Genomic DNA, 140166 nt, shown 5'->3' with positions numbered 1-140166 from the left:
TCTCTAGCTGCGGCGAGCGGGGGCTACTCTTTGTTGCAGTGCGCGGGCTTCTCGTGGTGGCTTCTCTTGTTGCGGAGTACGGGTTCTAGGCGCGCAGGCTTCAGTAGTTGCGGTGCACAGGCTCTAGGGTGGGCGGGCTTCGGTAGTTGCAGCATGCGGGCTCAGTAGTTGTGGCTCGCAGGCTCTAGAGCGCAGGCTCAGTAGTTGTGGCGCACGGGCTTAGTTGCTCCGCAGCATGTGGGATCTTCGTGGACCAGGGCTCGAACCCACGTCCCCTGCATTGGCAGGCAGATTCTTAACCACTGCGTCCCCAGGAAGTCCCCAACCTGTTTTTACCATCACTGTCGAGATTTTCATGAGGATGAGATTAGGTGCTCAAATTATCTTCCATGTATTCTGTACAGCGTGGGCATACTGTTTATATCCATAGCTTGCCCTTCTCATCTTTTCTGAAATCTTTTCACAAATGATGGACTCTTAGAGTTGGAAAGGATCTTGGAAGTCATTTCATCCAGCTTGCTGCCTGATATAAAAGTCCTCTGTTTGAATATTTCCAGCGAGTTCATTCATGAGCAGCTCTCCTCACTGGGAAGTTCTTCCTTATCAGGGAGCCAAAATCTTCCTTTCTACAGCGAATTGATCCTCATTCCACCCCCTAAAGCTACCCAGAGTGAGCTCAGTCCCTCCTCTCATGTTAGCCTTTCCAGTATTTGATGGCACATCACGTGGCTCTCCCGCAGCCTCTCCTCTTTAGGCAGCCGTTCACAGTTCCTTCAGCCATTCCTCACGTGACGTGGGTTTCACTTGACCATCCCGTGTGCCCAAGTGTTGCAAGGCCCTGGTTCAAAGTGAGTTTCCAGGGCTGAGAACGTCTCCACATTGCCAGGGGTCTTCCCTCTGCCCCCCGCTCCGCCCCCAGCACAGTGAGCTCTGCCACCTCCCTGAGCAGGCCCCAGGGAAAGTAACCTTAGATGGCATTAGCTTTTTTCCACACAGCCACTTTGCACTGTTCAGTCATTTTAAGTTTGTCATCAGCTAAAACCCGTTTTTTGTTTGTTTGTTTTGGTTTTTTTAACGGAAGCCAGTGTTCATCTAGGTATTCCCTGCTGTACACTTTTACGGTTGTTTTCTTGAACCTGAATGCAAGGTATTAGCCATATACCTAGTAGATATCATCACCTTAGAGAAGCCAGCAATAGAGCCAGAAGCTGGGCGGGTGACGTCAGACTGCACTGCTTCTCTGGGCTCAGGGCTTATGGGGACATGATGCTGGGGCATGGACCACACAGGGTGCAGACTAGGTGATTTCAGCACCCTTGGAGGCCTGAAGCCATGAGCTTTTAGCTAGGGTTTCATCCCAAGCCTCCTAAGCTACTCACTTCTCCCTCCTCCTATGCTTCTACTGTGCTGAAGGGTCACTGGCCTCCTTGGACTTGTTTTCACAGCAGGGGAAGGTGCAGAGGAAGAAGAAGAGAAGATGCAGAATGGGAAAGACAGAGGTAAAGGCAGCTCCACAGGACCCCTAGTCTGAATGGGAGCCAGAGCCCTAGCCCCTGAACGAAATCCCCCTCTCCCTTTTGTTTCTGCCTTCCTTCCTGCTGCCACCTTTCCCCAAAGCTTTCAGACCCCCACGGATCCTTCTCCCTACTTTTCCCAACTGACCATCAAGTTTTTCCCTAGAGGTGGTTGTGTCAGTGGGTCAACAAAAGCTTCCTGATTTCCTGACACTATGATAGATGGATGGGATACAGGAAGTAGACACAAGTAAAACACAAAACGTGACCCCTTGCCTCAAGGAGTTTATAATATAGTTAGGAGAGCAAAATTAAGATATGCAAAATAAATAGGAGATAAAAGGAAGTGGCAGGAAAAGTTAGTCATCGAACTTTGAGTGTATGATTATAAGTACAAGAAGAGTTTCTGAAAAGGCAGAGATTATTGTGGACAGAATAGCCAAATGGTTTTGTGGCTTCTCAGAGGAATTAAAAGCAATAGAGAAAGGTATCAGCACGGGACAGTAATGCTTCCTCATTTTATTGTATATAAAACCTTCTTAATAACTTATGTTCAAAAGAGCTGTGCTAAATGATTTCCATGTATAATCTCATTCAGTCCTCAACAACCTGGTGAGATATGTAATATAATGATACCCCATTTTACCAATGAGGAAATAGGCTCAGAGAAATTTAGATCAACTAGCTATTAAGTGGTAAACATTGGATTTGAACTAGGTATTTCTCACTCCAAACTTCATGCTCTTAATCTTCATGTTTCTATGTTACCCTGAACAGATAACACAATTCTCTTTGGACATTTGAGAGTTAGCTGTTATTTCTGTGGTGTATTAATATGTCCAGTTGCTGGATTCCTTCAAAATATAAGCTCCACAAGGTAGAGACTTTGGTCTGTTTTGTTCAGGTTGTATCCCCAGTGCCTAGAACAGTGCCTGGCATGTAGTGGGATGTCAGTAGATTCATAAACGTAAGGAAATAAACAGGGTGGTGTGCAGGAGAGCACTTTGTCAGGGAGAGAGGCGGGTGGCTGCCCTGAGGAGGCTGTGGAGCGTGAGATGGAGCCGGCCCAGCTCTCTCGGGTCCCTGTTGTATGCTCTGCACGTAACGCACTCTTCCTGTTTGATTCCACGGCCCCATGAGGAAAGGATTCTAGACAGGGCTCAGGGTGGTTAAACAACGTAAGGCAGTAAGTGGCAGAGCCTGGACTCAGCCCAGGTGTCTCTAACGCCAGAGCCCATGCTTTAGTCTGAGCAGACTGCGAGACCACATGAAGGGAGAGAGGTCTTAAGGAAGGGTGGAAAGAAGTGGATACGGGAAAGGAAGTTGTGATGGGAAAGGGGGAGCATCTTGGGAGGGGGGTGTCCAGAGCTTTTACCCATAGTGGCTGGTGTGGATAAGAGGTGAGGTCTTTGGAGTTTGTCAGCAAGGACACTGGAATTGCCAAGGAAGAAACGGGGAGAAGAAAAACATACTCCAGGTGCTGAAATCATCGAGTGAGTCAGAGTGAGGCCTGGGAGAAAGTGGACGATAGCTATGATGAATTGCTGAGAATGATGTATTTGGCATGGCCGTCAAAAGGTCAGCAGTAGAGGGCAGCGGTGTTTGAAACATCCAGAAATGCGGCAAAGAAATGGAGAGAAGACTGACTTCCGCATACCGATGGGGGACTAGGAAGAAGGCAGGAGGGTTGTAGTGCAAGAGGTGAAGAGAAGAGGAGACACACAGAGATAGATTTACGCTTATGTAAACACATGCTGCAAACACATGCATGCACGCACACACAGTCCAACCAGATCCCGGCATTCATGTGGAATGTTCTTGGCTGAAGACATAACAGCTGCTTCTTTGGCCTCTCTTCCCTTATACCCCCCTCCCTTCCCAATAGCTTTTCCCATGGCCTTTCCTCAGTCTGCCCCACTCCCCCGAAGCACACAGAGGACTGTGCCTTGATCACTTGTGCCTTGCCCTGACCACAGACTCTAGCCTTAGACCTGGTTCAAGTCTGGATGTAGGCTCTGTCTCACACATGGACTGGGTATGGTTTCCCTTGTCTGGTACCTGGTACCCTCAGGGGCCCTCTGTCTTGGCACCTGTGTTGCCCTGTCAACATCTCTTCTTTCTTTGCACCTCTTGCTTTGTATGTCTATGTGAAATCTTTTCGTGAGAATGCCTGAATTTCTGTTTCTGTGGCTTTTAGGTGTCATCCCCAAGGGGAAGAGTATTAAGAGTTGGGGTGAGAGATGGGTAGGGTTTAAAAAGGATGTTTGACTCTCAACATTGTATAGGTCCTAGGATATGTCCCTATAGCTAACGTGTGGCTGTTATGTGGGTATAGTTCTAAAACCAAGTGTTTTTATGGATGGACCTTCTGATTCTCCACTGTGATCTAGGCGTGAGATTTTACTATAGACTGAGGTAGCAGTAACTACTGTCACCTAGGCATTAGAGGGCAATTAAGTATCAACCAGAAAGAACGATTTGCTTCTTTGGGGTTGAAATCATGCTGACATAATACAAACACAACTGGGTCAGCACCCTGTCAGGCATAGTCTGCTCAGCGCAAAAACTGTGAGAGCCAAATGGGCACTTTTGAAGAACTCACGACCCAGCCAGACTTCCCAACCACATTCATCTCTACCTCGGCCTCTCCCTGCCTACCCTGGCTCCCTGTCTGGCTGCACCCTGGGGAATGCTTCTGCTCCGCTGGATTCCCACTTTGCATCCCCTCACCTTGGGGGGTCAGTACTTGTAACCAAGACTATATAGATGAAACGCAGGCTAACATAACTTCCCCCATATTACTTCAGAGCCCTAAATTCGTCTCAGCTACTCCATGGCCTCATTTTCTGTCCCTGTGTCCTTCAGAATCACCTCTCCCAGAACCTGCCCCCACGGTGTTGGGAGCTATAAATCCAGTTTGCACACTTAACGCTAGTACGTGTCTGGTAGACTGACAGCGGTGGTCCTTGGTGAGAATAGATACAGGCTTTTGAGGGTACAGGCGATGGTTCAAGATTTCAGGGTGAACAAGAGTATGATTTAGTATCCCAAGCAGATACGTCTGCGGGAAGGAACTACTGCTCCTATCATAGTTTAAACCATTTTCACCTTGTTCACTTTCAGAACCACACGGACTGTGCCCCCTGATGTAACTGCTCCCTAGGTTTAAGGTAGATTCCTTTCTATTTTAGTATTATTGTCTTCCTCCTCCTGAGAGGCACTTGTTTCCATGGCTCTATTAGGTCAGTTGCAGTTGCTGGTTGTAGGTTGGGTGACTCCCCTCTGTTTTCATACCTGGTCGGGCAAAGTCGACCTACGAGGAGCAAAAGGGGAGAGGCAAGCCCAGGAGCCCATGAGTCAGGGAGGCCCCAGGAGAACATCCGGGTGGCGAAGAGACCCCGACTGTGACCTCAGTATATCGTTTGTGTCTGTGCTGCACAGGTTAGCGGAGGAGCCGGGACAGAGAGGAAGCGCGGGTGAGTACGGTGCTCTCTGCCCGCCCTACGGCCCCTTTCCCTCCGCCCTTTCCCTCCTCCCTTTCCCTCCTCCCTTTCCCTCCGCCCTTTCCCTCCGCCCTTTCCTCTCTCACACTTCCCAAGCCAGAGCCACCCCAACACGTGAGAGCCAAGTTGGGGTTTCCTTTATGAGCCCAGCTGCTCCTCTTCTCTGCTCAGCCCCGCCAGCATACCGGCTGGGCCGTCCTGCACTGCTGTGGGCCTGGGCCTCAGGCAGGCCTTGGTGTCACCTGTGTTGGGATGCAGGTGGCAGACCAGACGCCGCTGGCTGAAACCAGCTCTGGGAGCGGGCGTCAGAGGTCACTCCTGGGGCTGCCGCTGCCTCCTTGCTCCTGATTTCCCCCAGCCACTATCACTTCTCTCTGGGGGTCCACACCACAGCCAGCGCGGGATCACACTGACCCTGCAAAGCCGACCAAGTCGTTTCCCGTGATGCCTGGCCAAGCTGCACCTTCTCACTTCCTAAAACAAATTGATAGAAGTGCAGATTTCCTCACAGGCAAATGCCCATTGCCTTTAGGAATTAGTCTTTCACACTTTTCCATCTCAGGACCTTAACTTTTATCTAGTTCCAGTTCCAAGGTATTGCAGTTTCGGGACATGCGCTGCACACTGAAAGGAAGGGACGAAAATAATTGGACAACTAATCTGTTCAAGAGAAGGGTTCTTTCAAGGATAGATGCCTTTGGTGCAGCCTTGAGATTTCTCTTTATTTTTCAGTCTTTTCTTCCCTCCCCTCCCCCACCTCTTGTGTTTAAAAGTTAGGCCATCCTCCTCAGTTACAGATCTTCCAGGCAGAAAAGCCAGGGCTGCAGCCCATGATCCAGAAAAGGAACTTTCCCAGGCCCTTCTCAGCAGTCTTATCCTGGAGCAGCCTCTGGGCTTTTCCTGACACCCCCGCCTTCCCCCGTCTGCACCAACCCGTTGGTTCTGTCCTGCTCGCACTCCAGGACCTGCTGTCTCTGAGCCTCCACTGACTCAGGGATCGTGCAAGCTAAAGATGGGCAGTGCGAGCTGCGGAAATTCTCTCGGTGCCCTGGAAATCACGGACCCTCCAAGGCTGGGGCGGGCTTCTCCCTGAACTCACTGCGCATGCAGACGAGGCCCTTCCTGACAGCAGGCCTTGGCTGCCGCAGCCATGAGGCAGTCAGGAGCTGACTTGCCCTCGGGGAGCCTGTCAGAGCCCCTCTCCTCAGGGCACACAGGAACTGGGGGACGAGGACAGGCGTGTCTGCCACCTGGCCCACCCCTCTTCGTGCACATGAGGAAACTAAGGCCCACCACCCAGGAGCTTGGTGCCAGAACTGGAATCGGAGCTGGATCCTCTGCTCCTAGTGCTGTCCTCTGACCCCAGGAGGAATACTGAGAAACTCACCACTAGTGGAGAGTCAAATGAAAAGCCTGCACACTCAGGTGGACCCTTAGGTTCTGCTCTCTTCGGGCGTGAGGCTAGGGCTTTCTTCCCTTCCACTCAGTGCTTCTCAGCACATCTCTGACCTCTTTGCCCTTCTCCTCAGTCACAATTCTTCTTCCCATGAAACCACCACATTCCAAACCTTGCACTGCGAACACAGTTCTTTCTTTCCTGGAGACATTTCCTGACCCTGTGACCTAAGCAAGGACTCCAAAGACTCGAGATACCCCCAGAAAAGAGAATGCACCCTTCCCTAAAAGGGGGTGTGAGCACTGTCGCTCTTGGCACGTCCCGAGTTGAAAGGTAAGCGTCCCAACAGCGCCATCCCTGCACATTGTCTTGTCCCCAGCAGATGTTAGCAGCCTTTGCTCGGAGACCCTCGGCAGTGCCCGGGAGTCACAGCGCGTCTGTCCTGCACAGGCACGGGGGACGTGGAGTGCGCTGGCACCGACGCGAGCAAGGCGAGGTGTTTCCCCGGAGGTGCATTCGTGTCCATCTTTCCACCGCTCACCGGGACCAGGCTTGCAGGCTGCCAGATGTCACCACCCGCTGGGGCGAGGGGAGCCTAGACGGGGGGGACGTGGGAGGGACTGCTGGTGCTGCCTCGGGCACACCCCCCCACCTCGCCTAGTCCTGCATGAACTAGCATCTTCATCACTCCCCTCCGGGCATGGTCTCATCTCTGCAACAGGAATTTACTGGAGGTTGAAAAGAGAAAAGAAACAGCACGAATCTCCTGTGTGTGTGACCTGGTGGAGTTCTTGCTGGCGTCTCGCCAGCACTCGGGGTGCTCCCCAGGATGGGGGCACAAGTTTCCGCCTGACCTTTGACCTTTAAAAACCAACAGGTTTTCTTCCCTCTATCATGCAAAGACAGTTTCAGGCCCTGCTCAGTTCTACCAACATTCACACCCTGGCCACTGTGCTAAAAATAGCCTCCTTCCTTTCTCACTGCTTAGGCTTCCGCCCTGTTTGATGCCGCTGCGCTGCAGCCCAGGCGGGAAGCGGGAGCAGGGAGAGAGCTCTACACTGCAGCCCCAACAAGTCCTCCTCCTTCCCCTCCTTCTCCTCCTCCTTCCCCTCCTTCCCCTCCTCCTTTCCCTCCTTCCCCTCCCTCCCCTCCCTCTCCTTCTCTTTCTCCTCCTTCCCCTCCCTCTCCTCCTCCTTCTCCTCCTCCTTCCCTTCCTCCTCCTTCCCCTCCTTCTCCTTCTCCTTCCCCTCCTTCCCCTCCCTCTCCTCTTCCTCCTCCTCTTTCCCTCTCCTCCTCCTCCTTCCCCTCCTTCCCCTCCCTCTCCTCCTGCTTCCCTTCCTTCTCCTCCTTCCCCTCCCTCCTCTCCCTCTCCTCCTGCTTCCCTTCCTTCTCCTCCTTCCCCTCCCTCCCCTCCCTCTCCTCCTGCTTCCCTTCCTTCTCCTCCTTCCCCTCCTTCCCCTCCCTCTCCTCCTCCTCCTCCTCCTTCCCTCTCCTCCTCCTTCTCCTTCCCCTCCTTCCCCTCCCCTGCCTCTCCTTCTCCTTCCCTTCTCCTCCTTCCCCTCCTTCCCCTCCCTCTCCTCCTTGCCCTCCTTCCCCTCCCTCCCCTGCCTCTCCTTCTCTTTCCCTTCTCCTCCTTCTCCTCCTTCCCCTCCCTCTCCTCCTCCTTCCCCTCCTTCCCTCTCCTCCTCCTTCTCCTTCCCCTCCTTCCCCTCCCTCCCCTGCCTCTCCTTCTCTTTCCTTTCTCCTCCTTCCCCTCCTTCCCCTCCCTCTCCTCCTTCCCCTCCTTCTCCTCCTTCCCCTCCCTCCCCTCCCTCTCCTCCTCCTTCTCCTCCTCCTTCCCCTCCCTCTCCTCCTTCCCCTCCCTCTCCTCCTTCCCCTCCCTCTCCTCCTTCCCCTCCCTCTCCTCCTTCCCCTCCCTCTCCTCCTTCCCCTCCCTCCCCTCCCTCTCCTCCTCCTTCTCCTCCTCCTTCCCTTCCTTCTCCTCCTTCCCCTCCCTCTCCTCCTTCCCCTCCCTCTCCTCCTTCCCCTCCTTCCCCTCCTCCCCCTCCCTCTCCTCCTCCTCCTCCTCCTCCTTCTCCTCCTCCTTCCCCTCCTTCTCCTTCTCCTTCCCCTCCCTCCCCTCCCTCTCCTCCTCCTTCTCCTCCTCCTTCCCCTCCTTCCCCTCCTTCTCCTTCCCCTCCTTCCCCTCCTTCCCCTCCTTCTCCTCCTTCTCCTCCTTCCCCTCCCTCTCCTCCCTCTCCTCCCTCTCTTCCTCCCTCTCTTCCTCCCTCTTCTCCTCCAGCCAGGGCAGAAGAGTAGCCAGGCCAGGCGCGCTGACCCGTGACCACCAGAGGGAGCACCGTCCAGGTGCCGGTGCTGCGGTGGCCCAGCCTCTCCCCTCTCCGGGTTCCATTCTGCTCCCGCACACATGATAATCAATCCCAATTCCCTGTGATTTTCATTTATTCTTTCCTCCTCCCTGGGCTCCAGGATGTTATTTTTAGTAGCAGGACTGCTATAAATATTTATAAAGGGCAGTGACTGGAATGAAGTGAGAGGCTCCACAGCTGGCTCTCGCAGCACCCCCAACACACACGCCCCTGCAGACCCCTGCCCGCTGTCTGAGGAGGTCTGTGCAGAGGCCGTGGGCTCACCCCATGGCCATGCTCGGAGCGTCATGCGGAAGCCTCGCGAGGGAGCAGTCAGGGTGAAGCAGCAGGGATGGGGCGCTCTCCATCCTTCCCTCCACACACCCTCCCCCCTCGGTGACTCCCATTCCTGAAGGCGGTCAAGGCTCCTGCGGGGGGACCGTGCCCTTGTCTTAAGACGAGGCATGAGGGTCAGGCGCAGCTTGGAACACTCCAGATGTGTGAGAGCGGGAAGGAAAATGGGAGCCAGGGAGCTGGTTTCCCCCAAGGTGTAAGAAAGAACACTCCCCCTCTGAGCCTCAGGAGAAGCCCCCGCGCCTGGGGGAGAGCCTGCGCCCGCACCTGCGCCCACAGCGGCTCCCACGCTGCCCTGCCGAGCCCACACTGAGCCCACACTGACCGGCAGTGAGCTGAGGCCCTGGGAGGCCGCAGCGGCTCTGGTGAAAGAGAAACCGCACGTTTCTCTGGTGTAAAGGTGCTCCCCCGCGCTCAGGAAACGGGGATCCCAGCTTGCCTGGAGGGCCAGCAGGGGCAAGGGGGAAGTAAGCAAATGGAAGGTTCTGGGGGGACACTCAGTGCCAACCAATGGGGAGATCAGCTGGGGAAGGGCTGGGCTGGGGCCTCCCAGATGACGCTGTTGGGTGACTGCTTCCCCCACAGCCCTGACTTCTCACTTTGTAGGCTGTGCCCCTGAGGACAGGGCAGAATCCCCGCCTCCTGGTTCCTCCCATGGACTGCTTGCTTCTTAAAGAGCAGAAAGATTCAAACGAACAGTCAGATTAAAAGCACCGGTGGCTTCAAAACAGTCGGGTGCTTGGGCCAGCTGCGGTGCCTGTGCGGATGTCTCCTGGGCCCTGCCTGGCCCCGCGGGGCTGACGCTCTGCTGGCCTTTGCCAAGGAGTAGCATCAACGTCTTCAAACACAGGAGAGGCTCCAAACTCCCAGCCTCCCACTGTTTACCAGCACCTAAGGGTGGTAAGGGGACTGGAGAGAGCCACAGGGACGACTCAGGTGCCTGGTGGTCCGTTTTTTAAATAAATTCTCTACAGTTGATTTCTTTTCGAGCTAGAATATCTACCATTATCTAAGGCCCCTGAGGTGCCTCCTGACTGCTTGGCATCTGCTTTAGAATGCAAACCCATATCAAAAGCTTGAAGCTGGGTCACTTTCCTCAACCCTGACCCGGAATGGGACACAGGTGGTCATCCTATAGTGGGTACTTACTTCTTAATTGCTCTGTGACCATTCAAGAGCCAGCCTACTTTAACCTAGGTAGAGGATCTTTTGAGAGAACTGACATATACCGTCAGCATCGTGGGCCCCGTGGGCTGGTGCTGATTTGTAGCTGTGAAGACCCCTGGAGAGGTCCCAGATGCATCCTGGGTCTTGAGGAAGTCGAGGCCCCACCAAGCTCAGGTTCGTAAATCCCAGCCATGCTGAGGTTCCATTTATTGTCACAGCCCTCTTCTCTGCTGGGTGTGCTTTTTCTACCAGCGGACTCCCTCTCTTCTGCATTGCTTACGCCCTGCTCCTGTAGCCTGTGACAGCTTTGGAAAGGTACAGTTGCTATGGCAATGCCTAGAGCCATCTGAATTCCTGCTGCACCTTCTGGAAGAAAAGGGCATGTGAGGAGCCATGCAGTAGATTCCAAACCTAGCCTTCCCTAGCTGCCTCTGTCAGGGGTCAGGTGACTGCTTCAGATGGAGTGGGGGAGGTAGGTAGCCCACCTTCCTTGGGCAGATATTCCATCGCAGCAAGCCACATGCACCTGGACAGGTTCTCCGTGTGTGTGGTTCAGAAAAACAAGTGAGGTCTCCTACCAGGGCCTCTTAGGTGTAAGAGACAATGCCAGTGGTTTTCAAACTTAGAATCAGTATCCCCTGGGGGGCTTCTTAAAATATGGAGAGCTGGGTCCCACCCCCAGAGTACCTGATTCAGTAGCTCTGGGGCGGAGCTGGAGAATTTGCAGTTCGAACAAGTTCCTGGGTGGTGGTGGTGCTGCTGTAGGTCTAAAGACCACACTGTGAGGACCACTGTACTACACATTCATGAGGAGAAAAGCATCCACATCAGTACAAGAAGCCATCGCCAGTCAGGTGGAAGAAGGCCAGCGTCCGCTGTCTGCTCTAGAGGGAGGAAGGGCTTCCCGTTCCAGGAGGGCTCTGCAGTCGCATTTCTTGGCCAGGATCCCCGGGGAACGGGTGATCCTAGACTGTTTCTTTTTGGTCCCCACCAATCAATAAAGATCTTCCCCTAGACATGACGGTGGGGGCAGCATCATAGGCGAGGCCTTGAACTTGCAGAAGACCAACCTCACAGATGCATAGTGGCTGAGTGGGTCCTGCAGTCTAGAATGTTAGCGGTCAGGGAGACCAATGACCTGCCTGGCACGGGAGGGAGGGAGAAGAGGGGAGAAGGGGTGTTGCTGGCACTTAGCCCCTGCAGTTGGCGCTTTTACACCAAGATGCCTTCCCCAGAATGCAAATACCATATGCTCCACTAAACGATATTCAGGCCCCAGCTGGGCGGCTTACCTTCAGCCTACCTGAAGCTCCCACTGCCTGGGGTATTGTTCTAAGAGAGAAAGTGATGAGAGGAGGACCTGATAGGTGTTGCAGCCCCTTCCAGTTACAAACAGCAGGTGCCAAGGATTCTGACACCTCTGCACACTTAACCCCGCCTGGAAAACCAGGGCTCTAAGCGGTGGGCTTGGTGACTCTCCCACCGGGTGTGTCTGCAAACAGGTGGTGTGTGCTGATGCCATCTGCCTCCTGCCTCCTACCCCACGGGGGGACAGCTGGCATAGGGCCAGGCATGACATCAAATGGGTTTACCAATTCCAGAAAGCACTATTAGTTTCCCAGCTCTGTGAAGGTTTGGGTGGGTGTGACTGCTTTCATTTAGAACACGTAGAATCCTTAAGGGAGGCCACGAGGAGAACTGGGACTTGCTGGGGAGGGAGTCCTTTGAAGAGGCAGACACCAGATAGCCATGCTTGGTTTTCTGCGGTAAGTGGAGCCTACACTGCTAGAGGTAGAGGTTAGGAAGGGACATGTAGCCTAGCATGGGACTATTATTCAAGAAGATACTTGATATGCACTATGTACCAGCCACCAGGCCCCCTCCTCAGGTCTTCAGTCCTCACTGAATGCAGGACCTTAAAGGTTAAGGTTGAAGCCCTGTCTGAGGGCATAACTAGGGGGTGGGGAGTGGACTTGGAGGAACTGCACTGCCCTCTGAAGACCATCAGCCTCAGGACAGTGGGTGCCAGCTGAGGCCACTGCAGGGAGGAAGGGAAATGGTCACTTAGACGTGTTGATATTTGGGCCTGTGAATGGGAGCGGAGACCGGGAAAAGGGTGTCCCCATGAATTTAAGGGTCATGACTAATACATACTTTATAGCTCCTGGGGCCCAGCACACTACCAGTGAATAAGCAGTTATAGTTCATAATCAGTTATAGCCTGAATCCTCTGCAGCCCCAGCAAGTGTCCGCAGACACGCTTCACCCAACTTTGGTGAGGGGGGCAGTGAGTCCTCAGCACATGCGCACGGGAGTATACACACACGCACACACACACTCGCACCTGGGGGGCCCTCTGGCTTGCGAGGTTTAGGTGTCAGGTACTGCGGTTTTCCCTGAGGAGAGCAGAGCCTTAGACTCGGCACCTGACTTGGGGCTGGGAGAGCATCTACACAACAGGCCTCAAGATCAGCTGCACATGCTGGGCTTTTCATTCAGCTCCCTTACAGGTCACGCCTTCACCACCACGCCTGTTCCAAGGCCTCAGTCACTTAGTCTCCTTCCCTCCCCCCAGAGATGGCATCCTTGCCCACCAGGCATTCAGCCCCTCACTGAGGAAGAATTCAGTCTGGGTCCTGAATTTAAAAACCTCTAGAAATTCTCCCCACAGCTCCTCAGAATCCCAGGCCTTGTGGTCAGGGCCCCCTCCAGGCTCCCTCAGAAAGCAGGCCTTGCAGCTCCTCCTGCCTCTACAAAGCCTGATGGCCACTGGGGGGCGATAGGCCATGTGGCTTTGGTTCACCTCATCAACCACCTGAGGAACTCTGCCCTCTTTGGGGCTCCCCTGATGGCGTTGGTCTTTTAGAAGAAAGAACATGCCCCAGGGCTGCTGGAAGAGCAACTCTGGGACGGGGCAACAGCTGGGTACAGATGTTGCTTGGGAGGGAGACTTGGTGGGGGCCAGACAGCCAGCCTGAGTGCCCCTCTGGGCCAGCGTCTGGGGATGGGAGGACTCCAGGCTTGGGATCCTCTGTAGGTCCCCCTCTTCCCTTGACTGCGGGTCAGTATTTGTCCTATTTTCCTCATTGCCTCGGCGACCGTTCTGGGGGTCACCCTTTGCGGCCAGCCTATCCTGGGAGACCAGAGCCCGGCCATCAGAGGAGGGGAACAGAGGATGGGAAATACGGGAGCAGCAGGGTGATGTGAGGGCTGAAGGACCAAGGGAGGAGAGCTCAAGAAGAAGAAAAGGATGGAAGAGAGGCAGAGCCCAAAGTGAGGGGGGACATTTCACAGTGAGATACAGGGGACTGGACTGCAGGCTGAGACAGGAAAAACCAGGATGGAGGAAGTGAGGAGAGGCCGGTGAAGGAGAGGCTGGGAGGAGGCAGGGTCCCAGGTGGATTCACCTGCCCCAGAGCCCTAGGCAAAGGGCATCTTGTTCCTTTGCCCTGGCTCGCTAGCCCCACATTTTACCCTAACTATCCCCACTGGCTTTCCACCCCATCCCGATGAACTCAGGCTGGGGACAGGGCTGCCTGTGCCTCCCTGGGACCTCTACTACCCCCTAGCACCGCCCCTGCCCCGGGCGCAGGCCTTGGCCTCCCCCGCCCACCCCGCCAAGGCAGAGGCCTTATCTCCCCGCCCCTCCCTCCGCCCCACATCCCACCCTGACCCCAGCCCATTTATGGAGCCGCTGCAGCCTCCAAGGGGGCTGATGGAATTTCCCTGGGGCTTGTCTGGTTCAAGGAGTCGCTTATCTTCCCGCCTTCAGCCATCACTGGAGAGTGGAGGGGAGTTAGACTGGGGTCACTGGGAGGCCTCTGGAGCCAAACTTTGCAAACCGTGGGGTTTAATGCCAGGGTGGAGCTGGGAGAGGCCCATGTTTAACATTTCTGTTTACCGAGGCCGACCCTGACCTGCCCGTGGCCCACCTCACCTAGCTCCTAACTGGTCTTTTCCTGCCCCCATTTTATGATGGAGATTGGGTCTTTCTTCCCCTGCATATGCTTTCCTGGGAGCCAGCTCCCTGGACAAGGTCACCATCTAGATGTGTTGTAGACACAGAGCTACCCTCACAAAGGTCTTTTGGCTTGGTACACCCAGGGGCACCTGAGACAGGAACTCCAGCAGAGACCTGGAGGCGCCCCTTGTCTGGAGAGTATTGTCCAGGCCCTGTGAAGAGGAACCAAGGAAATGCAACTCTGCCTTGAGAAACCAGCCAACAGAGTGACTTAAAGACATCTAGGAGGGAGTTAGTGAAGGAAAATACTAGAACAGAGAAAACAAGATAATTACACACATAATCAGCTGTAGCCGTTATGTTAGATGCACGAACGTCTAGCTTACTGATGCTGCTGGGTGATGAGAACCAGGTGGGCTTCTTCAAGAGGGCTTTGCTCTAAAAGGAAGGGAACGAGCATATATTAAGTACCTGCTGTGTGCCAGGTGTGTTCGCATATGCGATCTTTAGTGTCATCGCCCAACCAAGCTGTGATGTAAGTTCATCAATTCAGAGGACGAAGACTCTGAGAGGTCAAGTAACTTGCCCCAGATCACACAGCTGGGAAGTGACAAGCCCATCCATCTGCTTGACTATGATGCAACTCCACTTCCCACCATGTCAGACTGCTGAAATGGCAGAATTTCAGCAAAATTTCAAGGCAGAGGAAGAATATCCCAAGTTTGGGAAAGGAGGAGCAGGGAGATGGCTCAGAGAAGGGGAGTGTTGAGTCAATTGCCTTAACTGGAGCCTGATTTGCCTACTTCGAAAACCAAAGTGGAGAAATAATTGCCCAGATTTGCTGATACTTAAGACAAAGATTCTTAACCAGGATAGTGTCTCTAATTCCTACTGCCACCTCCACCTCTGGGCATACCCTTCTCCTATGCTCCCTAGTCAATGCAAATGGAACCTCTACCTGCCCCAGACAGTTTCGTTAGTTTTCCCCTAAATACAGGCTCTATGAGACCAAATCCAGCAGGAAGAGAAGGAAGGGACAATGGCATGAGCCAATGCCTGTGTGTCACGCACCCATGCCGTTCTGGGCACATTGATGACTTTCCCTAAAAGGTACGGCTGGCACCATCACCCTCTGTCCACAGATGAGACAGCTGGAACAAGAGAAGCGTTTTGCCAGGGACACAGGGGTGGCAAGTGGCAGGGACTAGATCCAGGCAAGCTGTCTCCAGAGGCACCTCCTAAGCCCCATGTTCTGCCTCCAGGGCCAGCAGACATTGACTGAGCCAGAGTTCTGTGCCTGGCACTGTGCCTTCCACGTGTCATCTCATGCATGCAGGGAAGGAAGAGGCGGAGTCTCAGCCTTGGGTTCAGCCAGGTGGCCTTTCACTAGGCCCACCCTGCAGTTGGCGAGTAATGTCCGGGGCGCCTCCATTTTCACACTGACTTTGCAGGACAGGATTGGAAGGCCCTCTATCCACCTGTCACATTCAGCTCTGACCAGGTCTCACACTAAGGGACTTACTGGGGGCTCCAGCAAGAGCCCCGGGTGGCAGAACCGCTCGTCCCCCATCCCCTCTATGGGGAGGGACATCAACAGGAACTTCATCGTTAGCCCCACAGAGACACTGTGATGTTGTCACTGCTATTCAAAGGTTAGGGCAAGCAGGAGAGCTTTAGAGTGTGAACAAGCCATCTTGACAACCCAGGAAACTGACGCCAAGGAAATCGAATGGTCCGGGGCCACACAGGAAGGTGATGGAGGAGCTCTTGGAGGATGTGCTGGTCCTTCCAGGCTTCCTTGTGTTAATATGCACCAAGGGAACTGGCCCCGCTGTTCAGGATCATCCTGAATGTTAGGACAGGGTGTTTAAGGACGCTCCTCCTTGAGAACATAGCAATCACTCCACACCTCACTTTATAACCTGGTCTTAGGTGAATCCTTGAGCATTCACCCCACCCTCCCTGCCTAAGCCGTGTCACAAAGCATGCTCATTAACTGCCAGGGATGCTTCTGTCTGCTCACCAGGCTTTTCCAACCGTAAGACAGAGGGTCCCCTCCACACACGATATCCACCTTCGGAGAGGAAGGTCTGCCTGGAGCCCTGTCCTCCAGGGATTACAGAGGGGATCCCCTCCTCTCTGCTGCTTTTAAGAATCTTGCAAGATTAGAGGGGTAAATAGGTACTTGTTGCATTAAAATAGAGTTCCTAATTTGCCATCCACACTTAGTCATGTGTGTAAAATGTTGTCTCTGCCCTCAAGAGGCTACAGCCCAAGGTAGGAGGGTATATATGGAGAAAAGGCAATAATGCAAAGTGATGCTTGTTAATTACCAAACACAGGGTACGGAAAAGTGCTAAGGGAATCAGAGAAGGAGGAAGAGTTTCACCATAGGTAAATAAAATGATACCCAAACATGAAATAACAGAAGTAACATACCTGTCTCCTATTACATGAACTCATTCCTTCACTGGCTTACACACAGCCTGTCCAAGGCTGCTTTTAGATGGAGTTCCAGTGAGTTCTTTTACTGTTTCCTACGTTTGTAAGATCTTCAGTGTGCCTGGTCTGCCCCGTTAGCGTCTTTGTTTTTAAAAAACACATACTAAACACTATTTTTGAAGCAAAACCTTCCTCCTGGGATACAACTTTCCTTCACTGGCCCTTGCTTTTGAAGTCGCGCATACCCTTCTCCGAGCCAGTGTGCCTCCTCTGAGGTCTCTTTCAGGCTGGAGGCCTGTGGGGTATCAGTGTGCTTCGCCTGTTTTCAATTAAACCCCTCAAGCTGAAGCGGAGTAAATGGCTTTAGCAAGTTGATTTTCCAAAGGGTCAATCTTATTTTTGAACCAACGTGTCAAAACAAAACAACTCAACCTACAACACACACAAAGCAAATAAATACATCTGTTTGCCGATTTACCTTAAAAATTACTAGGGCAAAGGGAGATGCAGAGGGCACACAGGGCTTCCGGGGAGGGGAGGGGGATCTCTTTCAGTTTCCCCCGCCATGGTGGGGGAGTCAAAGAAATGGCAGCACAAACCGGTGTCCTGGCCTCAGGGTGCTCAAGACTGGACTCAGGCCTGGAGGGTTCCTGCCTCTTCCCCTGCTCGGGCCCAGGATCGGGCCGGGCTGATGAGAAAGCACCCACTTGGCCTGCGGTCGCCTGCCTCCTCATCCTTGCCCACTATAGACGCTGGGCCAGGAGGGGTTTCTGGCCCCCACGGACATGGGCATCAGAGGCTGGGAAGGGGGATGCTCCTTCCTCAGCCCCACAGCAGGCTGACACCTCTTGGGGCGGGGGTTAGCGGATGACCCACACTGACGCTGGCACTTGCGCCTGCCACTATCTCACCTGGCCGCTTGGCCCTCTGGGGAAGGAGCGCTCTGAGGAGCACAACCCCAATGACTGAGTCCTTATCAACTGGACTAAAGAGGCAGACACTCTGCTTGCTGTTTGGGGACCAAATTGGAGGGTATAACAGAGGGTGGCTTAAAGTCATTTTCTTTGGCCCAGAAGGTATTTTTAAAACAATTTAGTGGGTTGCAAATGGTGAAATATCAGAAGATTTCATAGAAAAATCCAGATTTACAGCTTCTCTGGAAAAGTTAGAATATCTGGCTGTACTGGTCCCACGATTCCCCCATGGCAACAAGCCTGCTAAAGACCCTCTGAAGACTCTCAGACACCCTCCTCTCTCATCGCCAGGCCTGTGTGTCCTGGGGCGCTGCTCTGGGGGCTGCCGAGGGCATGGAAACGTCGGGCTCTATCTTGCTCGAAGGGGTGTCCCTGCATCCTCTGAAGCCCCAGCCAGAGAACTCCCACCCCAGCCCCCCACCATTCCCAAGCAGCAGCCCACAGGGAGCCTCTCTCTGACTCTGAGGGTGTGTATGGGAAAAAGGCAACAATGCAAAGTGATGCTCGTTAACTACCAAACACAGAGTACAGGAAAGGGCTCAGGAATCAGAGAAGGAAGAAGAGTTCAACCATAGGTAAATAAAATGATACCCCCAAATTAACAGAAACAACATACTGTCTCTTCTTACATTAACTCACTCCTTCACTGGCTCTCATACAGCCTGTCCAAGGCTGCTTTGAGATGGAGTTCCAGTGAGTTCTCTTACTGTTTCCTATGCTTGTAAAGTGTTAAATATGCCTGGTCCGCTCCATTCACGTCTTTGTTTTTAGAAAACACATACTAAAAGCTATTTTTGAAGCAAAACCTAAAATCATTTGCACTTTGTTGCTCCTTTCTAGAGTGTGACCTCAGACAGGTCACGCCTTTTTCTCTGCATCTACAAAATGAGAAGATAATTCTAACTTGCATGTTGTTTATAAAGATTATATTGAAACACGTGAGACACCTGGAACGGTGCTCGGCATGTAGCAAACGGTCAATAGCCGTTACTCTCCTTCCTTCCTCTGACACCGCAGGTGCTGCACTTTCAGGCCCCTCAGCCTCGGGGAAGGGCTCCTGAACCCCCTAGGCCAGGCCCTCCTGGACTCACAGGTGAGAGGCTGCGGTGATGGGGACGTAGGAGCCTGGTGCTGCCAGGGCCTAAGCTCCACACCCAATGCCAGGTGGCTCAGAGTCACCCCAGGGAGTCTCCCCGGGGCTGGCGAGAGCTGCTCAGGCCTGGGGCACCGATTCATCTCCCCTGCACAGACACGTGAAACGCCACCTTCAGAGGTCAGAGGATGGGTCCGGAACGCCAAGCCAAACCTCTAAACCCCGCTGCAGCCTTCACATCACAGAAAAAAACATTTCTGGGGGTGGGAGCTGACTCAGGAGTGCCAGGTAAGGACCAAGACAGGCTGGGGAGGGCCACCTCACAGACCTCACCCCCACCATCGAGTACACCCCTCCCTGGGAACTAACTGCCCCTCAGCGGGCGAGGCAGTTTTTTCAAGACTCTGAAACACCAAGGTTTAGCCCAGCCTTTTCTCCCAGGGCAAAGAGGCTGGTTCGCCTTGGATGAAAGAGAGCCCTCTCTGAACAACTTACCCTTCACCGGGGATGCCGGGCTCTGCACCGCTACATTGATACTAAGGGAGGGTTCTCTACAGACCAAGAAGAATCTGCTTCATTCATTCACTTAACAAGTATTTGTTGAGCAACTACTATGGGCCAGACATATTCCAGGCCCTGGGGATATAGTAAAGAAGGAGACAGGGCGCCCGCCCTCAGGAAGTTTACATTTTACTGCAGGAGACAGACAACAGTTGTGTGAGGGCAGGTGGTAAATGCTCAGTGGGGAGAAGCATGGTGAAAGTTGAGAGAGTGAGTCATGGGGGGAGGTCATGCATGAGCTCTTCAGGGTGTAGGTCCCCGCCCCTACTTTTTAGGTGAACAAAGAGAAAACACACACTTACATTTGGCAGGAAATTCCCCCGGTAGGTCTCCAGTTGAGAACAGACTCTCTTGCCCTCGCTGTTTATGACTCTCTGGATCATGTCCCACTGTTGCCAGCCACCTGGGCCAGACTCTCCCAGCAACTAGTCCAGCCTCAGACTTACCTTCCTGCCTCGTTTTCCCTCCTTCCTCCCTCTGCAGTCCACCTCTGGGTCCTGGACTCCAGGCCTTTGTTTCACACCCCAGTGGTTTTTTGTTTGTGTATTTGTTTTGCCAGTCCTTCTTTGACCACCTTCTCCAGTGACAAAGTTTACAGTCCCCCCATCATAGCCAGTCCCAGAGGATGACTTTCTATCTGCAGCAAAAAAAAAAAAAGAATATTCTGGAAGTTACACACTTTCCAGAGCTTTCCTCCACCCTGACCATACAGGAGGCCAGGGAGCCCATCTTGGCTACCCCAAGGTATCCCCCAAACCACCTCCAAACTCCTTCTACTCCTCCCCGGCTTCCCCACCTTCACAAGGGAGTCTTCTTAAAATGAGATCAATTTAACTTCAGTCTGTGCTCTTTGGCAGAGTGGCCCTGCAGCCACTGCACTCAGTGCTATACTTCCTCAAAACTCCTGCTCCTCTCCCAAGCACCAGCCACTTCTCATTTATTGCCACAAGGGAGTTTTAAAATTTGACATGTGTGTGTAATTGCTGATTTGTGTCTGTGAGCTACTTGAGGGCAGGGCCCAGGTCTGTTTTGTTCATCAGTGACCGCAAAACCCTGCTCAACGCCTGGCAGAAAGTGGACGCTTAACAAACATTTGTCAGATGTGCGAATAAAGTACACTCACAAGTACAATTATATTGGTAATTCACATACAACGTCAAAGACTAAGGAAACATGAAAAAAGAAGTGGTTTTGGCTGAGTGGCAGACCCTAAACCTTAGCTTCCTTATAACGGTATATTTATTATAAATAGGTCCAACCAAGAATTTTTCCTGTTGTGTAAATTTATGAGGTGTCTTATAAAGGTATGAGAAATGGAAACTCAGTTAATTGTAAAGAAAAAATAACATGACACACATTCACACAGCCTCAGTTAATTGTAAAAACAAACCACACACACACACACACACACGCACACGCACGCACACACTTCCTCCCGCGTAGCTCAGGAGCTTTGACTGGGTGCTCTGGGTGCTGTCCCTAAGACCTGCCTCTGGACACGGAAAGAAAGCAAGACCAAGTCCAACCAATCAGAAGTCAGCACCTCCAAGGCCCCGCCCCCTCCACATGGGTGACAGACAGCAGACTCCGCCCCAGCCCAGCGCCACCTGGAGGTCTAGGCGGACAAACGCGGCGCCTACCGAGAGGCTTCTCTGGCAGCCCGAGCGCGCTGAGCTGGCCCGGGTATTCGTGGTCCGCAGACTTGCGGCCTCCGCCCGGCACCACTCAGGCCGTTTAGGGGGCTACTGTGGGGTCATTGAGGGGGAGCCGCTGAGGCGCTGTCGACAGCTGTTAACCTGTTCACTCAAGTGACTTTTCCCACAACTTTCCGCTACTTCCTGTTGTAAATTATCCCTGCTTGACCAGAAGAATGGGTGTGATGAGGAAAATCGGCTCAGAAAAGTGAAACAATAGTGCTTGCAAATGCTTCAGTAGCATCTCTGTTGGGCCCAATCTGCATGGACCCGGAGAGCGGGTGGCGCCCTCTCCCCGGTCGCCAGTCAGCGGGGTGGGGACGCAGGGGCTGCCCTCCAGCTGGTGGCCTAGACGTCCCGGCAGGAGCCCAGGCTGCGGCCTTGCGCTCAGACCTCAAGGCCGGGCCGCCAACGTGTCTTCAGCTGGCCCCGCCCTGAATGGGCCTGACTGGGTGGCCGTCAGCCCTGCTCTCCCTCACCTGCTCAGGGCACAGAACTAAAATCACCGTTATTCATTTCATGCTCCTTGTTCCTAATTTGAAAGGAGGTCTGAGGTCACAGTCAAGTAGCCTGTGCTGAGGGTAAACTGGGGCAGACACTGTTGGCGCCCCTGAGAAATATCCTTTCCCTCTCTCGTGCAGCCTAACACCTAATGGCCTCTATTTCCCCTCATTGTTCCGATTACCTGCTAGTTCCCTTGTCCCCAGAGACATGCAAACCCCAGTGCTGGTCACAAAAATTGGCTCCCATGGCCCAGGTTCTCCCCCACCCCCAGCCTCTTTTTCCCTCTCCACTGCTCTCCTGCCCTGTTCATGTACCTCAGTATCCCCAGGGCTACAAGTCATGTTCAGCTCCTGGGAATTCATTAATTGTAGAATAAAAGACTTGGCCTCCAGCAAAGAGATTTCAAGACGTCGGGGGGCAGGTGGGTTTTCTAAATACTATTTGGATTCCGGGAACCTGGGATGCTCTGGGGGGAGGGTACTGCAAGAGGAGGGGGAGGGTTAGAGCAGCGGGGACAGAGCTGTGGGCCCGAAGGCCCGTACTCAGCAGGTGAGGAGACTGGGTCCGCTGTCGCGGCCATCCTCATGTGCTCGGGGGAGCCCTGCCCCACCCTGGGAAACTCCATATGGGTACAGAGTGGGGCTGGGCGTTCACGTCTGGTCCTGCTTGGTCACTGAGTTGCCAAGATGCCCCTCCGGGCCTCAGTGGCCTCATCCTTAAAACTGGCATGACAGTCACTGGCCTGAGTGCATCTGGGATTGTAATTAGGATCTAATGAGAGCTTGATCTGAAAGCCCATCTCAAAGATTATGTCCTATTGAGGGTATTTTCCTCATTCTTCTGTCCCCTTAGGTGACAAGGAATAGAGAGAAGGGGTGAGACAACTGATAAAAGCACTGTTAGCTGCTTTTTTAAGAGTGCAAGGGGTTCTGCTCTCCCAGCCGCCTACCAGATCCTTGGGGGTCATTTCTAACATCCCTGGCCCTGATCCTGTGTTGGGCTAGAAAAGGAATTCAAATCGGAAAGGGAGTCAGTCCTGGGGAGTGGAAAGAGCTATGGAGTTGGGTCCTGTCCCCCCATGCCCCGAAGATGCTCCTGTGCCTCGATGGCGAGTGCCAGTTGGTGGGATGGAGATGGTGAGCCAGGTGCCTGCTTGTGTGGCTCTGCTCTGGGCGGGGCGTGGGGTGGGATGAAGAAGCAGCCCATGCAAACAACCCAGCTCGGACCTTCTGGGAGCTGGTGGGCGCTCCGTCTGCAGAAAGGAGGTGGGACTCCTGAGTTTGTCCATGTCTCCCTGAAGTGCTGGGGGCAGCTGGGATTTGGGCGTCACCACCTGTCTCGCTCCATTCTGTCTTCTGCCCCTCACACTCTTCTAATACTGTCCTGTCAGGGCCCCCTGGGGGAGGCTCCGGTTGTCTTTGCTCCCCGTAGTACACTGCAGCCCAACTGGCTTCCTGGTATGCAGACCCTTATATAATCCTCTCCCCTTGAGTGTGGGCTGGTCCTAGTGACTTGCTGTTCATGAACAGAATAGGGCAAAAGCGTCTAAGACTCAGTTATAAAAGTCTGTGTTGGGGGGCTTCCCTGGTGGTGCAGTGGTTAAGAATCCACCTGCCAATGTAGGGGACACAGGTTCGAGCCCTGGTCCGGGAAGATCCCACATGCCACGGAGCAACTAAGGCCATGAGCCACAACTACTGAAGCCCGCACGCCTAGAGCCCGTGCTCTGCAACAAGAGAAGCCACCGCAACGAGAAGCCCGCGCACCGCAACGAAGAGTAGCCCCCGCTCTCTGCAACTAGAGAAAGCTCACCCGCAGCAACGAAGACCCAACGCAGCCAAAAATAAATAAATAAATAAATTTTAAAAAATAAATAAAATAAAATAAAAGGGACACAGTAAATGTGTAACACATTTAAAGAAAAAAAAAGTCTGTGTCAGGACTTCCCTGGAGGTCCAGTGGTTAAGACTCCACGCTTCCACTGCAAGGGGCAGGGGTTGAATCCCTGGTCGGGGAACTAAGATCCCATGTGCCACGTGGTGTAGCCAAAAAATAATGATAATAAAAAATTAAAAAGTAAAATAAAAGTCTGTGTCCTCCATCTTGCCCTCACACTCTCGCTCTCTCCTGTTCGCTCTAGCGAAGCCAGCTGCCGTCATGTTAGCTGCCCGGTGGGAGGCCCACAAGGCAAAGAACTGGGGGCAGCCTCTAGCCAACAGCCAGCATTGAATTGAAGCCCTCAGTCCAACAACACGTGAGAAACTGAATCCAGTCAGCGACCATGTGAGTAAGCTTGGAAATGGACCCTTCCCCATCAAACCTTGGGATGACTGCAGTCAGACACCCTGAGCCTGAGGACCCCACCAAGCCACCCACCAGATTCCTGACACACAGAAACTGTGTGATAATAGATGTTGTTATTTAAGCCACTAAGATTTGGGTTAATTTGTTATGCAGCATAGATAAAAAATACACATTTGGCAGGATATGTACATTTCCTCCTTTCTCCTCAACCCTGTTGCCTCATCAGTGCTAAGTCTCTTTGTCCTTGGCCTTCATTCACTCCTCTGGTTCCCACCCTCCACTCCCTGCCCCTGCCTTTCGGAGGCTCCTCTCTCTTTGCCGTCATCTCTCCCACCACCTAATCGGGGTTTCCCCCAGCATCTCTGTCTCCATACTCCTTGGAGAGCCCCTTGCTCATGGCTTCAGTAATGAGTAAGCACTGTGTCTATGGAGATATTCTTCCAGTCGTTTCCCCCATTCCACCCGCTCATGTGCGTTCAGTTCCATTTCTCCTCTGGCCCGTGAATATATATTTTATCTGGATGTTACTATAACAACCCAAATCAGCTAATATGTCCCTCCTCGTCATCTCTGTTTTCAGTCAGCAGTAGATACTCCCTTCAGAAGGCGGCTCAGAGCTTCCCCGGATCCCCTGCCAGAGCTGAGCACAAATCTCTCTTCCGAGCTGCCTCTCTCCAATTGAGACTCATCTTCTTTACACACGACTTTCAAGACATCAGATTATCACTCACTCTTGAGTCTCCATGCTTCCTGCTGAGCCTGCCTGGTGTTTCCCACCAGTAGCCTTATGTGGCTCATGCAAATGGACCAGGGCTCACACCACATGCCAGTTCTCGCATATTCTGCCTGTGTACCCTGGTACAAGTTGGTTCACTTCCCTGGCCCTGGTTTTCTATCCTGTAGCTAAAAACTAGAAATTCCCCAGATGTTCTTCAACAGGTGGTACATCTGTGCCATGGACTACTACTCAGCAATAAAAATGAAAGCACTCTTGACACACACAACAACCGGGATGGACCTCCAGAGAATTATGTTGAATGAAAAAAGCCAATCTCCAAAGGTTATATACTGCATGACTCCATGTATATGACACTGTTGACGTGTGAAAACTACAGAAACAGAGAACAGATGAGTAGCTGCCCAGATGAGCAGTTGGGGCGGTGGGGGGAGGTAGGGGAGAAGTGGGTGTGACTGTAAAAAGGCAACGTGCAGAATCCTGGGCTGATGGAAATGCTCTCTAACTTGGCCACGTCAGTGTCAATAACCTGGTTGTGATATTACACTTAGGTTTTGAGAGATGCTATCATTGGGGAAAACTGGTATAGGGTATAGGGGATTTCTCTGTAGTAGTTCTTACAATTGCATGTGAATCCAAATTGATCTCGAAAGAAAAAGTTTAATTAAGAAAAGACACCCCCTTTATTGAGTTGCATGGAACTCAACTTATAACCTAGAAGGTACATTACCTAGAAGGTACGTTCATTCCTAGAAGGTATGAATGAAAAAAAAAAAAATCACTGCTTTTTTTGAATAATTTGACCACCTATAATTCTTTTTTTAATTCTTTTTTCTCCATTTTTTATTGAAATATAGTTGATGCACAATATTATAAAAGTTACAGGTATGCAATGTAGTGATTCACAATTTTTAAAGGTTATACTCCATTCGTAGTTACTATAAAATATTGGCTATGTTCCCTGTGTTGTACAATATATCCTTGTAGCTTAAAAAAAAAAAAAAATCACTGCTTTTAACCCCCTAAAATGTTTGTATTTGAAAAGTAGTAACAGAACCACAGGCTTCTAATCTTTTACCTTGACCTTGAGTGGCACCTCCACAGAAAGCTAGGTGGACTGTGGCACGGCGCACCGTGCTCCCCTGAGACTATAAGATCCGGTTCAGTACACCTACTTTCCTCCCCCCTCTGGCGCTCCTTTCCTCTTCCGTCTGGAGGAGCAGTGAAAAACCGGGAAGAACTTAGGGAAGTTCCTCAAGGCAGAGTAACTGAGTCTGAGGGTTTGGGCCGGGGCAGAGGGAGAGAGATGAGGGGAAGTCACCACAGGCAGATCAAGTTCTCGCCCTCACTGTGCCTCCCCTCTAAGCCCAGGATGCCCTCACTGACCATAACCCAACCATCCTCTAGCCCCAGCTCAGATCCCATTTCCTCAGGGACACCTTTGCTCCAGCCCACACCCCTTCTTGTTTGAGCTTCACAATTTAGCTTGTGATTAAGTGGCTAACGTTAGTCTGGATTGTGTCATGTGTAAACTCCTTACAAGCAGAGACCAGCTCACCAGGTTCCTCGGTACAACGCTAGGCACTGAATACACGGTACAAAAATAACTGTTGGCTCGTAACACAGTCAAAGGGATAACCTCCTCAATTCATGAAGAGGTCATCAAAATCAAGAAGAAAGACCCACAACCTGATAGAAAAGTGGTCAAAAGATAAACTGAGAGTGCTCAGCGTATAAATGCAAATGGCCCTTAAACACATGAAAAGACGTTCAACCTCCTCACAGTCAGAGAAATGCAAAACAAAACGTATACGGAGAGATCACTGCTCACCCAACAGGTGGGCAAAAGTCCAAGAGTTTGACTACATACTCAGTTGGCAGCATTCTCTTTCAGTATGTATTCCTGGTGAGAAGGCAAAATACTACAACCCCTGGGGGTAATTTAAAAAACTTTTTATTTTAAAACAATCTCAAACTTACAGAAAAGACGCAAATATGGTAAAAGAATTTATTTTTTTTCTAAACCATTTGTGAATGTGTCAACATGGTGCCCAATCACCCCCCAAAACTTTAGTATAGGATATATTTCTTTTTATCCTATACTAGAAATATATTCTTATAAATAAGGACACTCTCATAACTAGAGTACAAACATCAAAATCAGGAAAGTAGCACTGATCCATTACTACCATCTAATCCTCAGACCCAATTTACATTTCTCCAATTGTTCTAATAATGTCCTTTATACCAAAAATATCCAATCCAGAATCACACACTTACTTGTGATGTCTCTTTAGTTTCTTTTTTTTTAATTAATTAATTTTATTTATTTTATTTTTGGCTGCGTTGGGTCTTCGTTGCTGCGGGCGAGCTTTCTCTAGTTGCGGTGAGCGGGGGCTACTCTTCGTTGCTGTGCACGGGCTTCTCATTGCGGTGGCTTCTCTTGTTGCGGAGCACAGGCTCTAGGCGCGTGGGCTTCAGTAGTTGTGGCTCATGGCCTTAGTTGCTCCGCGGCATGTGGGATCTTCCCGGACCAGGGATCAAACCGTGTCCCCTGCATTGGCAGGCGGATTCTTAACTACTGTGCCACCAGGGAAGCCCCCTTGCTTTAGTTTCTTTCCTTCGATCTGGAACACTTCCTCAGTCTTTCCCTGGCTTTCATGACCTAGACACTCCTGAAAAATACAAGTCAGTTATTTTGTAAAATATCCCTCATTTGGGGTTTGCAATGGTGTGATGTTTGTGTCCTCTCAAAATTCATATGTTGAAACCTATCCCCCAAGGTGATGGTATTAGGAGGTGGAGCCTTTGGGAGAGGATTAGGTCATTAGGGCAGAGCCCTCATGATTGGGATTCGTGCCCTTATAAAAGAGACCCCAGGGAGCTAGCTTGTCCCTTCCACTGTGTGAGGACACAGAGAAAAGACGGCTGTCTATGAACCAGGAAGCATCACCAATCATCTAATCTGCTGGCATCTTCATCTTGAACATTCCCCAGAACTGTGAGATAAGTGCTTGTTGTTTGTAAATCACCCAGTCAATGGTACTTTTTTATGGCAGCTCAAAGGGACTAGGACAGGGTTTGTCTGATGTCTCCTTGAGATTAGATTCAGGTGATGCATCTTTGGCTGGAATACGTATCACAGAAATGATGCCGCGTTGTTCTCACTGCATCCTGTTAGGTGGTGTATCATTTCAATTTGCTCCATTACTGATGAGGTTAGCTTTGATCACTTGATTAAAGGGCTTTTCCATTGTAAAGTTATTCTTTTTTCCCTTTGCAATTAAAAAGTATTTTACTGGGAAGTACTTTGAGACTATGTAAATATCCCATTCCTCATTAAACTTGCAATTTATTCCTTTATTTATTTCTAGCACTGTGGACTCAGGGATTCTTATTTTACGCAGTGGGTTTATAATCTGTTGGTATCATTATTTTGGTGCTCAGATTTTCCCATATTTTGCCAGTGGGAGCAATTTTTTGTATCCCATCATTCTTTGAGTACTTCCTTAATTTTTAAGTGTGACATGTTCTGGGCTCATCTTGTTCCTTGCTTGACCCAACTCTAGAATCTGCCATTTCTCCAAGAAGGTCCAGTTCCTTTTAGTAGAGAATGGTATTTAGAAACCAAGATCTGGGCATGAGGTATACTCATCACTATTGAGGTTTAATTGCTTGTACGTGTTCTCAGTGGAGAGAAAAAGAGGAATATATGTATGCATATATTGGGTTGGCCAAAAAGTCCATTCGGTTTTTTCCATAAGATGGCTCTAGTAGCACTTAGTTGTCTTTAACTTCATTTGAAACAATTTTGTTAGATTGTATTGTCACAGCTGTCATATCAGCGTGCATTTAAGAAAAACTTATCAAAATTAGTGAATTTTTGTGTAGCCATTTTAATATTGAAGATGGAAGAAAAATAGCAACATTTTTGGCATATTATGCTTTATTATTTCAAGAAAGGTCAAAACGCAACTGAAATGCAAAAAAAGATTTGTGCAACTGTATGGAGAAGGTGCTGTGATTGATCGAACATGTCAAAAGTGGTTTGCGAAGTTTTGTGCTGGAGATTTCCAGCTGGATGATGCTCCATGGTTGGGTAGACCAGCTGAAGTTGTTAGCGATCAAATCGAGGCATTAATTGAGAACAATCAGCATTATACCAAGCGGGAGATAGCCAACATACTCAAAATATCCAGATCAAGCGTTGAAAATCATTTGCACCAGCTTGGTTACGTGAATCGCTTTGATGTTTGGGTTCCACATAAGTTAAGCGAAAAAAAACCTTCCTGACCTTATTTCCCCATGCGATTCTCTACTTAAACGTAAGGAAAACATTCCTTTCTTAAAACAAATTGTGACGGGCAATGAAAAGTCGATACCGTACAATAATGTGGAACGGAAGAGATAGTGGGGCAAGCAAAATGAACCACCACCAACCACGCCACAGGCCGGTCTTCATCCAAAGAAGGTGATGTTGTACATATGGTGCAATTGGAAGGGAGTCCTCTATTATGAGCTCCTTCCAGAAAACCAAACGATTAATTCCAACGAGTACTGCTCCCAGTTAGACGAAGTGAAAGCAGCACTCGATGAGAAGTGTCCAGAATTAGTCAACAGAAAACGCATAACCTTCATCAGGATAATGCAAGACCGCTTGTTTCTTTGATGACCAGGCAAAAACTATTACAGCTTGGCTGGGAAGTTTTGACTCATCCGTTGTATTCACATCGCACCTTTGGATTTCCATTTATTTTTGGTCTTTACAAAGTTCTCTTAATGGAAAAAATATACACAAATACCTTTTACGTCTATATTTATTTCTAGACCTATCAATATACAGGGTGAGCCTCAGGCTAGAGTGAGAGGCAGAGGCTAAGCTGTCGCCGGGAGGAAGGGGCTGAATCAGCATCTAGAAATAGGGGAGGGAAGTTTATGGCAGTTGCTGTGGGAAATCCAATAAGAGGGTAAAAGGAATTGAATAAAAGGACTGTGTACTGGCACAGGCAAAACCATACAGAATGAATTTATGTCTCTATGATTTTCTCTGTGAATGAGGATAATGACATTTTATGGGTTACAAAGCACTTTTATTTCCACTCTTTGCTGTAATGCTCACAACTTCTGTGGTGGGCATGAAGAGGTGTCCACTCAGCAGCTTTGGGTCTTTAGGGAGCTAGTTACTAGTCCATGGAGTTCCTAGGAAATGAGCTGACTGGCAGCTGGCTGAGGTTTTAAGGAAGGGATACTGCAATCCTCAGACCTAGGGCTCGCCCAGCCTCTGAAGGAATCCCCAGGAAGCCATGGCCATGCCAATAAGGAGCTGGCCTTCCCCAAAGGAGACTTCTTCCCTGCAGGCCCTCAGGTCCAGCCATGGAGGACAATGAGCCAGGAAGATTCTCCCAGGGGACCAGGCCAGGACCCAGCTCCCTTGTGGAGAAGTGAGCGAGTCCTGGCTGCCCCACCAGCAGGGTGGACAGGCCACCCCTGTGTGCTCTTTCCCTTCTCCTCTCTTCCAAAGTCAGTCTTCATTGTGGATAATCTATTTTATCTCCACCATCAGAGAATTGGTGTTTGGGGGATGGTTAAATTTATAACTTAGCCACTGTTACAGATAATAAGAAGCCACATGTAGACCACTGAGAGGAATGCACATTACTCGGATCCTGATTGTCTTCCTTTGGGAAGGAGAGTAAGTGGAGTTTTGGTTGTACATGGTAAGGGTTCTTTATTTTAGAAGGAGCATGTTAAAGATATCTTTTTAGGGACTTCCCTGGTGGCACAGTAGTTAGGAATCCGCCTGCTAATGCAGGGGACACGGGTTCAAGCCCTGGTCCGGGAAGATCCCACATGCCGCGGAGCAACAATGCCCGTGAGCCACAACTACTGAGCCCACGTGCATCAACTACTGAGGCCCGCGCGCCCTAGAGCCCGTGCTCCGCAACAAGAGAAGCCACCGTAATGAGAAGCCCGCACACCTCAACCAAGAGTAGCCCCCGCTCGCCGCAACTAGAGAAAGCCCGTGCACAGCAACGGAGACCCAATGCAGCCAAAAAAATAAGTATATATATATATATATATCTTTTTATTGAGGTGAAATTCACATAACATTAACCATTTGAAAGTGTACAGTTCAGTGGCATTTAGTACATTCACAGTGTTGTGCAACCACCACCTCTATCAAGTAGCAGGACCATTTTTGAAAGTGCATGTGTGGGGAAAAGAGGGTATACGTGGGTGCTGGGTGGCCATTGGGTGGAGTGCAATGTGTTTGTCCGGCGCCCCTTGCTTTGGAGAGCAACACTGCCCCTTTTCCATGGGGTGCTGGTTGGATCTGTCAATCCCAAAAGCACCTCTTGCACCCACTTAAGGGGCGGGGGGCATGTGATCCACGCTATCCCACAGGCTGTAGAACCTGGTTCAGAGTGGGCTTGTGACTAGTCACAACAATTGAAGTAACCCTCAGGACTTTTTGGCTAGGGATGGCACCGTGAGTGAGGGTGACAATGAAGCACAAAACAGGACAACTGTGTCTCAGATCTTGAGGCACAGGGGTTGGGGGGGGTGTTGTTAAAGGACATGGAACCTCATGTCCTAGAAGCATTAGGGAGGTTCCTGAAGGAAAGGAAATTATGTTCTTCCACTGGGGCTCTAAGTTGGGAGAATGTGAACATGAGACAGCTGCCCACCATCTTGGAGTTTGTTTAAAGTAGGGAAAAGTGCCAACGTAGTGGGAAGCAGACAAGAGTGATGGAGAGAGAGCCAGCTCTGGAGCTGGCATTTGAGTCCCTGGATTTACCTGTGCCTGAATCCCCAGCCCTGGTCTTCCCAGTTGTCTAAACTCTATACTACTTAATCCTTTTGTTTGTTTAAGGTGGTTTAGGCAGGATCCTGTCACTTGTTTGTTACTACAGATGACCGATACTGCCCTAGCATATCCTGACTGATACTGCCCCTCACCCTAGATGATCTAGGGTCCACCAGGATACTGGTTGGGCCACAGTGGGGCAGACAGAAATGATGGGGCTGTAGGAGCCCAAAGGCAAATCAATCTGAGCTGGACCCAGTGTGATTTGTGGTCAGAAGGGCCCAGTAGGGTTAGCCAGCATTAATGTGTCTCTACCTGGGACAGCCTGGAGGGTCCTCCTCATGCCGAAAACGCCGAGGCCAGGCTCTGGAACCAGCCCTGTAGCCACACGGTTGCTTCCTACTGGACACAAGCAAACCCCCCAACATGGTCACCTTGGGCCTTTTGACGCCAGCAACACACACATCCAAGGTCACACATCATGGACTCCCAATTATTTCATCATAAATAGTTCTACTGAATAGAAACTTGCTTTGTTTTTGTTTTTGTTTTTTTGGCTGCACCACATCGCTTATGGGATCTTAGTTCCTGGACCAGGTATTGAACCCGGGCCATGGCAGTGAAAGCGCCGAGTCCTAACCACTGGACAGCCAAGGAATTTCCTACTGAATAGAAACTTACAGTTGCCCACTTGACCCTGAAAATTTTGGCTTGTTAAGAGTAACTGTAAGGGGGCTTCCGTGGTGGTGCAGTGGTTGAGAATCTGCCTGCCGATGCAGGGGACACGGGTTCGAGCCCTGGTCTGGGAGGATCCCACATGTCGCGGAGTAACTGGGCCTGTGAGCCACAACTACTGAGCCTGCGCGTCTGGAGCCTGTGCTCCGCAACGAGAGGCCGCGATAGTGAGAGGCCTGCGCACCGCGATGAAAAGTGGCCCCCGCTTGCCGCAACTAGAGAAAGCCCTCGCACAGAAACGAAGACCCAACACAGCCAAAAATAAATATAAAAATAAATTAAAGAAAAAAAAAAGCACAATACAACGGATACAGTCAGCCCTTTGTATCCACGTGTAAAAAAAAAAAAAAGAGTAACTGTAGGGAATTCCCTGGTGGTCCAGTGGGTAGGACTCTGTGCTCTCACTGCCGAGGGCCCGGGGTTCAATCCCTGGTCAAGGAACTAAGATCCCACAAACCGTGTGGTATGGCCAAAAAAAAAGAGTAACTGTAATGTTTTAAGGTAACTATAATGATTTCAGAGTCAGATGAAACATGCTTTGAATCCTGGCTCTGCCACTTCCCAACTGTGTGGCTTTGACTGAGCCTCAGTTTCTTCATCTATAGAGTGAAGATAACACAAACTACCTCAGAGGGTTGCTAAGGAAAAGTGGCAACCTGGTGCCTGGCGCACAGGAGACACTCAGTAAACTATCACTGCTATTTGCGGGCAGTATTATATAAACCCTTAAGGAACGAAGAGGTATGGCAACCATCTTTCTAAACATGGTCCTCCCGTTGGCCAAACTTTAGCGTGTCTGTGGATGCCCATCTTCATGTTGAAAGCAAAGTGGCACAGAACCTGTAATGCACATATTCATTCATCCAAAGCTTATTGAGAACCTACTATGTGCCAAGTGCTGGGCTACAGAGATGATGGGGTGGTCTCTGTCCTCATGGAAGGAACATCCCAAGTCTCTGGAACCGGCCAGGTGGAGACTATGGATAGCATGGCCTATCATCAGCGGCATGGGGTGACCACTTGAGTGAGGGTGACAGGGAAAAAGGCCAGGACAACTGCGTAGGGAGCGGCCTCTGACCTTGGGGCATGGGGAGTGGGCAGACTGAAGGACCTGGAAGCATTAGAGGGCTCCTGGAAGGATATCTCTTGGATGAAAGGTCAGCTCTGTGTCCCAAAGAGTTAGGTAACTGTTCCTGTGACCCCTGGAGGGTTGAAGTTGGTGGCGGTGGAGGGAAAAGTACGACTGGTTTCAGCAGTGAGGGCCTGAGTGTCCATAAGTGGGATGGTGGGTGCCTGGGGAAGGGAGCACACCATGTCCTGGGGCAGGGAGCTCAGGGCACTGCCATGTAGCTGAAGCACTGGGTGGAATGGGGGTACACAGTGGCAGATGACTGGTGGAGGTACAGGCAGAAGAAAGGAGCCAGGCTGGGGAGTCAGGGGGCCCAGCACCAAGCCCTAGCGGTGGCAGTTGGGAGAGTGATGAGCAGAGGGATGGCTGTGCTGATGGAAGTAGACAGAGATGCCCCAAGTCAGAAACCTGGAGCCCTGGGAACTCTATGGGAAATGAGAACAACCCTCGCGGCAAAGGGGTGAGTAAGCATGAGGGCGGAGTGTAGGTGTGTGCACAGAATCTTAGAGCTGGAAGGGATCTTCAATGTCATTTAGTTCCACCCCCGAGCCATGAAATCTTTCAGTCTTCCACTGACCAACTGAGGACACTCAACTCTACTTGGACACCTCAAGGTACGGGGAACTCACTCCCTTCAAGGGGGCTCATCCTATAGAGGTGCTCGAGCCTCCCAGACGGCCTGGATAGGCCTGGCGCCCCGACCTTGGTCCTGTTGAGTGGGCCGGCCTCCACTCGGCGGCGGCACCTGGCGGGGGTGGCGGGTGGCGTGGGGCTTGCGGCGCGGATGGGCCGGCGCTGCTGTCCCCAGCCCCAGTGCTGAGGCAGGCAGAGTGCAGTGGGCTCTGGTGGAGGTCGGGAGAACTGCAGGGCGAAGACCGCCGGGGGCTCCGCGGGCTGCCGGGGGGAGGCACTTGACACCGGCCGCGGGAGAGGAGGGGCCGCTGTCCCTGCGGCCAGTGCTGGATGCGGGGACCCAGCGCAGAGGCAGCTCCAGGTAGCGGGGCGCCCCGCGGGGGGAGGGCTGCCGCAGGCCCCCGGCGGAGTGGCCGGGAGAGCGGCCGAGGCGGGGTGCCCGGGCCCAGCTCAGGGTCGGGGTGCAGCGAGGTCCGGCCCTCCGACCCGCAGCGTGCGGGGACCCCCCCCAGCGGGGGCGTAGAGGCCGGGAAGTCGGGCCGAGGGCGCTAGGACCGGCCGCGCGCCCAGTCCGCTCCCGTCGCGGCGCCCCGGGGCCCCCAAGTCGGCGCTGCCTCGCGGGCCGGCTCCGCAGCGCCAGGGCCGGGGCCAGCGCGGCCGCGGGGGGCGAGCAGCGGGCGGAGGCCTGGGCCCGCGGGCGGCCGGAGGGAGGGAAGGAGGAAGGCGGAGAGAAGGGGTGGGAGGGGGGGACCCGGCGGAGGAGGCGGAGAGAGGGAGCGCGACAGCGAGCGGAGGGAGGGAGCGAGCGAGGCAGGCAGGCGGGCCGGGAGGGAGGGAGGGAGGGCGTGCGGGCGGCGGCGGCGGCGGCGGCGGCGGCGGCGGCGGCGGCGGCGGCGGCGGCGGCGGCGGCGGCGAGAGCAGAGGACGAGCCGGGACGCGGCGCCGCGGCACTAGGGCGCGCAGCCGGGCCGGCCCGACCCCACCGGCCACACGGTAATGAGCGCCGCTGCTGGCGGCCCGGAGGCCGGCCCGGAGGCGGGCGGGGAGGAGGGGAGCCGGGCGGGGGGCACGGCGGCGGGCAGTGCCCGGCTCGGGGCACGCTCCCGAACCCCCGCAACTCGGCGCCGGGCGCTCGCGGGGCCAGGGCTGCGGGCGGCGACGGCGGGCCGGGCTGGCCGGGGCGGCGCGGGGGATATGAGGGTTTGTTTATGTCCCCGCGGGCTCGGCAGGCGCCCCCTCCCGTCCCGCCCGCTCCCGGCGCGGAGCCCCCTGCGCGCCCCCGCCCGGCTCCGGGCTCAAGTTCAAGTCTATACAATGCCGCGGGGGGCCTCCTCCGCCGCCGGCCTCAGCCGCGGTGCCCCGCTAGGCGCTGCCGCAGGGGCCCCGGCCTGGCCGCCCCCGCCTTCCGGGCCCTGCCCCCGCCCCGGGGCCCAACCTGGGGCCTGCGGCCGGGGCGCCGGAGGGCGCGGACCCCGACCCGGAATAATCGGCTCCCGCCGCGGCCCGCAGGGAGCGGGGGAGGGGGGCGGGGGCCGGGCCCCGCGCAGGCTCCGCGGCGGCGGCAGAAAATGGCAGCCTGGCACGACCCGGCCCCCCGCCCCTCCCCCCGGCTCCCGGCCCTCCTCGGCCCGGCGGGGCGGGGGACCCGGGAGGCCCCCGGGGGCGGGCCGAGGGGTGATCGGGGGGCCGGGCCGGGGAACGCTGCGCAGCGATCTTCCGCCGGCCACCTGTGGCTGGGGGAGCGGGGTGCCAGCGGATCTGGGAGGGGCTGCGGGGGTGGGGAGAGTGCCACTTGGGGGGCACACCTCTCCGCGGAGAAGTCGGGTGGCGCGCGGGGAGGACGTCGTGCCTGGCTCCTCCCTGCCCCCGCCGCGGGCCGTGGGAGCCGGGGCGGCGGCGGCGGCGGCGGTGGTGGCGGCGCCGCAGTGTGGGGGCGGGGCGGGGGCGGGCGAAGATCCCGGGCCGGGGCCGCGGGGGCCGGAAAACGCAGGGGTGGGAGCCGCAGGGCCTGGGCCCGGAGCGTGGCTGGTGGGGACGCCCCGGGTCGCCCCCTGCAGCAGCACCCACCCCCCCTGCACACACTAAACACGCACGCGGACACACTCACGCACACGCACCCCCGCTGGGCCGGTGCAGACGTGTCCTTGAACGCTTCGCATCCGCACGGTGAAGGACGAGGCCTCGCCGAGGCTGCGGATCGGGGTCTTCGGCCCCACGTCCCAGCGCCCCGGGAGACCCCAAGCTTCCGAGCCGCAGGCGGCCTCGGTCCGTGTCCCGCCCTCACCCCCAGCTTCCCTCCCCCTGCCTCCTCCCTCCCCCTCGGCTCGGACGGAGCTGGCAAGGGTCCAGGGCCCGCCCCCGGCCTCCCCCAGCCCCCCATCGCTGGGGCCCGCGGCCCTCTGGCTGCCAAACTGCTTTTCGCTTTCCTGGAGGCTCCCTTCTTGGGGGCACCCACTCCCTTCCCTCTCCCCCCTATTAGTTCCCCCTTTTCTCTCCATACCTTCTGTCCTTCCTCCACTCTCTAGTGCAAAGCCAGTTGAGTAGGTGTTGGCCCCTTGGGTGGGGAGTGAGGGGCTCACTGGTTCTCAGGGGCTCTCTTCCCCAGCTCGCGAGAGGAGCCCCCTGTGCTTGCACCTTGACCCAAGATGGCGTCCTGCACCCAGCTGGGCAGCTCTGGCCTGTGTCTGGCAGGGAGGAAGGGCCCGGGCCCCGGAGCCACACAACTCGCCCCCTCCCAAACCAGAAGGGACAGGAGGCTGCAGGAGAAGAGCCGGCCACCCTGTGACCCAGCTTGCCCCTTGCTGCTGGGCCCGGAGACTGCCATCACCATCCCTGGGGGACTGTTCAGTCTTCATGTTTCACCCTGGGCTGCCTGCGCTGAACCGGCCTCCTGGGCTGGCGGGCTGCGAAGGGATCCTGGGATCAGGTGCTGCTCCGCTGTGCCTCCTCCCTCCCAGGCAGATGTGACAGCTGCAGCCGGGGAACTTTTCTCCTTGGGCGATGCTGGAGAGTTAGGACTGGTCTCTGGGATTTGGGGAGCCCAGCTGTCAGGCGGACCCTCTTTGGGCTGTCCCCTCTGCTGGCAGGGGTCATCTCCTGGTGGTTTCCTGAGCTGCCTGGGTTTGGCGGCTTGGGCTGTTAGGAGTTCCTGCTCGGTTGCTGGGCAAGGTGGTCCCTCTCTGCCTCCAGGTCCCGTTGAGGCCCTGGTTGGGCTGTTTAACAGGGAGCTCTGTGAAAGCGTGAGTCTGTGTGCGTGTGTGTGCATGTGTGCACATGTGCTGCACGCAGGCAGTGGCCCAGGCAAACTTGTGTGGCGGGTCTGGCACCTGCCCGCCTCCCTTCCCGGGCCCCACTCCTCTGGGCCCTGGCTCCCTCTCCAGCCTCTTGTCCAGCTCCTTGGGGCTTGTCTTCAGCTACTCATCAAATGCACACTTCCTGGCTCGGGCGGACCAAGGCTCTCCTTGTCCTCCTTCCCAGGCTCGTGGGCCTGCAACAGGAAGCCGACCTTAGACAAGGTGAATTCCTTCTAGACTCAAGGAGTGTGGTCCACAGTGCAAGGGCTGCCCCCCACCCCCCCCCCACCCCCGGCACTGGAGAAGCAGAGAAGAGGACAGCCATGCCATGTGTCAGGGTGTCTGCGGACGGGATTCCTCTGCGGGGTGAGAGTTGGACTGCAGCTTGAAGGTCCATTCCAGCTTTTAAATTCTATGGCTCTGATTCTAGTGGTGGAATTTCAGACCCAGGAGTGGGGGCGGGGTGGTCTCGCCTCACAGCGATAATCAGGAATGGCTTCCAAGGAGAGGAGGCCTGAGTGAGAGCAGGGCCTCCTGGGGGGTGGGCCTTTGAAAGGAGAGGGTGGTGTGAGGGGTGAGGGCCCTTCAGGAGACAGGTTTGTCACGTCTGACTCCACAGAGAGTGTAAAAGTGCAGCCTCTGGTTAAGCCTTCACACGTGTGTGTCCTTCTGTAGGTTTACGTGTACACTTGCGTAATTTCTGAGGTTTCCTCCCTGAGTCCAGTTTGCGGTAAGCTCCTGAGTTCCTTGTGGACCTTCTTGAAGCTGAAACTCTAAGCTTCTCATCCTTTCTTGGTCTCTCTGGTGACCAACCCCCATCCAGGAGCCCACCCAGAGTCATCTCATTAGAACAAGAGATGCTCCTAGTGCTTTTCCTAGCACAGTCACACATCACCGCCATTGGGCCCCTGAAAAAGCCTGCAAGGAAGACAGACAAGCTATAAAATACTTGCCCAGGGTGACCTGGCTGGCAAGAAGCGGGGCCAGGCCTGCCCTCTGGGGAGCTTAGACTGTCTCCTGCTCCAGCTCTCCCGGGCTCCTGCACTGCGTGTTGGTCTCTCCTCTCAGTTTGTGGTCTCCACGGGACCTTGCCCTGGCCGCCTCTGGTCCCCCATCAGACATTTTGTGGGGTTTCCATGAGTGTCTGCTGGACATGTGTGTTTGCGTCCCTGTCCTCCCCCGAGTGGCAGGTTTGGTGGCCCGGCTCTCTTCTGCTTGCTGCTGCTCTGCCTTCCCCGAATAGCCATCGCCTGCTTATAGGCCAGTTCCTTAGGCTCAAGCCCACCTGAAAAACCTAAATTCTTTCCCGGACTCCATCAAGGCTCCCTTTTGTGGGAACCAGATAGAAAGGGGCCTCTGAGAGCAGTCTTGCCAGCTCTCTAATGGGTGAGTTAAAAATAGACCACCCTCTCCGCATCCTCGGCCTGAAATGTTACCATTAGAATCCAAGCCCTAGAGTTTAGGGTTGAAAGAGAACTTGAAGCTCTGAGAACACCTGGAGCTAGGTTGGGGGCTGTTTGGGTGTGGAGCCAGGCCCGGTTTCTTCCAGGGCTGGAAGTGCTACCCAGAGCCCGAGGCCGGAAGGGCCAACTGTGTGCCTGTCACATGCTCCCCTCCCTCGGCACTTCCTGCCACCTTCCACTCTCTTGAGCCTGGGGTCCCTGACTTGGTGCCCGTGTCCCCTTCCCCCATCCCATGCCCCATTGATAGTTGAGTGTGTCTCTGGCCTCTAGCTTGGGAACAGGCAACAGTTAGGGCCACGGAATGGCCTGTGGGAATTGTTTCCACTTCCATTCTGGTGTCTAATGGATGGTAGTGCCGGTCAGGAGCCCGACTGCCCTTGGAGGCTGGGCGTCTCTGTGGGCCTGTGTGCTTTGCTGCTCCTGAGCAGGGCTTTTAATAGTAAACGAAAGGTGCCAGATTCCTTTCCACTCAAATCTTGAGGGCTCGTTTTCAGTCATTTCTCTCTTTGACTCTCTTCCCTTAAGAAGAACGTACCAAATCCGAGATCCGTGCAGTGTCGGAGATTCGCGTGTGTGTCTCCAAGCCTGCCTCCCCTTGGCTAAGTGTGTGGGCAAGCCAGGGTGTGGTGCACGTGTGTCTGTGCATATTTCTGTGTACGCGGCGTGCAGCCGCGTGGGGACAGAGAGCCTGGACATGAGCTTGCACATGAGCCTGTCTCAAGGCAGCCGAAGGGAGGGCCCCGGAATCAGAAGGAGCGGCGTTCGGACGCTTCGCAGTTGTGGGATCTGGGGCAGCGCAATTTCTCTGAGCCTCCAAGTTTCCTCACCTGTAACATGGAAACAAGACCAGGCGCTACACATAGGTTGTTGTAAGGATTAGAGGAGATAATGCCGGTTCCGCTCCTGGCAGAGTGCAGGCGCTCAGCGTTAGCGTGAGTAGCGTCATCATTTAGGCGGCTCGCGTGGCCTGGCACTGCAGGAAGTGCTCTGTGAAGTCTTGTCCACCTTCCTGCCTCTCTTGCAAAATCTTGGACAGATGAGGAAAGTGCTGATTCTGATTGAAAAATCTTCGGAGGTGGGAGGCTCCTCAGTGCCATTTAGCAATCCGTTCCAGAGTTTAACAGACCGCGTTGTCAACAGGTTGTCTTTGTATCCACCTTAAACCCCTTGTGCTATAGTTTCAGCTCTTTATTTGGATTCTGTCCTGAGTGCAGCCTGTTTGTTGCCCTGTACCAGGGTCTTGCTGGGCAAGACCCTGTGCTGGGCTTTGAGGGGACACACGGTGAGTTTAGGGTGTGCCCAACTAATTAGTGACCACAGACCAAGGTCAAGGGAGAGGGAGAAATAAAACGCTCAAAGGACAGTGAGGTCACAACCAACTGGAGGGATCAGGAAAGGCTTCTTGGAGGAGGTGGCTCCTGTGATGATCCTCAAAACACAGAGATGGGGCTTCCAGACCAAGAAGAGGAAGCCAGGCTGTCGGAGATAGGGTGGCTGGAGTGTGGCGGAGACTCCAGGGCGGTGAACAGGGCCTCGGAGGCCAGCCTGAGGCCCCACGCTGATTTGAGGGGAGTGGGCCCCTGCGCTCTGTAACTCCTGTGTGGCCTGTGGAGAATCGCTTAGAACTTCCCTGCTTGTGGCTGTGAGGGGCGGCAGGGGAGACTGAGGGACGAAAGGGAGGGAGGGGAAGGGGCCGGCTGAGCTCATTTGGTATAGGATCTTGATTCCTTTATATTCTGTAGACTAGAGCTTAAGAGCTCAGACTTGGAGGGAAACAGAGCAGGGTTTAAATTACACCAACCCCGGGGGGTCGTGGCGATTAAGGGGAACGCCAGCGGGGCAAGGTCTCTGTCAGTGATGGCAATCATGATGTGAATGGGCGGACGAGGGTCCCTGGCCTGGCCTCCCAGAGGTCTCCGTGTCCCGTTTTTGCATCCCCTTCCCCAGGCAGAGGCACCCCAGCATCCAGAACATTCCTGTAAGGGCTGCAAGCACAGGGAAAGGGGGCATCAGCAGACCCTGACTCCGCCCTGCCCTCTTCCCTCCCTCCTCCATGTGCAGCTGAATTGAGCCCCCAGGTTGGAGGGGAGGTGCCCGGGCTGGCGGCCGTGCCCCTAGGTGTGGCTGCAGGTGCCTGGCAGGCCCCGGCAAGGACAGCAAGTGGGCAGGGCCCGCCAGGCCACATCTCCCTTGCTGATCACATAGCAGGCCTGTCTGGAGGACAGCGACAGGGGGAGGAGGTGTGGACGCCTGGGGCTTTCCTAGCTGCATCCCAGCAGGGAATGAAAAAATTTTTTCAACTGTAGCTCAGCAATGCCCACTCCCATCCTGCTCTGGTCCCCTCTGACCTCCAAGGTTTCCCAGCCTTATTTACATCTGCAATCAGATTCCTATTTTCTCTTTCCTGAGGTCATGGCCCTGCTCACTGTCATCCTTATTGATCTTCCCTCTCTGTTTCTGTTTCAAATGTCAAGGTCATTTTTAATTCTGAGCAGTTGTTAGCTGCCCCCGTTTGGGTGTACAGAGGGGATGGAGGACCATCTCTCACAGGTCGTAACTGGAGGGCTGGAACTTGGGTGTCCTGACGCCTAATCTAGTGCTCTTCCTGCTCTGCGGCTATGTAGACGGATCCAGGGGTCAGTGGGGAAGATGTTCCAGACCTAATAGATCAGCTAGAGCCCGGTGTGCCAGTGGTCCTTACTTGAAAAGGTTAAAAGATGCTCAGAGGGGACATTGTGGGACACTGGGGTCAGATCTGTGGCTTACTGAGCCGTGGGTTGGATGTGGGCCCTATCATGGTGAATGTCCGGGAATGCCTGGGCTGGGAGGCTGGGGGACCTGGGAGCCTGCCTTCCCTTGGAGGTTCCCCAGAGGACACCAGGAGGGGCAGGCGAGGGTGCTCGGGCCCATGCCAGGCAGCTGGGATGCTCTGGCACTCCAGCAAGCAGAACCTGTTGACAAGGGGCTTCTTGAGGAATGGTCCTGTGTGATTAATTTTGTAGATTCTGAAAGGATACCTAAATTTGTGGATAAAGAGGAATCTAATCAGATTCTCCCGGAGGCTTTGAAATGAGATAGGAAGCGTGTCTATTCTGACATGTTAGATGTCCATGATATGGTGTGGGGTTACCCCAATAAGCAGTGTGCAGAGTGTGATCTCATTTTTGTAAAATTCCTTTAAAATACATGCCAGTATGCACACTTATAGGCTAGCAAATGCTTAGAAAAAGTCATTCTGGAAGGATAACCCAGCAAACGTGTCAGCAGAGTCGTTGCCATTTTACTTTATACACTTTCGTAACCTTTGCAAAAATGTAAAGGCACATGCATTCCTTTCTTAATGACCACAACAAAAATAAAACCACACTTTTAAAGCTTCTGGATAAGAACTTATAAAAATTTGAGTCACCCTTGGGCTGGAAGGGTGGACTCTTTTATAATGGATACGAAACTGGCTTGGAGACTGACAGCAAAGGGTGGGGCTACTCAGGTACTTGTCTTTTCTGGAAAGGTTGCAGGGAGATTTATTGCAGACCCTGAGGTCTCCAAGCAAAGGCCTGGCCTGGTAGGGATTGGGTGAGAGTGGAAAACAGGCAGCTGGCAGCACCCTGGTTCACTCCGGGGCAGCAGACCAAGTTCGCTTTATAGGATGATGACTGGAAACTCTCAGTTCTGACCCAGGATGGGAAACAAATCATTGAGGATCCTCCCTGAAGGCTTCAATCTCGTTGCTGTTGTGACCCAAATGGTCTCGGTATGGACCTCAGGTGACCCAGCCCTGGCATAGCCTGGGGAGCCACATGCAGGGAGGACAATGGGGCTTCAGGAGGCCCCGCCAGGGGTGGAGGGGATGCCTGGGAAACTCGTCTGGCATGTGGGCTCAAGCTGTGCCCGCCTCTGTGATCTGGAGGCCCAGGAGCAGGTGGCAGTGACCCAGGTGACAGGGTGGAGAGGTGAGGAGGGACAGATATAAATTCCTCTGCCTGTTGCTTGGCAACAGTGCCCACCTCCCCCTTCCACAGTCCCATCCCCCAGCCCCCCGCCCATGGGTGCCATCTTGGAGCTTGCTGTGCCCTCTGAGGCTGCCCCTGTTAAAGACAACAGGAGAAAGGGTATGTGGACTTCTCTGGCCCAGCCCCGCCCCACTCCTGCCCCTGGAGTGAGGCAGGAAGATAAATAAAAGGACAGTAGCATGGAAGCAAGCCCAGAGCTGGTCCCTCTGCAGACCGCCCCCTGCCCCAGGCTGCAAGGGGACAGACATGCAGGCCAAAGAAGTGACCGGGAGGCAGGCAGACCTTGATTTGCATCTCAGCCCTGCTACTACCATAGCTACCGAGGGACCTAAAAGTCTCTGAGCTGCAGGTTTTTCATCTGTGAATCAGGGATAAGAATCGCATCCACATTTTACTGGTATTGCTTGAATCAAATGAAATACTGTGTGAAAACTGTCAGCACTGTGCCCAGCACGTAGTAGGTACGCAGGAGGTGTGAGTTCTTTTTCTCTGAGTCGGGTCAGGACAGGGCTGCATGAGGGTGAATCTGGGGACCTGGCGAGATGACCCCGTTGAAGGCCCCCTTGCCTTCCAAGACCCCACAAATGTTGCCTGTCATCCTCATCACCCCTTAGGGGTCATAGGACCTCCATTTCCTCTGTAAAGCCAGGATTTGGCTGGTTGATCTCTGAGTGCTTCAGCCAGCCCTGGCCATCTGATCTCTGGGCCTTGAATCTTGATGTACTTCTGTCAGTTTCTTGAGAGTCCATGCCCAGTGGGGACCCAGTAGGTCCCCCAAGCCCTGGGCCCTCGCCCTTCCTGCCCTCTGCTCTCTTTGGGTCCAGAGCAGGCAGTGGCCTCTCCTCTGGTTGCTGGGCCTGCTGGCAGGGCTGGCTCTGCCCCCTGGCCCACAGGCATGGGAGGGTCTTGACCACAGCCGGGCCTGGCAGCTGGCACACAGCAGTGGTTCCTAATGGTTTTATTACCAGCAACAATGTGGTGCTTGTTGCCATCCTCTCACAGGCCTGTGATTCCCAACCCAACTAGTGGTGGCCTGAGGGCCTGCCTGGTACTGGAAGCTCAGCTGGGAAGCCCAGTGGGGCAGGGCAATTGGCTCTGCATTTTCTTTTGTCAACACCCTCTGTGCAGCCTGGACTCTGAGATGGTGTGGTGATATGCCGGGGCCCCAAGTTGGCAGGCCTGGCAGCTCTTGAGTTTTCTCTCCAGAGGGCCATTGCTTCAGATTCACAAATAATGTTTATCTGTTCATTTATTAAAGACCTACTATGTGTCAAGCACTGGCTACAAAGATAAAAGAGACTGAGCTGGTCCTCAAGGAGCCCGCAGGGGAGATGAGAGTCTGGCAAGGTGACCATTACATCGTAGGTGGGTGGAGAGAGCTCTGCAGCATGTACCTGGAGCATTACGGGGGCTCAGAGAAGGGACGTCTCATTCAAGGGGGGAGGGAAGAGCAGGAAAGGGTTTCTAAAGGAGGTGAGGCTGGAGCTGAGTCTCAAAGGGTAGGGAGCAGTTAGCCAGGTGGTCCGGGGCATTTTCTCCCTTGATGTGGCGGGAGTGATGGGATATGGGGGATCATGGGATGTGAGGCTGGAGGGCTGGGCCGAGCTGGACCACGGAAGGCCGGGATGTTACCCATTCATCGGCGTTGGGCTTGGAGTAACGTGCCCGTATTTGCATCTGAGAAAGATCATCCTGGGGCATCAAGGAGGAGAACTTGGGCAGCTGAGACTGGGGGCAGGGAGCCCAGGCAGAAGGCTGGTGCAGGAATCCAGGGGAGCAGCAGTGCAGGCGTGGAGGAGGGCTGCTCTGTGAGGCATTTAGGTGGGAGTGACTGGGTGATGGAGAGGGTGAGGGGAGCTGGCTCAGCCCGCCGCGTGGGTGGAGGTGCCATCCGTTGAGAGGGCTCGGCTGGAGGGAGTCTGGGAGAGATCTTCCCGTGGGAGGCAGGGCTAGAGTTGGGACTTGAGGGTGGTTAGGATTTGTGCAGGCGGAGCCTGGGCTGGGCCAGGCTTGCAGAAGAGGGAGGGCCTGTGTCACCAGGCCTGGATGTGGGGACCCAGGAAGGCGCAGGGTCCAGGTGATGGATTAGAAAGGCGGGCGCATTTTATTCCGTAACTGGTAGCAATCCCTGCAGACTTTTAAGGACGGAAGTAACTTAACCAGGCATTTGTACCACATACATTGGGCATACTGATGTTTGGGGGCTTGAGCAGGGGCTTCTGCTTCTCAGGTGCTCCCCCGAAAGATGAGCTGCAAGGCCTAGACCCTGTTCTTCAACTCCCCGCTGCACAGCCTGGGGTGAGTGTCATCACCCTCTGACAGTGGTATGTGAATTGCAAAGTTGACATCTGCCCTGGGTTTAGAGGCAGGTCTGCCAATGTAGGAGGGGATAAGATGGGCACAGCAGTTTTGGTAAACAAACAGAAAAGAAACAAAAACCGTTTCTCTAAAGTAGAAATATGAGTCTTTTGTGTGTCACAGGAAGAGCTGTTTCCAAAGAATTTCTAGAAAAATGGCGTGAACCAGGTCAGCATCACTGAACCCGGGCAGAGGCAAGAGGCGGCGTGGCATTGTGCCAGGGCCACCAGGCTCGGCACTGAACAGACAGTGGTTTCACCTCAGCCCTGCCACCTCCTTCCACCTCGGGAAGATGGCTTAACCTCTCTTAGCCTCAATTTGCCGTCTGCAAAGTGGAGACAACCTTCCAGACTTGTGTCATTTGTTTGTTTGTTTGTTTCAAACACTGCTTCTTGCCCTAAACTTGGGTATTTTATGTCACGTGTCTTTTAAAAGAATCCTTCTACAGTTGGCCTCGCGGGTATTTGAGGATTAAAATTCAGCTGTGCCTGGTCCCTGTCTGGCGCTGAAGAGATACAGCCCCGTACCGCGCGCGCCCCTCTTCCCCCGTCTCACATGCCAAGTTTCCTCTTGCTCTTTGCCTCCCGGGAGCCCTGACCCCCCAGTGGGTTTTGAGTTCCATGTTCCTGGGAAGCTCCACTTATCATGTTCCATTGACTCTCTTGTTCCCCAAACCTGGGTCACCCCAGTGTGTTTGAAGAGAATCTCCTGAGCTAAATGGGAACTAGGGGAGGAGGTCAGTTCCTTGTCTCTTTTTAATGGAGGGGAGGGGAGGGTCTGTGCAGAGCTGCCCATGGCTGTGTGGAGAGCAGAGGACGAGGGAGGGAGAGGCTCTGACCCATCCAGGGCCCGGGCGGACCATGGCTAGGACCTTGCCCAGTAGCTGGCTCCTGTGCCAGGGAAAGGGGTGCATGGCCCTAGTGGAGTCTGGGAGATGATCTCGGGGTGACCTCGGTCTGGATGGGGAGGCCAGCTTCCTCTGTGATTGGGCACACGTGGTGGCCATTGGGCTGTTTTGTGGCCCCTGTGACATGCAGCCATGGCCACGGGGAGACCTTGGAGGCATCTCTGCTCTCCGGAGGAGGCTCGGGTGGGAAGCTAGCTCCTCAGCAGGGGCTCCTGTGGAGGTGGCGTTGGCGAGAAGGCCTGGGCCGGAGTCAGGCTGTGCCTGGCCGGGGGTAGGGTGGGTGGGGACCACTGTCAACTTGAGTGCAGAAACCAGTGTTTCCCTGGTTGGTACAGACCTGCGCTTGTACCCCTGTCACAGGGGCACCCTCTGGAAGCTGGTGTGTGTGGACCGAGGGTGTGGTGGTGTAATCACACGAAATGTACAGCATAATTAATCCGGCATACCCTTAGTGGTATGCATAATTGTGCTGCATGGTAATTAGGTGTAAATGGTAAGCAGTTCACATAAATGTTTTTGTAATTGGTATTAATTTTGCAGAGGCAAACTAAGTTTATGTGGTTTCTTTCTTCTTGCTCTGTTAGTTTTCTAGCACAGGCAATTCCTAGCTCTTGGAGGAATTCTACTGCAAATGTTTGTTTGTAGGGCAATGTTTTGTATTTTCTCTCAGAACAATGTTATGAATGGTTATGAGGTTCCCAAGCTGGTTTCCAAATGCCTCTTTGGCCCACACTTTAGGTGAAATGTGCGACGCGTATGCGGGGAGGCCTCGCCTGGAATCCTCCTGCTTCAGGTTCCTGGAGCCTGCCTGTGTGTGTGTGTGTGTGTGTGTGTGTGTGTGTGTTTGCATGCACATACATGTCTTTCTGCATGTGTCTGTGTCTGTGTATGTGAGTGCGCCCGTGTGGGTCTGTGTCTGTGTCTCTGTGTGTGCCTGTGACCCCTGAGGCCACAGTGGCAGGTTAAGGGTGCTGGTAAAGAGGTTATTTATTCTGGTTGCGAAGGCCCTTGCGCTGGGGGATTAGGGGAGGCCTCGCGGCATTAGCTGGGAGAGAGGACACTGGGTCAGGCCACAGCAGCCGTTCAGGAGCCAGCGAGAGCCATTCCTGGGCGTTGTCTGAAGTGAGAGTCTAGGTTTCTTAAGGACACTTTACTGGCCTTTCACCCTAATTAATGACATACTTTTTTTTTTTTTTTAATTTTTGCATTTAATTTTATTTATTTTTTTATACAGCAGGTTCTTATTAGTTATCCATTTTATACATATTAGTGTATCTTTGTCAATCCCAGTCTCCCAATTCATCACACCACCACCACCACCCCTGCCGCTTTCCCCCCTTGGTGTCCATAAGTTTGTTCTCTACATCTGTGAATGATGTACTTTTTTAAAAAATTCATATTTATTGAGCGCCTACCATGTGCCAGGTATCATGCTAAACACTCGACTCAAATTCTCTCATATCTTAAAATAGACTCAGGAGGTAAGGACTCTTATCGTGCAGTTTGGTAAAGTGTGGCCTGCGTCTGAGCGGCAGAGGTTTGAGGTGGGTTCCGGCTGAGCCCCCTTAGAGCTGAAGGGGTGGATGAACTGCACCAGGGCCCCCGGGCCAGAGGCTAGTGATTCTGGGATGTGCTACCCAGGATCCTCGGTTCTTCTTCCTCCCCTCGGGCCCCCTTGCCCCCCTGCAAGTGGTTTGGTTTCGGTTGGGGCAGAGGGTGAGGAGAAAGCAGCCCAGGGAGCAGCAGGTGCTTCTGACAGCAGTGGGCTCTTTCCTGCACTCTTGGGTGGGCAGGGGCTGTGCTCCAGCAGCAGCTCCCAGACCCTGAAGACTCTTTGGGGGACCTCCTGGTTTGGGCCCAGGAGGGGGTCAGCTCTGTGGCCTGGGAGGAGTGTGACAAGGTGCGGGCGGGGAAGCATCGCACGGATGGTGTGAGGAGAGAGTGGTCCCAGGCAAGCCGGGGACCAGCTTCCAAAGGCCTGGGCAGGTGGGAGGCCGGCTGTCCCCGCTTCCCGTGGTTCACAGACACCCTGATCTAGGTCCCTCACGACCCCCGGCACCCTGGGCATCTGGGGGCTGGCGGAGCCTGCGGACCCCGTAGCAGGCGCACGTCCTGGCCTGGGGCAGGTGGAGCAGGGGCCTTCCCGTTGGCGCACTGCCTTGGGGAACTCTGGCAGGCGACCCCTAGAATGGGCTTGTGGGGGTCCCTCGAGGCACCGCAGCGCCGTGCTGGCGATGTTGCGGCTGCCTGGGAGTGATTTCACCGCGTCCTCTCTGCCTCAGGGGTCAGGCGGAACAGGGAGAACGGGGAGGGTGGGTGGCAGAAGAGCAGGGTGCAGGACATGACTCTGACCTCATCTGTTTCGGAAATCACACACATCCGTCTACACGAGGAAAGCCAAATGACCACACAACAAACTGGTTAAAGACCCCTGGGAGGGTGGTTGAGGAGGAGCGATAGGGGCTGGGGGTCCTGAGGGGTGGGGAAGGGGGCTGGGGGCCCTCTGGAAGGATCCCCCCTCGTGGAGGAGAGAATGCTGTGAACGTAGACACAGGCGTGTGGGAACAGGCAATGTGAGCTGGGGGCCTGGAACGATGGAGCCAGCTAGGCGAGGTGGGGGCCAGGTCAGAGCTGTAGGCTGAGGCCAGACTCGGAGAGCCGGCAGTGTAGGACCAGACCAGAGTTCAGATCTTACAGTGTGTGAAAATCACTGGCATCATCGAGTTTTAAAAAATAACAGCTTTATCGAGATATAATTCACATACTATACAATTCACCCATTTAAACTATGCAATTCGATGGTTTTTAGTACATTCACGGAGTTGTGCAACCATCACCGCAATCAATTTCAGAACATTTTCATCAGGCATCATAGGTTTGATTGAGGAAGCCATGTGTGGAAAATCTTTGCTGAGAGGCTGGGGTGGGAGGGAGGGACATCAGAGGCGGTGAGACGCGTTACAGGGTAACTGCCAAGGTCTAGACCTGTGGTCCCGAGGGCCTGGAGGGCAGGGGTGGAGAATAGGGGCCCGAGGATCAGGTGCCTGGTGCAATGTGGGGACTGAGGGGGGAGGTGGGACCTGAGTTCTCTGCGGGGTTTTGGGCTTTGGCAGCTGAGGGGAAGGTGCTGCCACCTCCACGTAGAGAGAGGAGCCACAGGAAACATGAAGCATCTGGTTCTAGAAGAGTAGGATTTTAGGTAACTGCAAGTCATCCAGGTGGGGACGTCCAGAGAATAAAGATGGAGGCCTTGCAGTAGGAAGTCTGCACTCATTTAAGCCCAGGTATCTCAGCAGAGGAGAATGTAGAGTACAGCTGGATCACAGCGGGACCCGAGAGGGGTGCCCACTGGGCAGCAGTGGGAGCAAGACCCCAGCCAGCCAGGAGAAAGAGCGGAGGGGCCCGAGGGTCAAGAGCATGGAGCCAAGGGGGCAGAGAGGGCCAGAGAATCCCCTTGTTCATGAACTTGCAGGGGTCTCCTGTTCACCCCAGTGCCCAGCTTGGCAATGACACTCAATAAAGGATTGCTGAGTGAGTGCTTGAAGCAGGGAATGATTAGCCGGCAAGGAGGCTGAATTGAGCTCAAGGACGCCAAGGATGGAAAAAGGCCCTTTGAAGCCGTGGGTGACTGTATCTGTCAGGGCCGATTCAGGAGACAGGAACCACATAGTGATTTGAACAGGCAAAGTTTAATATAAAGACTTATTAATGATAACAGGAGATTGGAGTATTGAGAGATTGGCTGATAAGAAGTAAAAAGATCTGCAAAGAATACAGAAATAGCATATATGAGAACAACCACTACACCCAGGGTTGCCATGGAGTGCCCAAGGAAGAGGCCCCCAGGGCTGAGATCCTGACCTTGATGCCCCTGGCTCCCTGGATGACAGAGAAGTCACTGTGGTGCCATGTTGGCAGAACTTGCTGGAGACCTGCCCCCCGGAACTCACTGGAAGTCCATCCTTTTGGGTCCCAAGGAAAGTTGTTCATGAGGAAGTATCTTGCTGGAGGCACAGTGCTACTAAACTACCCAAAAGGAGTATTGGGTGAAGCTGCTGGCCGCTCTTGACTGTCAAACACTGCTAGAGCCAGGTGCTGGGGAAGCACCCTTGCTGCAGGAGCCAGGCACTGGAGAAGCTGTGACAGGACAGGCCTGGCCACTAGGGAAGCCACAGGGGCAGCAGGATCTGACTGCTGGAGAAGTTGTATACAATGCAGAAATCCTTCAAGAGAGCACACTGGTTCTAGGAAAGAAAACTCCTCCTCCTTCAATGTCTCTCCAGTGCCCTCTACTGAGGGAGTTTGATGTCATGCCAGCTGGCAAAGGGGACATCTTTAAGGGGCCTAGCTTCATTTTCACAGAGCAGGCAATGAAGGGTGAATAAATTAACTGGCACAGTCTGCTACTTTGGCTGCACAGCTTCCATCTGCCCCCCTTTTACACACATGTGAGCTCCCCTACAACAACCAAATAGTTGTATTTCTACCTACAAAGACACAGCTATCCTGCTTCCCGTTCTTACCCTGTCTCCCAAATGAGGCATCCCAGCACTTATTGTATCAATCACTGTCTACGTGAGCAACGCCTCAAATTCAGTCACAGTCTCACTGAATATTCTGTTACCTAAAGACTAAATTGTAACGTTAACTTCCAACAACTTGTATATAAAATATAAATAATGGGAAGATGAAGGAAAAAGACGAAAACGGTTACCATGTACAAATAAACACACATCTATATCAAGTAAATAGAAAACATGCAAAAGTACTATAGTTCTCATTTCTATATTTGTTCACAAGACCACGTTTGCTCTCCGGCTTCCTTCTCCCATTTCCCATCCTGTATCTCCTCTGCACTCAGCCGGAACCTCAGCAGGGCAGGATTCTTTTACCTGGTGGAGTGACCCAAACCTTGATTCTTGAAGGATCTGAATCCTCGGTTGCCCTGCCTTTTTTTTTTTTTTTTGGTTCCTGTAGTTTTTCATTAACCCTTACTTTTGGGCATGGAAGTCCTGAGAGGTACCTGAGAGAATCCTCTGGTTCCAGAAATTATCTTCCTGGCCTCTACTGTATACCAGCAACGCAATTTCTCCTTGGTAACTAGGATCAATCACTCCAGCTTGTGGAGTAACTCCTTTTTGTCTGTTGGTTCAGCGGCATTAAGGGGGTCCCCAAAAGCCAGGTCAGTGACTAGTCTTCCAGTGGAACCATTGCGGTGTCCTCTTGGCAGACAACATTCAGAGCCCCTAAACCTTTTCAGAGAGATGGGAGTGGAGTGGGGACCAGATGCAGGGATCAAGGGGAGAGTAAGTGAAGAGGCTCTGGAGCTGGCACGTGTGGACCGTTGTTTAGAGAAGGCTGGAAGAGCCAAGAATCACACAGGTGTGGACCATGGGCCACCTCGGGTGGGGGGGAGGGGAGGACAGAATCAGACCCAGGCTCATGGCTGTCCAGACAGCAGGCCCCGCCAGGGTCCACATGGCTGATTCTCATGTGGACTTTCAGCCTGGACCCTGTGCCCTGCCTCCTGGGGCGTGGGAAGCCCATCGACTGCCACTGCACACACGACCCCGACCCCCAGTAGGGCTCCTCCTGACTCACCATGTTCGGAAACGCGTGCTCCTGTATGGAACTCTGTATTGGCTCCTTTTGGCTCCCAAGAACAACTTCAGCTCCTTACCAGCGTCTATTTTGGGTACAAACCTTTTTTTTTTTCTCCTCCCTGCTTTTGGGGCTGTGTCATGGTAACCATAAGTGTGAGCAGAGAGTCTGATTCAACTCAGCTCTGCCAGTGTGGCCACCATAATGGCAGCATTTGGTGTGATTAAAAATGCTCACGCTGGTGGTGCCCTGGCCTCGAGGGTGGTGTGAGAGCCACAAGTCATCTTGTTGTGACTTCAGAGCCAGACAGATGGGCTTTGAAGTGGGGAACAGGATGGCAGGATTGTTGGCCTGTCGCCAATGGCTTTCGGTATTCTACGGGCAGCTGGTGATTTGGGTGGGAAGGACGTTTCTGGAAGTCAGAGTCACGGTATGATGACATGCATCTCCCTCGTGTTGAGAGAGAATGAGCAATCAGAAAGTGGCACTGGGACCTCCCCCTCCCCCTTATCCAGCCCCAGTCTTGTGACCAAGGGTGGGGGAAGACGTGGCAGATAAACATCTCTGTCTGGGAGGCTGTGATGTCTCCCCTCAGCTTTCTGCTGCCCCCAGCTTACCAAGCTTATCACCACCCTGGCAGATGCTTGGGTGGTGTGGGGCACAAGATACTCTCGTGTCTTCTGTCACCCACAGGACTCATTTGCACCTCCTCCTAAGGTCAAATAGGAAATTCAGCCGTGAGGCTGTTATCTACAGGCTGGTGTCACATCAGGGGCACAGAGAGCTGATCTGGGGTCTGTGCTACTCATGCTCATCCATGACGGGGTGTCGCCATGTTTGTAAGGACTCTTAAGTTAGATGGACCTGGACTCAGAATCCTGCCCTGGGAGTTTCTACCTGCACTGCTCTGGAGAGGTAATTAACCTCTCCAAGCCTCAGCTTATCCTTCTATAAAATGGGAATAATAGTAGAACCAACTTCATAGACTTCATAGGTTGGTTATAAGGATGAGACGGGACAATGCATGTCCCTTAGCACAGTGCCGGACACACGGTAGGTGCTCAGTAAATAGTAGAATGAATAAATGAATGAATGACTCCCTCATCTGGCAGGGCACCGAACACGATGATTAGAAGCTTGGACTGCCTGTTACCACCCTTCCCCCTGCCCTCACAGCCGACAGGACTCACCAGGAAAGGGAGACTAACTGGAAACTTGGTTTTCTGATCAATTCATTGGGAAAGTTAACATGTTTGCAGTGGTCACATGCTAATTGTAAGAGATCATGATGAAGTGGAAAGCTGTGGGCTTCAGCGGGGGACAGACCTCGATTTGTATGTGGTTCCTCCACCCACGAACTGTGTGACCTTAGGCAGCTTTGCTAACCTCTCCATGCCTCATTCTTCTCATCTAGAAAATGGGGATAAAAATAGTCTCCACTTCAAAGGGTTGGAGTGAGGTGTGAGGATGTACAAGATGTTGAAATTGTAAAGCTCTTTTCACAGGGCCTGGCGCGTTGTAAGAATCGTAATCAGTACAAGCTCCATTTGAGTGAAGTACACTCACGGGCACTCCAGGGATGTCAACAAAGGAGAGAAAACTGTGGGCTGGGTTAGTCAGGGACTAATAATTGTTAAAATTTATTGAGTATATTCTTTGTGTCAGGCACTCTTGTTGGCATGTTTCTTAAAGCAAATAATTTTAATGTTATTTCGTCCATTCTATTTTTTTTTTTGGCCACGCTGTGCGGCTTGCAGGATCTTAGTTCCCTGACCAGTGAGGGAATTGAACCTGGGCCCCCTGCAGTGGAAGTGTGGAGTCCTAACCACTGGACCGCCAGGGAATTCCCTGTTAGCATTTTTAATGCATCTCACTTTAATTCTCACAACAGGCCTGTGAAGTGGCAAGTGTTATTTCCCCCATTTTACAGCTGAGAAAACTGACGCACAGTTATGCCTCAGGTCACACAGGTGACGCTAATACAGACAGGATTTGAACCCACGCAGTCGGGCCTCCCAGGGAAGACTTCAGGAGGTTAAGATTAGTATGTGAGTCAGGACCGTCAGCCACAAGGCACAGACTCACTCACACCAAAGGCACAGACTCACTCCCACCAAAGTAGGGAAAGTTTCACATTACCAGGAGGTTCAGAGATGCCCTGCCTCCAGGTACAGCTGGGCCCAGGGGCCCAGACAATGGCCTCAGTGTTCCAGCGTCTATCTCCATACCTCAGGCAAGCTTTCCCCAACGCAGCCAGCAGCTCCTGACTCACATCCCATCATGTTAGCATCTTTCCTTTGCACCAGAACGCTCCTGGGGGGCCTCTGATTGGCCCCGCCTGGTCACATGCTCACTCTATGACTAGGGTGAGGGGTGGGGTCGGCACAAACACCACAAAACCCCACTGGGAAGGAGGGGAAGGTAACTAGATCGAAACCAGCAAAGTCCACTGCAAAAAGGGCAGACTTCAGCTAGAGGGGTGAAGAAGGACCTGGTGCAGAGATGGTCAGATATTTTTCAGCAATTCAAAGAGAGGACTTGAGATGGAGCGGGAGGGGCCCTTATGGTGATCACATTAGGGTTGTTTTTGATGGAGGAAGGATCTGGGTTTGTGGGCAATTATGGTTTTGTTTCTGGAAGAGGATGATTCCTCGCCGGCCCTTGTTGAGGTGAGACTGGGGTGACGATCTAGTCAGTGCTGGTTGGAGCAGGCTTGGAGGTGAGGCTTTGGGGTGATTGATTGGCTCAGGGGGTGCTGATGGGGTTGGGATTGGTGAGGAGGGTGGGAATGGTGCTGGGGACGGTGTGGTGGCAGAGCTGGGAGGTGACGCAGCAGGACGGTCTGGAGGCTTCAGGAGATGGTTGAATTGTGGATCTTGGGTCTGAGATGGGCTGATGAGCGAGCTGGGCTGTGGTTAGGGATGTGGGCAGCAATGGCATGTCGAGGTGCAGTTTGGGGGGAACGTAATGGAGGTGCACCATGCTGCACATGGGCTGGACTTGGTGGAAATGACGTGTTGCGAGAATTAAACATTTTGTGAGGGATGTGATGGTGGGGCGGGGAGGGAGGTACCACTTTTAGAGCTGATGATGGAACTCTGTGTGGGTGTGAGGAGCTGATGATGGGTGTTCTGTGGGACGTGACGGTTTCATAGCGTAACAGAGGTGGAAGGACTTAGCTGCACTCTTATGGAGGAGGATGGAGGCCAAACCCATCCAACGGTTGCAGCTGGATGTAAGCCCTCATTCCCAGACCCATTCTCTCTTTTTAAAAATTACTTTTTATCTCTTCACAGTATTACATGCATATAATTTAAGAAGTAAAGAGGACTAACATCTCTTCACCAAATGCAGTGGTTCCTTGCCTCCTTCCACCTTCTTCTTCTTCTCAGAGGCAACCACTTTTAGCTGTTTCTTCTAGCAATTTTACATCTCATGGGTCTGAGTAATGTTCGTATTTTTGACTCTTCCATTGTAGACATTTTCCATTGATTTCCTATTTGGTAAATAAGAATTTAGCTCTCTTATATGGCCAACCATGGCATTCTACCCAGCCAACCTCCTCAATATTTCTCGTGGTAGACATACTATCAATAGTACCTTACCAGGGGTCTTCCCTGGTGGCACAGTGGTTAAGAATCCGCCTGCCAATGCAGGGGACACGGGTTCGAGCCCTGCTCCGGGAAGATCCCACATGCCATGGAGCAACGAAGCCTGTGTGCCACAACTACTGAGCCTGCGCTCTAGAGCTTGTGAGCCACAACTGCTGAGCCCACGTGCCACAACTACTGAAGCCCACGCACCTAGAGCCCGTGCTCCGCAACACGAGAAGCCACCGCAATGAGAAGCCCGCGCACCGCAACGAAGAGTAGCCCCCACTCGCCGCAACCAGAGAAAAGCCCGTGCGCAGCAACAAAGACCCAACGCAGCCAAAAATAAATTAAATAAATAAATAAATAAATAAATAGTACCTTACCAGTGTTCTTTCAAAAATGTCTTATGCCTCTAATGATATACATATATGTATGCATGTAGCAGGCAGGATAATGGCCCTGCAAAGGCGGCCACATCCTAATCCCCTGAACCTGTGAATGTGTTACCTTATGTAGCAAAAGAGACTTCACAGATGTGGTTAAGTTAAGGATCTTGAGATGGGGAGATTTATCCTGGATCATCTGGGTGGGCCCAATGTCATCATCAGGATCCTTGAAAGTGAAAGGCAGAGGCAGGAGGGTCAGAGTAATGTGATGGGAGAAAGACTGGCCATTGCTGGCTTTGAGGATGGAAGGGAGCCAGGAGCCAAGGAATGTGAGCAGCCTCTCGAAGTTGAAAAAGTCAAGAAAATGGAACCTCCCCAGGGCCTCCAGAAAAGAATGCAGCCTGCCAACACCTTGATTTCAGCCCAGTGACGAGAACCATTTTGGACTTCTGACTTCCGGAACTGCAAGAAACAAATTTGTGCTGTTTTAAGCCATTAACTTTGTGGTAATTTGTAACAGAAGCAATAGGAAATTAATACACCAGGTAATATGTCTACATCCACATACATACATACAAACATGCATACGTATGTATGTTATGTATACATACTTGTTAAATCAACTAATGCAACTATTCACAGCTGAGCTTTATACTGTACTACAATAGTTTCCTTTTTTCCCCCTGAAATGAAGAATTACCTTGTTTCTTTTTTTTAAATTGACTTTTGTCATTTTTTAAAAATATTTATTTATTTATTTAATTTGGCTGCACTGGGTCTTGGCTGTGGCACGCAGGATCTTCATTGCTGCATGTGGGATCCAGTTCCCTGACCAGGAATCGAACCTGGGCCCCCTGCATTGGAAGCGCAGAGTCTTAACCACTGGATCACCAGGGAAGTCCCTACCTTGTTTCTTTATCTGCCTTATTTTCTTTATACCTTTTGCCCATTTCTGCTACACCTCCTAATAGCTGTCTGTGTGGCTTCCACGAGGGCAGGCACATCAAGTGTTATGTTTCAGTTCCATTTTTTGAGTTATCCGCTCTCTTGCTCTCGGGGCGTGTGGCATAGTTAGCTGCCGTTCGGTGACTTCTTTTTGTTGTCCTCCTTGGCATTCCCTTTGCCTTCCTTCTGGTTGGAATTCCTGTTTTCTGGAGCCCATGTCTTCTTGCTTGTTTTACTCCCCCGTTTGGAGCCCATTGCCGAGGACAGGTCTTCATCTTTATCCAAATCCATTCAGTTCCTGAGTTCAGACCACAGAGTAAAAACAGCAAATGACACCTGTAGTTTTGTCAGGCTAAAAAGACAGTTCAGTGGAAGCAACCTAAGTGTCCATCGACAGATGAATGGATAAAGAAGATGTGGCACATATATACAATGGGATATTACTCAGCCATAAAAAGGAATGAAATTGAGTTATTTGTAGTGAGGTGGATGGACCTAGAGACTGTCATACAGAGTTAAGTAAGTCAGAAAGAGAAAAACAAGTACCGTATGCTAACACATATATATGGAATCTAAAAAAAAAAAACAAAAAAAAAAAGGTTCTGAAGAACCTAGGGGCAGGACAGGAATAAAGACGCAGACGTAGAGAATGGACTTGAGGACACGGGGAGGGGGAAGGGTAAGCTGGGACGAAGTAAGAGAGTGGCACGGACATATATACACTACCAAATGTAAAATAGATGGCTAGTGGGAAGCAGCCACATAGCACAGGGAGATCAGCTCGGTGCTTTTGTCCACCTAGAGGGGTGGGATAAGGAGGGTGGGAGGGAGACGCAAGAGGGAGGAGATATGGGAATATATGTTTATGTATAGCTGATTCACTTTGTTATACAGCAGAAACTAACACACCATTGTAAAGCAATTATACTCCAATAAAGATGTTAAACAAAAACAAAAACAAACAAAAAAACCCCAAAAAGATACATTTACCCATATTTTGATAGCAGCACTGTTCACAATAGCCAAAACATGGAAACAACCTAAATGTCCATCGACAGATGAATGGATAAAGATGTGGTACATATATACAATGGAATACTACTCAGTCATAAAAAAGAACAAAAAAGGCCATTTGCAGCAACATGGATGCAACATGAAATTGTCATACTAAGTGATAGTATTATCATACTATCAACTAAGATAATCATACTTTCTCAGAAAGAGAAAGACAAATATCATATGATATCACTTATATGTGGAACCTAAAATAAGGCACAAATGCACCTATCTACAAAACAGAAACAGACTCATAGACATAGAGAACAGATTTGTGGTTGCCAAGGGGGAGGGGGGAGGGAGAGGGATGGACTGGGAGTTTGGGGTTGGTAGATGCAAACTATTACATTTAGAGTGGATAAACAATAAGGTCCTAATGTATAGCACAGGGAACTATATTCAATAACCTGGGATAAACCATAATGGAAAAGAGTATAAAAAAGAATGCATATGTGTGTATAACTGAGTCACTGTGCTGTGCAGTAGAGATTGCCACAACATTGTAAATCAACTCTACTTCAACAACAACAAAAAAAAGTTCAGTGGTAGAGGGCATGGTGGTGCCCTTCCATGGTGGAAGCACTCCAAGTTAGAGGCTTTCCTCGGATGTCTAGTGGTCCTTGGTTGTCCTTTCAGGGTTAAGAACAGGGGACTAAAAAGCTGATTGGAAGCTGGCTGACTTGCAGATCCACATTGGTTGACCTAAACAAGCCATTTGGAAACCATTTGTGTTTTGGTGTCAATATCTGTATCCTTAGGCCTTTCTTCTTGCACTGGTAAGATTCTCCAGAGAAGAAGGTAAGGTCTGGCTGCCAGGATTCTAGGAGCCCAGTGGGGGACTAGCCTGGGGGACTCAACCTCAGCATTGAAAATAACCTTCATCCCCTTGCTTTTGTTTATTACTCTTGCTCTCAACGGTGCTTGTCGACTCTCTGCGCGAAGGCCCTCTGTTTTGTGCTCTCTAGAGAGTAAATCGTCAGACTTCTGGGGGAGGTGGATTTAGGGATTTTACTTCTTTCGTTCGATCCTTTTTATTTTCACACATGCATCCTCTTCACCCCTGGTCCCGGCGATACATGGTGCTATCGTGCCACGTGTCTTTAAAGGACTCTGTTATAGATCACTTGTCATGTGCTGTCTGAAATTTGCCTGCCACAAATCTGCTTTCCAGACCCCCACATTTTGTTGGTGGTGCCTCCTCTCTGTTCAGCCCAATCTTGTGACTTTATGTCTTCTTTATTTTATTTTTTTCTGGCTGCACCATGCGGCATGCGGGATCTTAGTTCCCCAAACAGGGTTCGAACCCGTGCCCCCTGCAGTGGGAGCGCGGAGTCTTAACCACTGGACCACCAGGCAAGTCCCTTTATGTCTTCTTTAAAAAATCTTTCTACTACATTGGATTTAGAAGGTAGCGCTCTTGGGTGTGTAGATTCAAAATCCCAGTCCTTTTCCACAACAGTTTTGTAACTGGAGCGGTGAGGATGGTGACCATGTCAGTTGTGATACCAAGACATTTTCATGATAGGATTCCTCAAAACAACTTTTTTTAAGTTGTTATAAAATTGTTCATGGCCACTGTGGACGTTAGCAGTATAAAGGAGAAAATAAAAGCTGCCTATTGTGGCGGTAGGGCTCTTGGCAAGGGTTTTTATTTGGTGGTGGTTTTGTGGTGCAGCCCTTGGCATGGGTGAGGAGGATGCTTTGGTGCCAGGAGCAGCAGGGCCGTCATGTCATGGTAGACACATGCTGCTGTGTTGGGACCGTGGGCCCAAGAGCAGGTCTTTTCCCTCGGCAGGGCTGCTTGGGAGAAGAAGGAAGCTTCTAAGGACGGGCGGGAAGCGCTGTGTTCAGGCCTGGACCTTGGCCACCACAGTGGGCTCTGGAGCTGTGCAGTGCATGGCCTGCCCGGCCGTGTGCTGGATGGTCTTAGATGATGCTGGGTGACTTTGAGGGACACTTACTGACAAGGCTGTTCCATTGAGTTACACAAAGGAACCGAAAGACTGACCCAGGTCAGCTGTGTTTGCTGTGAGACAGTGTGCAGCTCATGTCAGAGGGGTGAGCAGAGGAAGGGGCGGAGGAAAGAACCTTTCCTTTCCTTTCCGGGGTGTCTGCCCTCAGGGTCAACACCCTGTGATGTTCTGCTTTTCCCTCCTGCTTCCTTCCTCTTGTCACTAGCCACCAGAGGTTCTCTGAAAGTTTTTTCTTACAGAAGCCCCTGGATGTTTCTAGGCCTCAGGGCAGCATTGAGACAAATATCCGGGAGAGGGCTATCTGCCCCTGACTTACTTTGTGCCTGGCTCGGCACAGACTCCATTCTAGGGCTCTCGGGGCTCCTGGAGATGGCCCAGCCTCGTAGGATCCTGCCCTTTGCCTTTGGGGCCTCCAACAGCTTGGCAGGGCAGGGCTAGAAGACGTTCTTGAGGATCATCTAGTCGACCTCTTCCATTTTATGGATGAGGAAACTAAGGGCCAGAGAAGTTCTTCCCGGGTTCAGTGTTCTTCCCAACCAGACCCTGCCTCTCTCAGCTTGCTCATCCTTTTGAAGATTTTGATGTGGTGGGTGATTGGGGATATTTGTGCCAACAGACAAGGGGTGGGTTTGAGGGGGACTCGCGGGCTGGCTGGTGATGGTCAGAAGCCTTGTGGAGTTCTGGGTTGGCCCGGTTGTCTGATGGGCTCTCAGGGTTGTTTCTGTGGGGTGGTGTAAGCTGGGGGACGGAGCTTCATACAGATGCCCTCAGAGCCCTAGAGTCAGAGATCTGGATTCAAGCCTCTGCCCTGACGCTGAAACATGGATAAGCCTTAGCCTTTTGCAGCCTTAGATTCAACAGTAGATGGTAGTAATACTTGTATCTGCCCAAAGAGGAAGGCCTGTCCCGGGCTTGGCACCGCATCGGACACACGGAGTTGCTCTCGCTCCTGCACCCGCATAGCAGACGTTCCTCGGCCCAGCCTGGACCAGCGCTACACCTGCGGCTTCCTTAGGGCTCACCTGGGGGGCGGGAGCACCTTCAGCCTGTCCAGGCTCTAACTTATGGGGCCCCTCGTGTCCGGGCCCTAAGGAGGCTCCTCCCAGCTCCAGCTTCCCCCTCCACACCCCCCCCCCACCTCCCAGCCCAGCGCCCATCCCTGGGGAGGGGCTGCACCCGTGGGAGACCTAAGCCTGCGCCTTCTCCGGTTCCTGGTTTTCCAGGGAGCTCTGGCTGGAGGGGGATGGGAGAAGCAGCCCTGGAGGGAGGGGGAGCGGGGAAGCAGAACCGGGAACTGGAAGTGGAAGGGTGTGGGTGGGCCCGGATCCAGCCTGCCTCCCACTTTCCTCCTCCTGCCAGGCCCCTCCCCGTGCTGGCTGGCCCGCTGAGGCAGGGGCTGGGCCCAGGCTCCTCCTGGGGGGCGGAGAGCCGGAGATCTCTCTGCGGCTCCTCCGAGCCAAGGGGGTGAAGCCACGACCCCCTCCCCGCCCCCCCCAGCTGAGGCCTGTGGCCCGTGCTTTGTTAGTTCACTGGCGTGAGGCCCGCACCTGAAGCAGGGAGGCCGAAAAGCCCCTAAAATTCAGCCATGTGCGTTCGCAGGGCCCCCTGGAGCCCACAGTTTCCCAGGGCAGGTGGGGCTGGTTCGCGGGGTGCGGGGGGAGCGGCCTGGCATCCTCCCTGGCTCGGTGCGGCTGCGGCCTCGCCGCCCCCCCCCCGCACCCGCACCCGCACCGGGGCGTCCCCTGGACAGCCCTGCAAACCCAGGCAGGCCTTCAGCCTGGCCGCAGCCCGGGTTCACCCTCAGCCTTCTCCGGGCCCAGGCGCCGGTCCTAAAGTGAGGTGACATTCATCTCACTACATCCTGTGACTGCCGCTCACTTCCTCCACGTGGTGGGGGCGGGGTGGGGTAGGGGCGCCGGGAGGACAGATCAGAAGGAAAATGTAGCCGGCTGGGGACCTCTGGGATTTCCCGGGGGGCGGGGGGCGGGGGAGGCTGCGGGAAGCTTTCAAAGGAAAGAACAGCCGTGAATGAAGAGACGGGAGGGGGCGGGAGGCGGCTGGAAGTCCCACAAGTGGCGCCCACTGTGCCGCGGCAACGCGGAGGCCGGGGAGACTGTTGCGCGTCGGAGGCAGGTGCGGCCCTGCTGCCGATTCGGCCTCGGTGCCCGCATCGCTGGGTGCCCGCATCGCCGGGTGCCGGCTCGGCCTGCGCCTGGGAAGAGGAGTCAGGCCAGCGTAGCCCCGGGGCCGAGGGTCTGGCCCTGGGAGCCGGTGGGGGTCAGCTGGGGCCTGGAGTGGAGGTGCCTTGCCCTGCTGACCCCTCTTCTCTTCCCCCCACAGGTGGAGCCGCGGGAAGCCCAGCCCCACAGACAGCCTGAGGCCGCGTTTCACCCTCCACGCCGGGATCTATGTTTAAGTTTTAACTCTTGCTTACCAAGACCACGATAATTCCTTCCCCAGAGGCCAGCAGCCCCCCAGCCCCGCGCAGCCCCAGCCTGCCTCCCACCGCCCAGCTGCCCGCGATGCCCGCCAGCGGCCCCGGGGACGCCAGCGGCCCCGCTCCGGAGCGGGGGGAGGAGGAGCGCAAGGTGAGCAGCCGGCTCTGCTGGGGGTGCTGGGCGCTGGACCGCGCCTCTCCGTCTTCACACGGGCCTGTAGGGAAGACCTATCCCCCTGTCTTGGTGGTGAGCACACTGAGGCTTGCAGAGGTTAAATCCTGGTGGTCGGGCTCCGGGACCCAGTCTTCAGCCCCCGTGGTGTGTGAGCAGAGCTTCAGACCCCAGGCGTGTGCGATTGTTAGGGCTGGCCTTGCAGGGTCTCCACATCTGGCTTCCTTTCTGGATCGGCCTCTTACTAGCTGTGTGTCCTCAGGTGAGTCACTTTACCTGGGTTAGCTGCCTCTGTTTCCCCAGGGCGGTTAGTAGCTTTGGGGAGGCCAAAGACAAGTTCAGGGGGCTTTGTAGATGGGAGGCCTCGTGAGGGCTGTCCCGGCCGCACAGACAGCCAGGCTCACCGCGGTGCGTGGCGCGCTGCGTGCTGTGTGCTCAGGGCGGCACCAGTCACAGTGGAGATGGTGATTTCCCTCCCTCGCCCCATCCCTGGCGCTGAGCAAGTGTTACTTCTGGCCATGGAGCTAGTGACCTTGTTTTTGGAGCCCCATGAGGGGTGACCTCTTCACCCTTCTGCTGAACTCCAGGATGGCCCTAAAGCAGTTAGAGGAGATGCCAGCAGACCGGTGGGCGTCCCTGCCGGGTTCCGACAGGCAACCTCGGGGCCTCACCAAGCCGTGCCCACCTGTAGGCAAAGCCATTCGAATCCCCAGCACGTGGACTCTGCTTTTCCCTTCTGTGGAATGGTAGACCCTGCCGCCACCCTTCCAGGGAAGCTGTGCCAGCCAACGGCCTTCCTGGGGCGTCCCATCTGTCATGCCCTGGTCCCCGCAGTTCCCTCTGCCTCTTCTCTCCCTGAGCGGGAGTGAGGGGTGGTGATACTTGGTCGTATCTGAGAGTAGCAGGGCATGCTTCTGGGGCACAGTTTGTCTTCCTGGAACCAGGGTGGACACCTGACACCAGGTGTGGGACCACTGAGCACTCTGAGGGGGTCAGCTCTGGTGATCCGCCATCAGCGGCCGTTCCAAGACCTGCTCCCTGCCCACCCTCCCGCCGCGCGTGCTCAGCTCCTTCTGGGCTTGCTCATTCTTAGAGCCAGTTTCTGTCTTCTGGGTGGTTTCCATCCATTTGGTCCTTGAGGACAGCCCTTGAAACAAGTGGGGCAAGGACAGATGGCCCTGGTTTGGAGATGAGGAAGCTGAGCCCAGCTTATCAGTGGGGGGTCCAGATGAGAGCCTGCTCTCCTGCATCGGAGTCTTTTTCACTGCCCCACCTGCACGGGTCCTGTTACGGACACACACACACGCACGCACGCGCGCTGATGCGTGCACGAAGCCCAGACACCTGTCTTTCCAGCCCAGGATCCTGCAGAGTGCCATGGGACGGGGGACTGTGTATACCCCCAAGCTGGGAAGAAGGTGCATGCTGCAGCCCACTGGGTGGGGCTCCTAGGGGTTACAGGTCAGTCCCTTTCTTTCTGATCCCGCGGACTCAGGCGGCAGCGGACCCAGACCCTGCTGCCATAGAGTCAGGGCCACCTGCACCCACCTGTGCTCTTGAGTGGCAGCTGTGGCCATAGATAATTCCCTTCCCTCCTTGGGCCTGGCTTTGCTCTTCCGTTAGCTTAGGTGACCGTGACCCCTCCCCCCGGTCCGATGTCCTGACTGGTGCTGACACAGCTCCGTATCCATGCACTTGCAGTTGGTGGTCAGCTGCCCCCCCCCTCCGCCAGTTGGAGGAGGTGGGGCAGCCGGGCCACATTTCTCCTGTTACTGGACAGGGCTTCCCTGGGCCGCAGAGCCCTCGGCCCCGCCCATGGAGAGCCACAGACAGGCACTCTATCATGACAGTTCAGGACAGAGAAAAAGCACTGGACAGAGAGTCACGAGTCCCGGGCCCCAGGCCTGAAGATGTCACTTATTGGAGATGTGACTTCAGGCCCACTGGGCTTGCGTTTGCTCAGCTGTAAAATGGGGATAGTAACTCGAGCTGTGCCTGTTTTATGGGGTGGTTGTAGAAGTCAGATGAGGTCACGGGCATGGAGTGCCCTGCAAACAGCAAAGTCTGGTCCAATTATGAGGGATTACGATTGCTATTATTATCTACCCATAGTAACTGCTCTGGCTCAAGAGGCAACAAACACACACCCAGGCCCAGAGCCTGGTGCTGATAGAGGGAGCTGACAGATGGGGGCTGGGGTACGGCGGGCGCTCCCCCTGGTGTGCATGCTGGCTCACCTGGTACACCTTCCTGGCACCGCTGGGCTGGCTCCCGTGCAGCCCCCAGGAGGGCGGGCAGAGACGCCGACAGCCGCCCACGCCCACGGCAGCCTGTGAAAGCCAGGCCTGGGGCAGGGGTGCCGCGTGGCTGCAGAGGGGAAGATGGGTTTGGGCCACAGCCCAAGGAGTCTGGCAGAGTTTCCAGGGGCACCTGGCACAAAGGAACTGTTTGGTGAGCCAGAGGGCAGGGGTGTGGCTGCCCACTGGCCCCTTCACCACCTGGCCCTATGTGCCCTTCCCGCCTGCCCCCCCCCCACCAGCCACGCCTCCCTGTACCTTTCACTCCAGTACTTCCTGGAGCTGCCAGGCCTTTGTTTATGCTGCTTCCTCTGACTGATGTGCCCTTTCCCTAATTTTCTCTCCTCTCTGATCAAAGCCCTGGCTTCAGTCTGTCTTGAATTACAGAGAGAACCAGCGGTTCTCAAAATGTGATCCCTAAACCAGCGGTACCAGCAGCACCTGGAAGGCTTAGAAATGCAAAAGCTCAGGCCCCACCCCAGACCTGCTGAATCAGAAACTCTGGGGACGGGACCCAGCAATCCTTGTTTTTACCAACCCTCTAGGGGATTTGAGAAGTACTGGTGTGGATAATATCCAGCCCCGCAGCTGCCCCAGGAGGGCAGGACCCCAGCCACCATCGTCTGGGTGGATCCTCAGGGCCCGACTAGCACACAGTAGGTGCTCAGGAAATATCTTGTGGATAGGATGGAGAGGAAAATGAGAGTGGATAAGACCCCTTCACAGGAGAACAATCCCAGAGCCCTGATCAAACAGGCAGGGCACAGAGCTGTGCGCGGTAGGCTGAGGCAGCCGTGCCTTTGCTGGCAGTGCAGAGAAGCCTGTGTATGTGGTGTCCTCGTGGCACCTGCCCAGCAGCCTCCCCAGCCCTACTGTCCATGTGTTGGGCAGGGACGGGGCAGCTTGGGGAGCCTGGGAGGAGGCAGGCTCGGGGTGGGGGGGGAGGTGTGTGGAGGGAGGGATGCTGAGCCCTGGGACTCTGGCAGTGAGGGTCGGCTGGGTAAATCTGGCCACAGAAAAGGGAGGGGGAGCTGGCCTTATGAGAGATGGGAGGGGAGGTGAGCATCAGGAAGTCCAGGAGCCTTGGTTCTGGCTCAGAGGGAATCATGGAGATATGGTGCCAGGCCCTGTGTGGAGGGGAGAGAGGGGGGCAGAGGGAGCAGGATGGGGGACCAAGAGCATTCCAAGCCCGGGGCTGGAAGGGCCTCCTCAGATCCCCAAATGTGAATCAGTGCCTGGCCAGGAGTCCAAGCCCCAGGCTGGGCCCCTGATCTTGCTGTTCCCCTCTTTCCCCGGGCCTTAGAAACATAACAGATGCATTGAGTGCTGACTATCTGCCAGGTGCTCTTTTAAGCTCTGTACTTGCATTATCTTATTTCATTCTTACAACTGCTCCATAAGGTAGGCTCTATTATTTTCATCACTCTATCTTATTAAAGACTAAACTGATGCTCAGAGAGGTTAGATCACTTGTCTAAGGCCACACAGCTAGTAAGTGGTGGTCCTGGGATTCGAACCCAGGCTCCTGTACCTTTCAGGCTGCCTCCTGTGTGAAAGGGGATGGAATGGATGGTGCCTCCCAGCTGTGATGTTCCATAGTCCTATCCAAGTTTCTTCTGAAAGTCGGGATGGTCAGAGAATGCTTTTCTCTGCATAGCAGTGCTCTTGCCCTGGGGTCGATGTTGGGGGCACTTCATCTCCAGCAGGACCTCACGTACACAGGCTAGTATGTGTGACTGAGTATACGTGCGCACGCACATACACACACGTACCAGGTACATACTCTTACGTGTGAAGACACTGCTGTGGACACGTTGCTTCTTTCCCTTCCTCCTTCCTCCTTCCCTCCTTTCCTCCTTTTCAGACTTAGGTACCTTTCCAGGTACCTGGCACATAGTAGGGCTCCACGAGTTTGTTGGGTGAACTGAATATACCTTGCTGGAGGGCCTAGTAAAGGGAAGGGGATAGGAAGATACCAGGATGGGTAAGCCATGCCTGCCCTCTGGAGGAAGGAGGCCGCTCCCGGACGGCTCGCCCTGAGCTCGCCCTCTCCTGCTGGGTAGGAGAAGCGCCTGTTGGAGGGTACGTATTTGTGCTGGGGGAGCACAGCAAGTGTGCCCATGTGTATGTGTGCATACCTGTGTGTATATGTATGCACGTGTGGCCAGTGCTGTGGCCAGGGCTCCTCCCTCCTCACCTAGGTCCAACCCAGAGGCCTGGCAAGTACTGATTTCCCTCGGGCGCCGACCACTTCCTGCACTCCGGTTCCGAAGTTCAAGGGCATCCTTGGGTGGGGTTCCCCCGGCTCCACTCTCAGCTGTTCTTGCTGGCCCACAGATCTGGTGCCCGCCCCGGGCATGCCCTGCCTTTAGTGCACTCAGATGCCCACACACGGTCACTCAGGGCCTGCTCTCTGCTTTATAATCGTCACTATAGGGGTCGCTGAGGTAGCATCCCTCTTACACATTTAAACAGTTCCAGTAAAGGCAGCTTTGCCCTTACCTCTTCGGGAACACAGCTAATAATAATAATGGCGTGTCCGTTTTTAGCTCAGTGGAGTCAATCAGATATTTGCGCATGGAGAGCAGGCAAGTGATGTAAACAGTGCCCACCCCAGAGCTGACTGGGACCTCCATTTTAGGGTTCAGGTTCTCTAAAATTCTCTAAGTTAACTGCTATTACATGTCAAGTTTAACTCTGCAGTCAATACAGTCTTAAGTGGGGGTCAGTTGGACTCTGGAGATAGACCTGTGTTTAAATGTGGACTCAGCTACATGACTGCTGAGCAGCGAAATGAGAGATTTCCGTGAGATGGTGTGTGTGAGTGGTTAACACAGTGGCACAGATTTAGTCTTGTGATTTATTTTGGATCGTTAACTAGCTGTCTATCTATCTACCTACTTACCTTCCTCCCCATCTGCCTATCTCTCTATCTACCAACCTATCTGCACATTTGTGGCGAAGATCCACTGCAGCCCCAAGGACTGAGAGGCGTGGGAGAAGAGTGGGGACAATGCAGACGAGGGTGTGAATGGTGTGGGTTTAAAGTCCCCTGAGAGCCCGCGGCCTGTGGCTCCCTCTCCCTTTACCCACTGAACAGAAGCAAAACTGAGGCAAGTTGCAGGATGACCTAACTCCTTTTTTTTTTTTTTGGCTGCGTTGGGTCTTCGTTGCTGCGCGTGGGCTTTCTCTAGTTGCGGCGAGGGGGGGCTACCCTTCATTGTGGTGCGCGGGCTTCTCATTGTGGTGGCTTCTCTTGTTGCGGAGCACGGGCTCTAGGCACCTGGGCTTCAGTAGTTGCAGCACGCGGGCTCATTAGTTGTGGCACGCAGGCCCTAAAGCACGTGGGCTTCGGTAGTTGCGACACGTGGGCTCAGTAGTTGTGGCTCGCGGGCTTCGTTGCTCCGCGGCCTGTGGGATCTTCCCGGACCAGGGCTCGAACCCGTGTCCCCTGCATTGGCAGGTGGATTCTTAACCGCTGTGCCACCAGGGAAGTCCCAGGATGACCTAACTGCTGATGGCAGGGGCTATGCTACCTTCAGAGGCTCGCATGCGGGGCCACGGCCGGGCCCAAGGTCCCTCAGGTCTTCCGTGCTCTCAGGTCTGGGCTGGGGTTGGAGCCCATCCCGGCCAAGAAGCAGGTCCCACAGGGCCTGGGCGGGGAAGCTGAGCTCAGCTCTGCAAAGGGAAGAGGGCCGGGGGGAAACTGAGCAAGAGTGGGTGTCCCAGGATGACTGAGAAATGGGAAGATATCCTTCCTTTCTGGCACCTGGACTGGGCACAGGGCCTGGTCATGTCCTGCAGCCGCCTCTGCGGAGAGCCACGGGGCTATTAGGGCCATTACTTCTAATCACCCCACTTCGCACGTGCACGGTGTGGAAGGGTGTCTGAAGGAGTGGCCTTTGCCCGGCAAGTAACTCACCTAATCCTCACAGTAACTGAAGGATCCCCATTTTACAGATAGGGAGTTGAGGCTTAGAGAGGTTGAGAAACTTGGTAACAGTCACATGGCTACAAAGTAGATTTATCTGGATTCTTTCCGTCCACCAAGCGAGGGTGGCCGGTGGGGTGGGAAGGAGATGGTGGGCTGTGCAGAGCCCGGGTGGGCTGCTGAAGGGGCGAGGGCGAGGGGGCTTGGGGGCCGCGGGGGTGGCTGCTAGCAGAGCGGGCGTGCTCCATCCTGGACCTCGGCACAGCACAGACACTTGTGTGTTTATGTGGTGTCTCTCCCTCTGAACTGAGTTCCCTATTTGCTTATCTTTATATCTAGTACATAGCTGGTGCTCGGTAAATGTTTTTGAGCACATCCATGGGCCTGGCCTCATGGTGGCCCTAGGACCACAGGGGTGGGCACGGCTGGGCTGCAGTGGGCTGGGTGTGTGCTGGGGGGAGTCTGCGTTCCAGAAGGCGGTGAGGCCCCAGCATGGTGCACGCGGTGCGGAGGGCCTGGGGAAAGCCCACAGTGCGCAGGTGCCTGGGAGCTGTGCGGGCGTCGGAGGGGCCATCAGGACACGGACACTGCCTTCTGGGAGCATGGCCTTTTGGGAGTCATGGAAGACCTTCATCGATAATTATAATACGAAGCCCACTGAGCAGTCAGTGAATATCTGTTGAATATTGTTGAGTAGTTGAAACAAAGGACTGATGAGCTTTGGGAGGTGACTGAGAGCAGAAAAGACGGGGGGCTTGGGAGGGCTGCGTGGAAGTGGGAGCACCTACAGCAATTCCCAGTGCCCCTGCCCTCCCCGCCCGTCCTCCTGCAGCTCACCCTGCGGCCCGGCCTGGGCCCGCTGTGCATGTGCGTGTGCACGTGTGTGCACGTGTGTGCCGGGTGCTCTGGGGGGTCTTGGGCCTGGTACTCAGGCACCCAGAACGGGGCTCTGCCTGCCAGAGAAGCCAGTTCGTTTCACTGAATTCCATGACCACAGACAGGCCCTGGGAGGCCAGCCAGCCAGCTGGCAAAGGCTGTACATGCTTCTTGTCCCAGGGGGCCCGGGCAAGTGGCTGGCTAGATCCGGCAAGTTCATCCCCTTGACTCAAACACCAACTTGAGACATCTGCTCAGCGGATGCTGGGTCAGTAGCATCCGGTGTACGCTCTGAAGGGAGCACGTACGTCTGGCTGGCTGGCTGGCTCTGGGTGAGGGCCTCGTGGGATGTGTCTCTCTTAGAGGGAGGGGTCCCCATCTAGGCATGAGGTCCCTGAGACAACTGCGTGTGGATGTATGCGTGTGAATGCCAGCGTGTACCTTTACCTTGGCTTGCCTGCCTGCTCATGGTCATGCATGTGTACACGTGTCAGGGGCACACGGCATAGTAGGGTATAGTGGCATGTTGCTGTGGAAAGACCCAAGGGCTGGGAATCAAAAGATTTAAATTTTGCTTCTAAAGCCCTCCCTTGCTGGCTCTCTGATCTCTGAAAGTTAGGTAACCACTCTGAGCTTCAGATTTCCCGCCTGCGTAATGGAAAAAAATAATACCAGCTCTACTTTCTGTAAAGCATAAGAATAAAATGAAATAACGTATGTGAAAATGCTTTGTTAATTACCACGTACTGTACAAATGTGAGAGATTATTATCATCATGGCCCAGCTCCTCAGAATGAGAAGTTGTGTGTGGCCTAAAATAATCCATCCAGTGAGCTGTGTTAAAATGTAGGTCAAATCATAGCCTTAGAAGTTGAGAGAGGCTGATGGTAACTACCTAATCTAACAGGCCACCAAATGTAGAGGGGCTTTGAAAACTGTAAAGAGTTACATAAATTGAAGTGACATGATTATGTTTAAGACTAGAAAATACGTTGTAGTCATCCTGTTTCCTGACTTTGAGTCATAAAGATCAGAACGGCACTGGAGCCTCCTGCTTGGTTGTATTTGTGCAGATTTGTGGATTTGTACACGTGCCTCTCTCTGTGTGTATGGACTTGTTTATTGAACATCTACTATGTGACAGTCACTCATCAAGTATTTTGAGTGCCTGCCCTGTGCCAGGTGCATCACTCTAGGCACTGGGGACGGACGCCAAGGTGAATAAGACAGAGTTCCTTCCCTCGAGGGGCTTGTGGCTTGGTCATGATGATAGCTGGCATTTGCAGTGCTGGATAGTGGGTGCTATGGGAGAGGAAGGACCCATAGACTCAGTCTAGGTGGGATATGGGAAGGAGGGGCCCAGGGGAAGGGAATCTAGGAAGTGAGCTTGGAAAAGTGAGGGGAAGGTAGTCGGGGCAGAAGCAAGGGTCTGTGCCAATGTCCCAGGGAGGGAGCAGCCCACATTTGCACCTGGCGTGGTCGGTTTACGATGGGTGGGAAGTGCCGGCCAGATCCTAGGGCCTTCCTTCACCCGGGCTAAGGAGCTTGGCTTGATCCTGCAGGGCCCTGGGAGCCCCCTCAGCAAGGGCTTAAGCTCTGTGGAGTGACGTAATCAGCTTTGCATTTTGGAAGGATCACGGAGCCCCAGTGTTCCTGAGTATCTCACTGCGGCGGTACCAGCCAGATGTTGGGGTTTGTCTGTAGCACTGAGTGATGGCTGCATATGCCGGGCAGTGAGCTGGGGTTTGCATGGGGGCGGGGAGGGACGGGGAGGAGGGAGGGATGCACGTTTGTGAATAGTTCTGGTCAGGACCTGCGGAGCAGAGGAAGTTAGCGATTCTTGAGTGACTCTCATGTGTCAGCTTTCCATATATTACCTCATTTAATTGTTATACCATTGCTGTGAAGTAGATATTATTATCCCCATTTTGTAGGTGAGGAACGCTAGACTAGAGAGGTTAAATAGCTCGAAGGGACTAGGGAGTAAATAGCAGAGCAAAAAGTCCAGCCTGCCCCCTCCCCTCCCCAAAGCCCACCTCACTAGAATCTCTGCCCATTCCTGCCTCCTCCCACTGGAAGGACTGACTAATTCAGCCCCTTCACTTGACAGATGAGGAAACCAACCCGGGCTCAAGGCTGTTCCTGCTAAATTTGTTACTGTTTTCCAGCTGCTCCAAGTCACTGTAGATCAGATTCTTCCCTTTCAGAGCTATTAGTGACGCCTCCCAACTCAGTGCTACTGGCAGATTTGATAAGCATATTTTACATTCCTTTGCTCAGCCCATCAGCAAAGATATTGAATGAAACAGGCCCCATGACAGATGCGAGAATGAACCGCTTGATACGCCTCCTTGAGGGGCACAGCCCCGAGCCATCTGCCTGCCCTTCTCAGTGTATTACCCCTCTCACTTGTGGGTGTGAATGCAGGCAGGCCCAGAGCAGAAGGTATCGCCACCTCCCTTTGCCCCGCGATGTCGCTGTATCACGGAAGAATGACGTGTTGACCGAAAACGGCACGCTTTTCACAAAGCCGTGCTTCAGGGCTAGATAGAAAGTGTATGGGCCAGAGTCGCTCAGACCTGGGTGCGACTCCCCACCTGGACTCTCGTGGAGACTCGGTTTCCTAAGCACACCCCAGGGGTACCGGAGGGCAGAGTGTTGGACTGGGCATCAGGTGCCGTTCCCCGCTTGGGCCCGAGGGATAGGCTCAGGACATGGCCCTGGGGGCTCCCCGTTCTCAATACACCAGGACCTGGACAGATGGTCTGGCATCAAGGTCTTCCACCTCTTCCTCTTGGGGGTGTTGCATTGAATTAAATTCAACAGGGAAGGATGTGCTGAGCATCTCCTGTGTGTCAAGCAGAGCACGTGTATGGAGGTGAGGAATGACAGCAAGTCTCCAGATGGCACAGGGGTTGCCTATCAGGGGCCCCCAAAGGCTTTCTCCATATGTTAATGGAAGCTGGGGCTTGGCGGTCCTGAAACAGCAGGTGTCTTTGTTTTTAGTCAGCACAGGCAGCCTGGTAACTGTGGTTCCTTAGTGCTGATCTGAGGCTCTGATTGGCTTTCCCGTCTCTGATTAGTTCAGAGCAAAAGTTAGAAAATCAAATGAATCCCTCTGTAAGAGATGCAGTGTGCTAAAGAAATAGTTCAGAGCCCAGAATTTCTGGGTGGTAGGAGTCTTTTCAGACCCCACGGCCACCCAGACTGATCCTGACCCACCTCGGCACCCCCTCTTGGCTGCTACCTGTGCATTCCACGCCCATGGCCCCTGCCACGAGCAACGGTCAGAGGCTTGGCTAGGTGTGGCCTAGTGCTCTGCAGGCAAGTACAGGGGCTGGGTGGGCCTCCTGCTGCCGGGGGATATTTAAGTCCTCTCATCGAGGGGCATGTGGAGAACCCACGAAGTGCTGAGTCTGTTGTAGGCTCCGGGTATTCAGCAGTGAACAAAACAGGCAAGGGTACGAAGCATTTAGTCATCTGTCTTCTTAAAAACCCAAGAAGCAGGCAGAATGGACACCTTCCTACCCCCACTTTATGGATGAGGAAACTGAGTTTCAGAGAGAACAGTCCTGGAACTAACACATGGACGAGCCGGGCTCATACCCATTTCGGTTTGCTTTAAGCCCCATGCCTTTCCACGACCTTGCGTGGCCTCCAGCTGTTTTGTAAATGCCGAGTTACCTGGTCAGCATGATCAAGACGGTGCCCTTTTAGCCATGGTGTAACCTGACCAAAAGCACCATCTCGGCTGAAATTCACTACCCTTGGGTAGATTCAGTTGGAACTTTCACAAACGTTAAGCTGCATTGGTAATATTTTCTCTCTGTGTGATCCAAGTGATTGTTTCTTAAATGGGGGTGTCTGTGGGGTCTCAGAAGACAGCTCAGCACCAGCAGGCCTGGCTTACCACGGGGCATGTGGCCCTGAGCCGCCCTCAGTCGAGGCCCACAGAGCTGTCATGGAGGCCTCCCCGCCACTTGGCTGTCCCCCACCTCGGCCTTTCTGCCCTCACAGTTTCTCTGCCATGTTTTCCTGAAAAGAGCCTCTCAAGGATCTCTGGTCCTGGGGCAGCCTTTCTCTCACCACCCTGGACCCTCACCTCCTGTCCACAGCTGGCACTGGGCTCCCTGTCCTTGGCTTCTTTTCCAGACCTTTCTCAGCTGGGTTCCTTAAACTGTCTCTCCAGCCCCTCTCTGGCCCCTTGGTCCTCATTGCCATGTCATTCTGCACAGCTTCCCTCTGAGGCTGACCATTTCCACCCCTAACCAAATCGCTCTGCCCTCGACTTCTTTGCATCTGTCGACTTTGCCTCTTGGGTTGGCAGCTCCCTTTTTTCTTGTGCCCACAATACACCGGCGTCCCCTTTCTGCTCCTCTGAACACTCTCTCCACCTCCTGCAACTTGACTGGAGTCTCCCCTCAGTGCTAAGGCCTGGGGCCTCGGTCATCTTCCACTCACATGTCCTCGGAGGGCTCCCGGACTCTCAGCTGCAATGCTAAATCTCCCTCCTAAATCTCCTTCCTGGGCGGGTCTGTCCCAGATGTGCCTCGAATGGATGGATGGACAGAGGGGGCCAGTGCCACTCTTCCCATTGGTCTCATGTCTATGACTGGTCGCAGTAGGTTTCCATCTGCATGTCCCACCATCACCTGAAAATTAATGTGGCAAACCACAAGCTATTTTGAAATCACAAAAAATGAAAGTTGAGTGGGACATTGAGGGCCACCTCGATTCAATCCCCTGGGAATCTGTGCACCTCCCCTTTTCTGTGGCACCAGCATGGCTCTGGGCTGGCGCCCTCCCCTGGGAGGACTGTGAAGATGTCTGTGGCTGCTGACGTCATGCAGGGCACGAATGGCAGCCTGAGGGGCCTCTGCTGGGTCAGGGTCCCTTTCTCTCTCCTTCCCCAACACAGTTTTTGCTCATGATTAGTCATGCTGGAGCCGGCTGAGTCAGAAGCAGCTTGTGGGTGGTTTGTGGCCAGGCTGGAGCAGTGAGGCAGGAGGACTTTCTAGGTTTATGTGTCTGCCCCACGAGACAAGCATTGCAGGGCTCGGCCCTGGCACGTGCCAGGTGAAGGGTGGTAACAAAACCAAACTCTGGTCCAAAATTCAGCGAAGGAGGGGCATCACGATGAACCAAGACACGGTCCCTGAGATGCTCCTGCGGGGTGACAGGCACATGCAGTGCCTACGCGATGTGGCAGATGCTTCAGAGCAGGTGTATGTACAGTGGCTGTAATGCCCTCCATGGTCTGTGGTAGGCCTCTCCTTCCAAAGGTTGCATGTCCTTCCAATAGACATCGCTACATGTCATACTTCTCTTCATGTGATTTTATTCTCTTCAATAAAGGTGATTCATTAAATACAGCATTAATCATTTTTGTACTTGTGTTAGATTTTTTTCATATAAATAAACTCATATCCAGAAACAAATTCTTTGTCAGAGCATGTGTTACGATTCTGTGGTTCAGAGAACGTGTCCACCCGAGGGAGAGCTGCATTCTGCTGGGGCAGCGGGGCGGCTCTGAAGTCCCCTGAGGATCAAGTTGAATCGGCCCTCAGGGGTGGCCCAGCTCTGCCAGTCAGGAAGCGGGTGAAGACCATCCCTGCCAGGGGGACCAGCATGGCACAACCCCGGAAGCGTGGCTGCCCTGCGGGTGGGACACTGGGGAGGGCTCTGGGGTCCAGCCCTGGCTTTACAGGCTGTGTCTGTGCCCACAGGAGGGAGAGGAGCAGGAGGAGGCCCGTGGCAAGGAGGAGCGGCAGGAGCCCAGCACAGCTGCCCGGAAGGTGGGGCGGCCTGGGAGGAAGCGCAAGCACCCTCCGGTGAGTGAGGTGGCGTACCCCCAGCCCAAGTGTGCACGCGCGCACACATGCACGCACGCACACGCACGCACGCACACATGCACGCACGCACACACACGCACGCACGCACGTGCAGATGCACACTGTAAATGCCAGTGATGTGTGTCCTGCAGGGACCTGGGCACGCTAAGACTGGGGCATGGAGTGTACCCCTCCAGCTGTAGAGCCCAATTGCATTCCCCATTCACTGGACCCCCAAAACCACCCCCAAATTTTCCTATTTTCTGCATCAAACTGGAGGCCCCTAGAGGCCAGGGGACTTGCGCTGTGGGTCTTGTGGGACTTGAACCAGGCCCCTGACTCTCAGCTTCTTTCTGGAAGGGCAGCAAGAGGGTGGGACTTGTTTTTCCCTAGCCTGCCTGCACGGGCCCCTCCCTCCCCATCCAGACACCCACCTTGGGCCTCAGCCCCACCTGGAGAACTTGGAGGAAGGGAACTGAGGTCTGGAAGTCTGATCAAAGTGAGTAGGGAAGAGATGCAGGCTGTAAGAGAGGAGGGCTGGGCGCTGTGTAAGTCCAGTAGAAGTGTAGACCCCAGGCTTCCGGGTGCCATTGCCTCTGAATCTGGTGGGGTGGGGGGGACTCTGGGGTTGCCCAAGATGAGGAGTGCTCCGGAGAGCAAGGCCCGTGGGCGGCAGGAGCCTGCCTTCCTTATGCCTTAAACTCAAGAGGCAGAACAATAGTTATCTGCCAGCTCCAGCCACAGCTGGTTCCTTTCTTTTCGTCCCTTCCAGCTGAGAATGGGAAACTTGGAGCAAGAAGGTAAAGAGGAGCCAGGAGCCTCGCATTTGTAACTCAGCCCTTCAAGGAAATGTTCTCAGCGGGGCAGGATTTTCCTCCTTGGGGCAGAGAGCAGGGTGAACGTGGCTGCAGTGAAAGGGGCAGCGGAGGGAGGGAGGGAGGGCGCGCTGCACCAGCTGGAGGTGAGGGGGGTTCTTGGAGTCGGGAGGTCTGGGAATCTGCAGGGCACTGAAGTGCACCACTGCCACTTCTGCTTGGAGATTTGGAGGGGAAGGGGGGAAGAAGTTAAGTCATTTAACTGGTAAGTAATTTTAAACACTTTAATATTAAAGCAGACATGGATATTTTATGGCCTGGAATGAAAAATTCACATGCCGTTGAAAGATAAAATGGGACTTCAAAGGAATTTGCAGCTTGCAGCAGACTCCAGGCTGCACTCCCAGATTCCCGGGGGTCCCTCCACTCTCCTCCCCACCCTCACAGGGCACCTGGCGGGAGAAAGTGGAGGGGCACAGTGCAGGCTGAGTCCGAGCCCACCCGTCATTCAGAACCTGAGCTACACGTGTGCTCGAGATCTGCAGAGCAAACTCCGCCTTTCCCTGGTTCGGGTGCTGGGGACGGGAGCCACCACCTGTAGCAAATGGGACCTGGCAGCCCTTTGACTCACATTTGTGAGTCCCTGGAACCAAAGGGAGGGCACATCACTGAGAGGTGGGGTGAGGCCCCAGGATCAGAGGGTGCAGGGAAATCAGGGGTTAGTGTGGAAGTGTGTCCAGAGATGGACGATGAGAGGGAAGAGGGGCACGCCCAGTGGGTCATACACCCCTGGCCTGGAACAATGCCCAGCATGGAAGGAAAAGCACTGTCTTTAAAATCCAACAGACCTGGGTTTAAATCCCAGCTCCACCACTGACCACCTGTGTGACATTGAACAAGTCAACTGCCTGAACCTTGGGTTCCCGTTCTGAAAAATAGAGATGATAAAAATGCATTCCTCCTAGACCCCTGTGAGAATTAAATGGGTTAAAACACCGAAGAGCCAGTGGTCAGCAAAGGTCGGTCCTGCCCTTACCCGAAACAGAAGCAGCAGCCCTGGATTTACTGCTTCCCAGCTGTGTGACCTTAGCAAATTACTGAACCTCTCTGAACTTTTGCTTCCTCATTGGTAAAATATGGCTGCCGGTAATACCTGCCCTGTCCACCTCCAGGGGTGCTGTGCAAACAGCAAAGTGGGCTCCAACTGCACAGGGCCAGCAGCGTCATAAACCGACATCCCCACCCCTGGAGAGGCCAGTGGGCCAGGGGTCTACAAGGCCTTTCGGGTGGGAGCCTGGCATCGGCCTCTCAGCAGCTCCAGTGGGCAGCGGTGCACATCCCGTGCAGGTCAGTGTGGATGTGATCCAGTCCTAAGTGAGGCCCTGGGAAGGGAGAGAGAGCGTGGGGAAGCAACGCTGACTGGGGAGGCATGGGGCTGAGGCAGCTGTTGTGAAAGGGACCCCTTGCACGGTGAGGGGAACAGAGAACAGCCAGCAGGTCTTCCCCGACAGCAGGCCCGTGGACCCCAAGGGAGCCCACGTGGGGGAAGTTTGTGCTGCAGCTCAGGGCCAGCCCACGGTCTCCTGGGCCTCAGGCCACCTGGTTCACTTGCGGAGCAGGTGCTGGCCCAGGCCTCCGCCCCTCCCCAGCCGAGGAGCACAGCAGGGAGGGTTTCTGGGGACCTGGCGCAGCTGTGGCCCTGGGAACAGATTGACCAGGGAGCTTGAAAGCAGCTGAGTGTGTGTCATCGAGCTAAGCCTGGAAACGGGGTGGGAGGGTGGGCTTGGCTCAAATCCTGGCAGGTGGAACAGAGGGAGCAGTGCTGGGAGTGCAAACGTTTGTGCACATGTTGCATATCCACTGCTGGACGGGGCGGGACGAGGTACATCCAGTGGTGTCCTCACCATCCCCCGGCCCGAGGCTGTGAAATCGTCTCCAGAATCTGCCCCCGAGGCCTGCCTGTCCCTGAGTGCCTTCCACTTTCTCCTGCTCCTGCGTCAGCCTCCTGGCTGCGCCCTCACCCAGATCAGGCCTCACCTGCCCCCAGCATCTCTCTAGACCCCCCGGCCCTCTCTTTTTCAGTGACAAACACATTACACCTACTGAGCACCTGCCAAATAAATAAGACTTATTTCAACCTAGTGGCTAGAGAGGAGGCCACGTGTAATTACACTAAATACAGCCCAGGGCACGTCGCTTTCAAGAATCTCTAGGAGCTTTATTCTCATGGGACAAGACCTGGAACCCTCCATTTGCCTCGTCGCCATGTGACCTCTCCTGCCTCTGCACTGGTGCTCAGCGTCCAGCTCTTTTGCCAAGGAAACCCCGCCTCTTCGCTGCTCCCTGATCACCCCAAGCACGTGTGTCCCGCTGCCTCGTAAGCTGTTCTGCAGCCTTCCCTTCTCTCTACCCGCCCGGTATCACAGCCCACCAAGGCCTGTCTCGCAAATGAAGCCCAGTGCAGCCATCGTGACCCACACTGGCTCTCCCTTTTGAACTGACTGTGAAATTAAAATGAACACTAAGAAGTAAGACAAGATATCAGCCCACCAATCCCGGGCTTTGGTCCACACACCTGACTGCGAAGCACCAGTCTGCGAACTGTTTTGTTACCTGTCTGTACAGAACTTGAGAATCAGCATTTAGAAAACTTTATATCAATTTGATACTGTCCCCACATCCACAGGCATGATTTTGTGTTTTACAAAAGTACCATTTCCTGGTGGACTGGGAATTTAAAAAACCTAAACCAAAGCCCGGCTTTTCACACAGAAAACCTGGTGGAGAGAGCTTGTCTCTTCCACCAGATCTGCCGTTTAGAGGCACCCCCATTGCACTGTCTACCTACTCACTGAGGTCAGCGACCATGAAGAAAGGCTCAGAGTGGTGCAGCACTCGATTGCCTGCAAGGGCTTTCTACACCGTGACCTCATTTGATGCCAGCGACGAACCTGTGTGGGGTAGGTGGAGGCCGCTGGCATTACCATCCCCACATTCAGATGAAGAGACTGAGGTTCAGGGAGGACGATCTGGACTCGGACTCCACACCTCCTGACTGCAGAGCCCACAGTGCTCGTTCCTCCTTGCCACTCCAGCCACACCATCTGGAAGACTGGGTATCCCAAATTCGCTTTAAGATAACATATGAATGCAGGGCTGTTTGAAAAAGTGTGTAGACCTGGTCCAAAAAGCATCCAGAGAAAACAGAACTGAGCAGGGCAATTGACCCAAATACCAGGGAGCCTGCGGGTAAGTGGGGAAGGCTGCGGTGGTCTGAGGAGTGAGCAGTGGGCCCATTTCAACCGGGCGGCGGTGTTGGTCTGTGGCACTGGCCTCAGAGCCAGGATGCTCGCAGCCAGGGCAGCAACAGGAAACAGGAAGCCGGCCTCAGGGCTGGGCGGAGCCTAGAAAGGGAGCTGGCACCTGGGTGCAGGGCCTGCTGGCTGGCCAGTACCCACGACCAGAGGAGGGGACAGCAGCGTGCAGGGCTGGTCTCTACTGGCCAGAGAGTGTGGGCCTGTGTGTGGGTGTGAGCGTCGGCTGGGAGGAAGAGGCATCTTCCTGTTCACCGGCTCCGAGGACGTTGCAGAGCAACAAGTGAGGGTGTCCGAAGCTGGTTCCTGCCTGATCACAGACCCAGACTGCCCTGCGACCGCCTTTGTCCTATGTGCTGGTTACCGCTGGGGCTCCAGGAGGGACAGTATCTGCCCTTGCCTGCCAGACCCTGGGGTGGGGACCAGCCCTTCAGGGCTCCCCGCCCTGTTTACTAGGTATATGCACTTATTCATTGAAAATTTATATTCATCAACTTCCTCCAGGGTTATTTTTGTTCAGTGGGAGCACTCTGAGGTCACCTCTTGCTAAGAATAACCCAGAAAGGGGGGGAGGGGGAGGGGGGAGGGGAGGGGGGAGGGGAGGGGTCCGGGAGCAGGCACCGAGCTCAGCCAGACCGGCCCACAGCCAGCGTAACTCCTCACTCCTCACTCCTCGCTGGAGGCTGAGCCTCCATCATAACGCCTGAGTGAGTGAGTTCTTGAGGGCCAAACTGCTCCACTTCAAAGCAAAAGACTTGTGCTGTAAGCTGTGTGAAGCTGGGGGACCGTTCCACTGCAGCTTAAGCCAGCCGAGTACCGTTTAACTCAGTTATTGGGCCTTTGCAGTATTGGCTCATTTTCCCACCTAATACGACCGTTTGATTCTTAAGACAGAGCTCAAATCCCCTCTTTGTGTCCGGGTTAGAAGGGCTCCTTCACTAACCCCTGGAACCTTGACTCGGTGACTTGGTGCCCCTTGTTTTTATGCACAAAACTTCCTGAAAGGGTATCTCCCATTCCTGGGCCCCGGCCCCTCAGGGGGCATCCCTGCCTGTGAGCCTGTGTCGGCCCACTGCTGCCCGTTCCCCTGTGTCGTCATGCTTTTGAAGGTGTGGGGAAAACAGGGCTGTCAGACATCTCGTGAGGTTAGAGACTTTCCTTGTAACGGTGCCCTGCAGTCTCCTCTGCTCATTCCCCCAGCTGATCAGTCAAACCAGCTCTCACAGAGCCATCCAGTACCCCAAGAGCCTGGCCCGTGGTCTGGACCTAAAGTGCCGAAGACATGTTGAGGGGAGGAGCTGGACTTGGGCCTTCGAAGGGAGGTGATGTGTGGCAGGGGAAAGTGGGAGGTTTCCCCACCTAGGACCTTCCTGAGCGGCGTATGCAGGGACGAATGTGCGCGGGGACCCGGCGTGCTTGGGGGAGGCCGGACCGTGCGCAGACTGGCTTGGCTGAGTGGACGAGGGTTTCATTTAAGACCACCTTTGATCTCGGGTGGAGAGGTAGTTTGCAGGCAGCCTGAGGGTTTATATTTTATCCTCTCAAAAATGTGCTGTGTTTATCTGGAGGATTTTTGAGACGGTGGGAGGTGTGAAGTGATGGGCGTCGTGTTTTGGGAAGCTCACTCTGGCATCCGTGAGCATGATGGGTTGAGCACAAGAGAACGCAGGGAGATAGGATGGGGTACATTGGGGCCAAAAAATGCCCCCACAGCCTGTTGGGGGGCGGCCGTGATGGGACAGAATTGGCAGGGCCTGCGGTGCTGGGCTGCGGACCAGGGAGAGGGAGGAAGATGCTGCCGGCCCCCAGGGCCAGTGGCAGTGGTATTGTCAGAGACCGAGACTTCTGGAAGGGAGCAGGTTTGGCAGGGGCCCTTTCAGAGGCTGATCTAGATATCTGGTCTTATTGGGGGAGCATCTGAGTGAAATCCCAGAATCTCCATTTTGTTTTCCCAAAAACCCCTGTTTATTTTCATCCCTCCCCGGCCCCTTCCCCAGAGCCACATGTTCCAGGCCCTCTCCAGCAAGAGGCATTCATTCCCTCCAGTCCCGAGCCCCGTGGGCTTCCTAGGACCCCGTGGGCGTCTCCGGAGCCCGAGCTGCACCTGCCCCACTCCCGCTGCTGCAGGGACCTTCCGCACACGCATCTGGGCAGAGTTGTTGACGCCGGTCTTCTTTCATCATCCTCACCTAGAGAATTTTGTGCGTTTCGGTTCTGCCACCTCAAGAAAGATATACGGAGATGGAAAAGCTCCAGGGAAGGGCAGCTAAATCGATGAAGGGGAAGGCGAGGCAGCCAAGTGAGGACAGACAAGAGAGGTTACGGCTCTCCAGTCTGGAGAGACAGAGCCGAGCGGGGATGTGATTAAAGCTATGAAGTCACGCCGTAGGGTGGGGCAGGATGAGCATTGCCCCAGCGGGGGTGGGCGGGGGTGGGGAGACACCCATCAGAAACTTCAGAAAGGTTCGTGAAGCACAGACAAGAAAGCACCATTTTCCATGCTGAGTTCCCTTCTCACCCAACCTGTCACCCTAGGCCTGGATGTAGAGGTTGAAAACAGAAAAAAACCGCAAAAGAGGTTTACTTAAATACGACCTGGATCTTCTCTACGTAATGGCTTTTTCAAGGGAGGCTCCAGCTCACCCTGAAATCCTTTGAGGTTGACTTCAAAGAGCACAGCCAGGCCCTCTTCCAGGTGGACAGGTGTCCCTGCTGGAAGCGGAACCCCGGATGGGCCGCCACTCACCAGGCGTGCTAGTTCTTGCATCCATTTGTCACAGCTAGCAGGGGCCCCGAGTGAGTGACCTCTAAGACTTCACCACGCCCTAAAGTTCTCTCCTCAGTCCTGAGTCTCTCTCTCTATCTCTCTCTCTCTCACACACACACACACACACTCACACACAGGCTGGAGAGATCTCTGGGGAGGAGGGTGGGAAGGAAGCTCCCAGCCTCAGTGGTGAGAGAAATGGTGGCACCTAGAAGTCATACCCAAGCTGGGGTCAGACTTGCCAGAGTTGGCCCTCTTTGGCCTCTGGTCCTTCTGTCCCTTGACCCCACTGGTGGCCCTTTTAGCCCCTCCACTAGGGAAAAGGAAATTGGAAGGGTCAAGGTCCTGGTTCCAAAGTCTTGGGGTCCAACTCCATTCACCCCAGGAAGGCTGAGCAGGGAGGCATGTGGGCCTCTCTCGGGAGTGGGCGTGGGTGACCTCTCTGGCTCTCCCTGCCTCAAGGCCACTTCCGGCCGATCAGAGCAGAGGGCTGCCAGGGGAAGGGGCTGCAGGAAGGCCTGGGGCAGAGGAGACGGGGGAGCCCGGGCCCAGTGCCAACGCTTAGGGGACAGGGCTGCCCCGCTTATGTGGACGGTTTGGCTGTTTCCTGAAACGAGAGTCAACCTGGGAAAATCCAGGGCGTGGCGGGGAGCTGAAGGGTCCGCGAGGGACTGGAGTGAACGGAGGGCGCCGGTGGAGGGAGACTGTTGCCGTGCTTTTGTTGACATCACTCTGGGGCATCTGAGCACATCTCTGTCCTGCGGCTGGTGAGCGGGTGTCTCTGGGCCATGGTGAACCCCTTGTGTGTCTGTGCATGGGATTGCGTCTCTGTGTGTCTTTAATCAAGAGGCCATAGCTGGCCAGATGCCAGGGTCCCCGGCTGGCACAGAGCTGAGTGTTCCAAGTGCCTGAAAGGCACAATGGCGATGAGGGGGGAGGGGGGAGGGCAGGAAGGCTGGGGAGTGCGAGGTGAGGCCATCCCACTTCTGCCAGCCTCTGGGCCTCCCCCCGCCGGAGCTGCCCCGGGGTCTGGGGGTGAAGGCCCCTTTCAGCAGCAGCTCCTGGCACAGGAGGAGAGGGTGAGTCAGGTGCCCAGAGCCAGGCCAGAACGTGGCTCCGACCTCCAGGGCCTTCCAATGGTAGAGGCAGGGTCCCAGGTCTCCCCCCTCCACACCTGGGCCCAGGTAAGCCTGCGCCCAGGGCTGTGCTGGAGAGCTGACCCGGCGCCCTGTCTCCCTTGTATCATTTCCCTCGCCTCTTATCTTTTGTGTGCAGGTGTCATACCTGTCAAACAGGCTTCAAAAATCCCTTTGCTATTTGGAGCCCCGGCACTCTGCTCCACCTTGGGAGACAAGGCCTCCCTTCCTGAGGGAGGGTTGGGGTTCTGGGATCTGGTCCAGACTTCCAGCAAAGGGGGAGGAGAACGGGGCAGGGTGGGCGGCTGGGGGACTGGCTTTGGCCTGCACAGGTTCACTGCAGGAGGTTCTTTCTGGCTTTGCCTCTGGCCTTTCCCTGTGGTGGCTGCTGCCTGGGAAACAGCTGCAGCCTTTCCCTGGCCCTGCTCAGGCACATCAAAGCCTCCTTTTCCCTCCTTGGATCCCTTGGGATTTGAGGTTGGGCTTTTCCTGAGACTCAACCCAGAGGTGGGGGCTGGCTTTCAAATGCCTCTCCTGTACCTGGGTCATTTTGGAAGCTTTACCACTTAGAAGGTGTGTAACCTGAGGCGAACATTGGAGACCTTTTCCTTGGAAAAGTGAGAGTAACACGACCCATCAGGATAATTGGGATAATTAAGTTGATCAATTGTATAAGCATAGTTATGCCGAGTCCTCTGCTTAGTACTGGGGAGCTGTCGGTGGAGTGGTTGGAAGGAAGAGAAATAAAAAGATAAATAAGGCAAAGCTCACAGTCTAGGAGGGAGACACACAGTAAACAAATAATTAGGTAACATGTGAGGAGTGCTCTAATGAGATAGGGTGTGAAAGTGCTTTGTAAACAAATGTGGTGTGCGGTGGGCTAGGGGATGTGAGTGAATGCTGGGGTGGACTTAAGGGCCAGGCTCCACAGGGGCTTTGGGGGTGTTGGGGGCAAGGCTGAGTGTTCCAAAGACCAGGGCCTGGCACAAATACCTTCCGGGGTGTGTGTGTGTGTGTGACAGAGAGAGAGACAGACAGACAGACAGATTTTAAAATGTTCCTTAGAAGACAGAAAGTAGAATAGTGGTTGCCAGGGACTTGGGGGATGGGGGAGATGGGGAAATTTTGTTTAATGGGTACAAGAGTTTCAGTTTGGGATGATGAAAAAGTTTTCAAGATGGACGGTGTTAATGGTTGTACAACAGTGTGAATGTACTTAATTTCACTGAATTGTACACTTGAAAATGGTTAAAGTGGTGGGTTTTATGTTGCATATATTTTACCAAAATTTTTTTTTAAGTTTTAAAAAAATGGTCCCTAGAAAAAGTCCCTGGTCCGTGCCCCTGTCCTCAGCCCAGGGCTTTTCAACAACAGCACCATCCACATTTGGGGCTGCGTAATTTTTGTGGTGAGGGCTGTCCCCTACCCACCAGAAGCCACTGTCCGTCCCCCCAACCCACAGTGTGGTGACCAAAAGTGTCTCAGACATATTGCCAAATGTCCTCTGGGGGGCAAAATTGCCCCCAGCTGAGAACCACTGCCTTCACTGCTTGGAATAAGCTGCTCACAGGAGAGGCCCAAGGAGCAGGTGGGCAACAGAGAAGCAGGAGGCATTTCCCTGGGATGGAGGGGTCTCGCCTGGAAAGAAGGCAAAGATCAGCAAACTCTGAGGGGCCCCGGGAGGTGGGCAGGGTTTGAAGACCCGGGGTGAGGCACACTGGGCGGGGGTAGGCGCACAGTGGGTGATGGGCATCAGGCTCTGCTCAAGTCTGTTGTGTCCACCACCCAAGGGAGGAGGAGTGAGGGGGCCCGTGGCTGCCATTCCATTCTGCCACCACTCCTGCCCTCTCCCTGTACCCCACGGGTGAGAAGAAGGGGAGTGGAAATTGCCACCTCTAGCTGCTGGTGGCGCCTTCTACAGGGACCAGGGGCTTCTGCTGCTACCCCTCCCCGCCATGGGAAAAGTGAGTGTCTCAGGGTGTGCCGTGTCTCCTTTCAAGGCAACTGTAAAGAATAAAAGCAAACAAAAACAGGATTTTTAAGTTACACCTGACATGCAACCAAGTTGAAACTCCCTCTAGACGTGTGAACTGGATGCTCTCACTCGTACGTAACCTGGTCTTTGGCATTAAGGGATCAATTACGACTATTGAACACCTGCCAGGTGCCCTACTCCACGCCCAGTCTAACCTAATAAGGCAAGTCCCTGCCTCTAGGAGGCGACAAGCTAGTGGGGGGTGGGGGGAAAGGAGGGCACAGGCCTGGCTGGGGTGGCCACTCCTAGTGGCTTCCAGGTCTGCTCTTCTCACCTGAGATGCCCTTTTAGGGAGCACCCAGCTCCTCCCTGGAGATTTAGAGTCACATCAGTCCATTTGCCTGTGGACCTCCTTCCTTCCTCTCAGTGGTTTCTTCTGGGTGGATTTGACCTGCCCAGTTACCCTGAACTCCAGAGGGAGGGCCAGTGAGGGGCCACTACTAGCTGTGTGTGGGGGGGGGTTCTTGATGGGTAAGATGGATCAAGGGTTGACCGTGGCAAGAGTCAGCAGCTCCCCTAAGCCCAGAGCTTTGGTTGACTCAGGGTCATCCGCGACCAGAGAGGGCGGGCAATGGAGGATGGGCTGGTCGGGAAGAGAGGAGGGGGAGGACTCGTGAGATCAGGGCGGATTTCAGCCCGCTGAGCTACCCCCGGGGCTGGAGCTGTGCCGAGTGCTCCCCTACCCCTCATCCGCCCACCTCTGGGAGGATGGCGTGTCTCATGCTGCTGCAGACTGGGGTCCTCCAGGGCAGGCCTGGGAGGGGTGCCCGATCAGGGTGGGTTGGGACCCTGGGGCTGGGTTGGGTCTCGGAGCAGGTACTCCTGGGTCTCTATGCTATGGAGCTGGCAGTCAACAGGAAGTGAGTCCCAGGGTGAGAAGAGGCCGTGTGGTCCCCGGGCAGGAAGTGAGTGACAGCGGAGTTGTCTGAGCAGTTTGTGGGGCTGGGAGCCTGCCCCGACTTGAGGTGTCTGTGGGGAAGCAAGTGGCTAGAGGAAAGGAGGACACGGCCATGGTAAGAGATTGGCGCTGACCCAAACTTCTCAGCCTGCGTTGGCCAGCGGGATCCCCTACCCACCTCCCTGGGAGTGCCGCGTTTGGGGCTCTGTGGTGCTGGCATAGCCGGACCTGAGGGTAGCAGTGGGGGCCCAGGCGTGCCTGGCTCTTTGGGTTGCCTGGGCCACCTAACTCTCTCACACACAGGAACCTCGAGGAAGGAGGGGAGTTCTAGGCCAGGGAGCCTGCTGGCTTGAGCAGGGAGGTGGGAAAGACCTTCTGAGTCCTGAACAGGGTGTGTGAGTCCTGACACCTGGGGATGGCAGCTGAAAAGAGAGACAGGGCCTGGCTGCTCCCCTGGCCATCCTGCGTTTGGCCTCCTGGCTCTGCCGGCTTCGGCCCCGAGTGCCCAACCCTAGTGGAGGACTTCTCCCTTCCGCCAGAGGCCAGAGGCCTCCTCTTCCTCTTGCTGCGGCCCCCCACCCCTGCCGCTGAGGCGCGCACACGTTTGTAGCTTTCTGCGGGAGGTTTTCTTCCTGGAAGCAGGCCTGCCCCCAGCCGTCCCACACAGCCCTCCACACAGCCAGGAGAGCAGCCTGGCAAGGCCGCGCGTCCCCTCTGCTCGCCCTCAGCTGCTCCGTGCAGGGACTCTCGTCCAGGGAGGACGCTGGTTTTTATTTTTGTTATTTTTTTCCAAGGCCCTCGTCCCTATTCGCCACCTCGGGGGTTTCCTCACCATACAGCAGTGGGCTCAGAGTTGAGATCGTAGATCCTTGGAGGCTGCCGGGCCTTGCAGGGAGGGTCTGGGGAAACCAGCGCTCTCTCAGGCTTTGCGGGGGTGCTTCAGGGATACAACCCTCTGGAGGGAATTTGGCAGGATCTACTCACACGTAGATGGGCAGGCCCTCTGCCCCTGGCCGGTCCACTTCTGGGACTCTGGCCTACAGAAATCCACAGGTGCGCAGAACTGTTAAGTGCAAGGGGTTCACTGCAGCAGAAAGCAAATCAGCCCAAAGGCCCACCATTAGGAGATGGTTTGAATAAATTAAGGAGCATCCATTCCATAGAATGCTGAGCAGCTGAGACAGAATGAGCCCAATCCATACGCACTGTTATGGAGAGATGCCCGCTGTGCTTGCTAAGTGAAAAAGCAAGTTGCAGAACAGGATAAGTCATATGATCCCTTCTTAGGGGAAAAAAAACCCTGGATCTGGATGTGTGTATAAATACATGTGTATAAACATGTAACTTACACATGATTGTAGATGCATAGAAAAAAAAGTCGAGAAAAGATACACGCCAAACTGTTAACAAGCAATTAAAAAAATTTTTTTCTTTACTTAAATTTATTTATTTAGTTTTTGGCTGCATTGGGTCTTCGTTGCAGCGCGCGGGCTTTCTCTAGTTGCGGCGAGCGGGGGCTACTCTTTGTTGCGGTGCGCGGTCTTCTCATTGCGGTGGCTTCTCTTGTTGCCGAGCACGGGCTCTAGAGCGCACGGGCTTCAGTAGTTGCGGCACGCAGGCTCGGTAGTTGTGGTGCACGGGCTTAGTTGCTCCGCAGCATGTGGGATCTTCCCAGACCAGGGCTCGAACCCGTGTCCCCTGCATTGGCAGGCGGATTCTTAACCACTGCACCACCAGGGAAGTCCCAAACTGTTAATAATGGTTCACCTGTGGGGAGTGATTTTGGAGGTACAGAAGTGAAATAGGAGCTTTAACCTTTTAATACTACTCATTTTTGTGTGGTTTGAATTTTTATAATATATGTGTCTGACTTTTATAAACAGAAAAAAACTTAAAAAGAAGGAAACCCTCCATTGGTCTAGCCTAGTCATCTCACCTTACAGGTGGGGAAACTGAGGCGCCCTCTTGAGCCGCACCTTCCTGAGGTGTTTGCTGAGCTGGTGCCGCTCCCGCCCTTCTCCAAGCGGCTGATCTGCAGGGGAGCCGATGGGCAGGGCTGCTGGGGGCGGCCTAGTGCCCGCGGATGTGGCAGAGCACCAAGTATAGGGGACTCTTGTCTCTCCTGCCCCAAGAGGACACCTTCGTTCCTTCTGATATGTCCTGGCCTACCTGCCCCCAGATGGCCAAGGACAAAGTGCTAGCCACGCTCTGTCCTCACAAAGTGTGTGGCCTCAAGCTAATCACAAAATTCTCTGAGAGCCTCCCCAGGGAGGTCGAGCGGCTCTGAGGGGTAACGGGTGAGGAGCTTTTGCCCACCGTGCAGTGACACGTATGAAGGACGGTTATGACAACTCTCAGTGTGATTCCTGTAGCGAGCTCAGTTCTGAGACTTGGGGACAAAGCAAGACACTTCCTCTTGGAGGGGAACGTGGCGCCGCGTGCTAGGGAGGGTTGCTGCACAGACTACGGTTGCTGGCTGGGGCCTTGGCTCTCCTGGCGTCCGAACACCCAGGAAAGGCTGTGGGCCAAAGCTGAGGGAGGGACCTGTGCTAGGCTTTGGGGCCCAGAGGAGGCCCTCTTTCACCCTCACACTCCACCTGGCCAGGCAGCAGCTCGAGAGACCAAGAGGGCGGCCAGGGGGGCTTTGGCACAGAAGTCAGATCAGCCCGGGGTTACTCGCATCTTCTGAGGAGGGGTCCTGGTTTGAAGTAGGGATAGTGTGAGGAGCATCTGATTTCAGTAGAGGCCACAGAGGAGACTTGGGCACCCTCTGTCACCTCAGTGGGTGGGGATGGCCTGGGCTGGGGCGCAGCCGGCAGGGGAACCAGGCTGTTAAACCTGCTTGGTTTCTTCTCCCGTTTTCTTAACTGGAGTCCACAGACCTCTTGACTTCAGGGGGTCAGGCCTGTGAACCCCTTGAATCTGAGCGAACAATTGTGAGTGTATTTGACTTCATAAACATTTATGTGAACACAGTTTTCTGGACAGAGGGTGTATAATTTTCACCGGAATCTCAGATGGGTCAGTGACGCAAAAGGGGCTAAAACCACTGGTCTAATGCTCCCCTCACGTTTATCTTTCCAGGTGGAAAGCAGTGACACGCCGAAGGACCCCGCCGTGACCTCCAAGTCCCCGTCCATGGCCCAAGACTCAGGCCCCTCAGAGCTGTTACCCAACGGGGACTTGGAGAAGCGGAGTGAGCCCCAGCCAGAGGAGGGGAGCCCCGCTGGGGGGCAGAAGGGCGGGGCCCCAGCAGAGGGAGAGGGTGCAGCTGAGACCCCGCCCGAAGCCTCCAGAGCCGTGGAGAATGGCTGCTGCACCCCCAAGGATGGCCGGGGAGCCCCTGCAGAAGAGGGTAAGTCCTGGGCAAAAGCAGGGCAGCCTCTGCTGGGCTGGCTGGGATCCCCCTGAGGGTTAGAACCTCGGGGCCTAGTGGGTCCCAGGAGGCCTGGGCTGGGCACGGTAGCTGAAGGTCTGCTTGCCAAAGCTGTGCCCTGCAGGCTGCATACAGCCTGCACACATGTTTTATTTGGCCCATGTAGTATTTTAAACATTTAAAAAAATGAGTTGCCAGTATTTAAGAATCAAGAAATTTCACATAAAAATCTGGAGTTTTGGCTTCTCATGGAAAAAAAAAAAAAAGCTAGATCTGGCAACAGTGGGTTTACAGAATGCCATTGGTTGCTGGACTGGGGTGATGGCTGTCTCCCCATAGGCTGGTTGTATGCCTCGCTTTCCCTCAGCCTTTGCCCGGCCTGCTTACTCTTCCGCAAGACCTGCGGCTCTTCGGGATCCACACGTTGGTAGCCCCTGGCCTGGGCGCTCGAGGGCAGCAGATGTCCTTGTGGATATTAAAAGCCCAGTGAGCTTTTCCCAGTGCAGATGTCCTGAGCCCACCATAGTTGAGTGGACTGGACTGAAGTTTGGTGGTGACAGATTGGGGGAGGGGAAGAGCAGGGGGGAGTTGGGTGTGCGCTGCCCAGCCCAGGCCTCTTCCTCTGAGGACTTTGTGGCCTAGCCCTGGAGTCCTGGAAAGTTGCCCACTTTTCTCTTTAAGGTTAAGCCAGCGATTTCGGGGCCAACAGAGCTGTAAACATGTTAGTAATGAGGACAACTAGCATTTGTACAGGGCTTCACAGTTTACGAAGCACTTTCTCATACATTATCACATTTGATCCTCCCAGGGCCCTGCCAGGTTGTTTTGCATATGTGCATTTTAATTTCAAAAAGCCTTCCTTCCTAAGTGTACATGATGGAGTGAATCAATCGATTAATTGGTATAACTTAATTTTGCATGCATTCAAACCTAATATTCGTGCAAGGTAGAGAGCATCTCTGGAAAAGAGATTCCCAAATTTATTTTAAAATATCTTTCATTCGTCTATTATTCAACTAATATTTATGATGCTCCCACCATGTGCAAGGCGCTTTCTGAGGTACTCACTCTGCATTTGTTGTTTTGTCTACTCTTCCAAACAATCTTCTTCAAGAGGGATTATTATCCTCATCTTAAGGTGGAAAAAAATTGAGCCTTAATGAGATGAAGTGACTTGGTCAGGGACCCCAAACCTGTTAGTGGCAGATCCAGAATTCGTTCCATCTTGGTCTCTAGCTTCAGAGTCGGTGTGCCCTTCCCAGATCCCCTGCTGTTCTGGAGTGGGGCTTGGAGTGGGGGATGGTCCTGAACTCTGCACCTCCGGGGGTGTGTCCTGACTTGTGGTGGGAGTGGCCAAGGGGCCAGAGTGGAGTGAAACTGGAGAGAGGGAGAAAACGCCATCCTCCCCTTACAACGGCCAGATGTGCAAGAGCAGAACCGGGGAACCCATGGGCCCTTCCCACCAAACAGGCAGCTCCTGGGACCCCACGATGGCTTGCACCCAGCTGCCACCCAGGGCTGGGGCAGCCCTTGCTGCCTGGTGGGATGGAACCAGCACTCCAAGGCTGCTCTTAACCCGTGAGAGTTTGCTTTCGGTTTGGGACTTCCCCGGCTCTGTTCGTTCTCAGGAGCAACTGGTTCGGTCAGTGAACAGGGGTTTATTAAACACCCATTTGGTGTGTGCCGGGATCTGGGGAAACCATCACGAACAAAAACCTGGTTCTTGTCCTGGAGGACCTCACAGTCCACTGGAGAGATAGATGTTAATGAGAAATGCACACTTACAAGCGTGTGATTATACACGGAGATAAGTTCTCTAAGGGAAAATAAACATGGTTCTCTGAGGAGCTGTAACAGAGGAACCTCAGCCAGCCTGGGCTGCTACACCTAAGCTGAAGGATGAGCTGGGGTTCACCAGGGGAGGCAAAGGGCCGGGAGGGGGTGAGAACAAGTGGGAGGGAGCATGGTATCCAGGGACCTGACAGAAACCTACAAGTCTGGAATGGGGGGAGGAAGGGAGAAGGGTGTGCGACAGCAGACAGGACCAGCGCAGCTTCAAGGCTGCCCTCTCAGGGGTTGACATGATCCGCTTTGCATTTTGAAAAGATCCCTTTGCCATCTGGATCCTGGAATGGAACAGAGGGGCTGGGAAGCAGGACGAATGATTAGGAGGCTGCTGCAGGCGCCCAGGGGAGGAGGGGGGATCTGGGGAGCTGTGGATGAGTGCCAGGGACACAAGGGGGAAGGGGAGAGATGGTTCAAGGGTTACTCCTGGGTTTGGGACTTTCACATATTGAGCGGATCCTTCTCAGAATCTTAGTGCAAAGTGCACTGGGCAGAAACATCCCACGTGTCCTTGATCTTCAAAATTTGGCCTTGGAGCACTCCTGTGTGGCCCCAGCTATTCAGGTAGTGGGGATGCTGGCAGGGATCAGAGCTGGGATCCCTAAAGGTCACTGTGAATTGCCTGGATGCTGAGACTGGTGAGCTGTTACCTAGAGGGGTGGGCAGTGGCCTACTGGAGGCTCGGCCACTGGTCCAGCAGTCAGCCACATAGAACACATATGCAGCTGCTCGGTTCCAAGGAGGAAGGAGACTGAGGCCCCAGGGCGGCAGTGAACTGGCCATGGTCTCCTTTCGGTTCCCCTCATTCCAGGTCTCTTTGCAGGGGCCCCATCCGTCTCTCCCGGAACCAGTCTCATTAGTTCCTACACAGGAAAAATGGAGGGCTTTAAGGCAGTCTTGGCCTGGGCACCCTCCCAGGAGCCCCAGATCTTGATAGTACAACCAGGAGAAAGGAAGAGCAGGGGAGATGATGAGTAATAAGGACAAGAGCCACCTGGATAGGCAGGTGGTGGCCCTGGAACTGCTCCTGCACTCTTAGCACTGAGGCCGTCATGATGATAGTAGTAACGATGGAAATGTGGCTTTCTTTTTTATTTTATTTTATTTTATTTTATCTTATTTATTTTATTTTTTCTGAATATTAACTATGTGTTGAGTGTTCTATGTCCTTACTACTCAAAGTGGTCCTTGGACCAGCGGCGTCTCCTGGCATGACCTGGGATGTTAGAAATGTAGAATCTCAGGCCCCACCCTAGACCTACTGAATCAGAATCTACGTTTGAAAGAGATCCTCATGATTTCAATGCATATTAAACTTTGAGAGGCCCTGCTCTTTATGTAATTCTCTTATTTAATCCTTGCTAGCATCTGAGGAAGACTTTTTTATCCCCCCATTTTTCAGATGGGGAGACTGAGGGTTCAGACAGGTTAAGTAATTTACCCGAGATTATACAACTAGTAAAGGACCAGAGTAGGGTCAGCACAAAGCTCCTCTCTGCTTAGATTGAACACGCAGTATTGGGCTAGTGACTGCCCTCTGAGGCCAGCCTGGCCTCAGCCCTGTCATTGAGATTTGGGTTCACTTTCAAGGGAATTTGGGGGTGGCCCCTGGCAGAGTGTAGCCTCAGACCAGCAGGTAAGTGTTAGAAGCACCCTGGCCTCCCCTGCCCCCAGGACATGAGATGCCCCAGGGTCATGTCCAAGCCTGCCAGGGCCACCCTGGAAGGCACTCAGCCACCTGGCCCAGCCTGTGGCCCTGGACCTGGGCCAGGAGCAGATGCACTGCAGAGGGAGTGTCGAGAGAGCAGCTGACCCCCCTTGACTCAGGACAAGTGCTGCATTCTAAGGCCGCCCAGTTGGTTGTTTTGCTGGGACGGGCTGGAAAGTGTGTGTGTGTGTGTGTGTGTGTGTGTGTGTGTGTGTGTGAGAGAGAGAGAGAGAGAGATATCACTCAAGTGGGCATGCGCAGAGTATGTCAGGGAGAAAATTCCAGAAAGAAGCCAGTTGGAAACCGCATGAGGAAAAATTCTGTTTCGGGGAGCATGGGGGCTGGGGAATTTGGAAGGGGGGAGCATCAAGGTGGTGCCGTGTAAAATAAGCTAGCCGGCTTGGGAGTCAGGAGCTCTGAAATCTGATATCAGCTCTGGAAGTACGTCTCTCCGCTCCAGGGGCCTCAGTTTCCCCATCGAAGGGCTGGACAAGTACCCCATCATCTCTACAATTCCTTCAGCCCCAACTTTCTTTCATTCTAATGAATAGATGATTCCCCATAAACCACATGCCACAGAGGGTCCCCAAAGGAAGGTCCCAGGGGCCACCAGGCTGCCTCCTGATCCGAGGGTGGGCGCCCCCTCCTGGCAGCCCAAAGCCTCACTAGGGCAGAACGCGGAGGGTCTGAGAGGAGGGGGGACCCCCGGGAAGGAGAGAGGCCCGGAGCGGGCGAGAGGGGAAGCCCGGCTCCAGGACGCCCGAGAAAAAGTTGGGGAGCTGGCTGTGGTGAGACAAGAGGGCCTAAAGGAAGCTCGAGGAGGAGACAGAGAAAGTCCGGTGAGACATAAAGGCCTGCTGTGTACACAGCCTTGGCGAGTACACGTGCCCGCCACTTCCTCCCGCCCCTGGGGGCAGCTGGCACCGCGGGGTCCACACCTCCCACTCGCCCGCAGGTGCTGGCCCTGCCCTCCCCGTCCCCGGGCGCCAGGTCGCCAAAGCCCAGAGCAGAGGCCCGGGTCTTCCCCGGTGAGAGAAGGGGAAAGAAACATCCTCTTCAGGGACTGAGGATTCAGAGACCTTCAGTGCTGTAGCTGGTTTCCGCCTCAGAGCCAGGAGATGCAGGAGGGGCTGTTTTTTCCGTTTTGGGCTCTTTGTCTCCCCTTCACACCCCCCTCCCCGCCCCCCCAAGCGACCATGAGCCAGCCTTAGTGACCTTCCTGCTTTGGGCCCAAGCTCAGTACTCTTGTCTTCAGACAAAGGAGTTCTGGGGCCCAGGTGAGAGGAGGCTCACCTCCCACTCTCCTCACCCCCCAGCCCAGCCCCATCCTCCAGCAGGAAGCTCAAAGGCATAATTAACCCAGCCTACAGCCAGGCCAGGACTGCAGACTCCGGGATGTGATGGGCCCGGGAAGGGCGTTTGAGAGGTGAGGACCCTAAGCGGGGGAGGACCAGGGTAGTAGGAGTGCAGGGACATTCTGTGCCCCCCGCCCCGGACCCTTAAAGACGGTACTGCTGGGGCTTCAGCCCCCAGGGGAGCCTTCCCTTCCAGGAACTGGAATCAGGGCCCATTGAGGAACTGCGGGGAAGAGGAGCAGGGAAATGCTGCCTTCCGGAAGCATTAGAAGGGTTATGTACCTTGATTCAGTGAAGAAAAGGCCTGGAAAGATTACAGAGGTCACACGGAGACAGTTGGAATCCAAGGCTTCTAGAATAAAGGCTGAACTCAGGGACCTAAGAATGGGTGGAGAATGGGGTACTGAAGCAGATATTCGTGACAGAAACGCAGTATTGAGAACTTCAGGAGCACCTTAGAAACCATTTCCAGCATCTTTATTTTCCAGATGAGGAAACTGAGTCTCAAAGAGACGAAGTTGTTTCAGCAGAGTCTTGCTGCAGTCTCCCTGTGCCCTCCCCCTCCCCCTAGAGCATCTTTGCTGCACCCCACACATACAAGTCAATGCTCCCTTCCAGGGCCAGGGAGGGCTGTGCAGTCTGGCCCCTCCTCTGGGAAGGGAGCTCTGTCTCGACTGGGAGCAGCCAAGGGGGCTATTTCCAGACCCCTTCTGTGTGCCTGAGGCACTCAATGGGCCAGAAACCACAGTGCTGGCTTTTCTGTTGTTCCTTCGGATTTGGGCCTCCAACCCTGCCCCAGTCCTTTTTCTGCCCTGGCTGTGCTCTGAGTCCTGGGGCCAGCATGACGCCTGGCACACGGTAGGCCATCAGGTTTGACACAGGAATGACTAAACGGTTGGAGAAGCCCTATCCCCGTGGCAGGGACCCCAGGCACAAGGTGAGGCCTCCGAGCCACTCCTGTAACCCTGCCGACAGTCCCTTTGTTCTTCCCTCTCCACAGGCAAAGAACAGAAGGAGACCAACATCGAATCCATGAAAATGGAGGCAAGTGTTTTCCTCAACCCCCAGGGGCTCTGTGGATCCTGATTCTAGGAGAAGAAAGCCACCGCTCTGACCGACTGTGGCGAGTGTGTGTGAGGGGGCCCAAGGTGGCCCCTGGCCCCTTCTTTACATGTCCCTCTGTGAGGAGCAGAGGAAGTGGGTGTGGAGGTTGGAAGGCCCCCAGCGAGGCAGCCAGCTGGTCCCCCTTCAAGACCAAGCACCTCCCCTCCCAGTTTATGTCCTGCCCCACATCCCTCACTTCTCCAGCCCAGACAGGGGCTTGGCCCGCACTCGCAGGGCTGGCATCTCTGGCCAGGAGTCAGAGCTCTGTGTTCTGCTCGAGGTGAGTGCCTCCTTGGTTTCCCCTCCAGGAGGAAAAAACCCTGCAGCGGGGCTGTCCGTGCTCACCTTAATGCCAGTCTGTCTCTGTCGTCTCTGTCCTAGGGCTCCCGGGGCCGGCTGCGGGGTGGCCTGGGCTGGGAGTCCAGCCTCCGCCAGCGGCCCATGCCGCGGCTCACCTTCCAGGCGGGGGACCCCTACTACATCAGCAAGCGCAAGCGGGACGAGTGGCTGGCACGCTGGAAAAGGGAGGTGAGGTGCCTTCTGGCCTGGGCCCCAGCCTGTCCCACGGAACTGGGAAACTGGAAGTTAGCTTCAGCCACTGTCTGCAGCTGTTGTCAGGCCCTGGCTGAGCCTCAGTTTCCCCTTCAGGTTAACCTCTCACACTTACAGGGTACTGCTGGATCCCTAGGCAGTGGCTGGGTCCTTTGTTCTTTCAACAAATGTTATTGGACATTTACCGTGTAACCAGGCAGTGTCTTAGGCTTTGCGCGTGTAGAATTCCTGCCCTCATGGAGCTGACATTCTGATGGGGGAGATGGACAGGAAACAAGTAAACAAGGGGTTGAAATAGAGGTTAACAGAGGCCTGCTTTAGGTGGGGTGGTCAGGAGAGGCTTCTTGGAGGAGGTAGCATTTAAGTTCAGGCCTAAAGGAACAGAAGAGCTGGCTCTATGAGTTGTGGGGTAGGGGAGAACATTCTAGGCAGAGGAAATAGCACAAGCGAGGCCCTGACTTGTTTGGCTACATGAAAGACCGATACTCCCAGAGTGAACCGAGCAGGGGAGAAAGTGGGGCCAGATGAAGCTGGGAGGTAAGCAGGGTCCAATCATACAGGGCCTTGAGGTCCCTGCCGAAAGCTGGTTTAACGCTGTGTCCTGGGAAGCCATTGAAGGTTTCTATGCAGGGAAGTGATTTGATGTGGATTAAAGGAGCAGCAATGGAGACAGATAGGGACAGATCCGGAGATTTAGAGATAGAAACAGCAGGGCTTGCTGATGGATGGGCGGGGTGGGGGAGGGGAGGGAATGGAAGCACGACTCCCAGGGGTTTGGCCTAAACACCTGGTGATGGGTGTGCTACTTCCTTAGGTGGGGAGGACTAGGTGAGGAACGAGTTTGGGACGGGAGGGAATCAGGGGTTTAGCCTGAGATGCTGAGGTGCCTGGAGCCTGGAGGCTAGGGAGGTCCAGGCTGCAGGTCAAAGATGAGAAGGCGTCAGGAGCAGAACCTGGCAGAACCTGGCGTTTAAGTCCACTGATGAGCTCATGTAGGAAACAGGAGGAGAAAGCAGAGACAGTGTCCCTGGATTCTGTCCACAGAAACCCGACACTTACAGCCACGTGGAGAGGGAGAATGGCAGCAGCAGGACTGAGAAGGGGCCTGGGAGGAAGAAGAGGGAGGAAGAGCCGCGTCTCAGAAAGGAGAAGGTTTTCCAGAGGCAGTGGCCGCCCAGCCCTGCGGAGGCTGAGTTGAGACAGGCTGTTTGCACCTGCCGATCTGGAGGTAGCTGGTGACTTTTCTTAGAGAGGCTTCTGTGCGGGTTGGGAGGGAGAAAGCCAGCCCAGGGAGGGCTTCAGTAGCGAGAGGAGGTGGTGCCATGGAGACCAAGGGGCGAAACCAGTTTACGAAGCACCACTGTGGGGCTGCTCTCCTGTATGTCTGGTTAGTAGAGAGAAGCCCGTTGACCTACTGGCACCAGGAAGGGAAGGGAAACGCGAACTGCCACCACGTGGGGCCTTTCACCTTCACTCTCACTTGTCTTTACCCCAGGCCTGCAAAGGATGGTGTTATCCCGTTTGCATTGTGTGAGAACTTGCTCTAGAGAAAGTTCAGTACAAGGTAGGGGGTGGGGTGGGTGGTGGCTACTTGATTGTTTCCAGTTCCTTTGGGATCCAGGAAGGCAGAAATTTCTCTCCTGGAGGAGCCTGGAAAAGGGACAGCCTGTCCAAGGTCTGGGAGAAGAGAGGCCTGACTCTGAGCATTAAGTGTGGTCTTTGGGATGGAAATTCATTCAGGACCTGGGGCTATTCCCCTGTGGCCTGTGGGAGGGGCTTTGCTTTTTAACCCCTTGTTCTGAGTGGCCTGTATTTCTGCTCTCCCTTAGCCCTAGGGCCAGAGGCTAGATATAAAGACTTCTTTTTTTTTTCTTTAATATTTATTTGTTTATTTGGCTGCAGGATCTTTTAGTTGCAGGCATGTGGGCTCTAGTTCCCTGACCAGGCATGGAACCTGGGCCCCCTGCATTGGGAGCGCAGAGTGTTAACCACTGGACCACCAGGGAAGTCCCTAGATATAAAGACTTTTACGCTTGAAAAGCTTCTAGAAATTTGGTGATCCTTAAACTGTGCTCCCTTGAAGAAGCAGTATGGAGGCCTGCTCTCAGTTGCAATAAAAAAAGCAGTCTTTTCTCAACTCACAGGGAAAAGATAATAGATACATTTTCTCAATTTTAAAATTTCCACTATAATTTAAAAAGACTTTTTTTTTATTATGAACCTGTTCTGAAATAGACAGAAATAGAGAGACCAGTATAATGAACCCCCATGTACCTATCACCAAAGTGCAACAACCATTAAAAGCTTTTCTAGAAAAAAGAAACCTTTGGCATCTGCTTCCCCCAACCAATAAAGGTCATCAATGAGCGTGAACAGAAAAACTTTAAAGTTGATTTAATTTACAGTATTTTAGTGACTTGAGATGTAGAGACTTGCACCCAGAATATATTTTCTGGTAATAACGTTGTTCCATGTTCATATGATACAACTCAAGATTTCCACGACTTCCGGTACAAGCGCTAGAACCCTTGAGCCCCTTATTTCAGACTAGGGGCTGGGGCTGCAGAGTTACGAGCTGGCCACAAGCTCACTCAGGGCACAGGGAAGGGGCTGGAATGGGATTCGAGTTCAGGCTCCTACTGCCACGTGGGGGCCATCCCCAGAGACCACACTCGCCCCTCTTGGGCTCTGCCAGGGCACTAGGGAAGGGCTAGCTGCAGGTAACAAGAGCACTGGGGAGGACTTCCCCGGCGGTCCAGTGGTTAAGACTCTGCTTCCACTGAAGGGGGCTCGGGTTTGATCCCTGGCCAGGGAACTAAGATCCCACATGCCTTGCGGCCAAAAAGAACCATGGGGAAACACAGGTAGCTCTCCAGATTCCCAAGTGCCCCTCAGGCTAAAGAGCAGTAACTGTCTTCATCAGGCCTGTTTTCTAAGTGGCTTACCAAGGGGAAAGAAATCCGTCCTCCTTTTGCAGTTTCCTCTTAGTTCTCTGGCACTTGGCCCTTTCTTCTGAAACTGCCTCACTAGGCCTTTCTGACCTTGTCCCCAAGATTCTTCCCCGTCTCCTCCAACTGCATCTTCTTAGCATCCTCCTCTGTCCCTTGACTGTGGCACCCCCAGATGTCTGCTTCCTCCCTTGATAGTGGCACCCCCAGATGTCTGCTCCCACCCTTGGCCAGTCTTTAAAGACTTTTTTTTTTTTTTTTTGGTTGTGTTGGGTCTTCGTTGCTGCGCGTGGGCTTTCTCTAGTTGCGGTGAGCAGGGGCTACCCTTCATTGTGGTGCGCAGGCTTCTCATTGCGGTGGCTTCTCTTGTTGCGGAGCACGGGCTCTAGGCGTGCAGGCTTCCGTAGTTGTGGCTCTTGGGGTCTAGAGCGCAGGCTCAGAGTTGTGGTGCAGGGGCTTAGTTGCTTCATGGCATGTGGGATCTTCCTGGACCAGGGCTTGAACCTGTGTCCCCTGCATTGGCAGGCGGATTCTTAACTACTGTGCCACCAGGGAAGTCCCCTCGGCCAGTCTTGATCCCCTTACCACTTGTGTGCTCTCATAGGTCCTACTCCCAAAAAAGACACATTCCCTACTGCCGAATACAAGCTGTTTCCCAGACAATGCCACTGGGAGGTCCCGCCAGCATTTCCAAACCTCAGAATGTGACGCCTGCCGTTTGAAGTTCCTGCAGGGCACCATCATTGAGCTGACAGTCAGAACCCTCCCTGTCTGAGTGCCGAGTAAGATACTGGAGCTACCAGAAGCCTAGGGGATTCCTGGTTATCCTATGTTAGGGCGAGGGATCGGGCACCTCAGGAAGAACATCACCAAGGGACTTAGACTAATTCTGCCAGGGGTCATCCTCAAATCAGCAAGAGTTGGCTTTTGGCTTTTAAAGGATGAACTTGAATTTAGGGAAGCGGGAGGAAAGGCACTGCAGAAAGACACATACAGCATGTGCAAAGGTTCGGAGGCACAAGACAGTGTGGGCTTTTCAGGATTGGAAGTTCATGGTGGTGGGTGATGGAGCACAGGGTGCAGGTGCAGGGCTCAGAGCAGCAGGAGTGTGGCTGGGAAGCTGGGCGGGGCCTGAGGGCCTGTGCGCCCTGCTGTGGTGCTTCACCTGATCCCAATTTGCACCTGGTCCACATGCCCCACCTGTAGGGCCTTCTTCCCTCAAAACATCCCCCTCGGCTTAGTTTCCTTTTCCCGTGACCATCCTTGTCAGTCAGTCCACAGTTACTGAGCGAGGTCTGCTCTTTACTGTGCTGTCCATCTGAGATTATCTGCCTCCCCAGGCCTTTAAAAAAAAATTAAGAAGACTTAGAATATCACAAATGAATGAAATTTTAAATAATTGGATGAGGAAAATGGGGCATTTCCTCCTTCCCTGAGGCTGAAGTGGGGATTCCTGCTGCAACCAGGATGCTGATGTCTGTGTCCCATCTCCTATTCTCTGCATCTCTTTACCAGTCCTTTTAAGGATTAATCTCTGCTTTAGTCATGACTATGTCCTGCTACAAAACCAGCAATGGCTCTCCACTGTCTCCCCATCATGTCAGAAATCCTCTGGTTGTTTCTCAAGGCTTCAACCCTCACTGTGACCTCCACGATGGCTCCACCCCACTTCACTACCATTCTGTAATAGGAAGGTCCCCTGTGAGGGACCAGTCTCCCCTTTATACGTCCTTCCTCCCTGCCATTGTTCCTGCTGTGCTTTCCCTCATCCATTCTTCAGGGTTGAGTCCAAGAGTTGCTACCTCCTCCAGGAAGCTCTCTAGGATTTCTCCAGTCCACACTGACCTCTTCCCTCCTCTGCACCCCTGTAGTCCTTACTGTTAATATTGTTGGGTTTAGCAATCAATTACACGTCATAGAGTATTTTTCACTAACTCTTTCTTACATGTTATGTCTTCACCAATCATGCCCAGCCTGATTTTGGGCAGGGAGAACAGGCTCAATGAATACCTGTTGGTTGACTAAGCAGTTGGGAGGTGGGTGAATACGAGACCTCTTCTCAGGGAGCTCAGGCCCAAGCCATCGGTTTGCAGGGGTGCTGACAAGTGTACCTGGAGAACAGCGTGGGGCTGGGGGACTGTGGGCTGGCTCCCACGGGTAAGGCAGTGCCCGAGTCTTCGCCACCCTGAGCTCCTGCTGTTCCCACTGGGCCTCCGCTGTGCTTGAGCCGAGGAGAACCTTCCTTGGCCTGGCAGAGCTGGCCCAGGCCTGGGCAGCTGGCAGGGCAGAGGCGAGGCATCCCTCCACCCAAAGGAGGGCAGTTCCAGGCTCCTCCTTCTGACTATTTTCAGAACAGAATGACCCTGAGGGAGCGCTTTAGGCTTAGGAAGGGCTTCTCACAGGTGTTACTTCATTAACCCTCATTACTGAGAGGCAGAGGCCTGGCCAAGCAGCTGGAACAGTCATTGAGTCAGAGAGCCTGCGGACTCCCAGTGTGTATCACTGCTTATGGTTTTAGGACACAGTTATGGCCAGGTGATGTTATGACTCTCATTAATCTCTTCACCCCAACTGATTCTAAATTACTTAGAGCCAGGGTACCATGTCCTGCTGATCTAGGATCTGGTTTCTTTCCTGGCTCCCAACCCGAAAGGAAGGACTTCTGCATCCTTAGACTTATTAGATGCTTAATACATATTAAATACTGATAACGAATAACCTGTGGTCCAAATATCACAGTCTCTCCTCCCCTCCCCTCTCCCTCCTGCACTCAGACCCCCCTCCCCTCCTCACAGGCTGCCCTCACGGCCTTCTCTTTCCTTGAGGTGAGTCCAGATGCTGACTCAGCTACTTACTGGATGTGGGACCTTCAGCATCACTTACTGAGCACAGCTGAGGTCCCTGTGCTGTTTCTACACTTGCCTGTACTCTGCTCTCCTGGGCATGTCTCATCTTCATGGGAGTAGCACTCACCAGTTTGTTTTCTGCTTCTGCCCAACCTGAGCTTGTTCAATGCAGGCCCTCTTGGCACCTCTGCCCCCAGGGCTGCCATTCAGGAGGTACTAGGTAAAGGTTTGCTGAATGAATGAATGAATAATTCGAATCTCAGAGTTGTGTGGGTTAATAAGGTATACTACATAACATTTATAGCACAGGGCTAGCATATAACAGGACATGGATAATGTTTTTTTGTTTTTTTGTTTTGGGCTGTGCAGCTTAGCTTGTGGGATCTTAGTTCCCTGACCAGGGATTGAACCCGCACCCTTGGCAGTGAAAGCATGGAGTCCTAACCACTGGACCGCCAGGGAATTCCCGGAAATGAATAATTTTTAAAAACTGATTTTACATAAGTATTACACAAATACATTCCTGTTAAAAAAAAAAACAAACCCATCCCTCCCCAATGATTTTAATTCCCCCATCAGAGAAGTACCTAATGCTATCAGTTTGGTGTATATATGACATGATTTTCTCTATCTATCTATGTGTGTGTGTGTAAATATATAATTTTGCTTCACAGTTGCTTTTTTTTCTTTTCCTTTTTTTAATATATATAGAACCACACCGTAGTTTCGTTTTACAGCTTGGTTTTTCACTTAGAATAAGTCTGGGCAATCAAGCCACGTAATTACTGTTCTATTCCACCATATGGATTACCACGATTTTTTTAACCATTCTCTTACTGGTGGACATTTGTGTGGTTTACAATATTTTACCGCATAAGCACTGTAGCAGTGAACATCCTGGGTCATGCCTCTTTGTGCATCTGTTTCTCTAAGATAGATACCTAGAAAGAGAAATGCTGGGTTGAAAGGAATGTATATTTTGCATTTGATACAGTCTGCCAAATTGTCCTCCAAAAAGGGCAGTGCCAATTTATGCTCCCGTAAACAAGGTATGAGAAGATTTCCACCTTTGCCAACATCAATATTTTGCTAATCTAACGGGTGGGAAAACGGTATCTTGTTATGATTTAATTGGCATTTCCCAGATAATAAGTGAGGTTGGACATCTTTTCATATGTTTATTGGCCATTTGTGCTGCTGCTTCTGTGAGCTGAGCAAATGTTGCTTCCTCTTGCTTTATAACCCTGCAGTCTTAACAGACTGTGCTTCCTGTCGGCCCTGGGAAGAACAGCCTGTGAACGTCCAGCCTGTGAGTGTCATCTCCTGCTGTGCTATATTGCATTTAATAAGCAACCGCTAAGCACCTACTACGTCGGGGGGGGGGGGCATTGTGCTGGGGGCTTTGGGAATAAGAAGATGAATTAAGTGTGATCTCCTGGGCTTTAGTACAGGAGATGTGAGAAACAGCAACACAAAGTAGACCATTAAGGACTAAACTAAAACCAAATTATTAGCAAAGTATGTGCGTAGCAGTTTTAGGGGATTCCGACTGGCAGACGGTCCATGCTTATTCACTATATATAAACTAATGAAAACCTGAACCCCTGCAGGATGGCCTCAAAAATAACATCACCCTTGAAGGAGATGATGCCATTTGGAGCAGGCATGACAAGTATACTTTACCAAAAGGCTGAACACATTTTAAAGGGACTCCTGTGACAGCTCGTAATCAGTAGTGAGTTCCAGGGCTGGCCTTTAGGTCGGGCTGTGAAACTGTCATCATGGAGGCGCCCCATTGTCTCTTAAATGGACCGGCTGTTCGCACACTGGCGTGTTCATTCCATCTCGGGGGGCACAGAGAGAAGAGCTCTTAGAACAACCCTCACTTTTTAGTGGTGAGAAAACAGTAGTGGGGAGGGTGGTCGTAATTTGAGTCTGGTCCAGCAGCGGCCATGGCCAAGCCTGAACTAGGCCAAAGGGGTAGCTTTGTGAGCACCTACTTCATGCCAGGGACTGTGCCGAAAGCATTAACTTTCGCCACAGTCCTAAGAGATGATAAAGTTAATTTGTATATCAGGATTCACAAAAGGGAGGCCACCCCTGTGGCCCAGACCAGTTCACAAATCTAAACCTAGGTCAGTGCATGGGAATTCCCTGGTGGTCCAGTGGTTAGGACTCCGTGCTTCCACTGCAGGGGGCACAGGTTCGATCTGGGGTTGGGGAACTAAGATCCCAGCATGCCTCGCAGCGCAGCCAAAAAAATTTAAAGAATAAAATAAAATAAAATAAAATAAATAAACCTAGGTCAGTACAGTTACAGGAAACTCTTGCCAAGGAATTCTAACATCCACCAATCACAATCCTCCAACTCAGTTTAGCGAGCTCACCTTCCCCTAGGAAACAGGACCGGCTGCCTTTTAAGGAAATTCCATCTCTCCTAGCCAATCACGCCCTGTTCCGCGGTGCCTCTTCTAACAGTAGGTGAACCTCGCTCTCGCCCAGCATCCCTGGGAAAGAGCGCTCGCAGCTCTGAGGTGCTGTACTGCCCCAGTCCAAGGACTGTTCTGCCTTGAATAAAGGACATCAAACTTGTTACTGAATTGTATTATTTTTTCATTTGACAGGTATATTATCTGCAATTACTATAAGAACTAATTTTTATCCCCATTTTACGATTAGGAAGCTAAGGTTCCCCTAGGTGAGGAGGTTAAGAGCCACGTGGATATCCTTGTGGAGAGGCCCATGGGCTAAACCAGACTCCAGATTGCATGCTGCTTCTGTTTCGTACCCAGATGACTCCACTAGAACCGGGTCTTCCTGGTTTTCAGTCTTGGCTTCCCCTGAAACAACAGAATGGGGTGGGAGGGAGCACACTGGCCCAGCCTTCCTGCCCATGCTGCCTCACCCCACCTCTGCCCTCACCCCACCTTGGCTGCCGATGTTCAGGCTGCTGGGTCTTGCCAGGTTGGGGTCCTTTTCACCCTGGGGACCCCTCCCGCACTTCCTGCTCCACTCATTTGGTCCTGAGCCCTTGCCCTTGAATTGCTGTTTTTTCATGATCTTATGTTTGATGTTGTGAAATTGGATTAAATGAATGGAATGAGATTCAGGAGGTCTGGTTTCTGGGCTCAGCCTCTACCCCTGATCAATTTGAGAAGGTCATTCTCTTCTCTGCACTTTAGTTTCCTCGTTTGCAGTGTGACACAAATAGACTAGCCGACCCCCGAGATTCTGAAATTGCATAATTTGGGGGGAGGAGGACTGGGGTCATGACCTGTAGCTCCTTTTATCTCTTATACGACCTTGTACGTACATCCTAAATTAAATATTTGAGTGAATTCTCAGACTTCACATATATGCCTCTTCAAGAGGCACATACATAAAGCATCTTGATAAAGATGCTTAGAAAAAAACTTTCATAAAATTCACGTTTTGTGCTAGAATCTAGCTTTCTTTTCCTCTTCACGATGGTCCCCTTTTCTTCCTCTGTGTTTTCTGCCAGGATCAGAAAGGTGGGACATGAAGCTCATCGTAACTAGGCCTGGGCGAGGGAGGGGCTTGAATCCATCACTAAAAAGCTGATGTTGCAAAGGTACCCCCATCTGACAGGCACATCTTCCTGGGGCATTTCCTTAGCTCAGGAACTCACATCCTTGTTCTGACTTTGGTCACCATGTTCCTAGGTCTGCCCCTGACCGCTAGTTTTCATTAGTCGCACAATCATCTGTTCATTATTTTATTTATTTTATTTTTGGCTGCATCGGGTCTTAGTTGCGGCACGCGGGATCTTCGCTGAGGCATTCGGGATCTTTCATTGCGGCATGCAGGCTTCTCTCTAGTTGTGGCGCTTGGGCTCCAGGGCGTGTGGGCTCTGTAGTTTGTGGCACACAGGCTCTCTAGTTGAGGTGCGCGGGCTCAGTAGTTGTGGTGTGCGGGCTTAGTTCCCTGACCAGGGATCGAACCCTCGTCCCCTGCATTGTAAGGCAGATTCTTTACCACTGGACCACCAGGGAAGTCCCTGTTCATTATTTTAGAGAGTTACAAACCTTGACTGAGCAAATACTTTGTGCTCAGGCTTTCAGAAAACTCCATATGCATCTGGGTCTCTACTGTGTTCCCACATTTTCTAGACACTAAAGAAACACATTTAAAGGAATGTCAGAATCCCACCCTGGGAGAGGTAGGCAGGTAAGTACTGCAACCCAATAAGGGTTGCAATAGAAATGTGAGGAAAGGGGCCATGGGAGCGGCTAACTTGCCCTGCCCAAGGAGCCCGGGAAAGCTCGCCAAAGAAGAGACATCCTGCAGGCCTGCCACTGGGACAGGAGTTTGCCTAACAGGGACAGTGGGGGGAGGGCATTGAGTGGGGTCATGAGGTAGGTGGTCCAAGAAATCCTCTAGGAGTTTGGGATCTAGAGCACCTTAAGATTTCTTGCATATTTAGTTCAGCTTTTAGAAACATCCTCATAGCCCTTGCTACGAGGCAAACAGGAGAAGACGTAATGGTGCCCTTCTCTCTGCTTTGTTTTAAAGATCAGACCATTCGTTAAGGAGGTCCAGGGAGGCTCAAGCATGGCGGGGGTCAGCTGGACTCTGTTAAGTAGCCAACGCTCTAGATGAAGGAGTGAACGGACTTGTGTTAGTATTTCCTAAATACACACAGCACCGTGCTGGCGCTGGCGCTGTAGGAGACGGCTGCACCCAGTCCCAGCCCCAGGGCACACACGGTCTGGAGGAGGAGGCAGGAGTGCTCACCGTGAGCTGCTGTGTCAGATGCAGCAGGGGCTCGTTCTGTGCTCCTGCCGCCAAGAGTCTTCTGAGCACAGAGGAGGGCGAGAGAGCTTCTGCGGGAACTCCTGGAAAGTTTCCTGGAGGAGGTGTCCTTTGAGAATTCCACTAGGGGTAAATAGAGAAGGTGTTTCAGGGAAAAGAACCACTGAGGGCAAAGAGAAGGAGGCATGAAGCTTCTGGGTTGTTTAGGGAACAGCAAGAGATCTGGTAACTAGGTGTGGGAGTTGGGGAGGAAGAAGAGAGAAAACTACAAAGGGAGATGGTCAGATCGTCACCAGTCTTCCTCTCATAGTGAGAAATGCAGGCTTCACTGTGTAGAGGGAGCTGGAATGTGAGAGAACTGGATGTGTATTTTGGGAAGATAACCGTGGCCGCATTGTAAGGGGGCCCAGAGCAGGGAAGGTTAGAAGAAGGACCAATTAGGAGGGCATTACGTCTGGTTTTAACAGAGGGTCCAGGCAGCGGGAGGCAGACTTGGTAGATACAGCTTGCCTCTGGTTGGCGGGAAGAGAGAAACCTGCCTGGGGTTTGGGGGCTGGGGGTGAGGGGGCATTATCTCAGCTAGGGAGGAAGAGCAGGTTTGGGGCAGGAAGGTGGTATGGACTTTCCATTTTCTTAAGGATGTATTTTGATGAGCAGAAGTTTTTCATTTTAATAAAGTCCAATTTAACCAAATTTTTCTTTTATTGGTGTGTGTGTGTGTGTGTGTGTGTGTGTGGTGTGTGATCTCTTGAGTTCTCTGCCTACCCCAAGGTCATGAAGATATTCTCTTAGGAGGAGTGGACTTTTAAGTTAGGTTTTGGACAAGCTGCTTTTGAGAAGCCAGCGTGGTGGCTGCCCGTGGGGAGAGGTTTAGCCAGCGCTCAGGAGTCACCCACCGGGAAGGCAAGTGCAGGCTGGTGAGCAGGGAGGGAAGAGCCCAATGCATGGAGAGCAGCCCTGCCTTGAGAGGACCAGGGTAGGGAGGGACAGGCACTTGGGGCCTCTGGGAGCAGCTGGCTGGCATGCTGTATGTGTATGTTTGTGTGTGTGTGTGTGAATGTTACCATTTTTCTGACTTGCCATTCTTTAACAACAACTCTTCACAGATGCCATATGACTCTAGTCAATGATTAGTGGGCAGTATATTTTAATTTTTCACTTCTAACTCAGATTAAACAAAAATAGGGATAAAACAGTGCAGTCTCCTATATATTTGAATCTAGATACTGCTTAAAAGACAACTATATGCGGCAAACAAAAAAACAGAAATTGAGTGGCACTTGCTTTATATGTACCAAAGATGCTATTAGAATTCAGTGTTTCTTAACAGGCGGGTTTGTGTATTACCTGGGCAGTGCATTAAAAAGGTACATTCCCAGGCCCCATTCTGAAACTAGGAGGCAGAAACTCTGGTGTGGTTCCTGAGAAATCTGATTTTCTAGTCAGGTCCCCATGGTTCTGGGGCTTGTGAAAGTTTGAGAACCACCAAGCTTCGGATGATTCGAAGTAAACCAAATCTGACAGCAGAGATTCCTCCAAAAATGCATTTATTGTATCACCCTGTCACCCACATTGGGGGTCTCCCCGCACATTCGGATCACCTGGGAGTTTGTTTTAACCACCGCTGCCTGGGCCCCTCGCTCTGGGTCCAGTACATCTGGAATTTAGCGATGGGCCCTGGCCCAGATCGTTCCTAAAACTCTCCAGGTGATTCTAATGTACAGCGGGGTTGAGACTCTCAGACCTTGAACACACTAAGCTGAGGAAGAAGTACGGGCTCTAAGGCCGGCACAGCTAGAGAACCGTTTCCAAACGTAGGTGGGGGGAGAAGACCGGAAAGGACTTGGTTCGGGGATTCAAACTTTTCCTTTGGGATGGAGATGGTAGGCATTCCTGCTGTTTTCAGCAACGGTTTACCGCAATGCTTGTCTGCTGGGCTCCTCCTGGGTCTCCTCTTTGGACCCTGAAACTTGATAGGGTCTGCATGCCTGAATCTGAATGGTGGTCCCTGAGGCCCCTCCCTTTGACCCCTGGAGGCTGGAGATGGGGTTGGGGGAGGGGAGGAGAAAGCAGCCCAGGCTGTTCAGGTTTACCTGGTTCCTTTTGACCCACAACCCCCCGCCAGGTATAAAATTAACATTTCTCTCCGGAGTCTAGTTTTTAAAGCAAAGTGACAGTATCCGCTTGTGCTCAAGCAAACCTGTCATAAGATTCTTTCCACCTCTTAAGTGATATGCCCTCCTGACTTCCTTTGATCTTATCTGTAATATTCAGCAGATATTTGTGGTCCCATTAGACCGATTAAGAAACTAAGATACAAAGAAGCTAGGTGCGTACTGACCGTCTTGGCGTCAGCTGGGATCCTCTGCTCACATCCTGCTCTTTCTGTTCTCCTGGTGAGGGGCAGGTGAGGTCTGGGGACCCGCAGCAACGCCACCGCCACCCTTGCTCCCTGCCCAGAGCCTGCACTCCACTCGCTCCGGGTTAGGGGAGGGAAGTGCTGGGGGCAGGAGACTTGGGTCTGTGGAGAAGCCTCCCCCTCTGCAGCAGACCCGGAGCTGTAGGGAAAGAGGACGCGGATTGGCGCGGGGAGGGAAGAGGCAGCAGCTGAGGCTCCAGGAGCCTGATGGCAGGTCTGGAGAGTTGGGGCTTCCAAGCCCTCCCATTAGGGAAGTGTGGTAATGACCTGGGAAGGAATGGGGGAGCCAGGGAGGAATGAGGGCTGCCTGGGACAGAGGCGGGGAGATGGAGAAGTGAGGGGTCAGCGAAGAGGTGGCTCCCAGACCCTGCATTTTACTCTCCGGATCAGAATTTATGTGACTGAGCGGATGGTGGAACAAGCCCCAGGCAGCGCTCCTCCCCAGCAGGTGTCCATACAGCTGTGCTTGTGCTTCTCCCTGGGAAGCTAATGCAGTTGCAGATGCCCCCAGTGATCTGGCCGAGCTGTCTGAGAAACCTGGGAGGTTGGGCCCAGTCCTGGTTCACCCTCTCTCATCCTCCCTTGAGTCTTCCTGCCTTTCCTGATCCGGGCCACCTCGGATTTCCTTCAGCACATGGAGAAAGCATCTCCACCACATAATTTACCATCTAATTGCATGCTGTCTTGAATGAGGCCTGTGGTTTCATGTGCGGTGGGTCTTGGGCACACAATTAGGCTGTGAGTAACAGGAGGGTGGAGGCCATCTCCTGCACTGTCTCCTCCACGTCCTCCCCGGCCCGGCTATTGCATGTGGTCGGGACTCCTAGTGCTCCTGGACCCTAGTGTTTAGGTGTGTTTCGGGCAGGCTCAGAGGTTGGCTCCAGGGTAAAGCACAGCCTCCTTACAGTTCTGAAACTAGACTAGACTGGCGGGGGAGGGGGGTGCCCCTGCCCCATGGCGTTTGCCTAAAGCTGCGCCTCTCCTGGGCCCAGGTTTGGGGAGGGCACCAAGCCCAGCCGGGCCGGCACCCTGCAGTTGCCATGGTGACCCTTTTGCTTTCCTTCCGAAGGAGGATGGATTTCTCTTTCAGCCCAGATCGTCTGCCTGGGCAGCCACCATTCTGTACACCCTGGGGACCAGACTGCCTAGCCCCACTACCTTCCACTTTCTGCCACAGGGGACGGTTTGTTGAGAGGCTCAGTTTTAAATCCCAGTCCAATATCAGACGACAGCGTGTTCTCGTTTCAAGGGGGAGCAAGAGAGACAGGCCCAGGAGATGGGGCAGCTCCCCTCCGATGTGTGTTTACCTCCTCCTCCTCAGTTTTTGGCTCTGACCCTTTGGGTGGGGGGCTGAGTCCCCTGTAGGCCTGTTTCCTCATTTCTAGCAGCCAGGGCCATTGGTGGTCTCCACACCTGGCTGGTATCAGAATTACCTAGGGAGGTTTTAATAGATTCCTGGGCCCTACCCCAAGCCAGCTGATCTCCATAGTGGGGCCCAAGAATCTGTATTTTTAAAAATCTCCTCGGGTGATCCTGATACAAATAAACCCAAGTGAGTATGGGATTCTCCTGGCAAGGTGATCTGTGAGGCCCTCACAGGAAGGAAAGGAAGCTCTGCCCTGTGCTGAGGATTGACTGGCCTTACTGGGGTCCCAGGAGCTTCCGAAGAGCCCGTTGTAGGTCAGTCTTGTCAGGAAGCCGGTGTTTCCTGGTCATGCTGGCTAAGCTAAGACCAGGCCCCCACCTTTTCCCCACAGGAGAAGCCAGGAGAGAGAGGATGACGGGCTGGGGGGGGGGGGCGGGGGGGTTGCCATAACAACCAGCTCCAGGCAGAGGCCTCCCTTCCAGGGGCTGGTACTTCACCCCAGCAATGGTGGTTTCCATGGAGATGGGTTACTGAGGGACAGGGGGAACATTTGCCCCACTTAGTGCATTAGTCAGGAGCTGCCAGAAGGCAGAACATCTCTAGGTGGGATCCTTGGACGCCTGTCAACTTTGAGTTCCCCCCACCATGGCCTCTGCTCTCTGGGTGCAGGTCTGACGCTTTCTCCCTGCTTGGTTGCTCTCTCTGCGACTGGTCTCCCTAGCAACAAGTCCTGCTAACTCCTTGTTGTTGGCTCTGTGGCTATTTTTAGCTTCATTGCCAGCAGCCCAGTCCTGGTCATTTGCTTGCAACCTCCATATGGATTGCAGGGGAATAGGAAAACAAAGATTCCTGGCCTCTTTCGGGAGGAAAGAGGACCTGGACCTGGACCTGGACCTCTTAGCACCGATCAGAACTTTGCTGTGGAAAGTACCCGTCCCCATCTGGAAACTTGGTCAGTGGACTCCATATGAGGCTCCTGAGACAATGTTGGATTCAGTTCAGCAAACACTGCTTTCATCCTCTACAACGTGCAAGAGGCTCTGGTCCACACTGCTTGCATGTGAACCTGAGTAAGATCCAGGCCCTGCCCTCTAGGATTTTTAATTTTGTGGAGGAGAAAGATGAGGACACAATCAGCTTAGTACAGGCAAAGACTGGCAAGTGCTAGGAGAGGATTACAAAGTGCTCCGGGAGTATGGAGGAGAAGGAGGGACAGGGTAACTTTTCAGTGGGGGAAGATCAGGGGGAGGGGCTAGAGCAGCACTGTCCAAAGAACATTCTGCAATGAGGAAAATGTTCTAAAATCTGTGTCCCCGGTACAGTAGCCCCTAAAACCCACACGGGCTCTTGGACACTTGGGATGTGGCTAGTGCACCTGAGGAACTGAATTTTTATTTAATTTTAATGAATTTAAATGGCACATGCAGCCAGTGGCTCTCTTATTGGCCAGCTGAGGTCTAGAGAAACCTTCTTGGTGGAGGCAACTGGTGAATTGGGCCTAGAAGGATAGGCAGGATTTTGGCCAGTGGAAGGTGAAGGGGAGGAGCAAGGAACAGCATGAGCAAAGGCACAGAGGCAGGGAAAGGGCGTATTTGGGAAACAGCACGTGGGTGGGCAGAGTGTGGGCTGTCTGATGTAAGTGCTGCAGGTTGTGGGGGCCTTGAATGCCATGCAAGGAGCGTAGAGTGTAATCAGCAGGTAGTCACAGGTCTACTGTGTAGTATTGAGGCTTTGGGGCTGCAGATGGAAGGGCAGGATCAGAAGAGACATCCATCTTGATCTTGTAGCCTTTGCCTGGATAAGGTCTCGCTGGTCTTGGGGTCAGTGGGAATGTTTATGTGGCAGAAAATACGCAGCGTCCTCCCAATATGTGGCTTTGCAGATGGCTTCTTAGGGATCCCGGCTTCTCTGATTCTGAGTACAGGGACTCAGGTGGTAATGTCCTGTTTGAGGGAAGCAACATAACCTCCCCACCTCCCACCAGCACTGGATTTTATGACAAAGCACGCCACAGAACGCTGAACTTTGAGTTAAAACCAGTCAGGCAGGCGTGGCATTCCCACCTGCGCCTGTGGGAGTTGCTGCTCTTGGGGGGAGGATCACGACTTAGCATCTCACGTCAGTTCTGTGAGCTGGGAAGTCAAATTCACGGCACGTCTTACAATCGTGCTCTTCAGAGACAGGAGTGTGACGTACACCAGGATGTTCAATTTACAGATTTATAACAGGACTTGTCCTTTCAACGCAGATCCTAGTGCTTGTCCTGATGTTTTCTGGCAACTTACTGGTATCAGAGTCACTGGAAAATGTAATCAAAGTTAGAAGTTTGCTTGATGAACACGGGATCAGTGCTGAGAGTCAGGTGTCCTTAAGAGGTATTTTCATCAGGGCTACTGGATCACTGCTATCCGCCTGCCAGACAGGAAATGTGCCCTCTCTTTCAGGTCACCCTCCCTTTTGGACCATGCTGGATACTTCCTCTCCAACGCTTCTTTTAGGCTCTTGACATCCACCAGATCTTCTTTTCGTCCAGGGGTTCCTCCTCTCAACATACTTCTAGAACATTTCCAAGAACCTGGCTCACTTTACATGACCCTGCTATTTTAGGTTGACTATCTTTATCTTAATCAAAAGACCTATCCCAGTAACCACCTGGGAGGGTTACTTTGGAAGGTCGAGGACATATATGACCTGAGGATCCTAGAAGGCTGCCCTAATTTTTTCCTGACCTTTTGCTAAAGTCACCTCTTATCCTAGATCTCCGGGTCTTTTCTGCGTTGAGGTCTCTCTCTGCCCACCAAGTACAAAGAGGACAAGAATCTCAGTCTGAGTGACTTACAATATAGAAAAGGGTAAGCTTACCTGTCTGTGTAGCTACAGGAGAGGGGTGGTGCTCTAAGTAGCGAGGGGACACCTTTGAATTGGGCTTCTTTTTGCTTAAGTTGGGAGCTGTGTGGAAGAAGTAAGATTTGAGCTTAATTTTACTAAAACAAATTTTTTTTATTGAGGTATAGTTGATTTACAATATTATATAAGTTTCAGGTGTACAACACAGTGATTCACAATTTTTAAAGATTATACTCCATTTATAGTTGTTATAAAATATTGACTATATTCCCTGTGCTGTATACTATATCCCTGTAGTTTATGTTATACATAGTAGTTCGTACCTCTTAATCCCCTACTCTTATGTTGCCCCTCCCCCCAATTTGAGCTTAATTTTAAAGAATGAGAATAAGGAAGTTTGGCAGCTGGAGGGAAAGGCTACTTTATTAAGTGGGCCAAGAAAAAGTGAAACTGATGGCCCTGGTCCATTCTGACACTTTGAGTCCTGACTGCATGCATAGGCATCATTACTTACTGAAGAAGTCCCAAGACCATGGAGTGTAGAGTCTAAGGTGTTTAGCCACATAATAATGGAAAAGGAGATGTCATAGATGAGATAGTGTTTTTAAAAAGAGCCGGCCAAGCCAGATCAGAAACTTCATTTTGAGAGGAGGCCTGGGGTGAGGTCTAAAGTGGCCTGTTAACAGGGCTTGGATGCCGGGGAGGCATCAGTGAGAGAAGCCAAGCAAGTCTTATTATATTCCTTGAAGGGTGGGAGCAGGCAAGACGTATAAACTCACGGCTTCTCATCTCTGCTTGGGGATCTCCTGAAAAATTATACCAAGCAGGTACCTTGATTGGGTTGAAAGATGGCTTGGAGCAGAATAGGGCCTGTGTTTTATGGAATGGCTTCTCTTTGCTGTATGGGTTCTGGGTCTCAGTCAGGGTTGGGAGAGGAAGTTTGTACTCCCTGAGTATTATTTGGAGAAGGCTCTCTCTGATTTGGAGTCCTCTTCCTTTTTCAGGGCCTGCTTGTTCTGACGGCCCCCAGAAGGGTGCTGAGCCCCAGGAGGGATGGTAGGTAGGCTCTCCTTCACAGCACATCTTTTGACCTCCTTATACCAGCACCTGTTCCAGCTGGTTTGTTCCCGCAGCTTGTGGTTGGAAGCCAGTCACCTGGGGGCATTATCTCCTTAAGTGATGCTGGTATTCCGGGGCCTGGGAGGGCAGATGTCATCACTCCTGTTTTGCAAGTGAAAAAAGACTTCTTGGAGTTAAGTGGCTTGTCCAAGGTCACAGTGATAGAACCAGAACCCCAGTCCAGATCCTCTGAGAGTGTGGCTGGCCAAACAGCCCTGCCCTGCTGGGTATTTACCCTCAGCTCCCCTGCTCTTCCTTTTAATTCATCTTGCAAACTGAAACCAGGCTAATCTTTCTTTCTTTTAAAGAAATATTTATTTATTTATTTTGGCTGCGCTAGGTCTTAGTTGTGGCATGCATGTGGGATCTAATTCCCCGACCAAGGATGGAACCCGGCCCCCTGCACTGGAGCGTGGAGTCTTACCCACTGGTCCACCAGGGAGGTCCCCAGGCTAATCTTTCCAAAATACCCATTCACCCTGTCATGTAAGAAAACCTGCGGTTATTCTTCACTGCGACAGGATATATCCATCAACATCTCTCTCCGCACCCCTTAGCTTTAGTTGCATTGTGGGGTGGGAGGTGAAGGTGGGCAAGTGTTTTCCTCCCTATCCAGCCTAACATCTCTTATTTCCTACCTATCCAGCCTCATTCCAAATCTGATTCATCCTCCAGGTTCAGTCTCTGCTCCACACTGACCTCCCTAACCTCATTTATCATTGACACTACTTATTTTTGTTTGGCTTCCAAGCCATCCTGGCCCATCAGGGTTGGTATTTGTGGTGTAGTTCTCTTTAGAGATGCTTTTCAACGATCTTTTCCAATCTCTCCAAGTCTAGTTGAATTTGTCAGCTCCTTGAGGGCAGGGCCAACAGTGTCTGCTTCTTTGATGTGGGGAGGGAGAGGGAGGGAGGGAGAGAGGGAGAGAGAGAGAGAGAGTGTATATGTATGTATATATATACACATATATATTCTTCTTGGGGGGAGGGGCCTCTGCTCAGGAGGAGGGAACTTGAAATGGTTGAAGCTGCACCTGGAGGCTCCACCTGGAGGCTCCAAAGGAGTGCAGTCTTGAGCAGCAGATGTTTGTGCCTGGGAATGAAGGAATTGCTATACTTCTGAACTCCTCCTCCCCACCCCCCAACCCCGCACCTTGCAAACAGGAAAATGAGACATCCAAGGCTGACCCAGAGTGACCTAGGGGACCCAGGGACTTGGCCAGGAAGTGATTTTCAAAGCCTGAACTCCTCACGCCACGCCGTTTAAGGCAGAGGAGACCACCCCCGGCAACGCTCCCAGTTCCCGTTCTGGAGCGCTCCCAGTTTTGTACGGGCGCTTTCTGCCCATCTCTGTGTGCTTTGAGTTTTCCTACAGTTTCCTGGGCCTCTTCGCTCATCTGTAAGCTTTTCCTTTTTTTTTTTTTTTTGGTTGTGCTGCTGAGACTCACTTTTAACAACTTTCTCCTGTCTCTCCCAGACGGCCCGAAAGCTCCTCTCTCCTTTTGCCTGAGCTCCTGGTTCTCTGGGCGCTCGCACCTTACCTCCGCGGCTGGAGGGCAGCCCCTTCCCTCCCGGTTCGCCTCCTTCCCTCCCCGCGCGGCCCGCGGGCTCCCGGCCTCGCCCCCCGGCTCCGCGCCGGGCTCTGGCGGAGTTGGGGGAGAGGGGGCGGGGAAGGCTGGCCGGTTGGAGGGGCCGGGCACCGCCTCCAGCCTGGCCTGGGCGGGGCCCTGGGAACGGGCGGAGGCCCAGCCGCGCCCCCAGGCCCCAGCGCCGGCCCGCGCCCCTCGGACCGAAGGAGAGGGGCTGGCCCACTGCCAGCGTCTGAGAGCCGGCCCCCTCCCCCGGCCCGCTCGCAGCCAACCAGGCACTCCAGCGGGGCCCACGTGACCTGGAGTTCTAGACAAAGAAAATGTTCAATCCCTCCCCCCCACCTCCCCCCTCCCCCTCTCTCTGGCCCCCTCCGCCCCCCAGCCCCATCGCCCCCTTCCCCTCCCCCCAGACGGGCAGCTACTTACAGAGCTTCAGGGCTGGGGCTCACACCTGAGCCGGACCACAGAGGGGCTGCACCTGGCCTTATGGGTAGGTTCCTGGATGGAGCCCTGGGGAAACTGGGGGCGGGGAGGCGGCCGGGGCCGGTGGGAGGATCTCTGGGCCTGCAGCCCTCTGGGCTTGAGAAGAGTCAAGTCTGCCTCCCCGGCCCGCAGGAGCTGGCTCCCCTGCCTGGCCTGAGTTCTGGAGATGCTGAGTTACTGCTGTCCCACCCACTTCCTCCTCAGGAGCCCCAAGCCCCACTCCTTCCTGCGCTCAGGTGGGACCAGGCGGCTCAGGGGCCAGCAAGAGCAGGCCTGGTGTGAGCCTGGGGCAGTGGTCAGCGAAGGCTGGGGGGCAGGCCCCGGCCCGTGGAGTTGGGCTAGCAGCGGCGGTTTTGCTGAGCTGGCTGGCAGATGGGTTGTTGGCATTTCCTTGCTGACCTGTGTTCCTGGCTGGTGGACCACGCCGTCCTCAGGCCGTGCCAAGCTTGTGGCCTCTTGAGAGGGACAGTTTCCTCTCCTGCCTGTTCCTGGGAGCCACCGTCAGGCCGCCAGAAAGAAGTGGTGTCAGGGTGGGAGGGAGCAGTGTGACCCTGACAGGGGGCTCTGGGGTGGCCTGACGCCGGCCTGTGACGGGAGAGGCACCTGGGACAGCCCGGGGTCCGCGTGGGTCCCTGGACCTCTGACCTTTGGAATGGGAAGCAGCCTGAGTCGCGGAGGGAGGTGGAGGCGGGACAGCTGCCCGAGGAGATGGGACTGGATGGGGAGGCCATGCCTCCACCAGAGTGGAGTTACCAGTGGCTCTCCAGGCAGAACAAACTCCAGGCCAAGTGGCCTCCTCGAGCCGCCGTAGTGGGGCTGGTGTGGTGTCTTCCTGATCCTGCCCAATCTCTTGGCTACTCTGGGGTGGGACCTTGTGAACTGAGGTGGGGGGGAGCCTTTAGCCCAAAAGCCCCAGCCCAGAGTTAACCCTTATTTCTCCTCTTGTCCGGGGGGTTGGCATGAACGTGGAAAAGGGGCCTCCCGCACTGCCCTAGGCAAGTCTATTCTAATGAGCCCCTCCCCCACCCAGCTACCCTCTCGCCCCTTCTTCCCCTTTCCTCTTGCCTCCTGCTGCTAACCCACCCCCTTCTTCCTTCCCCCACCCCTGCTGGCCTTGTCCCGATGGAGGCCCCTTCCTCCCCTGCCTGCCAAACCATGCTGGGTGCGTGTTCTCCTGCACCTACTGGGTTGGGGGCGCTTAACAGCCATCAGCAGCACCGTCTGACAAGCTGGGGGAAGTTGTGGGGGAAGAATAATGTTCAGGAACTCACTGTGGAGGGGTTGAGAAAAGAGACAAAGGGGCTGAGGGGGAGTGAGGAGGGTGGTGTCAGGCACGACTGCCTTCTAGACTGGGGGAGGCCGGGGGGAGCCCGACGCGCGCGCCCCGGCCCCCCCCCCCCAGTGTTGCTTGCTGTGGATCCTTTCCCCCTGCCGCCTCTTGCCACCTGCGCACCTTGTTCTGGCTGAGGGGGCCCGTCGCCCCTGGAAACTGGGTCTTTTGGCAGAATGGTGCTGCCTTCCAGCCAAGGCAGCACCCTGGTCTAGGTCAGCGGCCGTGCCTGAAGTTCACGGAGGCATGGTGGAGGGAAGGGAGCAGAGACTGCTAGGCAGGGCATTTATCTCAGCAGATCTGGCCCTGGGATAGCGCTGCTGCAGCTGACAATTCTGAGAGAGAACCTCTCTCCCCACAGGGTTGAGTGCACACCTAGGCACACCTTGTGGGTGAGGAGGAGGTAGATTTTAGGAAGGGGTGGGGCAGAATCCCCCAGGTGAGGGTGGGGCTTGGGAGGGAGGAGCAGGTCCTCTGCGTTCTTCCACCCCCCCCCCAACCCACCCCAGAGCTCTCTCTCCCAGCTGTTTGTGGGCTGGGGGCAAAGGATGCTTTATCCCATTTTAGAATTTGTTGAGTCAGAGAAAGAACTAGGACTTCCATCCTCGTGTTTTAGGAATTGCCACAAGAAGCAGATTTGGTCTGTGGCCAGGAGGCAAAGACTTGAAGATAGAACAAAATAAAATGAATCTAAGAGACAGTAGACCATTGAGCTGTTCTTAACCTGGGACCTGGGGGTCCATTGACAGGCTTTGGAGAGTCCTTGGAATTCTTGGTACATACATATGTCAGCTTCTCAAACCAGTCAGAAAAGGTTAACAGAAATCCTTCAGTTCGAACTCCTTTTTAGGTGGAGCAACTCAAGGGACTGCTCCAAAGTCAGCTGTTAATTAGTTGCAAGGCTAAGACAGGACTATAAATGCTGTGACTTCCAGCTTAGAGGTCTTATACTCCAGGTAATCTTGAGGGTGGGTTTGTATTCACAGCTCTAAGTTCTCAGGGAAAGCTTCATGTTGAAGATGGGATTTTTTTTCCCTTTGAATCTGGTGTGGTGAAAGCGGGTGCAGAGCCTTGAAGCTTGAGGGCCACGTGTCCTAGATTCAGCTGTTGGGGTGAGATGGGTGAGATTAGGTTGAATGGCCCTCAGAGCTAAGTATCAGGTATTTCATTCTCCTCTGCAGGGTGATGGGAATACTGGAGCAGGTTTTGAGAAGGAATGGGCATGCAGGTCATAGCCTGAAAGATGAGCATGAGATGGTGAAAGGATGGAGGCTGTTCAAATTGGGAGAATACTTGGGTTTGGATTAATTTGTCAGTGGGATGGCAGAGAGGATGCCTGGCTATACTGTGGACTCCCTAAATAGTTGTTGAAAGAATAAGTGTATTTATGGATCTGAAAGGTGCACGTAGAAAGAAGGCATAGAATCTGGTGACAACATACATTAGATGTAATCCTGAGAACTCCAGGATGGCGTGTGAGCACGGGAGCAGGCAAGCTCTTCTGGGGCTTTTCGTGGTGGTTGAGCAGATGGGGAAGGAACCGTGCACTCTGAACACAAAACAGTGATTTCATCGTTACGTATCACAACAAAGCTAGAATTGTGGTCTGGAAGCCAAGACCAGGAAGAGAAGGGGTCGATTGCCCAGGAAAACTGTGGAGAAAAGGACAAGAGGATCCATTTCTAGATCGGGGAGTAAGACAGGAGAGGATGGAGCCAAGGTCTGTGCCTAATCTAAGGTGCATGATTAGTATCTGAATAGAATTGATCTTTCCGTATCAGAGGATGGGCAACTGATGATGCTGACAATTGAGGAAGATTAGACGAGGGAGGAAGATCTCCTAAGAGGCAGAGAAGGCTGGAATTGAGCCAAGTGATCTGAGCTCACCTCTCAACTTCAAGTCTTTTCTGTTTTCCGTGACAAGCTGGTTGAGTTGATGAGGGAGGAACTCCTCTCTCCAGCCCCTTACCTTCTGTCACTGTCTCCAGACCGTGGAGAGATTGAGAAGAGCCCCTTGAGTATCAGCTCAAGGTAACTTCTGTTCCTTGTTTCCCCAGGCTGAGAAGAAAGCCAAGGTGATTGCAGTAATGAATGCTGTCGAAGAAAACCAGGGGTCCACCGAGTCTCAGAAGGTGGAGGAGGCCAGTCCTCCTGCTGTGCAGCAGCCCACCGACCCCGCATCCCCCACTGTGGCCACCACGCCTGAGCCCGTGGGGGCTGACGCTGGGGACAAGAACGCCGCCAAAGCAGCTGATGATGAACCGGAGTACGAGGTGAGCGGCTGGCTTCACCTGCCTCGTCCAGCTCCTCCCGTCCTGCTCTCTCTACCCGACCCCAGGCCTCTTTGTCTCTCCAGTCTCGCTCTGTCCATTCAGATGGCGCTCCCTCCTGGCTGTCCTGACCCTCAGATGCCCAGGGCTGGGGTTGCTTTGGGGGGAATCAGGGTGGCAGGGCCTCGTGACCACCATGTAATGACTTCTGCTCCTTGGGGCTCCAGGACGGCCGGGGCTTTGGCATTGGGGAGCTGGTGTGGGGGAAACTGCGGGGCTTCTCCTGGTGGCCAGGCCGCATTGTGTCTTGGTGGATGACGGGCCGGAGCCGAGCAGCAGAAGGCACCCGTTGGGTCATGTGGTTCGGAGATGGCAAGTTCTCAGTGGTGAGTCATGGGGTTTGGCGGTAGCCTGGCAGGGGCGGGCGGGGAGGAAGGGGTCTTGGTCCCAGGGCCCCTGGTTTTGTCTGGGGGCGTGGTTTGGAATTGGGATGGTAGGAGGGGGCTCTGCTCGTCCCCACTCTGTATATGTGTAATTGGAGGAAGCCCTTGAGATAATTAGGTTGCACTCCAAGAGTCGGATGCTTTCCAGGAACCCTGTACCCAGAATTCCCTTCCACCTGCATTCAGGTCCTCCCCGACACCGGGGCTTGGACTCCTCCTTTACGTCATGTAATTATTTACTGGTGCATCCGGTCCTCTTGAGGGCAGAGGCCGGGCCCTAATGCCCCCACCCCTGACCACACCGGCCAAGTGGTGGGCGCTCGGTGAGTGTGGAAGGAGGAGCAAACGAGGGCGGGTTGTGCCTTCAGGTGTGTGTGGAGAAGCTGATGCCGCTGAGCTCCTTCTGCAGCGCCTTCCACCAGGCCACCTACAACAAGCAGCCCATGTACCGCAAGGCCATCTACGAAGTACTGCAGGTCAGTGCCCCTCTGAGGGACTCAGCAGGGGGAGCTCAGGCGGCAGGGACCACCGTTGGTCTGGAAGCTGGAGCACAGGGGTTAGGCCTGGTCAGAGGGTCTGCCTGGGAGGCCCTCGGGCCTCCTTTTCTCCTTACTCGTTTCCTTTCTGCACCTTCTCCCACCTCTTGCCTGAGCCCACCTTCGCTACTCTCCCCACACGTGTTGCCCTCCAGGTGGCCAGCAGCCGAGCGGGGAAGCTGTTCCCGATGTGCCACGACAACGACGAGAGCGACACTGCCAAGGCCGTGGAGGTGCAGAACAAACAGATGATCGAGTGGGCCCTGGGAGGGTTCCAGCCCTCTGGCCCCAAGGGCCTGGAGCCCCCAGAAGGTAAACGCAGGTGCACCAGCAGCTCCGCACCCAGGCTAGGAAAGCCGTGCTTAGGTAGGGCTGTCAAGGCCTCCTCCATCAAGCTTCGCAGTGGGAATGGCCGCCGTCTCCCTCTCCCTGGGGCCAGGTAGGGGCAGTGCCACTCTGGGACTTTGAACAAGCTGCTCCCCCTTGGCTTGCTGGCACTGGAGACTTGGGAGCTAGGGACAAGCTGGGCACCGGGCCGCACCCTGCTACACCCCGTTGTAGGTAGATGGTCCAGGGGGAGAGAGCTGGGATTCCTCGTCAGCCAGTAACCGTGACCTCATCACGTGCTTTCCCGATCCAGAGGAGAAGAACCCCTACAAAGAAGTTTACACAGACATGTGGGTTGAACCCGAGGCAGCTGCCTATGCACCGCCCCCACCAGCCAAAAAGCCCCGAAAGAGCACAACTGAAAAGCCCAAGGTCAAGGAGATAATTGATGAACGCACAAGAGGTAGTTGGCCTGGCTCTGGAGAGAGCGGCAGGGTGAGGCCGGCGTTCAGAGGAGTGGGCGTGACCCTCGAGGCCTCCTCTGACGCCGGGCTCTCCTCCCCTCTGCAGAGCGGCTGGTGTACGAGGTGCGGCAGAAGTGCCGGAACATCGAGGGTGAGTCCTGAGGGGGCAGCTGGGCCTTGGCCCTGGGAAGTCAATTGTCTGTTCCACTTGGGCCCTAAGGTGGTGGCCGGCACAGAGTACTATAGGTACAGAGAAAGGTACGATGCCGTGGGACATCAGTACTTGGTGACAGGATGTGTCCTGCATGTCCCACCACCTCCAGCCTGCTTGACACACACATCTATTTTCTGGTGCGACGATCTTTCCTGTCGGTGGTGGGGACTGGTCATTAGGGTTTGGGACACTCCAGTGGGTCAGAGAAGGGTGGCCTCTCTTGGATCTGAACTTGCCCTTTTACCTTTCCTCACCTTCTCTCATCTGGGGGTCATTAGCGCATCCCATGTCTGTCTCCCTTGGCCTAGTGATAGTGTGTCCAGCTTGGGGCCCTCAGGGCCAGGAAGGATGAGGGCAGGGGCCCAGGCCTTAAGGATTGACTGCCCAAGGACATCTCCAGAGTAACCCAGGGTCAGGCCCTGTTCTTACAAGTGGGTTCTTACCCTCGTACCATGCCTTTCCTGGAAGGCGGCATTGCTGCTCAGGGAGATGCGTGGGCTCCTGAGATTGCGGCCACACTGCCTTGCCTCCCTGTTCCGTGGGGCCGCTTCCAGACTCTTTCCTGCCTTCTTTTCTGGCTACTGCTCCAGCACGCCCCTTGTTATAGCTTTTCTGGAGCCGGGCTTTGGCCCAAGGGGGGAGGGGGCCCTTCTGTGACACTCACTCTGCTTCCTCTGCTTTCCAGACATTTGCATCTCTTGTGGAAGCCTCAACGTCACCCTGGAACACCCTCTTTTCATCGGAGGAATGTGCCAAAACTGCAAGGTAGGGGCACACCCAGCAGAGACGAAGCCCCTGGCTGACCACACCTCCTGGCCTCTGGGCTGTAGGCACCTGGGGTAGCTAGCTGTGGGGGTGACTCCGAGGTTTGCTCTTGAAGCAGAGTCCTGATAAAATGGACCCTTGGGTTTCAAGCGTTTGACTTGCTGTTGCTTTTCCTCGGAGAGATCCTTGCCCCCTCTAAAGCCCCATTCACGTCCCCAGATGTGGGCTCCCAATGTCACAGTCACTAGTGTGAAGTGGGCGTGGACAGGCTGATGGGTGGGTCGCTGTGCCCTGGGTGCGGGGGACCACAAGGCGGTGCGGGCCTTCTTTTCCAGGCCTTCCCACGTGCCTCTCCTTGGTTTGTCCACTGCAGTGGGGAGACATGGTGTCCCCTTCCCAGATCTGTGGTCTGGGCTGGACCCTGGCTGGATGGGTGGCGGGGTCGTGTCTCCAGGGCTGTGTCGAGGTTTTAAGGCCAAAGCCCAGAGGCTGGGTTCATAGCCTGCCTTCGCCCTGGCTGGCCTGGGTGCTGCCCGGTGGTCTCTGAGCCTCCGCCGTGCTCCCTAGAACTGCTTCCTGGAGTGCGCGTACCAGTATGATGATGACGGCTATCAGTCCTACTGCACCATCTGCTGCGGGGGGCGCGAGGTGCTCATGTGCGGGAACAACAATTGCTGCAGGTGAGGCCCCGCCCCCGCGCGTCGTAGCCCTCCCTCTTTGCCCTGCACTGCGGCCACACTCCATCTGGGACTGGCCTTGGGGTGAGAGTCCCCTCCGCTCCACTGGGCTTCCTTCCAGGTGCTTTTGCGTTGAGTGTGTGGATCTCTTGGTGGGGCCGGGAGCTGCGCAGGCGGCCATTAAGGAAGACCCCTGGAACTGCTACATGTGCGGGCACAAGGGCACCTACGGGCTGCTGCGGCGGCGAGAAGACTGGCCCTCTCGGCTCCAGATGTTCTTCGCCAATAACCACGACCAGGAATTCGTGAGTGCTGGGCCGAGGGTGGCTCTTTTCACCCCCCGCCTGCCAAAGCCAGAGGGCAGACTCCACCAGAGTGAGAGCGCTTCGGTTGGTCGGGGGCCTGGGGGCTGGGCAGGCAGCGGGGCCTGAGCTGCGAGCGGGCTGTGCAGGTCTGGAAATCCCAAGTGCTCACAGTTGGCTGTGAGGCCAGCCCCGCGTGCGGGTCTGTAGGACACTCCTGGACACTCACCTGGCCTGTTGTGCTGGCTGCCTAGGACCCTCCGAAGGTTTACCCACCTGTCCCAGCTGAGAAGAGGAAGCCCATCCGGGTGCTGTCCCTGTTTGATGGAATCGCTACAGGTGAGAGTCATTGGCATCTTTGTCCTGGGACATGGGAGCTGGGCTCAGGGGACTGTGTGTGCGTAACTTTGGCAAAACAGAGTGACAGTTAACATTACAACTGTTAAAATACTGCCATAAGGAGGAAACTTTTGTGTTCAATGAAAAGTAAAAGTAAGTGGTAAACCAGCATGTTTGGTGGGCATTCCCTTAGTGGGGGCGCGAGGCCGGGGTCGGGGGACGGGAACGGGGGCAGTGGGAGGGAGGCGCTCCAGCAGAGGATAGAGCGATCACTGGTCAGAGACTATCGAAGATTTTCACAGAACCTCAAAGGACAGACTTGGCGACCAAAGCAAAATCATAGGCAGCCCTGTTGTGCTTTGATTATAAGTCGCAGTGAAAAACAAACTCTAAACAAGAGAGTCTAAAGAATATTTAAATCGCCCGTAATCCTATGATTAGTGTTTTGGTATATGTCCTTTTACGTTTTTAGATTTCAGAATTTTTTTTCTGTGCATGTGTGTGTTTATATAATCATACGTAGATAGATAAATAAAACAAAAGGATAGTAAAATGCATAGTAAATAGTAAAATGTGTCGTAACGTGCCTTTTCATTTATGATATCATGACTGGTTTTTCATGTCAACCAATATAGAACTACATTATTTATAAATGCTACATAGGATTCCCTGGAGGGAAACTACCATAATTTATTTAATGAACCCCCTATTTTGGTTGTTTACTTTTTTCCCCACCGCTATGAGCAGTTCTGTGACAAGCATCCTCGTACGTGCATCTTTATATACTTAAACCATTAACTTTTAGGGAATACTGGGTCACCGTGTAGCCACTGTTTTTAATTTCATGTGGTTCTTGACATGAATACTCATATACACCCCTCAGCCCTGCCCCAAGGCTGAGGCTTTTCAGTCCTTAGGAAACGAGTAGTGCTCCTCAGAACTTGTCTTCATGGGACCAAAGGGAGATAGATGGGCAGGCTGGGCCCAGAGACCTTGGCCAGAGGGTGGGGAAGGCACCTGGGCCAGATGTCTGTCTTCTGTTCCCAGCTCAGTGCTGATGTCATGTGAACCTAAAGGAGTTAATGTACAGCTTTGGTTTCCCAGGCTAGCACCTTGAAGCCTTCTTAAGCCATGTCACACTCCAAGAGGCCGTGCAGGCTCCTTGTGGGGAGGTCTTTTGGGAGCAGTGGGAATGGTGCTGTGTCTCTTGACACAGGGCCTGTTCTGTTTCCTTGCCTCAATTCAGCAAGCCTTTGTGGAAGGGCCATGGTCAGGAAGTGTGAGTAGTCAGTTCAGGAGGAAACACACTGACTGAGACCGCCCACTCTGTCTTGAAGACATTTGCAACCCAAGAGAAGGGCTGGCTTAGGCATGCGAGCTGCTCTGAGGTGGAGGAGGTGCCACCTCAGAAGGTGCTGGGGCTTACAGAGGAGGGGAGGCCATCCTGGGGGCTGTAGGGTGGGGTGGGCATCAGTGAAACCTTTCTAGAGTAGGTGGCATTTACCTTGAGTCTTGACGGATGGTTGAATTTTGCGGCAGGAGGTGATAGAAGGGCTGAGGAAGGACCAGTGTATGCAAGATACAGAAAAAGCAAAGCCCACCCAGAAGTCACCTGTTGTTGTCCCTGGTTCCAGAAACCCCCTGCTGTCCTGTCTTGACTGTTTTCTGAGTAGATCAAATTAGGCGTGAAAGAGCCTCGATGTAACAACCTATCCGATGTCCTTGTTATTGATACTCCAGTTTGATCCAGAAGTCTGCTGCAGCTTTCAGGGCAGGGTAGGGCTTGGGCCTGCCTTTGATCCGTGTGTCCGGCTGGCCCAAGGGACCCCCTGCAAAGACTTGGGTGCCAGGGAGGTGACCCAGTGACGGTGCATTTTGCTGGCTGGCACAGGGCTTCTGGTGCTGAAGGACTTGGGCATTCAGGTGGATCGCTACATCGCTTCCGAGGTGTGCGAGGACTCCATCACGGTGGGCATGGTGCGGCACCAAGGGAAGATCATGTACGTCGGGGACGTCCGCAGCGTCACGCAGAAGCATGTATGTCAGTGCCGCCACGGCCCCGCCCACCTTCTCTACGTCACTTAGCTCCGGGGACAGCGCCAACTCCTCTCATTTTGTCCATTTGCTCTTTTCCTTTCTCCCCCCTCCCCCGTTGATCTCTCTCCCTCCTTCTCTTCCATTTCCCTCCTTGTCTCTAGAGGATCGGGGCAGATTCCAGTGGGAATTGGGGGCCAGGCTTCTTGGGCCTGGCTGGTTTCCGGGCCCTCTTGAGTGGAGCGCTGTGGGTTGCAGTGAGGTTCCCATCCTCCCAGTACTGCTGGCGAAAGGTTCGCCAGCCTCCATTTTGGGGAGGGGGGGATCTGGCGGGATCCTGCCTGAGTGGCCCCTTGCTTTTCCAGTTATCCATGTCGACCTCGAACTACAGGCCCTCAGGCATCCTGAAGGGCATATGGAGGGGTTCAGATGGTCCAGACACCTGCCCAAGGTGCGCAGAGCACAGAGTACCTTTCATTCAGCTGCCCAGCCTGGACCGCTGTTCCCCCTGAGTGGCTGCTTTTCCTGCTGGGGGCACACTGGTTTCCCCACTGGCCTCAGAGATTGTCCAGTTCAGTCCTTTCCCTCTATTATTTAGGAAACAGCCCAGAGAGCCTCAGTGACTTGCCCGTGGCTGCACTGTGTGTGCGCGTGTGTGTGTATATGAATGTATGTGTGTATGTAGAGAGCATACAAAGCAGCCGGGTCTCTTCTCTCCCATGCCAAAGTACTTTTTTGCCAAATTCACAGATCATTTCTCTCTCCCTTTCTGCCTCTGTCCCCGGACATCAGGCCCATCACATTACCTTTATCCTCCCAGATCCAGGAGTGGGGCCCGTTCGATCTGGTGATTGGGGGCAGTCCCTGCAATGATCTCTCCATCGTCAACCCTGCCCGCAAGGGACTCTACGGTAGGTGCTGTACTCACCCCTCCGCCTTCTGAGCTGGTGCTTCCACACGTCAGTTTCCTACTTGGATATTTCTGCCCTGGGACGGCTACTCCCAAACGACCCTGTCCTCCCCTGCCCTCCCCGTGCCCGGGCCACACCACTGTCTCCTGCAGACAGCCCCAGCTGATGGCTTTCTCTTCCGACCTCTCAGAGGGCACTGGCCGGCTCTTCTTTGAGTTCTACCGCCTCCTGCATGATGCGCGGCCCAAGGAGGGAGATGATCGCCCCTTCTTCTGGCTCTTTGAGAATGTGGTGGCCATGGGCGTTAGTGACAAGAGGGACATCTCGCGATTTCTCGAGGTATAGCCAGCACCCTTGGTTTGGCCAGCTCACTAATGGCTTCTACCTTGGACTGCTGCTTTATCCCTGTCTCATCTGCATTGTGGAGCTGGGGACTGGTGACTTCCGCTTTGCAAGGGGTCCGTTTGGGAAGCTCTGGGCTTCCCAAGTAGACAGGGAGGAAGCCCACCTCGGACAGAACCCGTGGTCTCACTGTAAGAGGTGGTGTGTGGGTGTGGGCCTCAGCACTTGGAGGACCTGACTGTTGTAAACAGGGTGGAGTGCCAGACTCCTGGGCTTGGGGGTCTGTGTGGTGTTTCCCTGGGGGAACCTTTGAGATGCCAGAATCAATTTTCCCAACCAGAATGGCTTGTCCTCGCTCCCTGGCACCGTGACGGATGCTTTATGGCACCTGGGAAGAAAACACAGCTTATCTCAGTTTCTTTTTTTTTTTTTTTTTTTTAATTTTTATTTTATTTATTTATGGCTGTGTTGGGTCTTCGATTCTGTGCGAGGGCTTTCTCTAGTTGTGGCAAGCGGGGGCCACTCTTCATCGCGGTGCGCGGGCCTCTCACTATCGCGGCCTCTCTTCTTGCGGAGCACAGGCTCCAGACGCGCAGGCTCAGTAATCGTGGCTCACGGGCCCAGTTGCTCCGCGGCATGTGAGATCTTCCCAGACCAGGGCTCGAACCCGTGTCCCCTGCATTGGCAGGCAGATTCTCAACCACTGCGCCACCAGGGAACCCCCTTATCTCAGTTTCTATTTCCCATTATGTGGGTCCCAACTTGGCTGAGCCTGGTTTGGGCTGTGCACAGAGGGTTTCTGCAGCCAGAGTCTTTCTCGGGGCGGGCAGTCTGGGAGCCCGAGCCTGTGCTCCCAAGTCTTGGGGACAAACACCTCAAGCTGGTGTTCTGACTCTACACCTCAAGCTGGTGTGTTTGGCTCATAATGTGGACGTACTACAGTGAACACACCCGCATTCGTTGGAACTTTCTTTCTCAAAGCCTCCGGGTAAGCTGGAGCTGTGTGGTCCAGTGTGGTGGGCATCTGCCATGTGTGGTATTTAAATTGACATTAAAATTCCTCAGTCACACCAGCCTCCTCTCAAGTACTCTGCCATCTGCAGCTGGTGGGCTAGTGGCCACTACATGGAACAGTGCAGGTAGAACGTTTCCATCATCGCAGTGTGGACTGTGCGGGTCTAGACTGTTCCAGTGGGAGCATGTGGAACGTAGCTGGGTTTAATTCCAGCTTTTCCTGGGGGCTTCAGGCTCTCCCAGTGTGGCCTCTTGAGAGAGAAGTAAGAGCCTTCGAGGCTCTAAACTAGCAAGTTTCCTGGCACTCTTACATTTCTCTCTCATCTTTAACCTCTCTCCTGTTTTATAGTCCAACCCTGTGATGATTGATGCCAAAGAAGTGTCAGCTGCACACAGGGCCCGCTACTTCTGGGGGAACCTTCCTGGTATGAACAGGTTGGTGAGAGCTCCATGCCCAGGTGGCTGCGGGTGGGTGTCTGCAGGCAGGATGACGGCCCGAGGAGGGGGCCAGCCTCCCCTGCTGACCAGCTTGCTGCTCTGCCGTGTTCTTCTTTGTTTCCTTTTCCTTGAGGAAGAAGGGGAGTCAGGTGTAGAAAATACTTGCCTGAGAAACCAAGGACTAGTGGTCCCAAATGGGACCTTTAAAAAGCACACTCTTGACACAGAAGAGGACTCATCGTGCTGCTGAGTTATATGGTTGGTTCTCCTACGTTGGTGATGTGTCTAGAGTCAGCTGGTCCCTAGTCCCCTGAGGTAAAGCTGTGGAGGATGTGTTTGGGGATGGGAAAGAGAGTGGTGCCCACAGCTGGGCCACGTCCGGCTCCAGGAGAGAGAATCTCAAAGCAGCAGGCACCTTGCAGCTTAGAGGGCCCTGCTCCACTTATTATCCACACAGTTTGTTGGCTTCAAGTCCTTTTTTGGAAGGATGCTCTTCGTTTAGGTTACACAGAGATTTTAACGTCCAGGAATGAAGAAAATTTCATTTCTTCAGCGTAATAATCATACTATAAAAAGGCCTATGTGGAGAAAGGAATTCTGGTTGAGAGTTAGTGGTTCAAAAGCAGAGGGAGATCCACCCAATCTAGATATCTATTATGGAAAGAAATATCTTGCAGCATGTTTTGAGTGTGGATTTTAAGCCTCCTTGGTATACCTATAAATTGGGAACATCATTTAACCTGGCCTCAGTCATCTAATCTGCCTCTCTGCCAATAGCATGAAGTTTTAGGAACTTCCCCAGTCTCATACCCGTTTGGCAAAGCTGCCGTCTTTTGCGAGGGCTTGTTGCTGGGAGGGAGATGGGTCAGTGGGCAGCTGACCTGAAAACTGTCTCAGTGTCTCCCTAATGTTCCCAGGATGGATGTCTGTGCGTATTGGAAAAATGGATTGGCTTATGTAGTCCAGTATTTTTATGGAGCCAGTAACTCAGTGTACCCTGACAGACCTTGGGGGGATCGTTCTTACATGCTTCTTCCAACTCTAAAATTCTAGAACTCTGAGCTTCCAGGAGGAGCAGAGGTACCGCGAGGGACCAAGTAGAGTGTATATGCGCATAAACAGGGAGGAGTCTGGAGGCGCGATTTGACCACGGGTCCTGGGGTGATTCCCATGCAGAGATGGTGGACCGCTATGTGAAACCTTTATTAAGTAATCCTAAATGTCAGAAAAGGCCTGCAGCGAAGGTGATATTTAGTGATCTGGTCTGCCTTCTGAGAAGTGACACGTTCCGTGTCACAAAATTTTAGTCTTCTGGGGACTGTGCAGAATTTGTCTAGTTAACTGTACATTTAAGGTGTACAGTTTGATGAATTTCATCCAGTGTACAGACCCATGTAACCATCACCGTAGTCGAAATACAGAACATTCTGTCATGCCAAAGCTTGCTTTGTGATGGGTACTTTTAAGACTCAGTCTGTTTTTAAGTAACAGGTTTAAAAATAATTGGGCTTTTCCCCGTCTGGGCAGGCGTTGTCTGTTTATTTGTAGTTTGAGACCACTTTTGAATTTACCTGTAAGGATTAATGCTCGGTGGACTTGCGTCTGTGAGTGGCTGCAGTGTGTGTTGCATGTGTTTTGGGGAGTTTGAAGGGGGTTACAATGCACGTGGGTGACGGGGTCCTCTTTAATTTCCCCATGTGAGTCAGATGGCTGCTGGGTCAGGGCCCTGGGTGCATCCCTGCCATTGTCCTGGTTTCTGTTGTTACTCTCGCTCTTCTGCCTTCTAGGCCGTTGGCATCCACTGTGAATGATAAGCTGGAGCTGCAGGAGTGTCTGGAGCACGGCAGGATAGCCAAGGTTAGCCCCAGCGTCAAAGCCCTCTGCTTGGGGTGAGGAGAAGGGCAGGATGAGCTGGGGCAGCACCAGGGCTGTGTCCCGCCTGCAGAGGATGCAACTGAGGGGGCTGTGCATGCAGTTGGCCAGAGCGGGAGGGTCCGGGAGAAAGCCTGGAGGGCGGGGGGAGAGGTCAGGAATCCTTGCTGCCTGCAGCCCTTCCGTGCTGAGCTCGCCCGCTGGCCCTGTGGGAGGCAGACACTAAGACGTCTTTGCCAAGGTCCCTGCGTCTCCTACGGCTTTTGAATGATTGAGACAGGACCTATTGCACGAGCCTTCAGAGCAGAGCTTCTCCTGTGATGTGGAAGCTCCATTTCTCTCTGGAGAAACCTCCTGGGACTGCTGGCACCCCAAGGGTATCTTTGCGCCCCTGAGTAATTTGGCATCCTTTTGCCTGTAAGTCACTACCCCTGGGAAAAAACAATTCTTAGGAGACTTACGAAGGACAGTGGCTCAAGCTGCTGTCCGTCAAGCCCTTGGCCAGTGGGATTGGACTGAGGATGGCCGGGTGACCTCAGTCTAGGAAGAAGAGCAGGGCAGTGGGGTCTGCGGAGGCTCACGACTGGAGCCTGACCCCGGCCCCTGGATGGACCAGACCTTGTCACCTTTGGACGCAAAGGTGCCTGGCAGGAGCAGATGAGGGCTCATTTCTCTTTTCCTCTCCTTGTCTTCTAGTTCAGCAAAGTGAGGACCATTACTACTAGGTCGAACTCCATAAAGCAGGGCAAAGACCAGCATTTCCCCGTCTTCATGAATGAGAAAGAGGACATCTTATGGTGCACTGAAATGGAAAGGTACCCACTCATGCTGGTGTCGGGCAGGAGGGCGTGGGAGGGATCTCTGCCTCTGCACCAGGCTCAGATCCCCTGCAGATACCCAGTGAGCAGTGGTTTTTCCCAAGCATTTCCCAACATGGCAGATTCCTGGGGGAGGACTCCTGTGCGTTGTAAGGCTGGTTCAAAGTAAGGGGCGTCTAGGAATCAACCCCCGATGCCTCGGCTCCCAGCGGTCCTTCTGAACTCCAAGGAAGCACTGCAGCTGCAGGAGCTTCCCTGCTTCACACTTGCTGATGTTATGTGCTTTGCAAACCAGGACAGTGTGGGACCAGGTGGGCCTTACAGCCTCAGCACCCTGCTTTGGTACAGATTGGACTTGGGCTAGATTCCTCATTCTTGGGGTAACTGCCATTTAGCCAGACAGAAAGACCATTTACACAAACAACCAGAGCAAGCAGGAACTCCTGACATCAGGCAAGAGTTTGGCCCCCTTGCAGAGTCTTCCGTTCTCTGCGGGGGAAGATACCAGGGATGTATTTTTCTTACGTACAGAGTTGAGATACCCACTGTGGGTCTCAGTTTCAGGTGGAGCGTGTCCTGGAGGTGTTTCTCACAAATACTGACTCTGTTTCTACTGTGTGGGAAATCTCTCGGCAGTGATCATCTTAACATACCTTCAGACCCACAGAGAGTAGCCAAGCGCCTGACTCTCGAACGGGTTATTAAGGACACAGAATTGCCCAGGCTGGCGCTGACTCCTGCCCTCTCTGCCTTTTCTCCCCAGGGTGTTTGGCTTCCCTGTCCACTATACCGACGTCTCCAACATGAGCCGCTTGGCGAGACAGAGACTGCTGGGCCGGTCGTGGAGCGTGCCCGTCATCCGCCACCTCTTCGCTCCGCTGAAGGAATATTTTGCTTGTGTGTAAGGGACGTGAGGGCAAACCGAGGTAGTGACACAAGGTTAAACAAACAAACAAAAAACACAAAACACAACAAAATACCAAGAACGTGAGGATGGAGAGAAGTATCAGCACCCAGAAGAGGAAAAGGAATTTAAAACAAAAAAAAACCCCACAGAGGCAGAAATACCGGAAGGCTTTGCCTTGTAAAAAGGGTTGGACATCATCTCCTGATTTTTCAATGTTAATCTTCAGTCCTATTTAAAAACAAAACCAAGCTCCCTCCCCACCCTCCCACCCCCTTTTTTTCGGTCAAACCTTTTGTTTTCTACTCTTTTTAGAGGGGTTTTCTGTTTGTTTGGGTTTTTGTTTCTTGCTGTGACTGAAACAAGAGGGTTTATTGCAGCAAAAAAAAAAATCAGTAACAAAAAATAGTAACATACCTTGCAGAGGGAAGATGGGAGAGAAGGAAAGAAGGAAATTCTATAGAAATCTATATATTGGGGGTTTTTTTTGTTTTTTTTTTTTTGTTTTTTTTTTTACTATATATCTTTTTTTTTGTTGTTGTCTCTAGCCTGATCAGATAGGAGCACAAGCAGAGGACAGAAAATAGACACTCAGGCGGCAGAGTTCCCTCCCAGCCACTGAGCTGTCTTGCCAGCACCATTCCTGGTCATGCAAAACACAACCCAACTAGCAGCAGAGAGACGAGAACACCACACAAGACCCTTTTATACAGTATTCAGGTGCCTACCACACAGGAAACCTTGAAGAAAATCAGTTTCTAGAAGCCGCTGTTACCTCTTGTTTACAGTTTATATATATATGATAGATATGAGATATATATATAAAAGGTACTGTTAACTACTGTACAACCCGACTTCATAATGGTGCTTTACAACAGCGAGATGAGTAAAAACATCAGCTTCCACGTTGCCTTATGTGCAAAGGGTTTTAACCAAGGATGGAGAAAGGGAGACAGCTTGGAGGTGAACCGTTACCGTGGTGGGGTTTTTTTATTTCCCCTTGGTGTTTAACAAGGTGAAGGAGGAGAATTTGGGAACAGCATTCTCCCGTTTCTCCCTGCCAAAAAAGGGGGTGAAATTCAGTGGTCGGGACCGTGGAAAGCTGAGAGTGGGATCCATCCAGGCTCATGAGATAACCTTTTGATTTTTTTCGAAAAGGAGACTCCCTCGGCAAGATGGCAGGATGAGGGGTCTTCATTCCCAATTTCTCACATTAGCCAATTCGAGGGCTCCTTGCGGTGGGGTCAGAAAAAATCCAGAGTGTGGGCAAGTGACAGTTCAGACCCCACCTGGAGCAAATAAAAAAACATACAAAACGTACTGGTGCTTTCCTGTCTAAGTCGCTTTTTGTGTGTTCTTTTATGAGGCCCCCACCATCCACCCTCTGTGCACAAGGCGGCTTCCGGCCCCTGGAATGTGATGTTTTTGGTCATCTCCAAAGGCTGCAGTTTTATACTGGGAGGCTGATGACACCTTTTGTTATAATTATTCTTATGGTTCTGGTTATAATTATGTTTGTTTTCAGATTTTCTTTAAGAAAACAAAAACCCAACCCCCCCTCCCTTTAGGTTTCAAACCAAGGTGCGGGGAGCAGGGTGCTTCTAAGTTAGTGGTGGCCCTGGTGCCCTGGCTCCCCACCCCTCGGGCCAGGTGGGCCACCGGGCGCTGCGACAGCTGGGCGTCGGCCAGGGGGTCCCCGAGGCCGGCCTTCCGGGCGCGTCCCTCTTCTCTTCTGCTTCCCTCCTCTCGAGTCACGTGTGTCAGGGCTGGAGGGAGGACCAGGCATCTCTCTCCTCGCGTGTGTGATTGGAGTGGTGTGTATTTCTTTTCTAGTACTTGGTCTGATGATAGCTGTGCTCTTACCTCGAGTCAGCAGCACCTGGAGCCCCAAGTGCCCGACACTTGGTTCCGCTTCCCGGCGAGGCAGGCAGCCTGGTGTTGGCTGTAGGCAGGGACGGCATGTGTGGCTCCAGGGTGAGGGCCCAATGGGCAGATGCCTGCCTGGGTAGATGGGGTGTAGATAATGTGGCATATAGAGATATATATTTTATAATGGGAGGGGGGAATGGCACCTCCTGGGACTGGCAGGGCTGGGAGGTGTGCTGTCAAGCACATGGTCCCACGTTCGCATCCCTAGAAAGATAGGGCCTACGGTGATAGGCACTATATAAATACATAGATAGGGTCATGTATAAGAAATATTATGTAGTGGGGAGCGGGGGAAGGAGGCTCAGAATGCTGAGTCTCGGGCCCCACTGCAGACAGGCCCCACACCAATCAGTCAATCCCACACGCACACACAGGAACATGTTTCTATACCGATGCGTAACGAATGCGCGTGCACACAGACACACACACACACACACACACACACACACACACACACACACACACACACACACACACACACACACACACAACCAGGGAGCTCCCAGCGCTCTTCTCCCCAGGATTCAGGACTTTGCAGAGTCGGCCCTGCAGCTCTTTACCTCTGTTGCCCTGATTGCAGGTAGACTGTCAATCCCAGAAGTTGCTAGGTGCTGAAGGCAGGAAAAGGAGGAGGTTTTCTTTTAGCAGGTGCTCTCCTCTAGCAGGTAGCGTTCTATCTCTTTTGCCCCTGGTGATGTCAAAAGACTCTTCTGTTAGCAACCTGTGACACTGACCTGCAACCCTAGGCACCAGTCCAGTCAGCCCTCAGCTCCCCCTACCTATTCTGCCCCGACCAAAACGAAACTGACGTCCAGGGCTGTCTTGGCCAGGGGGCTTCCATTGGGAAAAAATGGGACAGTGAACCTCATCTTTTGAATAAAGCAAATTAGTAATTGGTGACAAAACTAAACCAGGCTTTGAATCCCGTGCTCATTGCTCAGGAGTAAGCTCACAGCTGGTGGCCGCGGTCTCCCACTCCTTTTAGGGGAGCTTCGTCCCGCACCCCAGGCTACTCATTTCCTTGTCAGATTGGTTTTTAAGGTGATACCCAGTTGCTTCCTGCCAGCTCTGTGCCGTGATGCCAGCTGGTGATGGTGGGCTCCCACGGGGCTGGAGCAGCTGTGGGGGAACCCCTCGGCCCTTCCCCCGTTGGAGTCTGTACCGAACTGTGGTGCTCACCCCACCCCCTCCAGCCAGGCTCCATCTTCCCGGCCCAGAGCCCACCAGCACTGCTCCGGAGGGCTGGGGGAGGAGGGCTGCCACAGGCAGTCCAAGGTGCTCCCTCCCCTGGTGGCCAACGCTAAGGTCTTCCCAGCCCCAGTGTCAGGGCAGAGTCTCTTCCTCTGCAGACAGACTTACTGGCTCTCCGAGGACTTTTGTCCACTGCTTGTGTGCAGGAGTTTGCTTTTCCCAGTGGCCCAAGCTCCAGCCAGGGGCTTGGTGTGGGGAAGAAACTTGGTAGCCAAGGATGTGGCGAGCCTGAGGGGTCAGCGAGGGCCGGCCAGCTTGCTTGCTGTGGCTGATAACCTGTTCCGCGCAGTCTGGCAACCTGACTAGGCCCCAGAAGGGGCCGGATGCACCCTCGCAGGGATGAGAGTTAACGATCACCAGCTTTTCTTCCAGCCACACCCGTGGGCTTGGTCCCACAGTAGAACTTGGTAGGGTGCAGGGGACCTTGGGATGTGCCAACTTGGCCACACCGGGGTGCTGTCCACAGTTGACTCCCAACTCTGGGGGTGCTCCTGGGGACAGGGATCAGGTCACCTTCTAAAGGGGAGCTGTGCTTGGACAGGCTGAGGTGAGGTCGCGCGGGATGCAGCTGGGGGGTCGTGGCACTTGCCGTGCGTGAGGCTCAGGGCAGAGGCAGTGCAGCAGGAGAAACCAAGAAGGCCTAGGGAAAATTCTGGAGTATGTTCCCAGTGGGGTGTTCTTTCTGAAGAGCAGGCCAATTTACAAATTCCTGGAAACGAGGGTTTCTAGGGACTGAGGATGATGCCCCCCTACTTGCTGCAGGTGCCAGAGGGACCTGTGCCTCTTGCCGGGGTAGGTAGCTGGGGCTCGGCGGGGCGCAGGGCCCTGGGTCACCTGCCCGAGGAGGAAGCTCGTCTCCAGCCAGCACCGCTGAGCCCCGTGGGCCTCAAGCTGGCTGGTGCTGCCTGCCTTTCCCGGGAGCCGACCGAGGAGCACAGGACCCGTGGGGTCTTGCAGTCAGTGATGGCAACCCAGGTGTGCCGCTGTCTGTTTTTCTTTCTAGACCCCAGAACCTTCCTGCTATTGAACATTCTAGAAAGCAAACTTCCCAAAAGAGCACGCAGGACCGCTTTGCTTTTGAGACGGGCCTGGGAGTGGTCGGCTGGCGAAGATGCCTGTGGGTTTTTGGTGAGTCGCTAGAGTGCAGATTGGGACAGGCAGACCCAGCAGGTAGAAAGGCTGGTGGTGGACATTGAACTGGTCTGATGAGGGCCGGCTCCCCTTACTTCCTGCATAGCTGGCAATTCTGGGGAAGCCTGAATTGATGGGATGGGAATTAGATGGGAATAGCCCACTGTCTCCAGCACAGGAAGGTCTGTAACAGGAGCAAGGGAAGGACTATTTCAGCAGAGCCATCTGGGGAATGTTCTTAGTCTTCATCTCTCTGATGACATCAGTATATACATAAAGTGGATCTTGGAGGTGGTTTTGAATTCCTGTCGCTGTTCTGCTTGGGGCAGAGAGGCTGTGGCACTGGTATTTTTCACAGGTGTCGTTTTCAGGAAACTTGCAGGGTTAGGGCTGTGGGTCCTGCCTCGCACTGTGATCTGATGAGGGCTGGTCGTTGCCTGTGGTCAGGGTAGCAGCAGAGCCAAGATGCTGGTGAGAACTGGGTTTCTAGCCAGGCCCCGTTTTGATCCCAGGAGATGAGGAATCTGAATTTGTCATCGGGCGTGGTCTAGTCTGGACCCTCCCAGCGCTTGTGATTAGAGATGACACTGGAGTTGTCCTGCCCTCTTTTCCTCCACCTCTGGAGGGATGGCGTGGAGCTGGAATGGCTCTCCCGGCCATTCCTTGCTGAGGCAGGGATTAACCACAAGTGTTCGGAGGATCTAAGAGGAAAGAGAATCGATTTATATCAAGGATGGACTCCACTGTTCTAGCAGAAGCTCTCGAATCTTTACGTTTTGGTAAAGGAAGGCTGGGGTCTTTAGGAAGCGAGGCAGCCCCTCTTGCACCGGTGTGTTCCAGAGACCCGGCTGAGTGGGCCTTTGGTTGTTTATCACTGATCCTCAGCAGTGGAGTCTGGGGAGAGGGAGAAACAAGCAGGTCAGAAGCAGTGAGGACAAGGATGGAAGGTCCTTTGCTAGTCGTGACTGGCTGAATTGCCCGAACGGAGGCCCGCAGATTCCTGTAACTCCAGTAACTGGAAAACTCCCCCCAGGGGCATGGGAGGGCGGCTTTCTCAACCTCCAGTCTCACGGCCTCCAGCCCTGGGCCTGAGGACATGAGCAGGGATCCGAAAGCATCACCTGAGTCCCATTTCACTTCACAGACTGATTTGGTTGCACAGCCCTAGAATCCAACCAACCACAAAAATGCCGAAATTCCTTAGAATACGCAGAGGGAGGAGGTGACTCAACAAGGTGCTAAAACATTTTATTAAAAATATATATTGTTAAATTAAGTCTGCTGTCTGGACAATGACTGTTTGTTTTGTTTTCTTGTAGTGGAGTTTAAAAGAGACTATTATTTTACTCTGATATATTATTATTAAAAAGGCATTTTAACTTTGTACTTGAAAACTAAATGAGCGATTTCATGTGTTTTAGCTGAGGCATTGAAGTAGCGGGTGCTTACTTATTTGTGGGAAATCATGTATTCATACTGAAGAATAAACTCCGTAGCTGATTTGGTAATAACTTTTACTGTTACAGACGATTTCGCTTTGACCCCGGCGGGAGAGCACTTTTACTGCACATTCCACGCAGCTAAATGCAGGACTTAACTCCCCAGACCCTTCCCTTCCCAGCCCTCTTTCCTTTCTCTTCAGTTCCTCTTCTGACTCTTTGTTGTTGTTGTTTTTTTTTCTCCCTGGTTCCAGCATCCTTTCACCACTGTATTTTTTTTAGGGTTGCTTCTCTATTTATTGACAATAATAATGTACATTTCACAGTCTGGTTCTGGGACATCGGGGAGGGGCAAGTGTGAAAGGGCCCTGCACGGGTCCCCACCCCCATGCCCTGGTGTTCTGTTGTATCTCTGTGTAAGTGATGCTCGTGACATAGCTGTTATGAAATAATTATAAAGAGGTCAGTGCGTACAGCAGATGTAGAAAGTCTGTCAGTTCCGCCTTCATCACTTTTTTTTTTTTTTTTTTTTTTTTTTTGTGCCCAGAAGAATATAATAAAGCTCCTTTCTAATGTACTTGTGCTGGAGAACACTTGAATAAATGGACTGTTTTTGTGCAAAAAAGAAAAACGGAAAAAGCACCGTAATAATGTCCTTTTGTCTTGCGTCTCCTTTCCCCTGACATGACTGTTGGCAACCTTCTTCAGAGGGGTTAAGTGCCCAAACCAGGAGGTCCTAGCATTGGGTCTAGACAGTGCAGTTCCTCCCTTTAAAAACATCACCTGCATGAACATTCAATAGGGACTGTAAACTGGGTGCAAAAAAGGGTGGTTTGGTTGACTGGAAGCTCAAAGATAAGTTAGAGTGAAGCAAGGTTGCAGGAAGAGCAGATTCTGTCCAAGGCTGAGCTATAGAAATTTTCAGACTAGAGCTGGGAGAGGAGTGGGCCTTGTGTCTGTGTCAGACAAGCTGGAGGGCTTTGGTTATGGGCACCGTTCCTCTCTGTGTGGGGTTTCTCCAAAACACAAGGGCATCCAGAGGAGAGCAGCCGGGTGGTGGACAGTCTAGACTGTGCAAGGGACCCTGGGAGACACAGGTGTTTGGCCCCAAAAAAGGGAGAATTTAGAGAAGGGTGCAGACAATGACAGGGAGAGCCCAAGGGGCTGGGAAGATTCTGGGCAGTTCCACGTGGCAGGCGGAAGTGGGGCCAGTCGGCCGAAGTCGGTCTATTTCAGCTCAGCATAAGAAGATCCTTTTTCACTACTGGCCAGCAGTACAAGGGCCACCCTGAGTACAGTGAAGCCCTGGTCAGTTAAGAGGCGCTGGACAGCCACTGGGGCTCCTGCTGACCTTCCTTGAGACCCCAAGTCTGGGTTCTTCTGGCTGACCCACCCCTCCTCAGCACTATCTTGCAAGTGGACGGTGCCTTGCGGTTGGAAGAGCCCGTTCACACATGATGTCCCCTTTGTCCTCGTGACTCTGCCTGGCAGTTACTAGTTCCCTGTTGTCCCATCTAAGAGACTGATCTGAACACATAGAAGAACTGGGCTTTTCCCATCACATCTCCTCTCTAAGACCCCTGGCATTCCATGCTGCATTTCCATTTCCTAAGTGCCAAGCAGATCCCGCCAATGATTTCTTCTCTTCAGGGAGGGTTATTCAAGGTTTCTTTCCTACAGCAGATTTCGGGGGAGGTTTAGGACTGCACCACTTTGCTGGCAGCTTTGAAAGAAATTATAAGGGGGAAATTTGAGAAAAAGGGGAAAATAACAGGCTTTTTTTTCATGGGCACTTTTTATTTTCTTTACAAAATTGTAAATGTATATTTAACTGTTATCCTACTTTTTTCTCAATATTTTTCAATGTTGATGTAGAATTCTTTTTTAAAAAATGGCTGCATGGCATTTTCTTGTTGGATGTTTGTTTCTATATATATGCATTTTATTTTAGCTATAAATAGAGCTGCAATAAATATCTTTATGTGTTGGCTTTTCCCCCCTATATTTTGTATTTTTTTCTTTAAGATAACATTACCAGAAATGAGACTTACTGGGGCAAAGTAGATGAACATTTTGGTTGGCTCCTGACATATTTGCCTGATTTCCTCCCAAAGGTCAGCCAACAGTGTATCTT

At 53.4% G+C, this 140166-nt stretch overlaps 2 protein-coding genes across 16 annotated transcripts in view; both read left to right on the top strand.

The window, feature by feature from the left end:
- DTNB (dystrobrevin beta) overlaps window positions 1–7180 on the top strand; it is a 249854-nt gene extending 242674 nt beyond the window's left edge. Inside the window, exons 18-20 of one of the 10 annotated variants that reach the window (XM_061211409.1) lie at window positions 1414–1499; window positions 4956–4990; window positions 6864–7180. In XM_061211409.1, coding sequence (XP_061067392.1) covers window positions 1414–1499; window positions 4956–4990; window positions 6864–7074 — 332 coding nt within the window. In that variant the 3' untranslated portion in view covers window positions 7075–7180. Of the gene's footprint in view, window positions 1–1413; window positions 1500–4955; window positions 4991–6792 lie in introns of all 10 variants that reach the window. The other 9 variants (XM_061211415.1, XM_061211416.1, XM_061211413.1 and 6 more) reach the window with 9 other exon arrangements.
- A 27584-nt stretch (window positions 7181–34764) lies between these two features.
- On the top strand, window positions 34765–138649 carry DNMT3A (DNA methyltransferase 3 alpha). Of its 6 annotated transcripts, none has more exons than XM_061211213.1 (23): window positions 34765–34849; window positions 61785–62032; window positions 74884–74988; window positions 89038–89308; window positions 95238–95281; window positions 95723–95869; window positions 119670–119885; window positions 120110–120268; window positions 120694–120801; window positions 121017–121173; window positions 121502–121651; window positions 121759–121803; window positions 122552–122631; window positions 123199–123311; window positions 123430–123613; window positions 123865–123949; window positions 125841–125986; window positions 126804–126894; window positions 127085–127233; window positions 128600–128685; window positions 130476–130545; window positions 131257–131375; window positions 132142–138649. In XM_061211213.1, the coding sequence occupies exons 2-23, from the start codon at window positions 61967–61969 to the stop codon at window positions 132281–132283; spliced, it is 2733 nt and encodes a 910-aa protein (XP_061067196.1). In that variant the 5' UTR covers window positions 34765–34849; window positions 61785–61966; the 3' UTR covers window positions 132284–138649. The 6 variants fall into 6 exon arrangements, 5 of the variants coding, with proteins under 5 accessions (XP_061067196.1, XP_061067197.1, XP_061067195.1 ...); XM_061211214.1 differs by lacking the exon at window positions 34765–34849 and adding an exon at window positions 37309–37371 and having other exon boundaries at window positions 61905–62032; XM_061211212.1 differs by lacking the exon at window positions 34765–34849 and adding an exon at window positions 61531–61577.
- Window positions 138650–140166: the final 1517 nt, after the last annotated feature.

The sequence above is a fragment of the Eubalaena glacialis genome, chromosome 14, assembly GCF_028564815.1.
Source record: "Eubalaena glacialis isolate mEubGla1 chromosome 14, mEubGla1.1.hap2.+ XY, whole genome shotgun sequence".
Taxonomy (NCBI): Eukaryota; Metazoa; Chordata; class Mammalia; order Artiodactyla; family Balaenidae; genus Eubalaena; species Eubalaena glacialis.
The sequence above is the reverse complement of the archived record's forward strand: the minus strand, read 5'-3'. Positions and strand labels throughout refer to the sequence as shown.

Coding starts and splice junctions, on each gene's coding strand:
- DNMT3A (XM_061211213.1), top strand. CDS start 61,967: ATGCCCGCCAGCGGCCCCGGGGACGCCAGCGGCCCCGCTCCGGAGCGG. Junction 74,989..89,037: donor GGAAGCGCAAGCACCCTCCG/GTGAGTGAGGTG, acceptor TTATCTTTCCAG/GTGGAAAGCAGTGACACGCC. Junction 95,870..119,669: donor TGGCACGCTGGAAAAGGGAG/GTGAGGTGCCTT, acceptor TTGTTTCCCCAG/GCTGAGAAGAAAGCCAAGGT.